Here is a 121896-nt window from a genome sequence, read left to right as displayed (position 1 = left end):
TCTCCTGCCCCAGGGCGTATCTTGGCTTTGTAAGTTCGTTGGGACATTGCTCTCCCTGTCATCCTCCTGGGATGCCCCAGCTCCCAGAGCTGAGGCTTGGCCATGCAGCATTCCCTAGTGGGAAGTCAGCTGGCAGGCCAGGCTCTGGGAGTTTCAGGAAGCCTCTGCTCTGTCTGAGCCAGGTGAGAGGGTGCAGGGCTAGAGGCTGTAGGAGGCTGATGACTTTAGGGTGATTTGGGGTGTAGGGCTACCCCTGCAGCATCACAGAGTGGGGCCACCCCGTCTGCTGAGGCGCTCCCCATCCCTGACTCAGGGGAATGTACTTCCAAGGAAAAGGGCTGGGATTTCGGTAAACCTGTTTGCCTGGTAGGTGAGGGAGAATGAGTGGCAGGGGATCTCCTGGCCTGCGGTGACATCATCCCCAAAACAGGCATCTCGGATGGGTGCTGCCCGCAGAAAACTAACTTTGTTCATCCACGCGCCCAGAGCCGGGCGCTCTGCGGGATGCCTGGAGCAGGCTGGCCACGAGGTGGACAAGGACATGTCCCTGCCTCCTGGTGTCCCTGCAGAGCCTGGAGCCGCGTTCCTCCCACTGCTGGCGCTGCCCACTCGCCCCCTACCCTGGCCGTGCCGCTACATTCCCGTCCAAGCAGGGCCCAAAGGGGTTTCAGCCCCGAGCGGGGGCCGCTGCTCCCGCCCGGGGAGCGGGAGAGGCCTCTGTTGTCTGCCGGTTACCGGGGCAGGGGGGATGCGGGCGGGGGGAGCCCCGCGAGGGGAGGCGGCTGCTGGCGGTGACTAAGGCTCACGTGTGGCGGGGAGCGGGGGAGCAGCAGCTCCAAGGCCTCTCGAACAGCTGAGGTGGGGCTCGGAAACGGGCATTCGGTGTCTTTTTGGGGTGCCTGCGGCTGGGGCAGCAGGTCCGGGTGGTGCTGGCTGTGCATCGCGGTGCTGCTCGGGGCGGGCCGTGTTTGCTGCGGGGCCAGTAACCGGAGCACCGTAAAATGTGTGTGCGAGCCCCAAAATCTGAGAGAGCGGGGGCTGGAGGCGGGCGAGCGGCCGAGCAAAGCTGGGGGATGCTGAGCACTGCGGGGACAGGCCCGAGGCGGGGGTGACGGGCGCGGGGTCCCAGCCGCGGCTGCGGGAGGAGCGGCGCCGGGCGGGAGCTGCGGGGCCGCGTCTGGAGCCGGGCGAGGCGGAGCATCCCCCGGCCGCTCCCCCCGGCCGGGGCCGCGGGGCCGGGGCGGGGAGCGCTGAGCGTCCTCCCCCGCGGGCCGGGGGGAGCGGGGCTGGGCCAGCCCCTGCGCCTGCCGCGCCATGGAGCGGAGCTGCGCCGGGCGGGAGCCGCAGCCCCGGCCCCAGCCCCAGCCCCTCGGTAAGGATCCGCGGCGGCAGCGGCGCCGCTACCGGCCCCGGGGAGCGCCCGGGCCCCCTCCCGCACCGCGGGGCCGCAGGGAGTCGGGCTGCGGGATGCGGCCGGGGGCTGCGGGATGCGGCGCGGGGTCTGCCGGGGGCGCGGGATGCGGCCCGCCGTGCCGGCGGAGATGCGGCGGCCGGGTCCGCGGAATGCGGGGAGCGGAGCGGGGCGGCGGCCCGGGGAGGCGGTGGAGGAGCCGGGGGAGGCGGGGGGGGGGGGAACGCACTGCCGGGGCCGGGGCGGCTTCCCGGGAGGGACAAAGCCCGGGCACGGCCCTTCCATCTTGAGGAGGGCCGGAGCGGCCCCGGCCCCGCCGCCGCGGGGGGCGCAGGGGGGCTGCCCTTGGGAAGCCCCGGGGGTGGCGGCGCCGGCGCCGCCCCGGCTCGTCCCCGCCGGCCGGTGGGCGATGCCCCCCGTGGGAGGCACCCGCTGCCCCCACCCGGCCGGGGCCGCCCCCTCCCCGCCGCGTGGACTCGCGGCTCGTCCCGGCAGGGCCGGTCCCGCTGCCCCGGGATGAACCGGGGAGGGCGGCGGCGGGGCCGCGGCCGGGGCTGGCGCTGCCTCTCGGGGCTCCAGCGCAGCGCTCGCTGTGACTAAGCAGAGCTCCGCGGAGCCGCTTCCCACCGCGGGAGGAAGAGGAGAGGCGGCTCCCCTCCCCCTCGGCCCCAGTGCTCCATCGCCCGGGCCCGCGGACGGGGAGGGATGGCTGCGGCTCCCGGCGATGCTGAAAACCGGCGGCTCCTGCACCAACCGGCCGCGGGTCCTGGCACCGCTGCCCGAACGACGCGTCCTGCGCCAGACATGTTGTCTGAGCCCCGCTCTCTGCCTCCGCCGCCCTCCTGCCCGCCGTAGCCTGCCCGCTCGATGCTGTCGCGGCCCGGGGACCGGGGCTGGCTGCTCCCGGCCGCCCTGGGCTCCCCGCACTCCCTGTGGGTCATTGGCTGCTCTCCCGTGCTCCACAGAAGGAGCACGGGCGGTTTTGCACCCTGTCCTCCTTCAGGGACCGTGCCTGACCTGTCCGGTGTGGGTGACCTGCCCGGGCTGCTTCTTGTCTTGCTGCCTAGAGCGGGTCGGAGCCACCATCAGGGAAGAGGTTTCACTCAAGGGGCCGGGACCCACCACGTGTGGGGCAGTCAGTGGCACTGGAGGCCAGAAACTCGTGAAGGGCAGCCAGGGCAGGGTGTGACCTGCAGAGCTGCCCAGGTGGGCAGAGGGATGCAGCGTACAGAGGGACGAGGACCAAGGCAGGGAGCAGGCAGAGGTTTGTCCTTATCCGGGTTCCCCCCAGCTTCTCCAGCCCTTCTCCCTTGGCACAGCAGAGAGGGAGGGCGAGCTGGTTGCCCGCCAGTGCCTGTGTTTGGGAGCAGCAGCTCGGGAGTTCTCCCAGCGCGGGAGCCGCTGCTGCGAAACCGTCAGAGCAACGTGATGCGACGTGCAGAGTGGTGATGTGACAGTCCCGTGGTGCCATGTCCAAAATAGTTAGCACGGCTCTCGCTCCTTGGAGGGCTCTGAGCAGGGTCGGGCAGCCCCACAGGCAGCCTGCTGGGAACGGAGCTGGATCCTGCACGGCCCCAGCCCTGGTAGGTGCCGCATCCGTGTTGTGAGGCACAGGACCTGTTTTTCTGGGGGTACTGACCTGCTCCCCAAGGGGCTGGATGCTGGCAGGCGCAGAGCCCCATGCCCTGCCTTCCAGCCAGGTTTCTGTTTCCCAGCATGATGCTAGCAGACAGGTTTTCGGGAGCGCGCCTGGGCTGGCAGCCCTGGGCACTGGTGGCGCCACACGGGTCGCCCCAAGGACGAGGGCACCTCCTGTCGCCACTGCCAGCGTGCCAGATGGATGGTGGGCAGGTGTTCCTGCCCCTGCCCTTGGGCTGTTTGGGGTTGCACTGTGACCACGGCCACAGTTTGCTGTGGGGGTGCTGGGGCCAGCAGCAGCTCCAGCTCTTTCCTTCATGTGTGTTTTAAACCCTGGAAACCCCCTGGCTCTGGCCTTGCTCTCACCACAAGATCCCAAGTTCCCCTTGTTGCTCTCCAGCTCGGCACGACAGCGCCATGGGAGCTCAGTGACCTCTGCTCTGGCCCAGGGGCTGGTGCAGTTCCCCCATGGCTGCCCCCCACACCCCTATCCCGGAGCCTTGGCAGGACACGAGCCCTGGGAAAGGAGGCTGGCTATGCCTGGCACCTGGCTGTGCCCTCACAGGGGCCCTGCTGCCCGTCCCCTCCTGCCCTGCTCCAGCCTGGCCTGTCCTGGAGGCCTGTCCCCCGCAGCGGGGCTGTGGGCAGTGCTGGGGCACTGTGGCTGAAGCCCAGCCAGCTGCCAGCTGTGTTTCACTGGCTCCAAGGTGGCGGGGAGAGGAGCCAGCCATGGGTGACAGTGCCCGTGTGCCTGGGGACAGGCTGCAGGTGGCTGTCCCCGTTGAGGACAGGGTGTCATTGCTGATGGTGGCTGCCAGGGTGGCACTGGCCACTCCTAAGGCGGGGGCTGCTGGCATTGCCCGTATCTCCCTGCCCAAGCATGTGAGCCAGCACTGAGGGTGCGTGTCAGTGCTGTGCCTGCAGGCAGGATGTGGTGGGAACGTGTTGGGAATGTGCTGTGGACCTTCCAGGGATGTGTCAGGAGCACTTGCTCACTGTCCCTGTCATCCAGGTGTGAGGGTTCCTGCAGCGCAGGGGAATCCCAGGAGCTGGGTGGGACAGGGCAGGGCTCAGCCCCAAGGCACATCTGAGTGTTGAGGCAGGGGTGGGATTAGGGGCAGCACTGGGGCTTGGAGCCCCCACAGGGCTTGGAGCATCCCACAGTGCTCCGGTGGCCTCAGGCAGAGTGGACACCAGCACCCACAGAGCCATCCCTGCTCCGTGGCCACGCTGCCTTCCAGCTCTGCACCAGGACCTGCTGGCAGGGAGAGAGACCCAGAGACCCATCCCCATGGAGCTGCTATCAGGGCAGGCGAGGCAGCTGGGAGCAGCTGCACCCAGGAGGGTGTGCTGCACACATGAATGTCCCCACGGGCTGTGGGGAGCAGCCCCGCAGGGCCAGCAGTGGCTCTTTGGGCTGGCCTCAGGGTCTTGTCCTTGGCACAGCAGGGACTGCTGCAGTGGCCGGGGTGGCTGGGCACTGTGACACCGGCACCTTTGGGTGCCTTTCCACCGCTCACCCATGACCTCCACTGCGCCATCAGCCCTGCTCTCCGCTGATGCCCCCTGCCCCGCTGGGCGCTGCGGAGCGGGAGCACAAGGATACGGAGCTGAGGGGAGCTGAGGTGACATCGGGTGGGTGCCCCCCCTCCGTTCTTTTGGGCAGTGCCCTGCAGGGACAGTTAACGAGGGCCGCTGGTCCGAGCAGCGCCCCCGGGCCTCGATGTGCTCTCGCTTCACGGCACCGGGGATCTGCCTGCGCCTGGCTGAGCATCCCGTCCATGTGCCGGCCAAGGAACCGCGCTGCACCGGCCACTGCCGGGCTGGAGGTGCCGCTGGTGCTCGGTGGCGCTGGCACCGGAGCCAAGGGCACCCATGCGAGGAGCAGGACGGGCTGGGCGATGGGAGGGCAGCACCTCGTGCTGTGCTGGGCACGGCGCCGTCCCGGTGGCAGCAGCGGGGCCGGTGCCGTGCGGGCTCGCCCGGGCTGGGCGCTGCAGGGCGGCCGTGCCTGCGTGTCTGGGGGGACGGGAGCTAATCCCTGTGGAATGCCCTGGCCCGGGGAGAGGGGACGCCCGCGCCGCCTGGGCGCAGGCAGCGTTGGGTTTCAGGGCAGCTGCCGTGCTGGAGCAGCGACAGGGACAGATGGCGGCAGGGCTGGCCCTGCCCCACCTTGGGGGTCTTGGCCGTGCCCACAGCCCTGCCCTGGCCACAGGTGCTGTTGTCTCTCTGGCCAGTGGGGCACGGCAGATCCTGCCCAGGGCTCTGTGCCTGGCTGTGTGGGGTGGCAGGAGGCACCCACTGTCCCCTGCCAGTGGTCCCCACACGTCCCGGGCTCTCTGAGGTATTTCCATCTGCTCGGGGGATCAGCCTGGCCTTGATGCTTTCACTGGGCCCTGTGTGCAGCACTTGGCTGTGCCGCCACAGTGGTGCCAGGGTCACCCCTCCCAGCTGGTACCCACTTAGTGACACTGCAGGTGCCATCCCGGGCTCTGGCACCTGCGGGCGGCCAAGCCCTGCTGCCTGTGGTTGCCCATCTGAGGCAGCCCTGGGGGACAGAGCAGGAGACCCGCCCGTCACAGCCCCTCATCAGACCGATGGCTGCCTCGCAGGGCGCAGCGCTGGGGACATGGGATGTGCAGGCTCGGGGCCAGGGGATGGGCCGGCTTCCTGCAGCACAAAATACCCGGAAAGTCTGCGGGGGGGCCGGGGCTGCCTGCGTCCCCACGGAGTCCAGGGTGGGGGAACCCTGCTGGCACAGTCCTGGCCTGGGGGGCTGCAGCAGCACCCCTGGCCCCTCTCCAGGGACCAGGGGACCTGGGGTGTGCCCGTGCTGTCAGTGCAGGGGGCTGGCAATGCCTCTTTGGGTAGCCTGGGCTGACCTGGCTTGGGGCACTCCAGCATGGGGTGGGTGAGGAGCCGTGGGGTGGATGAGGAGCCGTGGGGTGGGTGAGGAGCTGCGGGATGGGTGAAAAGCTGTGGGGTGGGTGAGGAGCTGTGGGATGGGTGAGGAGCCGTGGGGTGGGTGAGGAGCCGTGGGGTGGATGAGGAGCTGTGGGGCGGGTGAGGAGCCGTGGGGTGGACAAGGAGCCGTGAGGAGGAGCCGTGGGGTGGACGAGGAGCCGTGGGGTGGGTGAGGAGTGGCGCCGGCTGTGTTTGCAGAGCCCACACTTTGCCCCTCGCTGAGGGTTGTGGAGAGCTCTGCAAACACGGCTGAGCCGGCGTGTGACATCAGCTGGTGCTGAGTGCTGGTGGCTGGGGTTCTGCCGTCCCCCCCTGGAGCCAGGGGCTCGCTCTGCACTGGTGTCCGTGGGGCTGGAGCTGTGTGTCCTGGGGTGGGTCTGGCGTCATTCCGGCCAGGGGTGACAGTGCTGCCGCTGCGCGGGGGCTGGAGCTGGGATCCTGGCGAGTGCCGAAGGGTTTGTTTGCAGAGGGCTGATAATGGGGGCCGGGGGAGTCACCGCCACTGTTGTCCCTGTGGACACTTCCGACATCGCTTCTGCAGAGGGCACGTGCCGTGGCACTGCCAGGCGCTGGCACCGTGTCGGGCCGCGCTCAGCGGCCATCCAGAACGGGGGAGATCCCCCGGGCTGCCCCACGGCCGGCCCCACGCGGGGAGGGGGCTCTGCCTGGCGGCCTGGTGTGCATTCCTGGGCCATGAGTTCATGGCTGCGGGTCCGTGGCGCGATGGGGGCCACGGGCTGTCGTGGTGACGTCAGGCCACGGCCCGCGCCCATCCTGCCTCCGGCTGCGCCGCGGAAGCGCTCGACGTCCTCGTCCCCTCGCAGGGGAGCGTGTGGGTCCCTGTGCCCGTGGGGGGTCTCTGGCCCCGTGTCCCCCCACGGCAGGGCCAGGTGGCAGCTGCCAGGGGATGAAGGGCAGCTTTGTGGTGGCAGTGCCTGGTGGAGCCCGGCTGTCCCTCTGTGCATTGTGCGCCCAGCGCCTGGCACCCGCTGCGGGTGTCCCCCAGGATTGGGGCAGCAGCAGCAGGGCTGAGGTGGGGTCCCTCTGCCCTCCCTGGCCTTGCTCCTGAGGGCTGTGTTTGGGGGGACAGGGCTGTGTCCCCTGAGAGCTGTATTTGGGGGGAAAGGGTCTTCCGCAGGCTTCCCCAGCTGAGTGATGCTGTGTTCTGCTCTGCCCCTCTTGCAGGGAAGCCACCATCCCCGATGGGAGACAGCATCCCCCCGCCCTCCGTGCCACCCCCCGGGCCTGGGGGTGCCCTGCAGGGAGAGCGCAGCTTCCCCCAGCACGACCGACCCGGCCCTCCGGATGCCATCCCCTCGGAAAAGACTGTCCCGCCCGTCCCTGCAGCCATCAGCCCCTCGGAGAAGATCGTCCCGCCCGTCCCTGCAGCCGTGCCCCCCTCCCAGCAGCCCGTGTGCCCCCCGGCCCTGATGCCCCCCTCGGAGAGCAGCCCCCTGCAGCGTGAGCAGTGCCCTCCGGCCGTGGCACTGCCAGGACAGCCCGTGTCCCCCAGCCCTGCGACCGTGGCCCCCTCAGCACAGAGCGTTCCCCCCGGGGGCGACCAGTCCCCGCCCGGCGCCCCCGAGCCGCCCGGCACGGAGCACCCCAAAGAAGAGGCATTGCCCCACAGCGCTGGCCCCGTCCCCGCTGCCGCCCCTCGCTCCGCGGAGACGCTGCCCCACGGGGGCCAGCCCCCAGCCCCAGCTGCCACCGAAGGGGCCCCTCCTGATGCCAAGAGCTCCCCGGGTGCCACAGCCGGGCCCTCAAAGGACGTGAGCCCCCGGAGCAGCCGCCCGTCGCCTTCTCCTGCTGCCGGCCCCCGGCCCAAGCAAGGTGGGTGCCAGGAGGTCGCGGTGCTCCCGTGGTGCTGCAGCCTGTGGGCACCGATGGATGCCTGGTGGGGCTGGGCACCACCCTGACGGTGTTTCCCCTCTGCAGATGCCCAGAAGGCCCAGGCAAGGCACAAGCAGGCGAAGGAGCGGCGCGAGGAACGGGCCAAGTACCTGGGTACGGGGCTGGGAGGGAAAGTGGATGGGGGGGAGGCAGGGGCTAAGGAGCTTTGCTGGGTCATGGGCAATCCCATTAGCTGTGGTGAGCTGAGCTTGGGTGGGAACTGCAGTGCTGGCAGCTCTGCCCACCAGGCACACCACTGATTCCCTGGCACACTGCTGACCCCTGGGCACACCGCTGACCCCCGGGCACACTGCTGACCCCTGGGCACACCACTGACCCCCAGGCACACTGCTGACCCCCAGGCACACTGCTGACCCCCTGGGCACACTGCTGACCCCCAGGCATGCTGCTAAGCCCCTGGGCACACCGCTGACCCCCTGGGCACACTGCTGACCCCCAGGCACACTGCTGACCCCTGGGCACACTGCTGACCCCCAGGCACACCGCTGACCCCTGGGCACACCGCTGACCCCCAGGCACACTGCTGACCCCCTGGGCACACCGCTGACCCCCAGGCATGCTGCTAACCCCCTGGGCACACCGCTGACCCCTGGGCACACTGCTGACCCCCAGGCACACTGCTGACCCCTGGGCACACTGCTGACCCCTGGGCACACTTCTAACCCCCTGGGCACACCGCTGACCCCCAGCACACACTGTTGCTCCCTGCTTTGGATACTCCCCGGGTCTGTGCAGGTGCCCCCAGCGCTGGTACCCGGCTCTGCCGTGTGCAGGCAGCCCCAGGCAGCCCCACAGTGGCTCGGGGCAGCGGGCGAGCAGGGCCCCTGCGCTGAGCCTGGGGCCTCCTTGTCCCCGCGCTCTTTCCACCCTCATTCCCCCATTGTTCACCGCGCGGCTCGGCGGGCTCCCGGCGGGCTGCCGGCCTTCCTTTTGTCCTGGCCCAAACCCCTCCCTCGCCGGCCGGCCGCGATGCTGCGTGCCCCGCAAGCCCGGCCGCGTGCCCCGGCCGCAGCCCGCCCGTGGCCCCCCGCCGCCGGCATGGGCGCGCGGTCCCACCGCGGGGCCGCCCGCGGCTGCGCCTCCGCTGCGACCCCGCTGCCCCCCACAGCTGCCAAGCGGGTGCTGTGGCTGGAGAAGGAGGAGAAGGCCCGGCTGCTGCGGGAGAAGCAGCTGGAGGAGCGGCGCAAGCGGCTGGAGGAGCAGCGGCTGCGGGCGGAGAAGCGCCGGGCGGTCCTGGAGGAGCGGCAGAGGCAGAAGCTGGAGAAGAATAAGGTGGGGATGGGGATGGGTGTCATGGGTGCGGTGGAGGGGGCGGCTGGGGTGGCACGTGGGATGCAATCCCTGAGGAGTTCTCATGGCTCCAGCAGCCCTTCAGGAGATGTTTCATGAGCCTTTTGGGAGCTGCCCACTGTACCCATCCTCTGCTGCCCCTCCTTCCTGGTGCAGAGCCCGCGCTGTGCCCAGCTTCTTGGCACGTGTGCCCTGGCCAGGGCAGGCATCACTGTCCTGTCTCCCTCCAAGCACCTCCACCGCTGGGAGGCTCTGGCTGGCCCCAGCCCCACTCCCTCAGCCGCTGGGCTCAGCCTGTCCCTCTCCCTCGGGCAGGAGCGCTATGAGGCAGCAATCCAGCGGTCGGTCAAGAAGACGTGGGCAGAGATCCGGCAGCAGCGGTGGTCCTGGGCTGGGGCCCTGCACCACGGCTCCCCCGCACACAAGGACGGTGAGTGCCGGGCTGGGCACAGGAGCTTTGGGACCCTGTGGCTCTGACAGCGGTGCGGGCAGCTGGGCATCTCTCTGCCAGCCCTCAAATCCAGCTCAGCCCCACTTGGTGGGTCATGCTGCCATCACTCTGGGCTGTGCTGGGGACTGATGGGGTCCCGTGGCTGTTCTCTGCTCCTGTGGGGCTGGCTGTAAGCTGGAGGCTGTGTGTCACAGTCCCTGTTCCACTCAGAGACCTGCCTGGGGGCAGCCCTGGCTGCCTCAGCATGCCATGGCCACACTGCCAGGTCTCCAGCAACCGTGAGGAGCCCAGGGGCTGCGGGGCTGCGCGAGGCCTCTGTGAGCTCTGGCTGGGGTCAGTGCTGCATCAGTGGGGTCAGTGCTGCGGCGTGTCCCCTTGTCCCCCAGCTGGGTGGGGGCAGTGCTTGGCCCCTCCAGGTCCAGTATGGAGGTGACCGTGGCTGTATGTGTGGCTGCAGAAACGGGTCCTGCTCCACGGGGGCTTCTTGGGGACACCCTGCACGATTCAGCACTTGGACATGTGGAGGTCTCCACTGTCCCCTGACTGCTGTGCTGTGCTGGCAGGTGCCAGCACTGTCTGGCATGGATGGCGACATAGAGGAGAGTGCTGTGTCCCTAGGAACTCTCTGGCCTTCACGTGCCACGGGGCAGCTGTGGTGGCCCCGCTGTACCTGGCCAGGCTGTGTACAGGTGCTGTGTTCCTGGCTGTACCTGGCCAGGCTGTGTACAGGTGCTGTGTGCCAGGCTGTGCGTGCTGGCACCGTGTGTGCTCGGGTGTTGCGTGCCCGGCTGTACCTGGCCGGGCTGTGTGTACGGGCTCCACGTTCTGGCCACGCCTGTCTCGGCGCCGTGTGCGCCGCTGTGGCTCGTGGCACGCTCGGGGTGTCTGTGGTGCAGCACCTGGCAGGGTCTGGCAGGGGGACACCTTCCCCTGCCACTTCCCATCGGGATGTGCCGCTGGAGCTGCTGCCGGCTGCTGGCACTCACCAATCTCCTGCCTCCAGAGAGCTTCCCTGGCTGTTTTGTCCGGAGGAGCCCAGGCAGGGTGGGGAGATCCCAGCTGCCTGTGGAGGTGCTGCCAGCCACCAGCACTGTCCTGGCAGTGCTGTAGTGACCCAGCAACGGTGTGACGTTGTCTTGTGTCTGTCTGGACCTGCTGCCCTCACTGTGCTCCCCCAGGGTGGATGCTCGCCTGGTGCTGCCGAGGTCCCCGGCCACCCGCTCCCGATTCCCAGGGCTGTGTTTGGGAAAATTGTTGTAGCGGGGCCTGGGAGCCGCCCTGGCTCTCTGAGGATGAGATCCCTGCATGATCCCAGCATGGCCCTGCAGGGCTCAGACACTGTCACACTGAATGCCAGTGCTGTGTATCGTGCCCCCAGTCACCAGTATCTCCTCTGGCCCCACTCTGTGCGGTGTCACTAGATTCCAGCATCTCCTGTCCCACTCTGTGCTGTGTCCCCAGACTCCAGCATCTCCTGTCGCATTCTGTGTTGTGTCCCTGGATTCCAGCATCTCCTGCCCCACTCTGTACCATGTCCCTGGATTCCAACATCTCCTACTCCATTCTGTGCTGTGTCCCTGGACTCCAGCATCTCCCCTGGTCGTTCCACTTCTGCCCCAGTGCCCTGGCACGGCCGTGCATGCTGCATGTGGGGGGCCTGGCCCCGGCCCCGGGACCTTAATGCCCTTGTGTCTTTTCCCTCCTCCAGGTGCGAGCCGGTGCTCGGTGTCCGCTGTAAACCTCCCCAAACACGTCGACTCTATAATCAACAAGCGGCTCTCCAAATCCTCCGCCACCCTCTGGAACTCTCCCAGTAGAAGTAAGAGCCCTTTGCGTTTGCCCCAGCGCAGGGGGCACAGCCAGGCCCCCGCCCAGTGCTGGGGACCCCCGATGCCAGGGTCCCCCATCCCCAGGTGCCCGCGGAGAGAGGAGAAGCCGTTTGCTGTTTGGGGGAGGAGGCTGGAACCGGCCGGTGGCTCCTTGAGGCTGTGCGGGCTGGGAGGAGAAGGAAGAGGAGGAGGAGGAATGGCTGTGTGGTGGCAGCCCCATGGGGCGCCAGGACAGGGATGGGAGCTTGGCTCCCTGCCCCAGGGCAGCTCCGGTGGGTGCTGGTGCAGCCACAGAGGGGCTGCCCGTCGCCGGCCCTCCTGGGGCTGGGCACGGTGCCAGTGCCCCCACAGGCTCCTGGGGCTGGGTGCCACAGAGCTCTGCGGCCGTGGTGCTGCAAGGTCATGCTGGCCCTGGGAGCGCTGCCCAGGGCTGCAGCCATGCCAGAGGGATGTGTCCAACAGAGGGATGTGTCCAGTGCCGGGGCTGCTGTTGTGTTTCGGGGTTGCCTGGCGATGGGCGCCTTCCCGGTCGGGTATAAATAGCCAGAGCAGCTGACGCTGGTGGCCGTGGTGACGCAGGCAGCTCCCAGCGCCCTGTGCTGGGGCTCAGCCCAGGGACAGGCACCTGGGGGCTGTCAGCACTGCTCGGGTGGGAGCAGCATCTCCCTGGGCCCGTGCCATTCCTGCCACCCTGTCCCCCTGCAGCACCCATGGCTCTGTGCTCTCCCGTCCCGGCAGCCGCTGCTGCCTCGGGCCTGACGCCCGGTGGAGAGGGGCAGAGGGGCCCTGTCTCCATGGGTGGTTCCCGTGCGCCGTGGGGTGTTTGGTGACGTGTGCTGCAGGGCAGCCAGTGGCAGCTTGGTGCCCAGCTGAGCCGGCTGTGGGGCCAGGCATCGCCGTTCCGTGGGTGCTGTAATCCTGGCCTGGCTCCCGGGGCACGCTTGGCGATTTAGCACGGCTCCCGCGGGATGAGGGCACACTGGTGTCCCCCAGGCAGCCGGCACGTGCCAGGGCCTTGGTCAGACAGGGCAGGGGCACAGAAGGGTGCCATTGCTGGGCACAAGGAGAGGGCAGAGCGGGGGGGCTGCTGTCACCAGGATGGCACCCGGCACCACTGGTACACGGTGACTGCGGTGCCCACAGGACACAAGGGCACCGCTGCCGTCATGCCACAGCACCGTCCACAGGCACCCGGCCGCCCACCCATGGGCATGGCCCTTCATCCTGCTCAGCCGTGTGGGGCCGTGGGGACCCCTCCCCAGCACGGCCGAGCTCTGGGCACTCCTGGAACTGTGCACGCGCCGTGGTGTTGCCGCAGACACACGGCTGCTCCCTCGCAGCGGCAGCTGTGAGGGCAGCACTGGAGCCTGGAGGTTTGGGGTGCACTAATGGCCCCTCTCCCTCCCCAGACCGGAGCTTGCAGCTGAGCCCATGGGAGAGCAGCATCGTGGACCGGCTGATGACGCCCACCCTGTCCTTCCTCGCACGCAGCCGGAGCGCCGTGACCCTGGCTGGGAATGGCAAGGAGCAGGGTGAGCCCCCAGGGCGTCAGGGACACGCGGGCCCTGGCACAGGCAGGGAACCAGGATAAGGCAGCCTGGAGTCAGCGGGCAGCCATCAGCTCCATCCTGACCCTGGTCACTGCTCCCCCAGTGCCCGTGTGCCCCCGCTCAGCCTCTGCCAGCCCCCTCAGCCCCTGCCACAACCACCGCCTGCCGCACCGCTGCTGGGAGCGCCGCAAGGCGGCCGCCGCCAGCCCTGACGTGACGCCGCGCCGCAGGACCGAGCCCTCGCCCGTGAGTGCCACCTCCCACAGGGACCCCGCGTGCCAGGGCAGCCGTGGGGCACGGCGTGGCTGCCGGCCGTGCCCAGCACCCAGCGCTGACGCCATCCCTGTCTGTCCTTGGCCGGAGCAGAAGAAGAAGGAGAAGAAGGAGAAGGATCGGGAGAATGCCAAGGAGCGCAGCGCCCTGTCCCGTGAGCGCAGCCTCAGGAAGCGGCAGTCACTGCCGGCGGCACAGCCCCGGCTCCTGCCTGCGGCTGACAGCAGGTCGGGACCCCCCCCCCGAGGCTTCCCAGCCCCTGACCCCACCCGCGGGCTGCCCCAGCCCCACTAACGTGGTCTCTTGCTTTCTTTGCAGTCCCGGCCCCAAGAACCGTCCCTCGTCCCCTGCCGCCCCCAAGAACCGTCCTTCATCCCCTGCCACCCCCAAGAACCGTCCCTCGTCCCCTGCCACCCCCAAGAACCGTCCCTCGTCCCCTGCCACCCCCAAGGCCCGCCCGGCGTCCCCCAGCCCGGCCCTCAGCTCTCCCCACAAGCCGCCCCTGCCTCGAAGCGCCCATTCCTCCCCCAAGGTGCGGGCCAGGGCTCGGGAGGAGCGGGGGGAGCAGGAGGGCCAGGCGAAGGCACGGGAGAGGAAAGAGGAGGAGCGGGGTCCGGCACCCCCAGCCCTTCCCGAGCCCCCCAAGGTGCCCGCAGAGCCGACAGCAGGTGGGTACAGTGTCGCCGGGGAAGCTGCGGGGCTGGGAGAAGCCAGAGCAGCCCTGACGCTGCCTGCCTCCCCCAGGCCCCGCAGTCCCGGCGGCCCCCGGCCCCGTGCCGGCCAGTCCCCCGGCCAGGCCCCCCGCCGGCACCACGGACCGGGAGGAGGCTGCCCGGCTGTTGGCCGAGAAGCGACGCCAGGCCCGGGAGCAGCGGGAGCGGGAGGAGCGGGAGCGCCGGGAGCAGGAGGAGCAGGAGAGGTGGGTGCTGTCCCCTTGGCCCCCAGCCCCGGCCTCCTGCCGTGCTAAGGGCCCCCTCCCCGCAGGCGGCTGCAGGAGGAGCGGGCGCAGCGGGCGGCCGAGGAGCAGAGCCGGCGGGAGGCCCTGGCACGGCAGCGGGAGGAGGAGCGGCGGCTGCAGGAGGAACGAGAGGCCCAGGAGAGAGCCCGGGCTGAGCGAGAGGAGGTGGAGCGGCTGCAGAGACAGGTTGGGGTGACAGAGCGTGGGGGAAAGGGGCTGCAGGAGCTGGGGGACGAAGGCAGAGGGATGGAGGGGGAAGGCGGGAGGATGTTCCCCCGTGATTCACTCTCCATGGGGGGGAAGGAGTGAGAACCAGCCCAGCCCCTCCAGGAGCAGGGTGGCAGGGCTGTGCTGAGCTGTCCAGGCAGCGCATCCCCACAGCCCCTGCCCTGGTCCCTGCCCCGTCCCTCTCCTCCCCGTCACATCTCGTCCCCTCCTGCCCTGCTGCGGCACAGAAGGAAGAGGCCGAGGCGAGGGCGCGCGAAGAGGCTGAGCGGCAGCGCCTGGAGCGGGAGAAGCACTTCCAGCGTGAGGAGCAGGAGCGGCTGGAGAGGAAGAAGGTGAGGGTGGGGGGCATCTCCAGGCATGGGGCCCGGCAGGTTTTTCCCTGGAAGGGATCCTGCCTGGCACCAGGGCAGGCCTGCGTGGCTGGGGCCGTGTGTGAGTCCCTGTGTGACTGCAGCGCCTGGAGGAGATCATGAAGAGGACGCGCAAGTCGGACGCAGCCGACGCCAAGGTGGGAGCCTGTCCTCTGTCCTGGGGCTCTGGGGACTCGGGCACTCGGCAGAGCCCTCCTGGCCCTGCCTGCAGACCCTCACAGCTCCCCTGTCCTTGCAGAAGAAGGACGACAGGAAGGTGGTGAACGGGAAAGCAGCCGAGCAGGAAGACGTCCCAGGTGTGTGGGCACCCCGGGCCGGCTTCCCCCGGCCAGGGTCTGGCCCCGGCCGTGGCTGAGCCGGGCTCTGCCACGTCCCCAGGCCGCGAGAAGCACCCGGGGCCAATCCCGAAGGCACAGGAGCTCCCGGAGACGGAGACCACAAGCGCAGGGACACTGGGGGGAACAAAGGCCTTGGCGGGCGAGGGGCTGCAGCCGAGGTGAGCGTGGGGACGCCGGGGGGGAGCCGGGGGGCGGCGCGGCCGCGGCTGAGCCCGGCCCTGCCGTCCCGCAGCTCCAAGGAGGCGGCAGCCCTGGTGAACGGCGTGCAGCCCGGCAAGCACGAGAACGGCTTCTCGGGCACCGAGGGCTCCAAGGAGCTGCGGGATCTCTCCCACCACGGCGGCAGCCCCGGCAGCATCATCCCCTTCGGCGACAAGGAGCCCTTCCTCAAGCAGGCGGTGGTGAAACCCCCGCAGGTGACAGGTGAGCGGCGGGAAGGGTGCGGGGGGACGGCGCTGCGGGCAGCCCAGGCTCACGCCGCTCTCCCCGCCCGCAGAGGTGCTCTGAGGGCCTGGCCAATGTTCCCGGGGGCCGCTGCCCACGGCCCGACCCCGGTGGCCCACGCAGACCCGTAGCTGTCGTCACAACACGACCCTCGCTGCTCCTCCCGGGCGCCCGGGGGCTGCGGGGCCCCGGCGAGGACGCCCGGCTCCTCTCTTTGTCCTCGTTTTTATTTCGTTTTGTTGGGTTTTTTTTTTTTTGTTGTTTTTTTTTTTAAATTTTAAATATGCACCTTATCAGACTGACAGCCCACCCTCGCAGCCCGCCGGAGCCGCCTCAGACGTGTGGTGTTAATGATGTAGTTATTTAACTCGCTGGGTACAACGTCTGTGAATACTGTAAATAGAGCCGGCCGGGCGTGGGGATGCCCTGGGGGGCACGGGGGGGGCCGTGTCACCGCTCCCGGTCCCCCGCATGCCCGTGTGTCCCCGGGCCCGGCCGGCACCACGCTGCTCTGTGCCCTTGTGACAGTGTTATGCATCCAGACAACCTTTGACAACAATTAAAAGTGGACAATGCCCTCGGCGTGCCTCTCTTGTGTCCGGGGAGGGGGACTGGGTGGGTCCGTGCCGGTGCCTCGGTGCTCCGCAGGGCAGGGCAGGGCCGGGCGCTCTCCCGGCACCCACAGCAGCGGGGCAGGTTCGCTCCCGTGCCCGGCTTTGCCCCCGGAGCCCCCAGCGCTGCCCGCTCCATCAGCTCCGTCCCGGCCATGGGGGGAAACCTCATCGCGGCGGCCCCACCCGCAAGCAGGGCCCAGTGCCAGGGCTGCCCCTTCCCTCAGGAGCCGCACTGGGACAGACCGGGAGGGTTACGTGAGGGCTGGACGGGAGTGGGCCCGCAAGGCCGCTCCGCCGGGACGCGGCCCGTCACCGTCACCGTCACCGCCCCCGCCGCCATTTCCCGCCCGCGGCCCCGCTCCCCGCCGGAAGGGCCGCGCGCACTGCCGCGCCGCGGCCGGAGGAGGAAGTGACGAAATGGCGCGCGCGACGCCCGCCGGGAGCCGTAGTGCGGCGGAGCCGCCGGGTCGGGGGCGCGCTGCGCGGGCCGGACTACGGCTCCCGGCGGCCCCCGCGGGCGGGCAGAGCGCGCGCGCGGACCGGAAGTGCGTGAGGCGGAGGCGGAGGGGGCGCCTGGTGCGGAGGGGCCGCGGCGGAGCGGCGCCGGTGAGTGCAGGGGCACCGGGGGGCACCGGGGGGGCCGCGGGGTCCCGGCCCCGCCCCGCCCGCCGCCACCGGGAGCTCCCCTTACCCCTCCCTCCTCCCCGGGCCCTCCGCAGCCGCCTCGCCCCGGCTCTGCCCACGCCCCCCTCCCGCCCCTCCCGGGCCTCTCCGCGGCGCTGCTCCCCCCCCCCCCCCTTTCCCGGTGTCGTGGCCCCGCGTGTCCCCGGGCGAGGCTCGTTCGCGGCTCTCGGGACCGCTCTGGCCCGGCCCCGGCGGCGCCTCGTGGTAGGCCTGGGCCCGGCCAGGCCTTGGCGCCTCCTCGCGGCCCCGGGGCCGGTTGGGCCTGCCCGGCCCCTTCCCGGAGCCGCCCGTGGTCCGCTGCGGTCTTCGCAGACTGTTCGGCTGTCCCGTTCGCGGAGATCCCTGTCCTCCGCCCGCGCCTCTGGGCCGCGCCCTTTAGGCTCCCGCCGCTCCGTCGGTGTGTCCCGGCGGTCCCGTCCCGCTCTCCGGGGCTCCGCGTGCTGCTGCGGCGCGGGAGGCGCGGGCGGGGCCCGGCACCTGGAGGGAGCCGCCGCCATCGGCCTGCGCCCAGGGAAGCAGAGCCCCCGCGGGCGTGCGGCTCCCGGGGCAGCGGGAAGGAGCGGTGCTCGCTCGGTGCCTGCGTTGCCTCTTGCTTACACGGGAAGTGTGGCTGAACTTCGGGCGATGGGGCACAAGAGGCCTTGCAGTGGCTCGCACACGGGTGAAGCCTGACTCTTCATCTTCCCTGTGCTGCTAAAAGATTTTTCTGCTAGTTCGTGTTGTTTTGGGGGAATGGACGTGTTTGAGGTTTTTACAAATGATTGTCACCGTGTTTCCTCCTGCGTGGGGTTCTTGGTGTTTGTGTGGAAAGCGACGTGGTAGGTCTGGGGTAAGCAGTGCTCCATAGAATCACAGAGTCACGGGATGGTTTGGGTTGGAATGGACCACAAAGCTCATCCCATCCCACCCCCTGCCACATGCAGGGACACCTTCCCCTGTCCCAGCTTGGGCACTGCCAGGGATCCAGGGGCAGCCACAGCTGCTCTGGGCATGCTGTGCCAGGGCCTCACCACTCTCACAGGGAGGGATTTCTCCCTAATCTTTGATCCAAACTCACTTTCAGTGTGAAGCCATTCCCTGTGCCCTGCCTTGGGAGGAGCAGGTGTCTCTCAGGACCTGTCAGAGGTGGGGGACTCCTTGATTTTTATGTGTAGGGTGATGTGCCAGGTGCTGTGGCGCAAGAACAGATCTGTTGCTTGGAATGAACGATTTAAAACTGTTTGGAAGATGGTCTGGGTCGTAGCTGGAGGTGGAAGAGAAGAGCCTTTACTGCTGCAGCAGCAGGGTCACATCAGCAAATGGATGTTTTCGGGCTGCTGTTCCCGAGAGCACAATTAAATCATCCAGTTCCTCTCTGGAAGGACTCCTGAGAATTCCCTGTGGCGGGGAGCGAGGGCAGCTGCTGTGTCAGTGCTGATGGTGTGTGACATTTCGGGTGGGCTTTACTGTGCCCTCGGTGGGTGCTGGGCTGGGAGAGCTGCTCGCAGGGATTGGGTGTCACAGCCTTGGCTCCACTCTCTCCAGAGGTGTTTCAGAGCTTTGCCTCTCAGGTTCCCTCGAAGGCAGTCAGCTGTAGGCACTGGATACAGCGCTGCCTTCTCCTGGAGTCTTCTGTGCTTGCTCTGTGTCCTGCTCTGGGACTTCACAGGTGCCCAGCATGGAGTGAGGAAATGGCTGGCTTTGTGACCTCTCTTACGGGTTGCACAATCTCACAGCAGATGAAAGGACAAAACACGACAGTTAGTGTAGAGAGCTTTTGCAAATGTACATTTTTGTGCCATAGGATCCTCTGGAGGGTCTAGAGCCTTGTGATTTTTGGCTAACATTTCTTTGGGTGCTGCTACATATTTTTGAATTGTGTCTTTCCATCTAGGAATTATTGTCCCTACTTCAGCAGGAACAGGGAGGGCAAGTAAGAACTTGATTTTTTGAACAGTTTCCTCCAATGTCCTTAGGCAGCTGAAGGCTGGGAATGCTGCTCCTGAGGCAGTGCTCCGGTGGATGGGCCTTGGTGTCTGCTCCACATGAGTGTGATTTGGAAATGCTACAGTCTGGTCACAGGGGGTTGCAGAGTTCTGGGGTTTGAACCCTTCCCCTCCAGCTGGGGGTCCTGTCCGTGGGATGAGGGCGGTGCAGGGCTGCCCCTTATCTCATTTTCACATCCTTTTTGTCCAGAGATCCAAAGAGGAAACCTTTTACCTGTCAGGTTGTTGCAAGGGGAGGTCGGGCGTTGGAAGGGAGGGGCTGCCCAGGGAGGTTTGGAGTCCCCATCCCTGGAAGTGTCCAAGGAACACCTGGACGTGGCACTCAGTGCTCTGGGCTGGGTGACAAGTCACAGGCTGGTATTGGAGGTGTTTTCCAACCTGACTGAATCTGTGAAGAGATGAGCTGGCCCTGGGAAGGAGGTGCCTTCCCAAGGTGCTGTAAAGAGCAGTGGTGCTCTGGCTGCAGCCACGTGTCCACCCAGACTGTGTTGGCAGCAGCAGGTGGAGCAGCCATGGATCCCTGCCCCTGTTCTTTGCCTGCAGGAGTCCTGCTCACATTTCTGCTGAGTTACACCCCGCTGACTTCCTGCTGTTTTCCATCCTTACTAATTCCCTGCCTCTCTGTGAGCTGTGTGTCTCTGGAAGACAGTTCTGTCAGTGCTTCAGCAAGTGCTGTCTGGGAGGAGGCTTCCCTGGACACTGGGGTTTTGGACCAGCCATGTGCCCTGACCTTCACTTCCAGTTCTTTTTCATGGAAGTAAAGGCTTTGTCATGTGTATTGTAAAAAAAAAAAATGGATATTCTGCTGATGGGATTATGATAATATAATTTAGCTGTCTGCTGCTTTCTCCAGCTCATTTAAGTCAGGAAGTGTGTAGTAAAGTATTAAAGGAAATGCTCATTTGGGTCAGGCCAGGCATGTGGGCTCACAGTGAGCCCAGGTGTTTGAGGCTGCAGGAAAGCTGGTGAACACTTTCTGACATGCATGTTGCTATTAGAAAACAAAAATGCTGCAGTGATAAAACACCAACACATAGAGTAAGTGACAATCCATGCACATCAGCAGATCTGAATTTAGTTTACCTGTTCCCACTTTCTCCATTGTCAAGGAAATGTTGCTTTGGGAGGCCTAGGGAGTGCTGAGCTGGACTGGATAAGCCTGAGGACGCTTTTCATTGCAAGGCCATGATGTTCCCTAGTTGTATCCCTGAAGGAATAGAGTGGTTTTGCCAGAAGTTTGAGTATTTTTCAGCTCACTTGGCTTTGTCTTTGTGAAATGACAGTTTGTCGTGTTGGAACTTCTTAATTGTTTGAGCAGCCACAGAGCCCTTGAACTTTTTCTCCACTTCTGGGAAAGTTTACAGTATCCTGAGCTGTGTTTAATGGCTGCACGTGCCAGGGCAGGGACGTGGGGTTTGGGTCGTGTGGTTTCCTCAGAATTATGGCGGTACAGGGAGTTCTTTGGTGAGGCAGGAATGTCAGGATATTTAGCCACACAGTTCAGGCCATGGACATTGGAAGAGAGGAGAGTGGTGGTGGCTGTTACAGAAGCTGTTCTGGCTCCCTGGGAAGCTTGTGCCAGGCTGTGTGACAGCCACTGGTGGCAGTGGGGCTGTGCCAGTGCCCCTTGAGCTGCCCCTGTTCCTGGACACGGTGATGCCCGTGCTGGACAGGCCTGGGAACAAGGCTTAAACTGCTGTGTGGGATTGTGTAGTGGGTCCCAAGATGAGGAAGTTGTTTAATTTGGCCCTAGCAGCTCATCAGGTCTTTGTTCCTGCTGGTGCCAGGGCACATCAGTGCCTGGGAAGGAGCCGGTGCCATTTTGTTTCCGGATGACAGGCTGGGTGCGTGAGTCTGGAGTCTCCTGCCCTAAAGGAAACATCCTTCCCCTCCTCACTGAGAAACTGTGTTAGGAGAGCCTGAGCATTGAGGGAGTCACTGCTGGGAGCTTGGAGAAGTGAAGAGTTCCTGCTCAATTTAGCTTTATCATGTCAGAGCTATGAATAGTGGAATCACGGGATCACGTTTCATGCCAGCTGGGAATGGTGTTTGCGCTGCCTTGCTCCATGGTAACCGGAAGCTGCCGGGCCTGGAAAAAAAAAAAAAGTGAAGCTAATGGCACACAGAGATGGCAGCCGGCTGCTCTGGGGGATGTTTCCCACCCAAGGAAGGGTTTTCTGTCCATGCCCTTGCTCCTGTCACACGTGAACACAGCTTGTGCCTCTCTGGTGTCTCAGAGTGAGGCCTGTGCACAGCCCTGCTCGCCGCTCCAGCGATCCCAGAGCAGTGCCCTGCTCACAATTTCACCTCCACAGTCGTCACCCGGCCATTTTTAGCCTGCCATGATTTACAGGGTAAGGTGGGTGTGCAAACCCCAAAGAGCCCCTGCTGGGACCGCAGGGTGGGGAGCTGGCTCAGCCTGGCACTGCTCCTGCTGCTGCCTGGGGTCACTCCTGCCCTTGGCTGAGTGAAAGCAGCAGAGGAAAGCGGGGCAAGGAGCCCCCCGGGCGTGTCTGCTCTGGGAGCACTAAAGGTGATGGGGCTGTGGGGTGTCAGGCTGCAATTCAGTCCTCCAGGGACTGAGGCTCAGCATTAATGATGTTAACTAACCTGTGCCTTAACGGGGCTGGACATGTGATACCAGGTGGCATCGTGTACGTCGTAATTTACACCTGAAATAATTACAGTCATTGCTCCTGTGGGGCTGTGGCTGAGGTTGGTTTCCCAAGTTAAGACCTGTGTATGCACTGGCTGATTAGGTGAGGTTATTTTGGCAGCCTTTTTTTACTGGGAAACGGTGCTGAGATGAATGGCTGAAATCAGAATCCTTTCCTGTGCTGCTGAAATAGAGGATTTGCCAGTGTCTGGCTTGGTTTAAATCTGATTTTCTCTTTTTTACTTAGGTCAATCGCTTCTAAAGAGGCAGTGTTTAGAACCAGATTTGATGGGACACTTGTACAAGGTATGTGAACACAGCATGGGAAATTGTTCAAATAAGCTTGTTCAGTATGTACAGGATTCCTGTGGACAGGCATTTCCCTCTGTTTTGAAGTCTGGCAGAGCGTAGGGATGGCCTGGTCTAGTGCCTTGTCCTTGCAATAATGCCACAATTAAAAAGAAATTTTAAAGAACTTTATATGTTATACCAGGTCATGGAAATCCTTTTCCTTGTTTTCCCCTGAGGTAGTGGGATTCCCATTAAGGTAGAGATAAATGAAGTGCTGGTTTGAGAATATGTGAGTAGTTTGGCTTTTTTCGGCTTAAAAATGAAATTTGCTGGAGTTTGTATTTTCATAGGTTAAATGTGTGGAGCGTTGTAATCCCTCAGGAGATTTTTTTTGGCTGTAACTACACTCTGTGTTGCAGAAGAAATTCCAAAGACCCCCCCAGTCAAACAGTTTTTCTGCTACTTGCTGTTTATTTGGAGGCAGAACTTGCACATTTTTAAGCGTGCATGGTGCTTGCTGGGCTCCAGCTGGCAGACACCCCTAGAGGATGGAAATGTCCTCGAGGGTGCAGTTCATCCTCCCTTTGCTGAGAACTTCACTTACACACAAGTTTGAATTCTTTGAGTTAACTAATTTATGAATAGTTTTCTTAAGGGGAGTAAATTGGACCTTTTCTTGCTTCTTGTGGGGGTTGCAGAACTCCGGGCACAGATTCCAGCCCCCCAGCATCCAAAGCTGCTCAAAACAGCAGGGCTGTGCTGTGAGGAAGCTGTCAATTTGGGAAAGGACATGATCTTTTCTGCTTTTCCCAAGCTGTGTAAATTTGGAGGGAAAAAGCTGATGAAATCGGGTTTTCCCCTTTTTTTTTTTTTTTTTTTTTTTTTTTTTTCCAATTATGGATGTTTTCTTCTGTGTTCAAAAGAAATTCCAGCCGCCCAACTTCTGTAACAAAACCACCCAGATTTCTAATCAGCTTTTCCTTGGATTGTTTCCTTGAGCTCCCTGTCACTAAACTGTCTGGATAACACCATACGACTTTTTAAGCTCCAACATTTGTAAAATAGTGTCTCTCAAGTAGCCAGTTTCAGAAAAGTCACTGATTGGGGTTTGTAGCTTGTCAGATTAATTGGAAAGGGATTGTTCAGCACTACGATCTGCAGAATCAGTCCTTTCCAGAAGAACCTGTAAATACTCTTCCAGCCATTCCATAGAACCTGCTTCTTATTATCTGAACCCAGGGCTGGAGCTCAGGGTTAAACTTCTTTAGGGATCAGTTTAATGGTGTGAAAACCCAAATGTGCTTGAAGGAAAATCTTAATTTTGAAAGCACATAGACTAGAGAGAAATTGAAACTGCTGCTGACAAATTTGTGCTTCTCTTGCTGTGGCAGAATAATTGTGGATGTTTTCCCCCAAGCATGTTTAGCACATGTTAGAGTAGAACACTCTGTTTTGTGGTTAGGTTTTTGGTAAATTTTTTTTTTTTTTTTTTTGAGCAGTGTTGTCTGGGACATATTTTGCTGAGAAGGTTGGTAGGTGTAGTTGTAGCTTTAGTTAATATGAAAACACGCTGATACTGGATCTGAGAAGAGAAATCATTCTGCTTTTTGTTCCCCCAATGAAATTTGATGATAATTAACATTTTAATTTGCTTCTCCCTGGCTGGCTGTAGGAGTTGTGCAGGTGGCTCTTCCCCTCAAGTGTTGCATTGATATCAAGAACATACTTAAGGCATCTTGCACCAAAAATTAGCTTGGAAAGGAAGAATCCAGTAGAAAGTGAGGTGTTAGGAGTTGGGTTCTGAGCTAACAAAGATGAGGCTGCTCTCTGCACTTGCTGCTGCACTTCAGGGACGTGGAGAGAGCTGCAACTCTTTATAAGCTTATTTTTGCAGTGATTGTTGTTGCCTCTTTATACAGAGCACACTTTGCAAGGTATTTTGTGGGATTATTCCTTTTTTTCAGAATGAACTAATCTTGTTTGGGTTTTGGGGTTTGGGATTAGGAATTGTAGAGCTGGCAGAAGGAGAATTAATTTTTTTTTTTTTTTCTTTCCTGATAATGAGGGGTGTTGAGCAAATGAAGGAGCAGTTGAGCTGTTCCTCCTGAGCTGAATGTCTGTGCTGGTGACACCAAATGGATGATGCCAAGAGGCTCGGGCAGAAATTTGCTCTCTAATGAGATGCCACCTCATTTGCTTTGGGCCTCACAGCAAAATAAACCACAACAGCTTCACTCAAATGCTGGCCAGTAAAAAGCAGATTTTTGTTTTCCTACCGCACTTCCAGAGAGGTTTCTACAAATGCTTTTACAAAGCATTTAATATTTATGAGCTGAGTGTTTGCAAACACCCCGTGATAAACGGAAACCACTGTAATGAATTTCACCACACCACGCTTGTGTCTGAGGCGTGTACACAAGCCATGTCACTTGTTTCCAGGTGTTCTGGGGTTGATGCTCAGATGTGAACACAAACAGCTGCCTCGGCAGAGAGGTGCATGCTGCATTTCCAGAGAGGTGCCAGCTGTGGTGCTCCGTGTGCAGGATCCTCGCTGGCACCTGGGGATGGAGTGGGCTCAGCTGGAGCCTGTGCCAGCTGGCTGCTCTGGCCACGGCTGTCCTGCAGCAGCTGGGGAAGGGCTGAAATCCCGACGCCTGCTGCCTGAAAGACCTCGAACAAAGGAGTGGAAGATGGAAAGAGTCACTAAGTAACACAGGCCAGTTGGAAGCAGGGAACAGATTCCTGGAAAAAGGCTTTCTGACAACCAGCAATGTTTTTAATTTGACCCATGACTTGGCACATAGAAATGTTCTTTACAGTGTTCTGGAATAAGAAACTCCTGGACTAAGATTTCCACTTCAGCAGAGAGTGTTGAGCACGTTTCTCAATTTCCTTTCACTGTCTGGAAGAAAGGTTTGCTACTCCTGCCTGTTGTCTTGACTTGGTTATTTTTTCTGTAGTAGTGCTCTAAACACAAGAATAGTATTTTTCTCCAAAGGAGAATCCAGATTTTGCTCTGGACGACACCTCTGTGTGGGGGATTGTAGCAAAACTTGGTGGTAAGAGTGGTGTTTGGGAAATAGGCAAAAAACCCTCAAAGCCCAAGTGTCACAAAGCAAGAAATAATGGGTATGACAGACTCATTCTGCTGCTGTGAAAGGCTGAAAGTCAAAGAAGTTTATAAGATATAAGCTGAGATTTCTTTTTGTGGACATTTAGACTGATGGACAAGACAACAGTAAAAATAATAATTAAAAAAGGTCTGTGGCTTGTTGTTCTTTGTGGCTTTTTCCCATGATTGGTAAGCAGGATTTAAGAATCACTAAACTTTACAACACCACTTTTCCTCTTGGCTGAGAACAGGACTTCATCACCAGTTCAGAGAAAGGTTTCAAAGCTACTTGAAAACTGTGCTTTTTCAGTGAAGTAAGGACAAGAAATTAATAGCTTTAAACAAGTCTGTTTTATGGCTGAACACAGAGTAAGTGCCATTCTTGCTGTTAGCTCAGAGGTTTAATAACATGGAGTAATTTCTGAGGTTGTGTTTACTGTTGTTTTCTCTTCTAAAACCTCCACCCCTCCAGCAGTGCATGGAAGGATTCTGAAATGTAACTGTAGACCTGTCAGAAAAGCTCCCAGTGGACTGGTGGCTCCCTTGGATGACGGCGATATGCTGCTGGATGAATTGTCAGGAAAAGAATTGTTTCTGTTGGCTTGTGGATTCCTTTAACAATATGGGAAAATCCTTAGTCCTGAGCCCAGTAAGACCATTCAAATGGGCTGAGAGAAATGACTCCAGCACGGCTGTCCAGGTGCACTGACAGATGTGTGTCACAGCAGGTGGGATGGGGCAGGGGAGGTGGAGCAAGGAAGGAAGAAGACTTAACATTTTGGAAGCGTGAACGATCATTTTGAGACCTACATTTTCCATAAAAGTCCATGAAAAAAATTCCTGGTCAGCTGTGGTGTGTGTGTTCCCTGCTACACTGGGGATCTGATGAACCTTTTGGGTGCAGCAGGAGCTTAGGGCAGCCAGTTCACCTCTGGTGGCAGTACAGCAATGCATGTACAAAGATGTATTTTCTTCTCATTTCAGGTTTTCTTCCTTCTTTAATTGACAAAGCTGAGACGGTGAAATCTGACAGAAAGGTGCAAGGTGTGAGCCTGCTCAAGCAGGTAGGCACAGCAAATAAAATATTCACAAGAGGTAAAACTGCCTGGCTTGGGATTTGTAATAGACCTTCTTTATATCTCTTCTCTTCTGGGCATGCTACAAGTTAGACTGATGGTAAAATTCTGCTTTCACTGTTGTGCAAAAAATATGGAGCAGGTTTAGAAGAAAAAAATCAGCCCTGTGTCTTGGAATGTGTGGACTTATCTTCCCAAGTAACTGCAAAACGGGGTAAAGTAGAATAATTCAGTGAAAAAATCCTGGATGTCCTGGAAGAAGTAGTACCTATTTTTGTTTTTTAATGCTGTATTGACTAATCTTTGGAGTTACGCCCTGGTGATTTTTGGGAGAGGAACACTGCTTCCCCCATGTGCCATAACTGGCCAGATTATTAAATGTCACATTGATCTGAGTGTTAAATCCCATATTGTGCCATGTGCCCTCCTCCAGCTTTGTTCTTTGCTTGAACATTGCGGTGATTTCAGTCAGTGGCCTTAAAAGTTTTCCTTAACTATTGTGAACATTTAAACTCCAAAGCTGCAGAAGCTCATGGAAGGGCACAGCTGTGAGAGACTCTCAGTGGTGACCTTTTCTCATTGCTGTGGAGTGGAGCAGAGTTGTGCCTCTCTTTTGGGTTCTGTCAGGAGGTAAAACATTAACTTTCCTGCCACCGTTTCCTGACAATAGTTTGCCTTCTGGGCAAAGTCCATCGTGGTGCTTTAGTGGGAGCATTTGCTCCTCTATTGTTTCCATCAGTGTTCTGCTGGATTGCCCTGAGGGGCCAATCCAGCAGTTTGGGAATGGAGAAAGCAAAGTTTGCTCTGTACAGTGTGGTTTTATGACAGATGAACGAGCTGTCAGGTGTCTGTTTCCCAGGGGATGGTGCCTTACCAGAGCTTCTAAATTCAGCACACAGATCACATCCAAAACCAGGATGTTTTTGGATGGGAGACTACACTCCTTGAGAAGATCTGCTGGACAGCTTAGAACTGGGCCTGCAGAAGAAACAAACCAAAAAAAAAAAAAAAACCCAAAAGCTGGAAATCCCTGGCAGTGCTTCCAGCAGGACATGCCCTCCTGATGAGAGTAGTCACTCTTGCCTGCTGGGAGAGGAGATCTGGATCAGGCAGCAGCGTCAGACTTGTCCCTTCCCAGGTGCAGGAGGAGCTGCTGTTGGGGATTCTGTAGCTGTAGGAAGGAAGGGGGACTCTGGCAGGGCAGATTAAGGATGAGTCCCCATAGCACTGTTGCTTCTGGTATAGCAAATAGCAAATGCTTCTGCTTGCAATCCCTGCTCAGGGCCAGACACAGCATCTCCAGGAGCTGTGTGCCCTGGGCACAGCTCTGTGAGCAGGGGAAAAATAGGAATGGCAGGGGAAAAATGGGAATGGGACGTCAGCAGCCACTGCTGTTCTCAGAGATAGCCTTTGCTTCACTTACAGGCACCTCTATTTAAAAAATATAAAATCCTTTTTACAAGAACAGATGCTTTCAGAGTATTTTGCTGAAGATATTTTATCTGAGTCAGTCATTCTTAAAACGAAATGTGTATCACAGTAAGTTTACAACTGCAGTTAACTCAGGGGAGCTGACGTGACTCCAGTGTGCATTTTGTTTAACCTTTTAAGTGCTGATGGAGCATAGCAACTCTGTTTCTATCCTAGTAGGAGTTACTTCACATGTTAGGAATGAATCAACTTTAAAATGTTGGCAGAGATAAAGAATCCAAGGCGTGAGCGTTTGGCACCCGTTGCGCGCACCAGGGTGGTTTGGCTGGGAAGTGCAGTAGATCAAAGTGAAAGGCAAAAACTATTAAGCAGATCAAAGTGGTAATTTAAAAATCTATTTTGGGGTCTTCTTGGGATTTCCTGAGAGTTGGTGCCACATCTTCTGTATCTTGCAGTAGCTCCTGTTAGCATTTCTTTCTTCTCTTCCATGTTTTGGTTTCCAATGCTCAGCGTTGGATTGTTGTGGGCAACAGAGTAGGAAGTGTTGCAGGAAGTGGTTCAACAGACATATTCAGTGAATTAAAGAGAAATACTTTAAAATTTTCCTTCCACACATTCTTTCCCTGAAAAATGACCAAGCACAAGAACAAACATTGGTTCTCAGTGGCAGTATCTTTTGGTTTTCATCCCTGGGGCGACACGGAATAAAACAACATTTATTGTTTCCTAATAGAACAGGAACATCAATTTCTTTTTTTTTTTTTTTTTTTTTTTTTGCATGCTTTCTGATGTGGAATATATTCAAATACTTCAGTTGAATTAATCTAACATCTTTAGTATAGTTAAAGGGAAGAACAGGAGCATGTAACATGATTTTTTAAAATAAAAGCCAAGTTCCCATATCTAGAAAGTCCCAGCTCTGGTGATGAACCACCATCCATTCTCCCAGCAGCTGCTCCTGTGCTGGGCATTGTGTTTTTCCTGGAAGTGCCTTGGCAGAAGCTGAAGCCTTGAGTAACCATATATGTAATTTTGGAGAGCCACTGGAAGCGAAGGCATTGCAAGTCAGTCCTCTGGAATTTCCTTAAAATGGGTATAACAGCAGCAGCCACACTTGATCAGTTGTGTTTATGTACCTGAATATCTCTATTTTTATACAGTGGGTTAAAAAAAAAAAAAAAAAAGATTAATTTTGTGCTAACATAATTCTTTTTTATTTCTGGCTCTTTTTCATTAGTCATTTTAGGTGGAAAGTTTCTTGATAACTTATCGAATATGCAATTAATGCAAATTTTGCTCGTTGGTAAAGGAGAACAGATTGGGGAGGGTGTAACTAAAGATTTGTGTGGTCAGACTATTCCCTGAATCATCTTCTAAGGGACTTTCTAACCTTTACCTGGATACATGCCTGAAAATAGCCCAGGTAATTCATAATTACAGCTATTTTGAGTCATTTAGTGCTACAGTGTAATCTCTTCTGTCTCTGAATATTTGGAAGGACATCTGATTTATTTTGGCTGCAACAGAGCTCCTGGCTGGGTGATCCGCACTGGTGACTGATCACAGCAACTGCAGGAACTGCACAAGCAGAGAGGACAGGATTGAACCTGAGCAGAGCTGTGCAAATAGGGTCACATTCCTGTGCCTTGGACTATCAACTCTTTTTTGATTTCCTCTGAAAGTTTAGATGAAAGTTTACGGGGTGGGTTTTTTGATGGTAAGCTTTTTTATTTCTTCCCTGTCCTTTAAAGCAGTGGCAGCTGGCTGCACAGACAGGGATGTGGCTGCAATTATATGGAATTTTCACTTCCACGGGCTAGTTTGCCTCTAGAGGTGTCCTTGCCTCAACCAGCACCATGGCCCTGCCTCTTCCCAGGTTTGCATTAACTTGGTGCTTTCAACTGTCACACTCATTTGTGATTACTCTGGGTTTAGAGCCTTTTATTCTTTTTGCAGTTTTCCTCTTCAGACTGAAATAAGCCTTCTATTCTGAGCCCAGCACCATTCATCTGTTCCTAGCAGGCACTTCAAACATTCCTATTTCCAGCCTTATCAAGCTCCACGTCCCTGGAGTCTGTCAGCCTGCCAGGTGCTGCCTGTCCTCTCCTATCAACCACATGCTTCATTTCTCAAATACTTCTGTTTCCCTCAGGTGCACTGACAGGTGCTTGCAGAGATGTCTAAAACTAACAAATCCAAGTCTGGGTCCCGTTCGTCCCGCTCGAGGTCTGGATCGAGGTCCCGCTCCCGTTCCTTCTCCAAATCCCGCTCCCGTTCCCGCTCGATCTCGCGGTCGAGGAAACGCAGACTGAGGTGAGTGTGTGCTGCCAGAGGGTGGAACAGGGCAGTTCCTCCCCTGCAGGTGGTTTGTCACTTAGCTCCTTTCCAGGGAAGGCTTTGATTAGATCCCAGGACAGATAGTGTCCTGTGTGTCAGGCTGCTTCCCGCCCGCCTGCACTGTTTGGGTGTTTTCAGTCACTTAGGAGAATACATTGTTAATAAATAAATAAATAAGGAGAGTAAGATGTTTGTCAGCACAGTCAAGATCTTTCTTTTGAGACTTTGGCTTTTTTAAGGAGGCTTTAATGTAATGGATCCCAGACTCGAAGGCTCTTTGTAGATGTCGTGTGCTTTTCCCCTCTTGAGAAGTGAATTCAAGAAAAATTTTAATATAAATTTTAGACACTGCTGTGAAACGTGGGGACAATTGTTGATATTCCCTTGCCTCTCCCCTTGGCATGCAGGAGCCGGGTCACAGGGAAGATCCTCCTGGAGGGATAAAGTGGATAAAAGATAATTTTGCTGCAGTTAATTTTAAGAAATTATTTATGTCTGTAATAGTTGTTCCTGTCTCCCTGAATTGTTTCTGAGCAGGTCAGTTACAGGCTTTTGTCTTCCCTGGATGTCATTTTTTTCCTTTTATCTTGGCTAAGCAGTCTACATCTGGCAAAGCCATTCCAGTTGGATGGGGTGTAATGGTGTTCTCCTGCCTTTTCACTCATACGAATAACACGTATTCTGAAAACCCCGGGGCTGTGAACACATGCAAGTGTTACCAGTTAGAGATTTTAAAAGTACAGAAACACTAATGAATGTACAGTTGGAGAAAGAGGGACATGACAAAACTAAATTAGAGGCGGAGACTTGAGTCCAGCCGAGCCCTTTGCAGAAGGAAGCTGGAATGCTGGAAGATCCGTGCTCATTTGGGAATATCTCCTAGCTGTGAAGGAGCTTTGGCAGTTGAGAAAAAGGCACCCTGTGCAGACATGATTGTTTCCTCTGTGCTGCTGCTGAAGCTACTTCTGCTTTATAAATAATTCCTTTTTAAAAAAAAAAAAAGGAGTCTGAATGGAGGGGGTCAGCCCAGCGCAGCCCCCCTGCCTGGCCTTGGGATGTGCTCCAAGGTAGGTCTGGTGGGATCTCAGCATAAAAGGCCATTGCTGTGTACTTCAGGATGCACCACAAATTGTTTTATTCTTCTTTTGGTAGGCTTGCTGTTTCTCCTAGGTTACACTGCTGTGCTGGACTCTGGCTAATATCTTCTGCTTTCGTTATGACTTTATTTCTCACTTCTTGTAAATGCTGGGGATTTAGCCCTGGAGCAGTACAGTGCCTACAGTTCTGGGGGCTGGCAGAGTTGGGGGAATTATCACTTTTGGTGTTTCTTTTACTGCATAACTTTTACTGTATTTTTCTAAAAAGATTTCTGGTAAATAGTCTGCAACTTTTGGAGTGAAATCTTCCTGCTGCAGCCTCTCTAAAGCACTAGAACAGATTTTGGAAGCGTCGTACGACAGGTCCTTGTTGATAATTGATCACAGATGCAGCAGTTGTCTGAAAATTGAGTGTCTGTGTTCCTCATGCCTTGGACTAGAGCTTCTTATAACTGGTCCTTGCCTCCTTCTCTGCTGTTCCTTCTAGTTTGAATGAAGAAGTGTCTCAGATAAGTTTTTTCATTGTTTAAAGGATTGAAAAATCTGTTAAAATGCTCATTAAGCTGTTTGTTAGCAATGACTAGAGTATATGAATAAGAGTTTCCTGCTAACCTGTGACCTGTTTGGTAGGAGGAAGAAATTAAAATGGAACTAAAGTTCATCTCTGACTGCACATGTGTGCTAACCGTGTAGGAATTGCAGCAGCAGGTTGTTGTCCCTTGGTTCTGGGGGTTTGGGATGTGAGAGGTGAGGAGCAGCACTGAGATCTGTGTGAGGAAGTTCATGTCCGTTGGAGTACAACCAACGTGTGTCAGAGCCAGAGCTCAGAATGCAAGAAGGGGCTGTGGAAACATTCCAATGAATGTTATTTACTAAAATTCCATTCGGAAAAATCTCTTTTCTATTTCAGTTTCCTATTTTGGCCAGTCCTTCCTGTAGCTCTGGCATCTGAGCTACAGCGGGACCTTTAAACAGTTACACAACTGCAGCGATTTAATGGGAGAGGCTGTTGGGACAGTTAGTCACTGGAATCTTGAGTTTTTCCAGGGTTTGTGCGTTCCTGGATTCCGGTTTTGTGGATGCGGGCAGGGGCGTCCACAGCGGCACCTGGCGGCGCCTGGCAGAGGTGTCCTTGCGTGGGATGGAGCTCTGGGATGGTGGCACGGGATGGAGCTCTGGGATGGAGCCCTGGGATGGAGCTCTGGGATGGAGCCCTGGGATGGAGCCGTGGGATGGAGCCCTGGGATGGAGCCGTGGGATGGAGCCCTGGGATGGAGCTCTGGGATGGAGCCGTGGGATGGAGCCGTGGGATGGAGCCCTGGGATGGAGCCCTGGGATGGAGCCCTGGGATGGAGCCCTGGGATGGTAGCACGGGATGGAGCTCTGGGAATGAGCTCTGGGATGGTGGCATGGGATGGAGCTCTGGGATGGAGCCCTGGGATGGAGCCCTGGGATGGAGCTCTGGGATGGAGCCCTGGGATGGAGCCGTGGGATGGAGCCCTGGGATGGAGCCGTGGGATGGAGCCCTGGGATGGAGCCGTGGGATGGAGCTCTGGGATGGAGCCCTGGGATGGAGCCCTGGGATGGAGCCGTGGGATGGAGCTCTGGGATGGAGCCCTGGGATGGAGCCCTGGGATGGAGCCCTGGGATGGAGCCCTGGGATGGAGCTCTGGGATGGAGCCCTGGGATGGAGCCGTGGGATGGAGCCCTGGGATGGAGCCGTGGGATGGAGCCCTGGGATGGAGCCCTGGGATGGAGCCGTGGGATGGAGCCCTGGGATGGAGCCCTGGGATGGAGCCCTGGGATGGAGCCCTGGGATGGAGCCGTGGGATGGAGCCCTGGGATGGAGCCGTGGGATGGAGCTCTGGGATGGAGCCGTGGGATGGAGCTCTGGGATGGAGCCCTGGGATGGAGCTCTGGGATGGAGCCGTGGGATGGAGCCGTGGGATGGAGCCCTGGGATGGAGCTCTGGGATGGAGCCCTGGGATGGAGCCCTGGGATGGAGCTCTGGGATGGAGCCCTGGGATGGAGCCCTGGGATGGAGCCGTGGGATGGTGGCACAGGATGGAGCCCTGGGATGGAGCCCTGGGATGGTAGCACGGGATGGAGCTCTGGGAATGAGCTCTGGGATGGTGGCATGGGATGGAGCTCTGGGATGGAGCCCTGGGATGGAGCCCTGGGATGGAGCCCTGGGATGGAGCTCTGGGATGGAGCCCTGGGATGGAGCCCTGGGATGGAGCTCTGGGATGGAGCCCTGGGATGGAGCCGTGGGATGGAGCCCTGGGATGGAGCCCTGGGATGATGGAGCCCTGGGATGATGGAGCCCTGGGATGATGGAGCCCTGGGATGGAGCCCTGGGATGATGGAGCCCTGGGATGCACCTCTGGGAGCTTAAACCCGTAGGGCAGCGTGCCCTTTGCCCACTGCTGCCCTGCTGCTGTTGGGGTGTAGCCATTTATTGAACGTGCCTGAGAAAGAAGTGAGGTTTCATCTGGGTTATCAGAATTTTAAAGTGTATCTGAAGCTGGGACAAGAGATGGTGACTTGGGGTCTGTTGCAATAACAGTAGCATGATTTGCATAAAAAATACTTCTTTGTGGGTGAGGTGTAACCATGACTTTGAGCTGTTAAGGGCTGGATGCTTGAGATCTGTCACTTTTTCTGAAGCTGGATAGCAGCCATTTTCATCCTAGCAAAACAGAGAGCAAGTGTGTACTTATCGTGGTCTCTGCAATGATCCTGAAATGAAATATTTGACAGCAGCACAGCTACAAGTTATTTCCACTGTAATTTGTTCACGGCAAAGTGTAATACCTCAGTCAGATAAGGGTAAAGCAAAGGATATTTTTTTAAAAGCTGAGAAATTAGTTTTTCAAAGTCTTTTTAAAATATGCCTTCAAATAAAAAGTTGTGACAGAAGAATAAACTCTAAAAATAAATTATTAACAGAAACTATAACATAAAATATTTATATAATTTTTTTAATCAGTTCTAGGTCTCGTTCAAGATCCTATTCTCCATCTCACAACAGAGAAAGGAACCATCCACGAGTCTATCAGAACCGTGATTTCAGAGGCCATAACAGAGGGTACCGGAGACCGTATTATTTCCGTGGCCGAAACCGAGGGTTTTATCCCTGGGGCCAGTACAACCGAGGAGGATACGGGAATTACAGGTCCAACTGGCAAAACTACCGCCAGGCCTACAGCCCTCGCAGGGGGAGATCGCGCTCCCGCTCGCCCAAGAGAAGGTCTCCTTCCCCACGGTCCAGGAGTCATTCCAGGAATTCTGATAAGTCATCTTCCGACCGCTCAAGGAGGTCTTCCTCTTCCCGCTCCTCCTCGAATCATAGTCGGGTTGAGTCTTCCAAGCGTAAATCTGGAAAGGAGAAGAAATCATCCTCCAAGGATGCCCGGGCATCCCAGGCTGCGGGAGATAACCAAGGAGACGAGCCTAAGGAGCAGCAGTTTTCAGCAGCGGGGGCTCAAGATGCCAAGGCATCCGAGGGATCAAAGCCGTGGCAAGACGTGAGCAGCTATGGCACGGGCTCCACGTCCAGAGGGTCGGTGTCGGAGCTGAGCCCCCGGGAGCGCAGCCCTGCCCTCAAGAGCCCGCTGCAGTCGGTCGTGGTGCGGCGCCGCTCGCCCCGGCCCAGCCCCGTGCAGAAGCCGAGCCCGCCGCGCTCCAGCCCGTCCCCCATGGGCTCTGCCGCCCCGAGCGGCTCCACCTCCTTCCAGGGGGGCTCCCACCAGAGCCCCTTCGAGCACGGCTCGGCAGGAATGAGCCCCACCAGAAAGAGCCCGGTGTGCAAAAGCCCCACACCCGTCAGTTCGCTGTATGGTGCCGCTCCGAAGGAGGAGGGCACAGCTCCCGGCGGAGGAGCCTTCTCCAAGAGGCAAGTGATGTGTTTTGTGGTGCTGGGTTGTTTTTTGGGGTTACTTTTGAGGAGCCAGCTGCACGTGAGGATGCTCCCCATGAGCAGGGCGAAGGGCTGGGGCAGGCTCCAGCTAGGAAGCTGTGCCAGCATACTGCTAGCTCTGGGCCTGGTCCTTTCTGAATTACAGAAAAAACACAGCAGCCCACAGTTGTAGGAAGTTGGAATTGGTTTTCCAACTTGGATAGTTCTAAAGATTATATATATTCCCTGCAAAAATGTTCGTAGCCCATGAACACTTGAAGATTGCCCAAGGAGGTTTCTTGGCAGCTGGAAGCTCACATTTCCCAGTTACATATGTGTTGGTTATAGACATTTTTAGTGTTGCCTTCTGGAATTGTTAGGTACTGTAAATTAGAAGAAATTAATTAAATCCTACTTCATATCCTGCAAGCAGCCTGAGGCAGGTGCAGCTGCAGTGCTTCTGCCTGTGTGTGGGGGTAGGATGAGAAACTAAAGCACCAGATACATCTCTAAAATGAAGACAGCCTTCCATGCAGAAGGCATCTGCTTCCATCATTCTCTTGATTAGTCCACTGCAAATCGTGCCCAAAGGTGACACTTTGTTTTAAAAGATACAGCGCCATTCACAGTGCTTTCAAGTCTTTATTGTTTTTAAAGGTGGTTTGGTCTGATTCTATATTAAGGATGTGTGAAATTTAAAAAGGGAAAAAGCTCCTGTGACTCTTTGTTTGGGCTTTCCAAAGCATGGAGCTGGTGTCCGTGGGCTTTCCTGCTGTCCCACAGAGGCAGGGTTTTGATTTGTTAATGCTTTAAAATTGTTCAGATGCTATAAACCAGCTGAATTGTTCTCAACAGAAGTATTTTCTCTCTCCCAGCAGCATATTCTCCTCTGTTAACCTGTTTGCTTTTATTTGTGTTTGCAGTCTGTCATGAAATACTTAGCTTACCTATGAAACTTGCATCCCAAATTTGAAGTAGCTTTTGAGGCTTTTATTTCCAGTGTGTTGTTTAAAGCAGAACAGTCCAATTTGAAAGGTTTGATGTGTTGTTCTCCTGAACCAGGTTTGTAAGTAAATAAACGGAGTGGGTAAGATGTTCCTCTTTTCCTTCCAATACATCTGTGGGTCAGCTGGGTTTGATTTGTCCTTGAGCCTCATTCCATCAGTTCTGCATATCCATCTCCTTGTACATTTGCTGAATTTAGTGAGAACAAAAGTCAGAATTCAGGCTGAGTAATCTGCTTGACATTTTAATTATTTTAAGGCCTAGAGGCAGCTTTCAGTACATGCATAGCTTGGTGTTCTCTGAAGTTTGACTCTTTGAACTGAAGAATTGACCTTGTTGAGCTCTAATAAGAAACCTCCTGTAATGTCTGTTTGATCAGGTATCTGGAAGAGCAGAAGACTGAGAACGGGAAAGACAAAGACCAGAAAGTAACAAATGCTGAGAAAGAAAAAAGTAAAGAAAAAGGGAATTTCTCTGAGTTGGGATCAACAGATGGAAAGGCAAAATCTGACTCGTATGGATCGAAAGCTGACTCGGAGAAGGGATACCGCGGCAGCCAGTCGCCCAAGCGCTACAAGTTCAGGGATGACTTTGACAAGCTCAAGGTCCCAGAGTTCCACAAGGAAGGTCACTATGGGAAAGATGAAACAGATGAGCAGGACAAGAAAGACAAGGCAAAGGGCCGGAAAGATTCGGAATTTGATGATGATTCCAAATTTATGTCTAAAGTCATAGCGACTTCAAGTAAAAGTCAAGAAGAGGATAGGTCAGGAAAATGGGAAGGTGTGGTGTTCCTGCCACCTGGAAAAGAGAAGCAAAGGAAACCTGATGAAATGGAGGAGGAAAGCTATTCTGAAAGATCCAAAAAAGAAGAGAGAGCAGGATCCAAGAGAGCTGAACCTGGTCACAGGGGTTTCGTACCTGAAAAGAATTTTAGAGTGACCACTTACAAGTCAAGCCAGGAAAAAAGCTCTTCCCCTCCACCAAGGAAGGCTTCCGAGGTGAAGGAGAAGCCAGGCACCAAAGTAGAGGGGCTAACTCCTGGCAAATCCTCTTTTTCCATTACTCGTGAGGCCCAGGTCAATATTCGAATGGATTCCTTCGATGAGGATCTTGCACGGTAAGGATCTGCCAGCTTTTGAGCAGTCTCTACTAGTAGTGATGTTTTTTCCTGTTTCTCTTCCTGAGATCCCCATGTGCTTGCCAAGTGTGAGGAAGGCTAAGCAATATTGCATCACAATTTGTGGTTTTGGGAGCTAGAGATTAACTTTTTCCTAACCTTTGCTATGTACGATTAGTTTGGGATGCACCAGGCTCTGGGGAGAGCCCCAGATGGAGTCAGGTACTCAGGGGAGCAACTGTGCTGCTTAAATCCATTTGATACTCTGCCATGTGTTTTACTACTCTTATTCTCCATGCAGCATTAGAATAGTGACCTGAATTACCACAGTAACCTGGAGCAGTGTGTTTAGGGATGTTTAAAGGAGCTCCTTGCTCATGCTTTTGAGTTTTCCTGGGTGCCTCCCTAATAACAACATAAACCATCAGTGAGCTCCCAGCTCCTGCAGAATGAAACACTTTAAATTGCTCCCCTTTACCCCGTTCCTCTGTTTCATGGTCCTTTCTTTTTCCAGTCCCAGCGGCATATTGGCTCAGGAGCGCAAGCTCTGCCGGGATCTCGTGCACAGCAACAAGAAAGAGCAGGAATTCCGCTCCATTTTCCATCATATCCAGTCGGCTCAGTCGCAGCGAAGCCCTTCTGAACTGTTTGCTCAGCACATAGTGACTATAGTCCATCATGTAAGAGGTGGGTCAGGAGTCCGTGTGTCCTCGGGGAAGGTTCACTCCTCTCTTGCCCAGATAAGTGGGGTTTGTGCACTCAAAATGCCTGGTGTTGTTTTCCAGCAGATATTCCAAGAGATGAGAGCAGCAGCAGGATCACAATCATCTTTATTTACATAAATACTCTTCTGCACAGGCAGAAGGTGTTCTTGTTTTAACCTGAGATATATTCAGAGTCAGAGACTTAGAATTTTGTGTTCTGATGAATTTGTGACTCGCTCAAAGAAATTGTCTTAATTTCATTGAAACTGCAGTTTGTCAGCAGCGTCAGAGCTCATCCCCACAGTGCTTCACTGACCTGCACCTGGGTTTTAACAGGCTGTGGGATGGGTGGGCTTTGTCTTTTTAATAAACTGTCACTAAGATTTTGGTATTATTTGTTCAAACCCCTGACAGAGCATCACTTTGGGTCTTCAGCTATGACGCTGAACGAACGCTTTACCAAATATCTAAAGAAAGGAATGGAACAAGATGCAGCTAAAAACAAAAAGAGCCCTGAAATCCACAGGTTGGTGCCATTAGACACTGTCTTAACATTGCAGAAGTATTCCAGATTTCATTTCTTAAACTCTGGAATAATTCAAGTATATAACTAGCTTCAGCCAAAAAAAAAAAAAAAAAAACACAAAAAGGAAAAATATGGGGAGTTTTAAATACTTTTGGAAATACTGATCTGCTTTAAAGGACATTTGATCTAAAATCTTCAGGTTCTTCTTACAAGCAAGGTTATATCTATGGGTTGGTTTTTCTTGTTTTGTTTTGTTTTTTTTTTTGCTTTAGGAGGATAGATATATCTCCCAGTACTTTTAGAAAACATGGATTCTCTCAAGAGGAATCGAAAAGCTCCAGAGATCCTGGCTTCAAGGTGAACTGTTACTCTGATTAGTTTAATTCAACAAAATGAGTGCATTGGGCATGAACTTAACAGTGATGTTTTTGTTTAAATTACTCTCTACTTAAGTTTGTGTTTTTCTTTTAAGGATGGGCATAATTCTAAAAATGAACTACAAAGGGTTAATTTTTATTAAAAATGTATCAACAACCTTTGTGAAGTGGTTAGACTATGGTAAATGACCCCAAAGTCAATTGAGGTGAGCTTGAGAAAAAAGAGAGGATTTTTGGAACAAGTGCCCATGATGAGAGAAGAGACTTTTTGTGATATTTTTCTGCTTGTAAGTATGATTAACTCCATTGTTACGTGCAATTTTGCCAACCATGTTTTCAAAGACATGCATGTCAAAAAGAGGAAAGTAAAACTAAATGCTGAGCTAAAGCAGATACACTATTAAGCACTTGATAAATTTTGTTCTAACAACTGACTGTGCCATTTCTGTTGATTGCTGTTACTTTAACATTCAGCACTTGTCTTAGATCCAGAGCATTTGGGATTGAGTGTTTTAGCTTTGCTGAGTAGATGAATGTTAAGCCATTGCACTCACTGTAAACAGTCATAAAAAAGGCTTAATGTAAAATGTTTGAGATTTTAACCTTTGTTTATTCACCTTCATACATATTTACATTGAAGAGATTGTAACCAGTCCTGCTGAAACCTTACTTGTTTCATATTTGTTTTCGATTTTTTCCAAACACACTTGTGGCTTGACATGGACGATGGTGAGATGGATTTGATGGGCCTGAACTCTGAGCATCAGCTTGGCAGAGTGTGTTATAAACGTGGTTTCCAAACAGCTCGCCAGCCTTCCGTGAAACAGACGTGCCCTCCCAAACCCAAATAGGTGTTTGCTGTGCCACATAAGGGAGCTGCTGCTGATTTTGTCACTTATCTGTCATCCATCGTGTTGGGAGCAGTTTTATTCTCAGAGTAGAAATTAAAGCTCTTTGCCTGGGGAAAGTAGAAGAGCAAAATACCAAAACAAAATGCCTGCTTTCACTCCTGCGTTATTTGACATATTTATTTAAACAAAAAAGTGTTTAGGAACTCATGTAAGTAAAAATTTAACAGCTAGAGAATTACTAATCCTTTTGTATTTAATTGAAGGCGATTAATTTGATGTATGTTGCATATCAAGTTGTACAGTTCCCAAGATGAGTGTTGTGTAAATGCAGTAGCGATGGCTGAGGCTGGGTGTTGGTACCAACGTGGTGTAAGGCTTCCTGCTGCCCAATTACCTGTTTGTCAAACCACAGCCACTGTCACTTAGGGCAAGGCAGCAGAATCTCACCCAGGTGCCACAGGGCTCAAAGGAGGTGCAGGGAAAACAACTGCTCCTTTCCCAAAGAAACTCCTGATCCCTTCTTGAAGTACCAATTTAAATACAGCTCAAAGCAAGCATTACCAGATGTCTTTTATGTTTGTTTTGAATTAGCAATGTAAATTTAGTTTTAATTTTTCATGCAGCTGGTGAGTTTTTGCTCTGTGAGACACCAGCTTGCTTTAGCAGACTTGGCAGGACTGCGGGAGACACGCACAGTGTGTCTGTGGGGCTTTGTGGCACCTGTCACACGGTGCCCTCCAGCCCAGGGGAAGGAGCTGTAGGTGGCATCTGCAGCAAGTAAATCTTCCTGACAGACTTAGTAATGCCTCCCTGTCCATGGGATCTTGGCCTTCTCCCAGACCCCTTGGATGCTGCCTTTCACTGGCCTCCTCCTGCCCCTTGCATCACTAATCTTGGGTAGCTCCAAGCAGCAAAGAGCTTTTGCTTCTCCCAGAGTGTCACTTCTAGACCTGGGGATTAAAATCCCTCTGGCCCCTGCCCAGGTGAGACTGTCAGCAGGACCTCAGGTGCACCCATGGGCTGTCAGAGAACTCTGCCACACTGTCCTTGTGGTCCATAATCAGCTGGATGGGATTCCCAGGTTGTTCACATCCTTGCTGGCTGTGGTGTACAATAAATGTCAGCTTCCATGTCTCCCTCCCCTCTACCAGACTGTTTATTTTAATGCTGTTTAAAGAGTAGATTAAAAGTTTAAAAATCAGTGATTTTAAGTGTAGGAAAATTGAATTCTGACGAAGGCAGACTTACTTTAATAGTGCATTATTTGACATCCTTAAGTGGAATATTCATTAGTGCTCAGTTAAACTCCAGTTCTCCAGAAGTCTGTGCAGTCAGTAAAGCAAAGTAAATGGTGCTGAGCTGGGGCACTGCAGACCTTGTGTTCAACTCTGCCCTCCCTCTCCCCTGCGTTTGTAGGCTGAAGGGAAATATAAGGACGACCCTGTTGATCTGCGCCTTGATATTGAACGCCGTAAAAAACATAAGGAAAGAGATCTTAAACGCGATAAATCCAGGGAGTCGGTGGACTCGAGAGATTCAAGTCACTCAAGGGAAAGATCAACTGAGAAAACGGAGAAAAGTCACAAAGGCTCAAAGAAAAAGTATGTAGGAAACCCAGTAGCCATTTCCTTGTGCCTCTCGTGTCTCTGCTGCTCAGGTTGGAGACGACACCGTGTACAACAGTTGTACACACAGTTGTGTGTGACATAACTCCTCCAGAGGCCTGAGCTACCCCTCTGCGTGTCGTCTCGCTATCATTGTATCTCTCAGAAACACTAAATAATTGTAAAAGGTAGATGGGAAAGCTCCATGTGTCAGGATGGGTGAGTCACTTTTCCTTCTTGTTCCTGTTGTGTCAAGAGAGAAACAGCCATGTTAGAATGACTTGGCTTTGATGTTAATTTAAACCTTTTCTATTAGCGTAATTTTCCATTTGACTAAAACTCCATGGATGCATGCTAAGCTGAGAGCAGATGGTGTAAACAGCTTAGGAAGGAGCAACAAGTTCCTTCTGGAGAGATCTTGGGCCCTGTGTTAAAGCCTGAGCTCTTACTATGGCTTTTCCTCTTGTAGTAGGAGAGCATGGCATTGATAAGAGAGTGATAAAGAAGTGGTTTTGTATCTGATGAGTCACAGCTGAGTGCCTAATGCTGTTGTGTCCCACTCCCCTCCGTTGCCACCACTGAAACAGGAAACACCGACGGGTGCGTGAGAGATCCAGGTCCAGCTCATCGTCGTCGTGGTCCTCTCATTCGGTCAAAGCAGAGGAGTATCCCGAGGAGACCGAGGAGAGGGAGGAGAGCTCCACAGGCTTTGACAAGTCCCGGCTTGGGACTAAGGAATTCTCTGGTCCAAATGAGAGAGGAAGAGCGAGAGGAACCTTTGTAAGTGTTCTCCAACCCTGCCCCAGATGTTCTCCACCTCTGCCCTGAGGGTTGAGTCCCAAAGCGGGCAGGAAGTGGCAGTTGTGTGTTGCTCTCAGTTAAAGCTGCCCTGCAGGAGAAGCCCCCAGGGTGATGAACCCCAGTGGAATCACTTCAGCTCTGGGGTATAAACCAGGCTGCTGGGGGTGCGCTGTGGGCAGCAAACTCCAGATGGGAGGAGCAGAACAAAGCCTGGAAGCTTCTGTGTGTTAGTGATGCTGAGCAGCCCAATGGGCACTCGCTGTGCTTCCACTGGGGTTTGGCCACGCTCACGTGTGCAGCCCATGTACAGAGGGGTCTCACCTGCTTGGGGTTGCCCTGGAAGTGCCTCTAGGTGATCTTCATCAGCTTTACAGGAACTGTGATGTGCTGTGTGATCAGATGAACTAAAACTCCAAAACCATGAGTGCAGGAGGTGGTGTGGCCACGCTAAAGCTGTCCTCTTGCTTTAGTGATAGGTTTTAGAGGTGTTTTGGATGGTCAGAGAAGGGATGTTGGATATCTTGGGAGCCTTGGAAGCTGACTGCCTCTGCAGCTGTTCTACTTTTCTCCTCTGTGTTGCTGTTGCAGCAGTTCAGAGCTCGAGGGAGAGGATGGGGCAGAGGCAACTTTTCAGGCAACAACAACAGCAACAGCGGCGGCAACAACGACTTCCAGAAGCGCGGCAGAGAGGAGGAGTGGGACCCTGAGTACACACCTAAGAGCAAGAAATACTACTTGGTACGTACCTGGGTGCTGAGACACCCGTGTGCTCCAGCTGTGTCCGGTGTCAGGTGCTTTAGAGGCGGAAGCACCCGCTGTCACTGAGACACCAGGTAAGGCTTCGGGTGACGCTTCGCGGCAGGCTGCTGGCTCGTGCCTAAAGAGAGCTTGTCGCTGCTCCCTGGAGAGCGGCTCCCATTAAGTGCATCCCCAAGGGCGGTGGCAGAGGCGCGGTGCAGGGCGGTGCCAGCCTGTCTCACCTGCTGTCCTTGGCTTCCCGTGCAGCACGACGACCGCGAGGGCGAGGGCACGGACAAGTGGGTGAACAGGGGCCGCGGCCGTGGCGCCTTCCCCCGGGGAAGAGGCCGCTTCATGTTCCGCAAGTCCAGCACCAGCCCCAAGTGGGCTCATGACAAGTTCAGTGGGGAAGAGGGAGAGATCGAAGACGACGAAAGCGGAACGGAAAACCGGGAGGAAAAGGACGCCCTGCAGACGACGGCCGAGTAGCCGCGGGCTCCGCGCGGTGCTGGGAGCCCTGGCAGGAGGGGAGGGGTCAGGCTGGTGCTGGGGTGTCAGGGTGATCCCCACGTGCTGAGCAGAGCCCTGGAGAGCAGCTCGGAAACGATCCCGACGTTATTTAACTGCATTTCCAGAGTTCAGCCTCCCCAAGCACGGACTGGGACTGATCCATCATTTACGCTCGGATCCGCTCCTGGAGTTTCTCTTCCCAAAGACTTCCCTTCTGGACTGGATACGGTCAAGCGCTGGGTGAGACCCCAGATTTTCCCTTCTCTGTGACCTTATGGATGGTCGGTTATTTTTTGGTAACAGGCTTTGAGGACGACGTGGTTTTAGTTTGTGCCCTCCTGACCTCACCTGTCCTGACATTTTGTTTCTCTTTTATAATTTGACCCAGTGATAGTCGGGGTTCACTCGCCCGCTCAAATTTTCCTCCCCTATTGTGTATTCAATTTTCTAAATTCTGCTTATTTTAGGCCTTTACATACGTAGTAGCATCAATTCAGAGATAATTTTGGAAACTATTTTTGGTTCTTATAAATAAGAAAATAATGAAGCATGTGAGCAAACATCTAAATGTTCATTTGTTGGGACCAAACTGCTATGACTTTTTTTTTTAACTTTTTTTAATGTAACAGTTGAGTTTAGGGCCTTTTAAAAATTACTATTTTCCTTTTATGTTGGAAGTTAATAAAATTAGCATGGTTTAAAAGAGAAAAAAAAAAAATACACCCTACTTCTGGCCACTGTTTGTGTTCACTATTAGGCCTGGTGTGTGCTGGACCCCAAACTGCTTGTAGCATTTGTGTCTCCTCCCTGAAGCTGGTTGTGACCTGAGTGCCCTTTCCAAGGTGACACAGTTTTCTAAGGAACTTCCGAATTCTTCTTGGGGAAAAATATAAATGGAGATGAGAATTTTTCAATATTTTTTATTAATCTTTTTATAAAACCAAAAGGCGGATTCCTCCTGAGCTGGTTGAGGACGGCCCTTAGGATGCATTTCTTTTTATCTTCTACTTTAAAGATATTCTGGAGCAGTTTGTGGAGGGTTCTTCCCGGCCAGGTCACGAGCCTGGGCGGAGAGGCACAGCCGTGCCCGTGCTCCCCCTGTCCCTCTCCCCAGGATTGCTGTGCTGTTCCCCACACACCAGCTAGAGTTTGGTTTGTTTTGACTTGAACAGTTCCTGTTTAGCAAAGCCCCGAAGTTTGTTTATGCAAATAAAATACAATAAAATAAGTCGTAGGTGTAACTCTGCTTGGTTTGTGTCCTGAGTTGCCAGGGGGGAGCCTGAAAGGACCAAGTGCCCGAAGCAACAGGGGGCAGCTCCTGTTGGGTTTTACGCATTAATAGATCGCTCAGCTGCTGCTTTGGCAGTAATTGCCTGGGGACAGTGGTGACACAGGCACAGGCCCTGTCAGGGATTGTGTCACCCGTGCACGGGACCAGCTCCCTCCTTCCCACACCGAGCTCCTCCCAGGAGCTCCCCGGGCTGGTCCCGGCGCTGGGCAGCTGCAGCCCCGTGTGCTGCCCTGGGTGGTGCCCAGCAGCAGCAGCTTCTCCAAGGGAGGGTGCTGGGGGGCTGCTGGCTGTGCAGCCTTTGCAGGAGTTCAGCTTTCCTGGCTGCTGTGGGTCATGGTGTTGGCCCAAGAGCTGTTGGGACCGTGCTGGGTTAACGGCTGGTGCTTCCCTTCACACTCAGCCTTGAGCCAGCCTGAGGAAATGGGTGCCCAGTGTGCCCAGCTCCTGAGTGGCCACACCTGGGGAGCACAACCTCCTGGTCTGCAATGGAACCTCTGTTCTGCCATCCTTCTCTGCCCCGTGGCTGATTCCCAGCCCCTCTCCCTGCCCCCAGGTCGGTATTGGTGGGTCAGATGCGTTTGGCCAAAAGGAATATCCACGCTGTCTCCTGGACCAGGCAGTGGCCAGCACCAGGAGGATCCCTGGTGTCACACTGACCCTTCAGGCCCTGCGGAGGGACAGCTGCAGCACGGCCACTCTCACGCTCTGTGGGTTTCAGCCTCTCTGTGGTTCGGGTTTCACTTCCCCTCCGGCCGAGGGTGACAGAACCGCCGTGAGAGCCGGGTGAGCGTGAGCCGTCAGCCCGGGCCGGCTGCGCTCCTGGCCCCGGCTCGCCCCGCAGCCACAGCCCTGTCACGCGGGGAAGGAGCCCCGGTGCCAGCCCCGAGCCCCCGCGGTGGCACAGCCGGCCCAGCCCTGCCCGGGCCCGAGGAGGTGGGTGAGGGCTCCAGGCTGCGGGTGGCCAGGGAGGGACACGGCTCTGAGGGCTGGGCTGGGCCAGCGCTCCCTGCCCGCGGTCCCGGTGCCCTCCAGTCCCATCCTCATCCAAAGCCTCTCCCGCAGCCGAAACCTGCGCTGCCGTCCCAGCACGGAGTCCCGTGAGTCTGGCCCTGGTGTCCAGCCAGCCTCGGTGTCCCGCCGGCACGGCCGGGCAGCCCCGGGAAGGGCACGAGGTGGGTTCGGGGAGCAGGAGTCCCCGGTGGGGCACGGGGATGCGGCGTGGACCAGCACTGAGGTGCGCTCTGCTTCAACTTCCTTCCCAGCGTGGAGCCGATTTCCTCCGGCATCACGTGCACGGCGTGGGGCCGGGGCAGCCTGGCACGGCACGGCACGGCTCGGCCTCGGGGCAGCCCCACAGCGGCAGGTAGGAGGGAGCAGCCGCGGCTCCGAGGGTCCCGCGCAGGGGCGTCATCCCCACGGCAGCGCCCGTGTGTGACCACACTGCTGCTCCAGGGCTGTGCCGTGCCCTGGGGCCCGGGAGAGCTGCCGGCGAGGGGCTGGCAGGATGCCGGGCACTTCTGGGCACCGTCACCCTGTGCCACCAGAGCCCAGGGCACTGGGGCCTTGCCTAGGGGCTCCTCATCCCCGCAGCCCTTGGTGCTTCGGCTGTATCTTTGGGTGGGTAATGCCAGCACCATTTTTGGTGTCTGCGAGGCCTCTGTGACAAGGGCTGTGCTGGTGGCAGCAGCAGGGACCGGGCAGCATCAGGGCTGCTGGCCCACCATGGGGTCAACGTGGCCCACCACAAGGACACGGTGGCCCACCACAGGGACTGCATGGCCAACCGTGGTGACAGGGGGGCCTGCTGTGACAACAGGGTGGTCCGTGGGCACTTGCCCGTGGCCTGCTGTATCCCACCACGCCAGGGCTTGTCCTGGTGTGACCGCAGGGTTCAGGGACGCTGCTGGGCCGTGGATGGTGGCGGGATGACACCCTGCCCGTGCTCACGGGAGCTTTGCAGCTGCCTGCTCCGCCTCACACAGAGGAAGCGCCGACCACAGCGGGGCTGGTGCGGGGCTGGGAGAGGCTGTAACAAGGATCTCTCCCCAGAACCTCACGAGCCCCTTTGCTCCCCGGCAGCTGCAACCAGAGAGAAGGACAAGGAGGGCGAGGACAGCGAGCCCCCCAGGTGAGTCCTGGGCTGGAGAGAGGGAAGGACAGGGATGTGCCTGGGCCAGGGCATGTCACGAGCAGGAAGCGCTTCCTGCCCCACTCTTGTCAGCGCTGGTCCCGGCCTCAGCCCTGCTTCTGCCTGCTCTCCCCAGAGCTCCCAGCACCAGCGAGGATGGAGCCGACCAAGCTTCCACTCACCAAGAGGATGGCTCCTGCTCCCCCTGTTCCAGCCAAGACCAAACCAGCCCCTGTGCTGGCCACCAAGTAAGAAACATGTGGCTGTGCTGGGGTGTCCAGGGCCGGCGCCGTGCTCATGGCTGGCCCTGGTGTGGGGCTGGCACCTCCCTGGCTGTGCCACTTCTCACCTCTGCTGTCCCCAGGCCCAGTGACCCCCAGCCCAGCACCTCAGCTGACACGGAGTGGGGCAGAGCCGGTGACCCAGGTAGGATGCAGGGGCCATGCAGGGGCCTGCAGCTCCAGCACCAGGGGCTGATTCCTGTTCTTTCTGTGGCAGATGCCAATGGCTTCAACACGGTGTCAGTTAACACAGCCAGGCTGAGCCACCCCACAGCCACACGGCCACGAGTGCCCGGCCAGCGGCCACCCAGCATGGTCCTGGGGAGCACGGGGGGTCCCCAGGGTGGGGAGCAGCCCCAGGGGCTGCCCCGTGCTGCCCTCTGTGCCCCTGTCCCCAGCACGGGGCAGGCGCCTGTCCCGCCATGGAGCACAGAGGGGCTGGAGGTGTCGGAGGGGAGGCCACTGGCCCTGGAGGACCTGAAGGCTGAGGTCCGGACCCTGCACATCCTTGTGGACCTGATGCGAGTCCAGCACCTGTGAGTGGGGATGGGGGTGTCAGGGAGTCCCCGGCGGCTCCTGGCTGTTTGCTGCTCGCCCTGGTCCCAGCTGAGCCAGCCTGGCTTGTTGCAGGCGGGACCTGCAGGACCTGCGGCAGGAGCTGTGCCAGGAGCGGGCTCAGCGCCAGGCGCTGCAGGTGAGTCCCTGCCAGGGGTTGCCTTGTCCTGGGGGCCCCTGTGCCCCCCAACAATCACAGCCTCTCCCCACAGGCGGAGATCGAGCGAGTGAGGAAGGGGCTGCCCTGTTAGCATGGGGGGGCTGCGGTGCCCACCCATGGCACGGGGCAGGTGGGTGGCACGTAGTTCCGTGTGCCCCCCCAGCCTGGTTCTGCACCCATCGGACACAAATGCCCACCCCACACCCAGGCACTGCTCCTTGAAGCATAACAGCCCCTGGACTTACAGAAATTGTTGAAATAAACTATTTTGGGTACAGAGTGCTGTGTGGGGGCTCAGGGCTGTTGGCTGCCATGCCCCTGAAGGCCCGGGCTGGTCCTGCCAGGCACAAAAGGTCCCACCATGGCACAAGGGGTCCCTCCAGGGCCCGTGGCTGGATTGGGGCAGGGCCTCCTCCCCCTCCTCCTCCACCCCCGCACAGTTTCCCAGGCCAGCTCCAGCCCCAGCCCCAGCACATCCTGGCCTCCAGCCACTGGAGAACATCTGGAAAACATCTGGATCCTGCTGGCGCTGGCGGCGGGGGGGAACCAGCCTGGGAAGGAGCTATTTTTATAAAACTGCCGGGGAGGGGGCAGCGGGGCCCGGCACCCCGCGGGGCCGGGCTGGGCTGGGATGGGGCAGGATGCGGCTCAGCCCGGCGGGAGCTGCCGCATCCCTGGGGAGCAGCGGCCGGCCCAGAGTCCAGCGGGAACATCCGCCTTGGTCCGGCCGCAGGGCGTTGGGTCATGGCGGGCGGCGCCGGAAAAGACCCGGCTAATTTTAGAGGGGCCGGGAAAGGAATTGGCTTTGGGGGGGGGGCCGAGACCGTCGCCGTGTCCAGGGCCCCCAAAACGCCGGACCCGCCACGCTGGGCTCTAGTTCGTACAACAGCACCATGTTTGAGTGGCAGGAGCCCACGGCTCACACGGAGGTACAGCCCGGCCCTGCCCCATGGGGTGAAACCCTCACCAGATCCCGGCTGAGCCGGGCAGCGAGGGCTGCCCTGTCCCTGTCCCTGTCCCTGTCGCTGTCCCTGTCCCTGCGCGTCCCGGCGCTGCTCGGCTGGTGCCAGCCGTCGTACCAATGGCTCAAAGTGCATCGTGTCCCACCGTGGTGGGGGCAAGTCCAGCCCCGGGGGTGCCCGTGACCCCGGGGTCTGGCTCTCCGTGGTGCAGGGACAGTCCAAGGCAGCTCCGCCAGCTCAGGGGCAGCGAGCAGCCCCCCTGTCCCCCATGTCCCTCCTGGCACGGTGTGAGATCAGCCGTGGGGGAGCAGACACCGTGCCAGGGCAGCTGCCGGGCTCAGTAGTAGTGGACGCGGCCCAGGGTGCCGATGGTGCCGGATCCCAGGATGTCGGGCTGCCCGTTGCGCCAGATCTCGCGGATGATGCGCTCCCGCTCCTCCAGCCGCTGCGCCCGCTCCAGCTCCTCGGCCGACGCGAACACGTTCACGGCCAGCGCCCCGTCCCCGGGGCCGTGGCTCTCCAGCGGGATCTCGGTCACCGGCAGCAGCGACTCAGACGCTGCGCGGTCGACGGTGTCCTCTTCGTCCTCGTCCTCGTCGTCGTCCTCGTCGTCCTCGCTGAGGTCGCCGGGGCGCGCCGGGGGCCGCGGGGAGGCCCGGCAGGACAAGCGCAGCACCAGCAGGCACAGGGTGAGCACCAGCCCGAAGCAGACGCCCAGCACGAAGTAGAGCCCGAAGCTCTCGGGGTTGGCTGCGGGGGGAACGGAGGGGGTGAGGGACCTGCCCGCGCCTGCCGGGGGCCCGCGGTGGCCTCCCAGACGCGTCCTGGCTCACCTCGGATGTGGGCGTACGCGGCCATGCTGTTGCTGAGCAGCTCCATGTCCCTCCGGCGACTCTCCATGCTGTGCCCGGCAGTTCTCAGCGGCTCCAGGGATGGCACGCGCTGGGCATCTGCAGGACACGGGCTGAGCAACGCTCTGCAGGGGCTGGGATCCCCCCAGGTGCCCCGTCCCTTTCAAGGCCGTGCCCGGCTGCGCCCAGGGGCTCCTTGCTGAGCTCCAGCTGGGCTGGGCTGCTCCATCCAGGGCTGGAAGCCCACAGATGCTGAGCTGGAGCCATCCCTCTCCCGCCGCCCTCTGTCCTTCCTCAGGGACCGGGACGGATACGGCTCCTCCTGGCCACGGCATCAGGCGGATCCGTGGCACCGGGCCAGGCTTTCTGTCCCGTGCCCGGCCAGGGGACCTGGTGCAGGGTCCCAGCACCAGGCTGCCAGTGCTCGTGGGCACACACGTGTGCTCCACACACTCTTGGGGCAGTGTCCCTGCCCCTGTCCCTGTCCCCCACGCTGCTCCAGCCCAGCTCCAGCCTGGGCCCTTTGCCGTGGGACCCTGCAGTGCAGGGACAAGGCCAGGCACAGTGCAAAGGCCACCAGGAGAGGACAGCGGTCAGGATGAAAGGCAGGACAGCAGGAAGGATGGGCAGCAGGGCACTGGGAAGGATGGGAGGCAGGACAACGGGCAGGGCATGGCGGGAGAAAATTTGGCCCTGGCAGGGGACGAGCTCATTCCCAGAAACGGCTCCAGAGAGGGAGGAATGAGGAAAGAAATGCAGAAAATGTGACACATCAGCAAAACCATCCAGGATGGTCCAGAGCTGAGGGGCCGCAGCACGTCCCGGGGCTGGGCAGCCCCTCTAGCGGGACACCCCAAAACAAGGCCAGCAGGGTCCCTAGGAGGGGCGGGTGACCTCCCCATGGAGCGGCTGCACGGCCAGCCCCTGTCCCGGCAAGGGGCTGCGGTGGGGCTGGAGGGGCACAGCCCACCATGGAACCCCAGGGATCCCCTGCCGATGGCGGGGTGCTGGCTGTAGGGCCTTGCGGGTCCCCAAGAGCCGAGCCCCGAGCCTTACACCGTGTCCCCTGCTCCGCATCAACCGCTACGTCCCCGCAGCCCGAGCTGCGTGTCACCGAGCCCTGTGCCCCCAGCCCCCGCGTCCCCCAGCGCCAGGGCAGCCGAGCCGGGACGGGACCGAGCCTCGACACCCGCCGTGGCCGTCGGGCCGGGTGCCCGCGGGTGCCGAGGTCCCTCGGGGTGCCGCGGTGCGAGCCCCACGCGGTGCCCGGGGCTGGTACTCACCGGGTGGGAAGGCGGCGGCGGCGGAGCCGCTGCACTTTGGCTGGAGCGAGGGAAGAGAGAGCAAGGTCTGTTTAGCATTAACGCTGCAGCAACAGGAAATAGTTCGGAGGCGGCTGGCGGTCAGCGCTCCCGCCGGAGCCAATGGCAGCCCCGGCCGGTGCTGAGCGGGGCGCGGGGCCGGGGCTCGTCCCGCTCCCCCGGGACGCCGCGCTCGGCCCTGCAGTGGAACCGCCCCGGAGCGGGGCCACGGGCGGCTCCGGGCCCCGTCCCAGCCTTGTCCAGCGCCCCTCCGGCCAGGCCGGGCTGGGCTGTGCCGGAGCCGAGGCAAGCGCTCCGGGCTGGGGGGCTCAGCCCCAGCTCAGCCCCAGCGGTCGCCATGGGCTTGAGGGAGCTGCCAGGGCTGGTGCCAGCCCCGCAGAGGTGGGGGCCACGCAGTGGAGCCCTGGCTCAGCCCGACCGGCCGAGGTGTGGGACATGCCAGGGCTGGTGGGGCCGGACCTCGGGGACACGAGGCTCCGCATCCCACCGCTGTCCCCAGGGGCCACCAGGCCCAGTGGGCCTCAGGGCCTTGGGGCAGGACAGGGCTGGGGGTCCCATGGGGCACTCAGGGCCGCTGATCTGTGAGCCAAACCCACCCCCACGCCTGTACACGGCCCAGAGCACATCTCAGTACCCCAAAATCCCCCATCCCACCCATCCCTCCCACCCCTTCCCTGTGGGGTCGCTGGGCTGTCGTATGAAGTTTTATTGCCGACATGCAGGAGTAGTTCCGATGTAGTACAAAAATAACGTCTTTATACAAATTTTTTTCCTCTTTTTTTTTTCTTTTTCTTTTTTTCCTTACAACAGGCTCTGTCCCGCCGTGGCCCTGTGGCCCCTATGCCCCCTGCACCACCCCCTTCCAGTTTGCCTTAGCACAAGTGGATTGACCGGTGCTGCCACTGCAGGATCCTGGTGTGATACAGCCTCAGGGAGTCCCAGAATATTGCTTTTTGCTTTAACATTGGGGAAAAACAGTAAAAATAAACAGGGAATGAGGCAGGAGAGAACCAGAAGGAGAGAGCAGGGCCCTGCTGAGGTGCTCAGGGGCTCCCTGCCCTGCTGCTGGTGGCACAGGGGGTGATGGGCCCACGGGACAAACCCATCATCTTCAAAATAAATAAGGCGAAAGAACTGGGGCTACTGGCTCAGCTGGGCTGGTGCAGGGAGCTGGTCTGCGTTAGTGTTCACGAGGCCCTGCCTGGCCACAGGGCCTTGGCGAGGCGCAGGCAGGCCGTAATGCCCGACATGGCCAGGGAGGTGCAGGTCCAGCCCCCTGGCCCCACAAAGCCACTGCTGGGGTGGCCCAGCTTAGACCCCGTCTCCTTCCCCAGCCCGGGGCAAGAAAAGGCAACAACACGCTACAAACGTCTGCATCTCGCTCCCTGCCCACGCCCACCGTGCTGCAAGAGCTGGGCCCAGAGAGCAGTGCAGCCCCAAAAAGCAGGGCAGCGCCCCCAGCTCCAACCCTCCCTGCTCACAGGGCTGGCAGGAGGGTGACGCCAGGGCAGGGAGCAGCCAGGAGCAGGGAAGGAGACAGCTGAAGAAGGTGCTGCCGTGAGCAGGAGCCCTGGCCAGGGCACTGGGAGCCCTGGGAGCTCTGTGTGAGAACAGTTCATCTGGCAAGACAGGCATCCAGTTCATAAATGAGGCTCAGAAACAATCGTTCCTGCTCTCAGCACAGGCCAAAGCTCTTCCAGTGGCACCGGGTGACAAACCAGGATGTCCTTCCCCTGCCTTGGCATGAGGGCAGAGGCAGCCCCAGGTTTGGGCTGGGATGGCAAGAAAAGCTGGGAACAAATACAGTAGAGACTTCAGCCAGCCCCTCCTATCTCTAGGCAAATTATTTTGGGAAGCTTTTCACATTATAACTCATATATTACATCTGTACCACAACTGAGGGGGGGGAAACGCTAAATCAGAATTAATGCAACTGTAACTGCACCTGGGATATGCTACTGAAAAAATAAGATTAAATCATAGATCCTTATAAACTAAAGGAATCAGTGAGAGGTGGGAGAGGGGGCAGGGGCCTGGCGGGCCAAGTCCTGCAAAACCTTTGAACTGGGGACAGGATCTGATCCCTGCAGGCGGTGCTGCCCGGGCCGCTCCTCAACTCCTGCCTGAGGCGGTGGCCGGGCGCTCCAGTCACAGCGGTGGCCACACAGGACTGGCCAGCGTGGCCAGACCAGGCGGCACGGGAGGGCAGAAACAGATTTGATGCAGATGAAGGGAAGTGGGAGGTTTCAAGAAATTCTGCCTTTCGAGAAACCCTGATAAATCCAAGCTTATTCAAACCACACGGAGCGGGCGCCACGGGCCGGCTCCGCGCTGCACGGCCACGGCTCTGTGCCAGCAGCTTCACCCTTGGAAGTCTCCTCCTTTCCCACGGGCTTTGCTCGATCCAGAGAACAGCATGGTTAAAAAGACAAGAGAGGTAGATTACAGTCATGATCAAAAGCAGATTAGTCATCTAGGCTTCGATTTTAAAAAACAGATTCCAGAAGATGCCAAGAGGTTGCTGCTTCCAAAACTAGCTTTTCCAAAAGTCTTCTCCGTCCGGAGCGGGTGTGAGTGCGTGTCCCTGGACAGAGCTTGGGATTGCTACATTATTCCCCGTCGTGGGACACCGGTATTGCTGTAGGCTGGAGCAGGCGAGGTGAGGGCAGACTGCAGGGTGGTGCTCGTGCTCTTGGGGCGTGGGAAGCTACTTCCGGAGGTACCTCTGGGCCAGGATGGCCGCGTCCAAAGGGTTCATGGGCTGCGCGTCGTGGCCCAGGCGCCGCACCGGAGGGATGTTCCCGAACTGCCGCTTCTGCAGGAAGCTCTTGGCCTCATGCAAGGTGTTCTTCTCCTCAGCCAAGAGCAGCTGCTGCCTCATGTAATTCTCGAACTCGTACTGGGAGCACTCCTCCGTCACCTTCACCTGCAGAGACTGACCTGTCAGAGCCACGCCTGGCAGCCCCACGGCTTCTCTGACGGGCCTAACTGGGGTCCTAATGCAGGAAAGGGACCTGCTGCTGGGGACTCAGGCAGGATTTCTCGTGAGCTAGCAGTGCCACCAAGACACAGCTCTGGCCATCACAGGCAGCTCTGTCCCGACATGGCCCATCCCAACCCTGGCAGTATTGAGGCTGCAGCTGCTTGACCCCTGTCCCTGCAGCAACGTCACAGATCCTGCACGGCTGTCCCTGGGCAGCCAGGCCATGGCCGACACTTCTAGCATGAAACCGGCAGGAAAACAGGATGTTTGCTCCCATGGCAGAGCTCACTGAGAGCCAGAGCCAACACTGCTGCCTCCTCCCAGCACTGCCAGCTGTGTGAGAGGGAGTGAGCGCTGCTGGGAGCGGAGCGAGCTGCTCTCATCAGCTCCGGGGCCGAGCTCACTTCCTGGCAGCTCAGCCAGCTGGATGTGCCTCCTGCTCCCAGCAGCATCGGCCTTTCCTTCCGCTGCACAGCGTGAGGGACTCGGCTGTGTCCTCCCCGCCCTCCCCTTCCCAGCTGGGGGTGGGTGCCATCACAGACAGACTGGCACAGCAGCACAGAAGAGCAGCTCTGTGGAAAGCAGGGAAACCTACCTCCTGGGGGTTTTCGGGATTAGCCACTTGGTCATCTATGTCCGGCACCACTTGCAAAGGGCCACTCAGCGAGGACATGGACTGCCTGGAGGAGAGCACAGCATTGGGATCCAGAGCATAGCACCGGCTCAGCCACCCTCACCCAACCCCAGGGTGATCCCACTGGGATGGCCATGGCTGCCATAAGCATTTGCACAGGCCTCTCCAGCTGTATCCATCAGCACACAGTGGTGGACACATGGGATTTAAAGGCTTACTGCAGTTCCCACTCTCCTCTGGTGAGGTGAGCCAGCCACAGCTAGAACAACACAGCCTGTGTGTCCTGTCCCTCCCCTTGCACATACCAGGACGCTATGATGGAGCTGAGGGAATCCAGCACTTCAGAAGCCGTCAGCCGCTGCTGTGGGTCCAGGACCAGCAGTTTCCGGATCAAGCACACAGTGTTTTCTGAGACCCGGCCATCCCTGGGACAGACAACACAGGGTGGGCAGAGCGTGGCAGGATGGACACGCTGGGAGCACAGGCCAGGAGCTACAGGAGCCACCACTGCTCTGAGCCTGCCTCTCCTCCCCACAAACTGTCCCCCTGCTCCTGCTGTCGAATGCACACAGCCTGTTGTCGGTACTGCTGTGACCCCGGGGTGCTGAGGGGAGCTCCTCCAGCTCCAGCTGGCCCAGTAAGCCCCCCGTGGCCAGGCAGGAGGGGCAGGCTGTACTCACTCGGGGATGGTGTACTCGGCAGCCTTGATTTTGCGGAAGAGCTCCTGAGGTATGCTGTCGTAGAAGGGGAACTGGCCGTAGAGCATGGTGAAGAGCACCACCCCCAGTGCCCACATGTCGCTGGGCTTCCCACGGTACGGCCGGCCTGCGGGGAGGGGGCACACACAGCCTGAACATCCTGGAAAGCACAGCCTTGGCAACCCCCTCACCTCCCACAGCTGAAGTGCTCAGTAACTCCCACATGGGACCTTTTTTCTAAGCATTAACCAAAACACTTAAGGCTTCCCATAACATGACACCAAAACTCTTTCCAAGGCGCATCCTCTGCCAATGAGCAAATTGTCCTTCTCCATCTCCACACAAGTGTCCTCCTGTTCCCTATGGAGCAGGAATAGCCCTGCTGTGAACCAAGGGCATCAGGTAGTTGGAATGCTGCGCTGGAGTTCCCAGGTCAGTGTCCCTCACACAGAGCCACCCAGCTTGCAAGGTGGAGGGAATTTAAGGACCAGGGAGCACAGGGAAGGAGGATGCAGGAAAGAAGACTGGGAAGGATAAAGGTGAGCCCATGGAGAAGGGACTCTGACTGTGGGATGAATCTAGCACACAGCCACTGAAGCCAGATGTAAAGGCACGGAGTGTGCAGAAGGTGCTTTCTTACACAAAGGCATTTAGACAAAGATACTAGACAAACCCTAACCCTGCTGCAGCCCCAGGATGCACCTGATGGAAATGCTGCTTCTAAGCCCCTTTAATCAGCACACAGCAGCATGGATAGGGTCACAAAATCAAACCCCAGTGCTACAGCAGAGCACAGGACTCGGGGAGAGACTTCCTCTGAGTCACACAGTGAGTCACTGCTGCAGCATTTGGTATTTCTACTAATTATTCTTTGCTTTATATGCTCAGAAAAAGGCGCCTCTCCCTCCTCCTTCCAACTTTTCCTGCTGTGACATTTCAGCAGCCATCCCTCAGCAGAGACAGCTTCTCCTGGAGACCCACAACAATGATTAATTCCTCAGGCGTTCCAGCTTCCCCCTGCACAGGAGCACCGGCAATACAGAGGGATGTGCCAAGCCTGAAGGTGCTGGTGACGCCTGGAATGTCCTCAAGTAACTTCCCCCTTGATACTTGGAGGGGAACTGTAGGCTGAGCAATTTTGGGAGAGCACAGGATGGGCCCCACGGGAAGGTCTGTTGGCACACACCGGAGCTGGGGTGCAGCACAATGGCACTGAGAGCCAGGCTGGGCAGAGCAGGATGAGTCCTGAGCTAGGACTGCGCCTTGCAGGGTCTCAAGCAGCCTCAACTGTCAGAGATCAGCCAAGACAGCCTGTTCAGAGCCCCGTGGCCAGTTACACCACAGGAGTGCCCTGAGAAGAAACATGAGAAGGTAGCTAGAGGCCTGAACAGATCAGCACCCTGGAGCAGAAAGGAGCAGCTCCTTGTAGCCTCCTTCAGCCACTTGAGCCACAACTGCTCCAAGCTCCTGCAGAGCAGTTGGCTTCTATCATCCATCTGGTCACAAGGGCCTCAGGATATCCTGCAGAACAGGAAAGGCTTGCAAAAGCCCCAGGATCCACCTCCTCGCCTGCCTTTGCTCCCTTCCTTGCTGGGAGGGAAGCGCCTCAAACCTGCCTGGCAGATCAGGATGGAAGAACCCAGCTTCATTTACTGCTGCTGCCTGCACACCTGACAAAAAACCTCCTGAGGGGAGTCCACTGGGGCTGGATCTTCCAGGAGTGGCTCCCTCTGAGGCATTTCTGCAATACAGTTGCTTGGGATACCAGGAACAAGTAACTCATGCGTTAACGCCTCATATCTACAGGAGGGAGAGGCTTTGTATGCACAGTCCCACCTGTATGTGCAGCCTTCAACACTCATCTGGCTCACCTGCATGAGAGGAAAAAAACCCCAGAATGATGCCTGGGTCACTACAGTGACAACAGGACCACCCCTGCCTGCTCAAAGGCTGGTACAGGAGCACAGAATCACCAGGTTGGAAGAGACCTTCAGAATCATCGAGCCCAACCCAGCCCTAACACCTGAACTAAACCCTGGCACCCAGTGCCACATCCAGGCTTTTTTTAAACACACCAGGGATGGTGACTCCACCACCTCCCTGGGCAGACCATTCCAGTACTTTGATCACTCTTTCTGTAAAAACTTTTTCCTAATATCCAGCCTGGTCATAAAAGGAGACCAGGTTGCTCAAACACAACCCACCCCTCCTAAAGCCCTGCTGGCTGGGTCTGATACCCTGGCCATCCTGTAAGTGCTGTGTGATGAAATCAATATAAACTCTTCCATTACCTTATCAGGTACTGAGGTCAGGCTAACTGACCTATAATTACCAGGATCTTCCTTTCCACCCTTTTTGTGAATGGGTGTCACACTGGCCAGCTTCCAGTCATCTGGAACCTCCCCAGTGAGCCAGGACTGCTGGTAAATGATGGAGAGCAGCTTGGCAAGTTCATCTGCCAGCTCCCTCATCACCCTGGGGTGGATCCCATATGGTCCCAAAGATTTATGAACGGAGCAGAGATAGATGAGAGCTCATGGAGAGAAACCTCCTGAAGCAACTGGACAGAAAGCACAGCTGTTCCTGATGGCCTCATGCACTGGGAACAGTTAAAGGCAGGAGGACACCAGGGAAAGCTGCTCTGTGCTAGAGCCAGACTCTGCTCAAAGCCTCTGCTGGAGACAAGGCACAGGCCAGACTGCTCTGGCCTGCTGTCATCATTCCTTTAATTTTAAGTAACTCTTCTCAGTTGGTCCAGAAGCTGCCCAGAGGGTCACTAGCTCCCTCCTGGAAGTGAGCAGCAGCTGGAGGAACTGATGCTCTCAGTGCACAGCTGGAATACACTGACATCCTGGTGGGATCTGGACTGGCTGCCCCTCAGGCCCAGGGTTTTACCTGCAGCTTAAGGAAAGCCTCAGGAACTGAATTCTGACACCAGAAACAGAACACGTTGTCTGCAGTCAGACTCATTTGGGAACAGGCAGATTTGAATTAGCTTTGAAGTTCAGACAAGTCTTAAGAAAAAAGTCAGGCTCGCTCCTCCCCTCCAAGTTTCCCAGCTGGAAAAGCAGACCAAGTCTCCTAACTGGACCTTAATTAAGAGGCTCTCATGAAGGTGCATATGGGAACACAACAGGTGGTTTTTTTTTTGTTGTCAGGAGGCACCAAATGAGTGAAATGAGTGCTGAGGGGAATTCCTACCGCTGAGCACGTCTGGGCTGATGTAGGCAGGGCTCCCACGCTGGTCCTTCAGCAGGTCATCCTCGCTCACCAGGTGCTTCCCCAGGCAGAAGTTGGTGATGGTGATCCGGTGAGTCCTGGGGAGAAGCACAGGGGGTCAGGGAACACAGGCCATGCTGCACAGGCCATGCAGCACAGACAGCAAGTTGACTCCAGAACAGGGACTGTGCCTGTGGGGCTTTCTGGGGGGCTTGAAGTGCTGGGAGAAGACAAACAGAGCTGTAAAATGAGCTCTATCCCAAAGGGGAGGGACTCCATGCCTGCCAGCAAGGCTTGCGAGGCACTCACGGGCAGTAAAAGGCTCCTTGACAGCTGTGACAATGTCTGGGTGGCCTGTGTCAGCATGGCTGCAAGCACAGGGTGTACCTGGCTTATCTTGCAGCCTTGGCCAATCTCCCAGGAGCATCCCAGCCTGCAGCACCAGAGCTGCAGGATCTGCCCCAGGTGCTGCCTGACCACTGGAGGGCCTGACTGTCAACAAAGCTGAGGTTTATTTCAGCTGCTGATTGTGCTCTGCACTTCCCAGCTGCCATCTTCTCCACACAGCATTTTCTGGGAGCTAAGGGAAAACACCCTGTGGAAGCTGCCCCGTGCCTGGCCCCTGAGCACTGTGTGTTTACAGTCACCAGAGGAGCTGCAGGAGTTGTGATCAGACTCAGCACAACCACGCCTGTGTCACTCAAGAGTCCCACACAGGAGCCTGGTGGCAGCCCCATCTGATCCACAGGACTGCTCTGCATACACAGGTGTGCACAACAGAGAGCCTGATCAACACCCAACAACCTGACACAGAAAAGGGAGTGCTGCAGGTACACAAAATTCCTTTTTTAGTTCACCCCTAATTCCCTATGGCACTCCCAGCTCCCATTAACGATTTTTTCCAGTGCAAGTGAGCTAATTACAAAACTATTGTTCCATTAATCTTCCCTGTCATTCAGATAATTTGGATTTTAACTTACAACGTAAAGGTGTGAGTACAAAAACACTATCTGGAAGATTGAAGATTTCTTGAAAAGTATTTCACAACTAGAACCTGAGAGAATGGATTAAGTCAGTCACAATAACCAAGAAACATTTCCAGCCAATCTCACAGACAAATGAAATAGAACCAAGTGTGGGTTGGCCACGGAGGGCTGGTTATTAAAACAGACAGACTTGTGTTTAAGAAGTGTTAGCTTCAACTGTCAGGAGACTTCCCTGGCTGAATAACAAGCTGCAGGATTTGTTAAGGACTTAAAAGACTAAGTGTTCTATAGGACACCAAAATGTTCAGGGTTGCTTGGTTCTATTTAGTCCCTGAAATTTGATCTAATCTGTAATCACTCAACTCCTCCTCCACTGGCATATGAGGAAACCTGAGAGGCTTTAATGTGTGTGTGGGGAAGGAGGTCTGAGGGAGCCCCAGGTGGGATGTGCCTGCCTGGCCCTTGCAGTGCCACGTTGTTACCCTTCCTTCCCTGCCCTGAGAAGGGCCCTGGCTCTTTTGTGAGCGGGGCTGGAGCAGAACACATGGTTCTGCTCCTCTCCATGGAGATGGCTCTTACGCCTCTCCCACCCTTCCCCGTGACTCACTGCTGCACAGGCTGCAGCCCTCCCTCACCAACGCTGAGTAAAAAGCAAAAGCAGAGATGTAACACACACAGTGACTCTGGCAAGTGTGCTCAAAGCTTCAAATACCTCCCCCTGCTAGTGGGGCCCTGGGTGTAGCTCCATTGGTGGGGTGCTCCCTTGCACTCAGTGCCCAGAAAAGAAGGGAAGTTCTGCATGGATCCTTTGAAGCACCAACCTTTGTCTGCCTCTTCCAGCAAGGAGGAGAATCAAAGCAACAAGCAGAAGAGATTTATCTTCAAGGAGCTCTACAGAAACAACTTGAAACAACTTAGAGGTGGCCCTGAGAAGCAGCAGCAGCTGCGTGTGTGTGTGGGGAACCAAGAAGTTCAAGCTCTGTAGATAAAACCCGTTTCCTCTCAGTGTTAGGGAGGAGAAAGCAGCAAGCTGTGAGCCCAGCAAACCTGCAAGCTTTGTAGACTCAAAGCCTGCAGAAATCCAGCCTTCCTGCTTTTTATTCATTCCACAGAAACCCAGACAGTGTGAAAAGGATGAATTCCACTCATTCTTCAAGTAAATGCAAAACATTTAGTCAGTAATGTAATCCTGGAGGAGAGAGCAGAGGATCTGAGCTGAACTAGGCTGCCAGCTAAAGAACACAGACCCCAAGGCACTGGGCAGCTCCAAAGAGCCACCAAGCAGAGCCAGGCCACCACCCCCTGCCCTGAGGTCCTGCTGAGCTCCTGCCCCTCTCTGGGCTGGTCCCTCTGGGTCTGCACCAGCATCCAGCACCTGCCAGGCTCCAGAGGCTCCTGTCAAACCAGCAATGGAACAAGGGAGCCGTTTCACACACAAATACACACTGGACAGAAGTGCTTTTGTTTAGGTAAGTCAATATTTCACTGCTAGCAAAAACACAGCAGTGCAGCAGCCAGATCTAACACTGCTGTGATTGTAGAACAGCCAGCAGGGCTGGGAATGCCTTTAGCATGATGGAGGGTGAATGATGGGAACAGAACCAACCACCATGTTTTTTTGGTTCTTTTTAATATATATAAAAGCAGTACTTCTCTTGCAGGTTACTAAATTACTATAAAATTGAGTTTTCAGCAGTTAGAATCCAAAAAGAAGTCCTGACAAGGGGCCACTAAGCTGGGTGGGAAAAGTGAACTACCCACTATTCATTTTTGGAGATTAATTTATATAACTTTGAGCTGAATTTGTGGTTTTGCACAGCCCGCTTTCCCTTTCCCTCACCCTCCTGCACAAGAGCACTCAACAAGTGCTGCCTCTGGCTGTGTTTGTATTAGCAATCTGCTTCAAGGAAGAAACAAGACTACTGCCAGGCCAGCAGCTCTCCAGCACGCTTACCTTTTGTTTAGCACCATGTTTCCTAGTTTCAAGTCTCTGTGCACAATATTTTTCTGTAAAACACATAGGAGTATTACATGAGCAAAAGCCTATTTGTTGTACAAGTATAAATTTCATACTTGCACAAGAGCATTAAAAAGAAATCATGGCATCTGCACTCTCTGAAATAACCCAGGTCAAGGTTCCAGGTCAGGTTTCACCCTGAGTACTTTGTGCCCCTCACTTTTGATTGTAATCAGGACAGAACAAGCAAATTTGCTACCGTGAACACAAAGACAGACTTAGTGTATCCAAGAGACCTGAAACTGAAGTGTCCAGGCTTGGTTAGAGCAATCTGATGAGCATTCCTGTACCAGACCCACGCTGCACTGTCCTGTGTCACATGGGAATGAGTCAAACATCAGCAGAATCCATTTTTAGTACAATACTTTCTAGTTCATTGATCTCAAAATTTGTAGCTTGAGGTTCTGATCTTCAATCAATTTTTACACTCTGATTTATTTTGCCTCTCAAGGGAACAGTTTCTGTTTCCTGTGTTTGATCAGGCTCTGCTCTCCTCTTTGACTGCCCCTGTCTGAGGTTACCACACTGTGGTTCACCTGACCTGCCCTCAGCCCAGCTGGCCCCTCTCCACAGCCCACAAACACCACATTATCATCCAGAAACGTGAGGAGCAGGGAGGGAAGGGAATGCACTTTAGGGCTTGGGGCACGAGGTCTTATGCAGAGCACTGTTAACATCCATGCCCTGGAACCTGGCCACTGCCTGCCCCAGGAAGTTTTGAAGCATCTGCTATTGTAATGTGGGAAAACTCTGCCTCCCAGCACTGGAAGGGAGCTCTCTTTCCAAGCTCTCACCTTGTGTAATGCTTCTACCACTCGTACCACGTCATAAAATATCACCACGGTCTCCCGCTCGCTGAGTCTCTTCTCTTTAATGACATAATGCTGCAGATTGATCAGATCTGCTGTTTTGTCACTGAAATCGTGAGCACAGAGACAGTCCAACACCAGGCAAATGCGCTTCTTCATCTTTCTGACCATCCTGTTGGCTTCGAGATCTTCTATGATTTCACAGGCTCGGTCCTGTGGGGAGGCAAACACAGCAGCAACCCCTCAGGGAAGCTCCAGGGCACATGCACAGAGCCTGGCAGAATAAAGAACTCAATAACCAGGGGTGATCTCAAAATAAGCAAATGCAGTCACAGTGCTTGGTCTTTGTCCCAGGGCAGGATTTCAGAAAGATACAGGAGCTCTACTTAATGAATCACAGAACCCAAGGCTGGTTTGGGTTGGAGGGAACCTTAAGTTTCATCTCATTCCATCCCCTGCCATGAGCAGGGACACTTTTCACTACCCCAGGTTGCTCCAAGCTCTGTCCAACCTGGCCTTGAACACTTGCAGGGATGGGGCAGCAACAACTTCTCTGTGCCACGGCCTCCCCACCCTCACTAGGAAGAACTTTTCCTAGGAGGAGGAGGAGGAGGAGTGCAGAAGGCAGAGGAAGTCTCTGCTGTGCAGCTCTGTGTGCACATCAGCACTAATGCTCTTTATGCACACAGACACCTTGAGCTGAACCCAGGACAGCTCTGCAGTGGAGCAGCCTCTGGGAAAAGAGGGATCCAACAAACTGCTCATAAGAAGAACAGAAATCTCAAGGCACAATTAGCAGTTCTTCCATGACAGTAGACAAGACACAGCTGAGCTGGACATTTGGCTTATTTAAGACTTAGTACAGATGGCCTCAAGTGAAAAGTGTGTTGGTAAAATGTAACCAGCAAGTCAGGCAATACCAACACCCAAAGCAGTAATTGCTATCAGCCCCTCACATCAGTGAACAGCCCTAAAGGCACCATCAGCAACACAGTCCACTAACATAAAAACTGACCAGCACAGTGACTGGTTTAACTTGCTGAACAGTTTCTTGGCTATTTGTCCCCTTTGACAAGTTATAAACAGTACAGAGACCGAAAGCACAAATTTAATTCTAAAAGGTGCCAATTAATTTGCCAATGAAATAGCTGTTGTTCTGTCTGAAGGGGGGGGGGTGCTGAGTGCCTGTCCCCTCTGTGAATGTTCTCACATTTCCCCAAATCCTACTGTACTCTCCAGAGCTCCTGTTTGAAGCAGCAGTGGTTAACCTCAGAGTGCTGCAGCTTGGACACACAAGAGCAGGGTCAGCACGAACTGTACACTAAACAAAAGCAGCTCAATCCATCAGCAATCCCTGGCATTGCCCCAGCCTGGATGGTGACCAAGTGTACCTGGAAGAGCCCGTGATGATGGACCACTCCTTCCTGGTTGTGGAGCAGGGAAAGAAGAGAATACTCCGTGTGCAGCAGCATCTTGCCCTGTCGCTCCTCCTGGGTTTCTATTCCTTTATCACCTCTTTCTTCTAAGGTGAGAATCTTCAGGAAAAGGGAAAATGCCTTTACAGTTCCTAGAGGCACACAAGTGCCCCCAGCCCTCTCTCATTTTTGGCACTCCCATGTGTTTACAGCTGGTGGAAGTGCTCTGATGGTTGTGTCCTTGCCACAGGCCTGTCTGAAATCAGCACCATCCACAGCAGCAGCTTCATTAACATGGAAAGGTGACAGTTTGCAAATTATCCCAGGTGCTTTTTCCCTCCTGGAGCTGCCCCATTCAGGTACAGATCCAAGGGCTCTGGGAGAGCAGCACAGCAGCAGAGGCCTCACCTCAGGGCTGATCTGGACACGGATCTGGCCCTGCCAAGGGGGAGCTGCAGCAGCCACGTCCCACTGCACTGGTTCAGCCCACACCTCTCACTCACTGCTCAAGTGCTTCTGCACAGGAGCTGAAGAGCCCTGAAGGTCTGGGAGCCTGCAGTTTGCTTACCTTCAGCTGATAAAAGTCATCTGTCCCGTCCTTTCTTGCCAAACACTGAACAATACTTGGCACAGGGGAGTTACCTAAACGTGGACCTACAGCACAAAGCAGAAACAGACTTGTTTTCCCTCCAGCAGCAGTGACTAACCCAGGTTACATCAGCTGTCCCCAGTTATGTTTGCTTGCACCAAGTTCCCTTTTTTGCAGGAGCTTGAGTGCATTTTCACAAATCCAAAGCAAAAAAAAAAAAAGGTCTTGAACTCTGAAACCTTTTGGGATAATGTTTCATTTTTCTCTGGAGAAACATTTATCAAAGCCCACACATGGCCCAGCTGTTTGCAGAAATCCTAATTTCTGCATGCCTGAACCACACAGCTCTTACATTCACAGCTACACCCATGGCAACTGTTGCTGCCACACCTGGGAACACAGCTGCCACCTCTGCAGGGATGGCTCAGGGGTGTCCAAAATTAGCCCAGATTTCAAGTTAACATACAGTCTCCACTCCTCACTTTAAATCAGTTAACTCCAAATGATCTTCCACTGGTTTCCAATGTGATTGGTTTGATTTTTGACAGTTTATATAACCAATTCTGAATCAACAACTATTCTAGCAACTCTCCAGAGCTGGCAGAGTGGCCTTGCCTTGGTACATACCACTTTGAGTGACCACTAGTGAATTGTTAAGTTGCCCTCATGCTGATGTGACCACACATTACAGGTCAGCAGGGTCAAACACTGCCCCACAGCTCTAATCAAAAAAAAACCCCAATGAATTTGGTATTTTACAAAGTTTAAGAACAGAGTTCAAAAAAACCAGACCAAACCAAAAACCAAAACAAATCCCCCATGGGGATAAAATCAAGATCTCATATTTCTCTCCCAAGCCCTGCCTGCCTTGCTGCACATCCCACATCTCCTCAGCTTGGCCAGCTGCAGGAGCTCCCAGGCTGCTGCTCTGCACATCCAGCGACCTGCACTCTCAGGTAAGACACTGACTTACACACCTGCTTCCCCTCATTCCAGAGTGCCTTTTGTTTTCAGTTTTGCCACCAGCAGCCACTCTGCCAAGCGCAGAGCCCCCTCCTTGCTTACCCAGGATGAAAGGACCTGCTCTCTTGGCGTTATTCCCAGAAATCCCCGCACACAGAGCCTTTGCCTTCGCGGATGTTTCCCCAGCTCCTCTGTCCGATGCTCGCCGCTTCATCCTTGGCTCTTGAAAGAGGAGAGAGATCACATCTGATGAGCCACTGAGTTATTTTCTCTTGTTATCCCTGATTTCTACTGGAAGGCTCTCACCTACAGATGCACTGGTGGCTCTGCCTACTTGTGTGTCTACACAGCCCTGGCTCCCTGCTGACAGACCAGGGGTGGGCTGCAGGCTCAGAGCAGTTCTCGAGGCATAAATCAGCCTCGTCATTCAGGGCAACATTTCCTACAACAGTTGTTTGACAGACATAGTGGGAACAAGTCAAGATAATTAAAGCTTGTTTTACAGCAAAAACAAGTTTGCAAATTAACATATTCTAAAAGCTCTGAAAGAAGATGCCCAAGTCAGCTCTGTGTATGGGTGTCTGCTGCTGCTGCAGCCTTTTGGGGGTTCCTCCACAGAGGAGCCACATGAGGCATCACAGCCACCCACTGAGTCCCTCTGAGGCTCGAGACTGTTCCTCAAATAGCCAAGAATGCACAAAACTGACCACAAAAATCAGTGTCTTTCACCTTTCCCAACAAGGGCATAGAAAACAAGCACAATAGTTATTGTGACATTCAGTTCAGTTCACAATGTTTTTTCAAAAATGTATTTTTAGCCTTGAAAAAAGTCCCCTCTTTTTCTGTACCTCATTAGACTCTGACCTTATTACATCTCCATCTACCTACATCCAGTGCAGCTGGAATTTGGACTCCAGCACATACAACCCTGTCACCTCAGCCTCCACGTGCAGGAATCAATGCTGTGTTTAGAACAAACACAGTATTAAATGCCCCAATGGACATTCCAGTGAAAGGCAACACTGGTGACAACATGTGTGTTTTCCTGCACAACCACTATGGGCAAAACCCTATTTGATCTATTAGATGTGAATCTCATGGTTTGCACCTAGGAATTTATTCAAGGTCCATACATCACCACTGTTTAGCACCAACAACTAAAAACTCAAACCTCCTCCTTATTCAGGTAGTGCAGAAATCTGATTTCTAACGTCCATTTTCTGCTGCTCAGAATTCTAAAGAGAATTTGCACAGCCAAGACCCAAAGGGCCAAATAAATTCAAGGTTTATGACTAAAACTAAAGAAGAGTCTTGTTTCAGTTTAGCTGGAAAAGCATGTCTCAGGTAAGCTGCTGGGTGTGGTGTGAGCTCTCCACATCCATCAGCTCCAGCCAGTGGAAGCTCTGCTTCCAGTACAGCTCCTTTTCATCTCTAGATTTTAGAAAATGGCTTCAAAGACTTTTGCAAACATCTACACATTCAATGTCTGTGCTCTCACTTTTTAAATATACTTGGGGGATAGGTGAGAAGAGGAACCAAGCACAGCTCCATTTCCTTACTCAAACCCAGTCCCAGGAGTTCTTCCCTAAGAGGTTACTACAACAAACAGGGGAAAATATTTTTTGGGTTGTACATATTTGCTTTAGAAGATCCCAGGTGTTTCACCACGTAAGAGATTGATACATCACCTCCCTGTGAGTGAGTTCACTCTCTGGCAGTCCCGCCCTTTCTGTGGACACAGGCTGATCTCACTGCATTGATTCATCCAGCAGCACCTGTCCAGGACCAGCAACAGCCAGGAGATAAAGGGAGGAGCCTTGCAGCAGACTTTGCATCCCTGCACTCCTGACTCCAGCACTTTCACACCTCCACAGAGCAGTGTCACCATCCCAGTGAGCTGAACAGGACACACTTCTGACCCGCACGTGCTCCCTGCTGTTCATTCTGCATTCCTGACCCAACATCCTTCTGAACTCCTCCTCCCCTTGCACATCAGCACCTCTGCTGGAAACACCTGAGTAACACTTCCACTGGAGAAACTCCCTGCACAGGAGCTATGAGATCATTTCATTGTGGAATTCGGCTTGCTGGTGCAAATGCTGCCACTGTAATCAAAACAACCTGAGGACTCACGTAGTTCAGCATCAACTGTATCGTTACTCTTCTTCCAAACTAGGTTTTCCAACGTCTCAGGAGGCAGGAGTCGTCACCTTGGAGAAGGCTGGATGGGCAAAAGGTCGAGGACTCTGTAATGTGAAATGAGATACACTTGATGCTGTGGTTCTGGATTATTCTGATTATGATAACACTGAACCTTTATGGCCCCAAACATCTCTGTTTGTTTGGGCTTGGAAAAGGATTGAAGCTCCTGGTGAGAGAATAAATGGACTCTGGAAGTTCAGTTCCTGCACTGCTGGACAAACTCCCATGTCACCCATCTCCAAAGTGATGCAGGGCAGGCCTTTGGAGCAGGGACCAACGTGGGCTGCACTTCAAGCCCCGCCATGCAGCACCTGCCTGGGCTTCACAGCATCTCAAACACACCTGACTGAGCAGCAAGAGACTCCTTGCCACCACCAGCAGCTTTTTATCACGCTAGGAGTTAACAGAGTTCGGGTCAGATCAGCATCTGCTATCACTGTCCCTGGGATGGAGTGTTTTAAACATGGGTTTGTCCTGGTTCCTTGCAGCAATGTAAGAGGCTCTCTCTCAAGACTGATCCTGCTGACGTTAAAATGATTTTTTTTTTCAGTCTTAAGAACTGGAAAGTCCCACCTGTTTGTAGATAGATGCATCCCTTCCCCCCACTTCCAAGCTAAATCAAACCACCCTCCTCCCTTGTCCTGCCATTGGAACAAAAATGGTCCCTCACACAGACAAGGTTACAAGCCCAGCACAGAAATTTATACTTAATTTTGATGTGACATATGGGATATATCAAACATCTCACTAGAGAAGCCAGTCCAAAGCCTCCCAGTGTGCTAGCTAGGGCTTTAATAGAATTATGAATCAATTAATTTGGGGACCTAAATGTAATGCCTTTTAATTATATAGCCTAAGGAAATTGTTTAATTCCTGAATTACTGCATGTCCCAGTGCCTGGTGTAACAACAATGGAAAACACGAGATGAGGAAAGCCCTTTTCATCCTAGAATAAGGAACAAGCAGGTCCTGCAGTCCAGCAGCCACAGCTCAGAGCTGGAGCTGGAAAAGGTACCTTTGGGGCATGAGCAGAATTACTCAGCAGCACAGAAACCACTCATGGCTCCAGAGCAGTTGATCCAGCCCCCACTGCACTTTTGGGGGGCTTGTCTTGCACCAAGGGCACAGCACGAGCTCAGGGGTGGTTACACTTCTTGTGTGAGGACTGGGAACCCCAAAGTGCTCGACCCTGCTGCTGTGATGAGCTCATCATGGTGAATAAGGCAGCGGATGGGCTGGGAACCAGCAGCAGGCGACAGAGCCCAAGAGCACCTGCTGGAAGTTCAGGACTGCTGAGAAGCTGCTCCTTCGAGGAGCTCACACCATTCCAGGGCCCTGCCTCTGGAGCCCACAGATGGAGACATTCTGCCACCCCCTGCAGCAGCATTCCTGCCCAGCGTTCCCTCCTGAAGCCAAAAGCTGCAGCATTTGGGATGAAGCTGGAGAGCTGCTCCGCAGGTTTTTGTCCCTCTTTGTGCAGCCTTCAAGTTTGCAAAAATAAAGCTAAAAAATAGAATCACATGAGCAGCATCAGGCTGCACCTTTTCCCACCCAAATACCACAGTGGGCAGTATTTATCAGTGATGGTTAATCCAAGGTCACATTTAAGCCTGGCTCACGGGAAGCTGTGTTGGACATGACCTAAAAACCTCCATGAACAAAACATTAAATGGGTAAAAGCTGGAGCACGGCCCAGCTTCCCACATGGAACACCAGCAGGTCAGTGTCACTGCAAGGAGCAACCATCCCAGTGTTGCCTCACTCCTTCCCGGGCAGACCCGGCCAGGAACAGCTCAGACCCGAGTCATCAGCACGCCCAGGGACAGAGCCTCGGCTCTCAGTGGAAAAGCTTCCCTGAGAACAGGCGGAGTTTGGACCAGGCAGGCCTGCGGAGGAGTCACTGGCTGGGGGATTAAAGGGAATGTTTGCGGGGCAGATCCCAAGGAAAGCAGGCTGTTGCATTAAGTGTATGAAATTTGGTCAAAAACACACCCCTTGTGTCCCAGCTGGTCCTCAAGAGACCAGGAGCACATGCAGAGACCTCGAAGACCAAGAAGACATCATCCCACCCTGGGAGCAGGGAGAGGAGAGTCACCCACCAAGTGTATCCAAAGGCTTTCTAGCTTTTCTTCCTTCTCAAAAGGTGAAATTTCTGCCCCCCTCATCCACAGCCCACCCATATCCTCTTCCTCCCACGCCACACACAGAATGATCTAGGGGGGAAACTGAGCAAGGAAGTCATGTGTGCTAGCATGTACTTCATTAAGCTGATGTGCATTTTAATACTTAAATGACCCTTAATCAGGCAAAAGTTTCTTTTTGGACACAGTGTCCTTCAAAGTTTCAGTCACAGGACTTTTGTTTTGTTCTTCAGCACCAAACCAGGCCCATCCTGTCTGTGCTGTCCCTCCTGCAGCCAGCTCAGCCTTCCCGACACCAGCCAGGAACAATTTCATCCCTAAAGATAATGTGGAATGCACAGGGGAAGACTCAGCCCTTCCCTGGCTCCTTGCTCATCATCTCACATGGGCATGTGGGGAGGAGGAGTGGGGGCATCAGGGTGGGCTCCACTCCTCTCCCTCTGCACAGCATGGGGGAGATTCCTTATGCAGGAATGTTAAGTTACTGAAGGCTCTGGGAGTTGAACCACTCTCCAAGAGAAGTAATAATATATATATATATAAAAAAAGCCCATTGGATGACTCAGTCCAGCCTGTGTTCCGCTGCGCTGCCCTTCCAGGAAGGGAAGCCTGCTCCCGAAACAGAGCCCTGACTCACAGGGTTCTTGGAACCGAGAGGAGACTCATTCAACTTCTTCCCTAAGCGAGAAGTTCGCTCAAAACCAGGCACAGAGTTTCTCAGCCCACAGGAGTAGGAAGAATCCTGGGGCGCTGGGACAGCCCTGTGCTGTTGGAAGGCACCCAGGGGAGTCTGGACTCGCTGAGCTCTACGAGCTGGGAGACAGGAACACCTCTGAGCCGCCCCACTGGAGATCCTCCTTCCTCAGCCCAACCTCTGGATCGGCTGAATCCCAGGCACAAGGCACAGCCAGCACCTGGGAGCCCCTGCAGGAGCCCAGCACACCTTACCTCCACCCACATCCAGCTGTCGTCAGTCTCCAGCTCCTCAGGGACAAAAAGGGCTTCCACAGGCCAAGTCACACATCAGGGAAAGCAAATTCCATCCTGGCTGCCCCCCCAGCAGCCAGGGAAACTCTGAAGCACAGGGTTCCAGTGCGTAATTACGGCGCAAGCAACAAGCCAGGCTTTCTTCAAGCCCTTCTGATGCATCAACACATGAGATAGCCAAGGACTCATCTCTGGGAGTTCCCTCTTTGGTTACATAAACACCAACCTCAGCTTAACCCGTTCGTGCTGCAGCACAGGCCACATCCAGCAGGAAAAATCCCCATTCCAGCACAACACCCTCACAGCAGCAGCCTGGAAATGCAGCTGCAGCACTTGAGGCTGCACCGCTGCCCCAGCACGTGAGTCCCTGACCCGGTCTGTGCCTGCAGTCAGGCCGTGCTCACCTTCCAAACCCCACCAGGGGTGAGCGGTGGCTTCTATGACAAGGTTTAATTTCTCACTGATTGCCTCTGACACTATCAGTGTGCCACAAGCCCCTGCAGCAGGACCTCTGTGTGCACAGAGTGTGACCCACACACGTGCTGCCACTTCCCAGCGAGGTGTGGCTGCAGTTTCTTTCAGCAGTGACTCATCTGGCCCTACCTGGAGACAAACGTGTTGAAGTTACCTGCACACACTGCCAGGCCTACGCTACTGACAGGAACTGCACGCTCATGAAAAAATATTAACCAAAACAGCCTGTTTCACACAGAAAATGGCCACACAGAGCCTACTCTCCAGCAAGAGCTCCCAGGCAGGAAGGAGACACACACTGTACCTGCCTGGAGCACCTGGAGCCTCTGCACAGGTAGCATCCCCTGAGCTCAGTGGGCAGCTCAGGCACAATCCCCAGGGCTGTTCCTATTCCTAGTCACAGAATAGTTTGGGTTGGGAGGGACCTTAAAGGCCCTTCCACCCTCCTGCCATGGTTAAAGAGACTTTTCACTACCCCAGGTTGCTCCAAGCCCCGTCCAACTTGGCCTGGAACATTTCCAGGGATGGGGCAGTCACAGCTTCTCTGGGTAACCTGTGCCAGGGCCTCCCCACCCTCAGAGGCAGGAGTTTCTCCCTAATATCCCATCTAAGCCTGCCCTCTAGCAGTGTAAAGCCATGCCCCCTTGTCCTGTCACTTGAGGCTCTTCTAAGTAGTCTCTGTCCATCTTTCTTGTAGCCCATTCAGGCACTGGAAGGGGCAGTTATGTCACCCTGAAAGCTCTCTTCTCCAGGCTGAACAGCCCCAATTCCCTCATAGCAGAAGCTCTCTGATCAGGTTGGTGCCTCCTCTGGACTCGCTCCAGCAGGTCGATGCCTTTCTGTGCTGAATCCCAGCACAGCTTGGTACCTATGAGGCTTCCCTTGCCTGTCCCAAGCTCTGAAACACCCTGAGGGTCACAGCCCAGCTGAACTTTGCTTTTAAGAAGCACAATTATGAGATCAAACCCTCAGCATGGATACCACAGAGAAACAAATCAAAGGATGCAGCACGAGCCCTCCAGCAACGGGGAAATGCGTCCTGAATCCTGAGTGCTGCCAGCCCAGGGCTCCATGCCAGCAGGTGAGTGCTCCCCTGCTGTCCCTCGGGCCACGCCTCACCTGGGTGCCAGCCACCTCACCTGGGTGCCAGCCACCTCCTCACCTGGGTGCCAGCCACCTCCTCACCTGTGCCCCACGGTGTCCCTGCTGTCTCAGAGCAGCCAGCTGTCCCACGGCACACGGCAGAGGGGTGGTGGCTCAGCCCCACCACATCAGGCAGTGTGCTCTGCTCTGGCTTCTCCAGCTCCCTCTGGACGTGGGATTGCAGCCCGAGGCCCCCAGCACACCTGTTCGTACCAGCAGATGTTAAGGCCATACATTAAGGCTCTGAACAAGCAAAGAACTGAATGCCCAACTCGGGTGCAGCACATTTCAGCACAGCCTGGGCAGGAGGGAGCAGCTGGATGGGCACAACCCAAAGCCCCCGTGCAGGGGGTGGAGATGATGGCCCATGAGGTCCCCCCAGCAGGGAGACCTCTCACACACCCTCAGCCCTGCACAGGCAGCAGGGCTCCCAAAGGCCACGACCAGAGAGGGCCAGCACCCCCAGCCCCTCAGGCGAGCTCCCACGGAGCGCAGGGCAGGGCCCCTCCCTGCTCTGACACCTGCTGATGTTACTCACCCTCACTCAGAGGCGCAGCCCTCACCTACTCACCCACTGCTGGGGCACACGAGGCTCCTCCTCGGCACAGAGCTCCCAAAACTCTAAATTCAAAGGTTCCTGCCCAGACTCGGGGCAAACCCAGCCCCAGTCACGGGCTGCGCCTCCTTGGGCCTCGCAGACCTGCCCCCGTGCTGGCAGCACCGCCCCAGCCCCCCGCCGGGACAGCACCGAGCCGAGCCGGGCGGCCAAGGCCCCAGAGCCGCCGGCACCTGGGGGCTGCCCCGGCCCGGTCCCGGCCCGGTGGGCGAACGGTACCACCGGTACCACCGGAGCGCCTCCCCGCAGCGCCCGGCCCGGCCCAACGCACAGGGGGACCGGCATGGGGACGGGCCCCGGGGCCATGTCCCGCTGATCCCCGCTTCCCCCTCGCTGCCCCCGCGGTCCCGGCTCCCCCGCTCTCCTCACCCCTCACTCAGCCGCGGCCCGGTTCCCCCGCTCTCCTCACCCCTCACTCAGCCGCGGCCCGGCGCGGCTCCCCCGCTCTCCTCACCCCTCACTCAGCCGCGGCCCGGCGCGGTTCCCCCGCTCTCCTCACCCCTCACTCAGCCGCGGCCCGGCGCGGTTCCCCCGCTCTCCTCACCCCTCACTCACCCATGGCCCCGGGCCCGGCCCGGCCTCGCTCCGCTCCGGCGGCCGCCTGGCACCGGAAGTGACGCACCGCCACCGCCCCCCGCCGCCAGCCCGCCCCCTGCCGGCCGCCGCCGGAACGGGGAAACGGCGGCGCTGATTGGGCGACGGCGACAGCGCGGGCGGTGATTGGAGGACAGCCCGGGGGCCGGACCGGGCTTTGCGGCGGGCCCTCATTGGTTGGGACGTGCAGCGGAGAGGGAAGCAAGCAGCGGACGCTGATTGGCTGTGGTGCGATGAACCCGTCGCTGATTGGCTCAGGCTGGGGCCAGGCGCCCGCAAGGCTGGTGAGCACGCGGGAGAGTCGAACGCGCCGTGATTGGCCAGGGGGCGGGGCGTGTCCAGATGGCCCCGCCCACACAGCACGTGGGCCCCGCCCACAGAGCCCCGCCCGGCGGAACCGGGACCCCCAAACCGGGACCCCCGAACTGGGACACCCGGACTGGGACCCCCCGGACTGGGAGCACAGAAGCCCCGCTCTCCGAGCCCCGGGCTGGAAGCCCCCGGGCTGGGCCCCCCGCTCTGCCCGGCGCTGCTGCCCGGCCGCAGGGCCGTGCAAACACGCACCCCGGGGCACGGGCACGGCCAGGCTCCGCTCGCAGAGCCACAGGGCTCCGTGTCCCGCGGGGCCCCTGTGGGAACAGGCTGTGGTGGGCTGCAGACTTTGGTAGCACCGCGGGGTTTGGTGACGGAGGGGCGGGAAGTGGAGGAGCCGGCAGTGCCAGCATCCTGCGTCCTGGTTTTTGAGGCACACGGTGCTGCCCCTTCCCCTGCATGCTCCCCTTCGTCTCGCTCTCCTCCGAGCACAGACCAGAACCGGCCCCTGCCCAGCTCAGCACCCGTGGCTGCAGCTCCCAGGGCAGCCATGCTGGTGACAGCAGGTCCTTTGCTCAGGAGGCAAGGAAAGCCCGAGCCAGGGGCGGTGGCATGGCAGCTCTGGTCCTTCGGCCATTGGAGGAGGGACACGAGCAGCTGCCAACGGAGCAGGAAACGAGCAGAGAGACCACAGAGCCTTCAAGTGGTGTTATTCACTACAAAAACCAGTCCCGCTCCTCTGCAGCTGGGGGGAACAGCAAGACCCTCAGTTCCCTGGGGGAGAATGCAGGTGGGGGGACGCGGCGTGGGACGGAGGGAGCTGGCAGTCCATCAAAGGGGCACCTCCATCGCAGGCCCATCCCGGGTCCGTGCCGGCTGCCGTGGGCAGCGCCACGTCCTCTCACTTGTGCTTGGCATGAGGGAACTCCCTGCGGCCCTTGTCGCGGCCCCCGAAGAACCGCACCCTGTGGATGGCCCGCAGCTGCTCCTCGATGGTGGCCCGGATGTCCACCTCGTCGGGGATGTGCACGTAGCGGACGTTCCTGCCGGTCACGAAGAGCTCGTCCAGCCGGGACACGGCGCCCCGCCTGTCCGTGAAGGTCACCTCGGCCAGGCGCACGTTCATGAAGGCGTCCACGCTGGTGACGCGCCCCGCGGCCGCGCTCTCGTCGCGCAGCTCCACGGTGGTGACGCGGCCGCGCAGGCCCTGCAGCAGGATCACCAGGCTGTTCTCGGCGATGGTGCGCTCCTTCAGGGAGTGGCTCACCTCCATGGCGGCTGCGGCAGGACAGGGGGCCGGGGACAGGGGCTGGGGACACCCAGCTGCTGTGCCTCACACCGAGCAGCCCCTTCCCATGGGCCTGCACGCACACGGGCACGTGGACCAAATCCTGCCCACGGGCCAGCCCCTAAACACACACCTGCACACACACACACCTGTACATGGACCAAATCCTGCCCACGGGCCAGCCCCTGCACACACACCTGAACATGGACCAGCCCCTGCACACACACCTGAACACACACACACCTGTCCATGGACCAAATCCTGCCCACGGGCCAGCCCCTAAACACACACCTGAACATGGACCAGCCCCTGCACACACACCTGAACACGGACCAGCCCCTGCACACACACCTGCACACACACACACCTGTACATGGACCAAATCCTGCCCACGGGCCAGCCCCTGCACACACACCTGTACACGGACCAACCCCTGCACACACACCTGAACACACACACACCTGTACATGGATCAGCCCCTGCACACACACCTGTCCGTGGGCCAGTCCCTGCACACACACCTGCCCACGGACCATCCCCTGCACACTGTAAAACCCTCAAACGCTGCCCGGCACGCACACACCCCGCACACACGCTGTGTGCTCCCCGGCACGCACACGGCCCCTTTCACGCTCACCTGCACGCTCACCTGCTCTCCCGCCATTGCTCGCCGCCCCTCTCCCCGGTCTCCCCCATCCTCCTCGCCCCCCGCTCCACTCACGCTGGGGCGTCCCGCGTCCCCCCGCCCTCTCCCTGCCCTCGCCCCCTCCGCACTGCCGGTCCCCCCCCGCTGTCCCCCCCCCGGGTCCCCCCCGGTCCCCTCCCGTTCCCCCCCCCGCGCACCGGGCCCTCCCCCGCGCACTCACGCGCCGCCGCCTTCCCGCGCGCTCGCCCGCGCCGCCCCGCCCCTCGCGCACGCGCGGCCACGCCCCTCGCCCCGCCCCGCCGGCTGGAAGGGGCGGGGCGGCTCCGCGCGGTGTCCGCGTGTCCCAATGTCCGTGTGTCCCGGTGTCCGTGTGTCCCAATGTCCGTGTGTCCCGGTGTGTCCGTGTGTCCCGGTGTGTCCGTGTGTCCCGGTGTGTCCGTGTGTCCCAATGTCCGTGTGTCCCGGTGTCCGTGTGTCCCAATGTCCGTGTGTCCCGGTGTCCGTGTGTCCCGGTGTGTCCGTGTGTCCCGGTGTGTCCGTGTGTCCCAATGTCCGTGTGTCCCGATGTCCGCGCGTCCCGGTGTCCGTGTGTCCCAATGTCCGTGTGCCCCGGTGTCCCCGCTGTCCCCGTGTCCGTGTGTCCCAATGTCCGTGTGTCCCGGTGACCATGTGTCCCGGTGTCCGTGTGTCCCGATGTCCGCGTGTCCCGGTGACCGTGTGTCCCGGTGTGTCCGTGTGTCCCGGTGACCGTGTGTCCCGGTGTCCGCGTGTCCCAATGTCCGTGTGTCCCGGTGACCGTGTGTCCCGGTGTGTCCGTGTGTCCCGGTGACCGTGTGTCCCGGTGACCGTGTGTCCCGGTGTCCGCATGTCCCGATGTCCGCGTGTCCCGGTGTCCCCGCGTCCCGCTCAGAGCCCGTCCATCAGTGCCAGCAGGTCCTCGCCCTTCGCGGCGCTGCCCGGGCGCGGCTCCGCCGCGTCCAGCTCGCCCAGGATGCGGGCCAGCTCCGCCCGCCGCCCCGGCTCCTGCGGGACAGACACCGCGCTCAGCCCCGCGGCCGGGCCTGGGCTGCACCGCGACTTCTACACCCAGATAGGCTAAAAACTCGCTCAGTGTTTGCCAGGATTCGAGCTTTCGTAGTAAATATTCACCAATTCCACTGTCTTGGCAGAAAATTGGCAATTACTTAGTTAGGAGCTTAAGTGAAATGGGAAAAAAATGTATTTTTAAGCCCCTACTCTGGGTGAAACACGGTCCTTAGCAAGGCAGGGATGGTGAGAACCACTGATGTGAAACGTGTTACGTACCTGTGTGGCTTCAATGTTGATAACCTTGTAGGACAACTCCTCTGGTCTGGTCTGTGCAGCGTGTCTTGATTAAAAACATAAAAAAAGTGGTTAATCCCATGAAGATGTATAAGGAAATGATAAAAATCAGATTTCATGAGGCTCCTGTAGGCACAAATGATGCTCAGAGGATGCTCACAGGGCCAGACTGGATGGGGCTTGAAGCAGCCTGGTCTACTGGAAGGTGTCCCTTCCCATGGCAGAGCAGAATTAGAGGACCCTTAAGTTCCCTTCCAACCCAAACCATTCTGGAATTCCATGAAGTTTGGCAATGCCTCTGCTCCTACTTGGCAAATTAATGTATTCACCCGTGTTTGGAGGCTTCTCCCTGTCCTAGATATTTTTGTTAAGTGTAAAAGATCAGGAATATTTCTGCAGATAGAAACATCCTGCTAAAACGGCTGAGGGGATGTTTCTGTCCAGTGGCACTGGCAGAAAAGCTGCATCACAGGGAAACATCCTGGAGCAGGACAACAACGTGCTGCTCTGTCCCTCGAGGGCCAGCTTTGGTCTGCAGGGCTCCCCACAGGGCACCCCAAACCCAAACCCAAACCAAGAAGACTCCAGCGTACTCTTCCTCCTCGTCGGTTGTGAACAAGTTCAGCCGAAATCCCGACTCGCCACCAGCGGGTTTCTGGATGTCCAAACCTCCCAGCAGCCGGGCCAAAAAGTTCAGCTCTTCTTTAGCAAGAGGGTTGGGGGCTGTGTGCTCCTGCAGGAAACAGCAATGGGCTCGTTGGGCATTGGAAGCTGAGAAATTGGGGCTGCAAGGAGCTGTGATATTCCATACATGTCCTTCAGAGGGATATAAACACATTTATTTCCCTGTTATTCCTGGGACAGGTGGTGCAGATAACCACAGCAATCACCAGCACGACACTGGAAATGGTTGCTTGAATTTATAGACTCAGCACAAGGTACTTTTCCAGCTAAACTGGACAGATGAGAAATCTGCAAAGCCAACTTTCTGTTTTCTGAGGAGATTAAAATGGAAGCAAGCACGTCCTTGCAGGATCATGTGGATTCTTTGGGAAAATGTGCCCTGGCTTCAAAGGACTGGGGAGGATTGGATGAGGCACTGAGAACAACAGAAAAGCTTCCCTGACCTTATCCTATATCTGTAGACTAAGAATTTGGCCAGTTTAAGCAGTGGCAGGAAGAGGACAACACTGACCTTTGCCTGGGATGCCAGGTTTTTGGATGATCCTGACATGTGTGTCTCCACTGGCCGGGTCACGCTGTACCTGGAGGGAAAACACACCTGGGGAAGAACAGCTTGTTCTGGGACCAGGTACAGCAACCAGAGGGAGCAGCGCAGGATGCAGAAATTTAGGATATTTTCCTGAAGACTGAACAATTGCAATGGAGAGCTGCAGCTCAGTGTGGTGCAATACTGAGGCAGCAAGGTGTGTGAGGGACAAAGCTGTGAGAAGGAGCACAGATCTCTCTGGATGGAAAATGTACATTAAGGCAAACATGGAGAACAGAGAGGATTTCTTGACTGTGACATTAAATGTGACATTAAATCACATTTCGCATGAGATGCAGCACCAGGTGAGAACACTCTTTCCTCAGCTCCACTGTGGACATAAATCAAAGTTTTGCTGGTTTTTTTGCAGCTCTTTATACACTGTCCACACATGTCCTGGTGCAGGACAGCACCTTGTAACAAAGTCAATCTGATAATTAATAGCAGAAGAGGCCAAAACCACACCAGGCTGAAGATGAGCTTCTGAACAATCCATCAGCATTTGGTTCAGGTTTCTGCACAGAACAAAAATTACTTACATGTTTGTTCCAAGTTTGAGGACTCTGTCTCCATAAAGCTCAAAAGATCCTTCCCTTTGTGGAGTAACGTAATTCCCAGCAGTGGTGAACTCAGCCCTTTTAACTTCCACTCCTTTGTGATTGAATATCCTTAAAAACGAGGCATTATTGAAACATTTAGTAGTTTCAGTCCTGATTTTAGTACCTAATTCCTCTGCTTTCTGCACGAGGGGAATAAAACTCTATTCTGTATAATAATATTAATAATAATTCTATATAATAACATTTTTATTTATCTATGATAATAATATTCTGTATAATAATAATAATTATGTACATTGCTAAATGCCTCTGTTATGGGATATAATAGCTAATTTATTGGGATAGAAAACTCCCAAAAGCAGCTCAGCATTTCATTGCTGGGTGACTTAGTCCCCAATCCTGCCCTTTAAATAGTATTAAATAGTACTAATAATAAAAAATAATTTTTAAAAAGGCCCCTTAAATAGAATTTACTGGCGGTTCAGCTATCCATGCAACAGGAATGGCAGTTTGAGCAGGATTCCTGAGCCCTCTGGCATGAGATGCTCCTCCCTGGGCAGCCCCACCCCTGGCACCAGCTCACCTGATGAGCCCTGGCACCTCTGTGCCCCACGGGACGGGCCCCGAGATGGGCAGCACGAAGCGACCGTTGGAGTTCTGCACCTTGTCCTTCAGGAAGATGGAGACCTGCAAAAGGACATCACAAACGTCACACCCTCGGGGAAATCCTCCACGGACCTTCCCGTCCAAATTCCCTGAAATCTGAGCTTGAGCAGCTCTGCCTAGGCTGGGGAAGGTTTCCCAGAGCTCTTGATGTGCGTAGGGATGTGTTTACAAAGCCAGGGATGTGGGATTGTGGCCCAGAGGATGGGCACACTGACCTAACATAAAAAATATGATATTAAAAACTACTGTTCATGCATGTGAGTGTCACCGGTTTGTTTAGAGAACATCAAGACTTCACGCTCAGGTTCCCTATCAAGTTTCTTCTAAAAGGAAAAACAGATTTATCACTCAGCAAATCACACTAGTAGAGATTCCTTTTTCATAATATTGTAGAATTATTCAGCATTATTGCAGTATATGCACTCGATTTGTGAGATCTCAGTGCAATTACAAGCACATCAAGATGATTGAAAAGCACAAGCAGCAAACCCAAACCTGCAGTGTTTATAAGCAGATCCCTTTATATGCCAGCCCCAAACTCCCTGTCATTCTCCCTGCCTAGTTGGACTGGGCTCTTACCCTGATGTGCATGTCCTGGAAGAAAATCAGAAGTGTTTGCCTGATGAGCTGGAATTCACCATCAGAGAGACAGTTGTAGGTCTGGAAAAAGAAAATCATCATGCAAAGGTTTACAGGTGTGCCATGTCCCACCCAGGGAAAGGGGAACACGCAAGTACAGCTGAATATTCTGATCCAGGCGGAGCAGAGATGCTCTAAGGGGACTCCTGGTTATTATCAATAATTATTGTCTGCCACTAAAAGTCTGATTAAATTTCTGCTGAAATCAGCGGAGACTTAAATCAGGCTGAATAAGCAATACATTGATTTAAAGTGGGCCAGTAGAAAAATACCACTTGACTCACAGCCCTCTCCAGTGTAGTAATTAATCTCTTAAGAGGTAAAAAACCCATCAAACCAAACCACAGCGCGTCCCACCCTTTTTGTGAGGGTTCTTACTTCAATCAGCCGCCGGAAGGTCTCATCCACCTGGTTCAGAATGCCAGGGGAGTCGGAGATGAAATCCTTGATGGCATCCAGGTGGTTGAACGTGACCAGCAGAATGTCCCTGGGCCGAGGGCACAGCAGCACTTGGTATTTGAAGGCCATAGTCATGAGGTCGTAGAGCTGCAAAGGAACACGGGAACTTTGGTCCTGTCACAGAGGAAACCTCCCGGGCATGGAGAGAGGGATTCAGTCAGGCCAGCGCCTGCCTGTGGCACAAGGAACCATTTGAGCTTCCTTTCCTAAAAAACAAGACCTCTGCAGTGCCACCCCCAGCCTGGGGTCTCCAATGCCACCAGTGCTCAGCGAGGTCACACCTCGAGTGCTGGGTCCAGTTCTCAGCCCCTCAGTGCAAGAGGGACATGAGGGGCTGGAGCGTGTCCAGAGAAGGGAACAGAACTGGGGAAGGGGCTGGAGCACCTGAAGCAGCTGAGGAGGCTCAGCCTGAAGAAAAGGAGGCTCAGGAGGGACCTTCTGGCTCTGCACAACTCCCTGACAGGAGGGGACAGCCAGGGTGGGTTGGGATCTGCTCACATGGAACAGGGACAGGAGGAGAGGGAATGGCCTTAGGATGTGTCAGGGGAGAGTCAGGTTGGACATCAGCAGGAATTTCTGCATGGAAATGTTGATTAAACGTTGGCAGGGGCTGCCCAGGGAGGTGGTGCAGTCCCCATCCCTGGAGGTGTCCAAGGAATTCCTGGAGGTGGCACTCAGTGCTCTGGGCTGGGTGACAAGGTGGGGATTGGGCACAGCTTGGCCTCGATGCTCTTGGAGAGCTTTTCCAACCTCAGTGCTCTATGAATTTCAGCAGCCCTGACACCAGGGTGGAGGGCTCTCTGAAATCCCATTCCTACCACTTTTTCCTAAATTGGCTGTGGACACACTGTTTGCTGCAGCTGCAAGACAGTGGGTGTCAGTACAGAAATACAGACATTTATCCACACCCATACACGTGTATCTTTTTAATACATATGCAAACACCTGATAAACTTAAGGAATGCTCAGTGAACTTGCTCAAATCAAACATTTAGCTGTTCAAGCAGAAATAGTTCTGAAGCAGCTGATACCACCACGGATTTCCTTGGCCGAGAACCATTTTCACACGGAAAGCTGTTCCAAAATACTCCAAAATGGTAAAGCCACGGGTAAATTATTGCAACAAAAACTGGTGCAGGGCAGCTGGGGAGTGCAGCAGAGGCAGGCTGGGCAGCAGGGCTCTTACCTTGTCCATGCTGGCCTGGTTGAGTCTCATGATGGAGGCGTGAGCCAGCCGGTCGTACACGGTGCGCAGGGCTTTCTTGGAGTACAGGTCCTGGGGTTTGAACAGCTCCTCCATGAATTTGTTGTTGAACATGGTGCTGATGATGTCGTTCATAACTGCAAAGACAAAGTTAGGCTCTGTGGTTTGCTCCAGTGTCCCAAATTGCAGGGTAAGATGTATTCCATTACCATCTGCATGGCAGTTCTCTTCTGTTCAGTGGGCAGTTTTTCCTTATCTCTTCTACAACCAATCTTCCCTCAGGGGAGACATCTGCTGTTAATGGGCTATTGAATGTCACTGTGTGACTGATAAGAACTGTAACATCCCATTGTGGGATGCTCCGCCCAGAGGGAGGAGCCAAGCATTCCTACCTGGATACAATCTGGGTTTTTGGGACACCAGCACGGCTTTTCCTGCGCTGGATTTCCCCGAGGAACAGCTGCCTCTTCCACTGCGGGAAGACTGCACCCTTTCCTACAGGATCCCTGCTCCAGCAGAACCACAGGTGACACTCCAGGACTGCAGCCACAATTCCAATTGCACTGCAGCCAACACCCTAACAGGGTGTCAGGTTGTGTTCTGACTCTGTCAGTGTTGTTTTGGTTTACTCATTGTTTATTTTATCTTTTTACTTTCTTCCCTAATAAAGAACTGTTATTCCTGCTCCCATATTTTTGCCTGAGAGCCCCCCTTAATTTCAAATTTATAACAATTCAGAGCGAGGGGGTCTACATTTTCTTTTTTTTCCATTTCAGGGGAGGCTCCTGCCTTCCTTAGCAGACACCTGTCTTTCCAAACCAGGACATCCAGAACAGTTCCTGGTCCACCCCAGGGTCACACCGGGGTTACCTGTGCAGAGCAGGGAGAGAGCACAACAGGAGAGGGGGAACAGCACCTCTGCATCCAGCACTGCCTCAGCCCCACCCGGGCTGAGCCACCTGCTGTCCCCAGGGCTCAGATGCCACCCGAGCTGAGGGCAGCAGTCCCTGTTTCCCAGTGGGAATAAGGCTGGCTTTGTTGCCCTGGTTCTGCAGCTATGGTTGGCACCTTCCATTTTTAAATAATGTTGCTTGTAGGCTGCTCTGATGTGCTGTTACCTTAAAGAGCTGCAGTTCTGCTTCCTAAGGGGAGGGTTTTGCACTGTGGTGGATCTTTGCTGGGCCTGTTCCTCGACACCCTCTGACACCATCAGTCTATTTCTTAACTTCTCAACAGAAGCTCCTGCAGGGCTCTCCGTAATCTTTATTCCAATCAGATTAACACTGGCAGGTATTTAATAAAGCATTTCTATCCCTGGGATCTATATCAACCCATTCAGGGCTCTCACAGCTGAAACACCTGCAGGCCCTAGAGGTTCAAATGCAGAACTCAAACTTCCTTACTTGTGGTTCATTTTTTTTTTTATGTGTAAATTTAGCCATGGAACTGTTTTATTACTGAGGAGTTCTTAGAGCTCAGGAGTGCTGAGCGTGAGGGCTGTGCTCTGGTTATTGAGCTTTTAATGCAAACAAGATGGAGAACATTGTGCAGTGCTTCAAGCAGATGCAGCACCTGAGCTTTTGTGCTGGATCTGCCACCTCCATTATCTCCCTGATACACTCTAAAGAGTTATCATCAATAAACATTTATTTCTCTATCAAAAAAAAAAAAAAAAAGGTAAATGAATACATCAGGTCACAGATTACTGTAATTACTGTACAAGTGTGGATTTTCCTGAGTGTTACAAAGCTTGTAATGCCAGAAAATTCTTGTGGATTAGAAAAATCTCAGAATAAATAATAAAATAAAAAAAGGAAAAGAAGAAAAAGTGAAGAAAAATAAAGTGGTAGTGACCAATGGTTTGAATTATTGCCCTAAAGATTCCCTGGGGGGTCAGACACCTGGCTTTTCACACCTGTCCTACCCCAACAGACAAAATAAAGATAATTTCTCTGTCGCTTCATCTCTTCCTAGAGGATAAACTGCCTGGGGACTGCTGGGAGCCTGGGCAGGAGAGCTGCGTTCCCAAGGGCAGAGGCCCCCTGAAGTGATTCTCTCTCCTCTCTAAACCTGCTGGTTCCTCACACACTGCTCACCCACAGCTCAGCAGCCCCTGTGCTGAACCTGACAGGGCTCCCTAGTCCTGGTTTAAACACCCCAAAACCACAGGCAGGTCTCAGCTCTTCAGCAGTCTGGACTAGGAATACACCTAATTACAAACAGGAAAAGGGTCCCTCCTTCCTCCCTTCCTTTCAAATAAACTGGCCATAAAACAATCCCTACTTTGCAATCTCAGGCAGAAATCCCCTATTTTTTTGTGGAGAAAATAAAATATATTAGTACTAGTACAGATTAGTACCTAGTTAATTTTGCAGGGAATCAATTATGACAAAAATAAGAACTTCTGCTTTATACTGCTATTAAGGAAAATATTTTTAATCTGCTTGTGTGTGCTGCCCACAGAAAGACTTCTCCTGTCTTTGGAGAGTCACAAACAACCCAAACCAGCAGGAGACAGACACCTCCCAGTACACTGATTTTGCAACAGAATCGAAGGTCTGTGTGAACCACAGACATAAATTATCTTCTGAAATTAAAGCCTCTTCTGTGGGCTATAAAAAGAACTGAGAAAGACATAAAAAAAAAAAAAATCACGGTAAAGGGCAAATTGATAACAAATCTGTCACGTTTGATAATGACACAGCAAAAGTCTCAGGGGGGCCCTGGAGTGGCCATGGCAGGTGACACAGGAGCATTGGCCCAGGGACATGGCACAGGCAGCACAGAAAAAGCAACTGAGCAGAGAGGGGAGGTCTAAACTGGGATGAGAGGAGGGAAACCAGTATAGCCAGTGCGATGGGCAGGACTGGAGCTGGGGGTGATGGTGGCCAAGTCTCTGGTGACAGACAGCACGTGTCACTGGCACAGCTGGGATGCCTGACACGAGGCTGGAGCTAGGCCTGGGTGATGCTGGTGCTTCCTGGAGGGTGTCTGGGGCAGCACAAGGAACATTCTGAGCTCTGGACAGGCACCCTGCGTGCCATGGGCTCGTGGCTCCTCAGGGAACCTTGCTCAGGGACAGCCCCAGGGGCTGACATCAGAACCCTCCTGGGATCCCCTGGAGCACTGAGCACAGGCAAAGGGTTCTCACCCACAGGAGAAGTGAGGGGTCAGCCTGGGACCTGCCCCTGGGCCAGCCCTGTCTCCCCACCTCACAGCTCTGGGCAGCTCCTCCTTGTTTGGGATGGGATGGAATCTGTCCCCGGACTTCTGAGTTAAAGGGTGTGCTTGGAAACAGGATGTAATGGTAAGGAAAAAGCTGGGGCAAACTCCAGGACATCAGCATTTACCTTCAATAAACAGTAAAACCTACTAAAATGATGCTTCTTTTACAAAACACAAATCATAACCTTGACCCCTCTTGAAGAAGGGCTGCTCAGAAGTTCTGTAAGTTCTGCTCATGCTCACCGAGCAAAAACCTGAGATTCATTTCCTCATTCCTCAGCACAGCCCTTGCTGCAGGCTCCTGTTCCAGGGCAGATTCCAGAGGGCTCAATCCCACCCTCAGGCTCCCTCTGGTCAGGATGAGCTTGGCTGAGCTGTGGGCACCTGCTCCTTTGGGATGACTCTGCCAGGTGTGACCACCTGCACAGGTGGGTAAAGCAGCTGGGATGGGAATGCCTTCGATCATCCCTGGAGTTCACCTGTCCAAACCCTGAGCAATGCATGAGACAAAAACCTTAGAAAAATGGAATATACCCAATATTCCTGCATTTAAGCAGAAAAACGGCCTGCACAATGCTCACACAATTACATGCTTGCATGAAAACAGTGGTGAAGAAACACAAATACCATTTTTGCAGGCAAGACCACGAAGATAAAAAGTTTGGATCCATTTATATTCTTGGTTAAATTAGCAGCTGATTTTTGAGGCCATATGATTTTAAGATAGGGTCTGTTTTTTTCACTGATTTACAGGCAAAAGGGCATTTAAGGACCAGGTGAGCATTACTGCTCACCTGTGACACTTCCTGAGGGCTGCAGGAACAGCCTCAGGTGTTCAGGCACGATGAGCCCCAGGTGTGCACGTGGGGTTGGACTGGTGCATGCAGCCAGCAGTTACTGTACCTCGTTTCCTGTCCACATCTGTCCATTCATCTACACGAAGCATATAAAACAAAACAGCAGTTCAAGATGTAAGAACAAGAGTTGCAAGGAGAAGAAAAGAAAATAGAAAGAAATAAACTTAAAAAAAAAAAAAAAGCTAACTAATGGATGTTGTCTGGTCTCGTCAGCATTCAGCACTGAAAGAGAGCATCACCCTCCCCTTGGATAAAATCCTGCTGCTTCAGTGCACATCAAATTTTACCCTTTGCATGAGCTTGGGTAGTTTTCAGCTGCATTTTGCACTTAGAGGTAACCAACATTTGAGTGAACAGCTTTAAGCACCAAGAAACACCTCAGTGTGGATGAACCACACCTCAGTGAAATTAACACACAATTTTTTTTGACAAAAAAAAAAAAAATCCATGTGTGGACAAACTAAAACAGGCCAATTCTCCTGCTGAGATACTCCACCAAGATTTAATTTAGCTAAAGTCCTAAACTTGTCCCTGATTGAACAGCAGTAAACTTCTGTCAGATCATTCCCTCATCAGGACACACAGGAATAATTACAAATGTCCCCCTCACAAACAATGCAACAGTTACACAGTGAACCCTTCGTTGCTTAGCACTTCATAAAGGACAGGCAGAAGGGATAACAATACCAAGCTCATACCAAGTTGATTTTTTATTAAAACATCACAGAGCTTCCCGAGGCACATTCCCCATCCCCTGACAGAGAGGTGCAAGGACTTGTAAAGCAAAGCTTTCAACTGACGTGGTAAATGCAGAGGTGCTTGGCTGTGAGCTGGAGTTTCATGCCCCACGTGAAGACACGAGGCTCTGTTTGTATAAGGATTTTGGCCAAATGAGATTGTATAAAAGCCAGGGTTTCAGGAGCTGTACTGGTATTTGAATTTCACACAATTGCACGTGCTGTGTTTGCATGAGATTTATAAATTTATTCCCGGAAACTCCTTCCCATTGCAAAGCAACCTGCTGTGCCCCAAACAGTCCAGGAGCTGGGCTGACACAACCAAACCCTGAGTTATTTTGAGTCCAAAAGTGCATTTCTGAAGCTTTAACCCCCGAATTGAGCACAGAAAGACCGACACGGACCCCACCTTCTCCTTCTGTGTGAGACCCTCCCAAACCAACCTCAGCAACCCCCTCGGGCTGCTCTCACCACAGGAACTTCACCGAGCCGATCAACCCAACGGGCTGCGCTGCCCGGTGGAGAGCACAAAACACTGAGGGCTGATTTCCGTGGTAATTGCTGCGGTAATTACTGAAATCGGGGCAGGGAAACTCCTGCCCCGGAGCGGCACCGAGGCCGTGAGGTCGCAGCATCCTCTGGTGACAGCGCAGCGTGTCCCTGCGTGTCCCGGTGCAGCAGCTGACAGGAGAGGACACAGCCTTAAGCTGCGCCAAGGGAAGTTTAGGTTAGACATTGGGGAAAAATTCTTCACTGAAAAAGTGATTGGGAAATGGAATGGCCTGCCCAGGGAGGGGGGGAGTCACCATCCCTGGGCTGGAGGTGGCACTCAGTGCCGTGGTTTAGCTGCTGAGGGGGTGTTAGGTCGTGGGTTGGGCTAGGTGATATTAAAGGTCTTTTCCAACCGGGTTAATTCTGTGATTCTGTGGCATCCCTGGAACCGGCAGCGCCGGGCGGAGCGGCTCTCGGGGAGGCGGGAGCGGGGGCAGAGCCCTGCCCGGGGACACCGGCAGCGGCTCCCGGCGCTCCGCCGGCACCGCGGCACCGGCAGCGGAGGGGCCCGCGCGCCGCTCACCTTTGCGCGCCTTCTCTCCGGGGATGCTCTGGGCGCGCAGCCGCTGGTCCAGGATGTAGAGCATCTCCCCGCCCAGGTTCAGGAAGAGCAGCGGCAGCGTCCGCGCCGACATGGCCCCGGCACGGCCCCGCTCCGGGCACGGCCCCGCTCCGGGCACGGCCCCACTGCCCAGCACGGCCCCGCTCCCAGCACGGCCCCGCTCCCGGCACGGCCCCGCTCCCAGCACGGCCCCGCTCCCGGCTCGGCCCCACTGCCCAGCACGGCCCCGCTCCGGGCACGGCCCCACTGCCCAGCACGGCCCCGCTCCGGGCACGGCCCCGCTCCCGGCACGGCCCCGATCCCGGCACGGCCCCGCTCCGGTCACGGCCCCGCTCCCCGCTCCCCGCTCCGCCGCCGCCGTTGCCGGGCAGCCGCGGGGCCAATCGGGGAGCGCCGTCTTGGCCGGCCGGGGCGCGCCTGCGCATCCTCCCGGTGCGAGTGTGCGCATGTGCGCATCCTCCCGGTGTGTGTGCGCATCCTCCCGGTGTGTGTGTGCATCCTCCCGGTGCGTGTGTGCATCCTCCCGGTGCGTGTGTGCATCCTCCCGGTGTGAGTGTGCATCCTCCCGGTGTGTGTGTGCATCCTCCCGGTGTGTGTGTGCATCATCCCCGGTGTGAGTGTGCATCCTCCCGGTGTGTGTGTGCATCCTCCCGGTGCGTGTGTGCATCAGCCCCGGTGTGAGTGTGCATCATCCCGGTGTGTGTGTGCATCATCCCCGGTATGAGTGTGCGCATGTGCGCATCCTCCCAGTGTGAGTGTGCATACTGCCGGTGCGTGTGTGCATCATCCCCGGTGTGAGTGTGCACATCGCTGTGATCCATGTGTGCATCCTCCTGGTCTGAGCGTGTGCATTGTCACAACCCGTGTGTGCATCGTCCCTGGTGCACATCGTCCCGATCCATGTGTGCATCGTCCCTGTCCGTGTGTGCACAGTCCCTGTCCGTGTGTGCACGGTCCCTGTCCGTGTGTGCATCGTCCCTGTCCGTGTGTGCACGGTCCCTGTCCGTGTGTGCACAGTCCCTGTCCGTGTGTGCACGGTCCCTGTCTGTGTGTGCACAGTCCCTGTCCCTGTGTGCATTGTCCCTGTCCGTGTGTGCATCGTCCCTGTCCGTGTGTGCATCATCCCTGCCCGTGTGTGCACGGTCCCTGTCCGTGTGTGCACGGTCCCTGTCCATGTGCACATTGCCCCGGTCCCTGTGTGGAGCATCCCGGCGCACAAGCACAGCCCCAGTGCACGTGAGCAGTGGTTTGTGTTGGAAGGGACCTCAAAGCCCATCTGGTGCCACCCCCTGCCATGGGCAGGGACACCTTCCACTGTCCCTGGGTGCTCCAAACCCCATCCAACCTGGCCTTGGGCACTTCCAGGGATCCAGGGGCAGCAACAGCTTCTCTGGGCACCCTGTGCCAGGGCCTGCCCACCCTCACAGGGAAGAATTTATTCATCATGTCCAATCTAAATGTCTTAAGTTTCAGTTTATAAATACGTAAGAAAACGTGGCAGCGCAAACCTCTGGACTGGCTGTGCTGGCAGGACACAGGCAGGCCTTGAGCTGTTCCCACTGACAGACCTGCAGGGTGATGCTGGAGCCCCCAGGTCCTCTCACAGCCCGACCTGCCCAGCACTCAGCCTGAAATTAAACTTCAGAACCACTCAAACCACCAGCTGCCCTTCCCAGGTGCTCAGAACAGCGCAGACCACACCACATGAGCAAAGAGGCTTCAGGTCTTTGGGCAGGTGTTTATTGTCAGCCTGGCTGTGCCACTACACACGTGTCCCCTCCTGTGCCTCCTTCTCCAGCACCCGTTTCTCCTGCTGCTCCCGTGCAGCCCTTGCTCTCGCCTGCCACTCTCTCCTCTGCTTCAGTCTCTCGGCTGCTTTCAGCTTCTGCTTCTCCTGGAACACCTGTGGAAGCAGAAGGGAGAGAAATAAAGCTGCCTGCAGAGCTGCTGCCCAGGCTGTCTGCTGCAGGCAGAGCAGCTTCAGCAGGAGCCAGATCAAATCCTCCCTCTGTGCCTTCCTTGCTCCAGGGAACCATCTGAGATTATTCTGTCACAGCCACCCAGTCAGTTACTGAATCATTCAGGTTGGAAAAGACTTCTGAGAGCACAGAGTCCAACCTGTGACCCATCCCCACCTTGTCAACCAGGCCAGAGCACTGAGTGCCATGTCTAGTCATTCCTTGGACACCTTTGGTCCAGTCCTTTGGTTATAATTTAATTGGACTAAAATTTAGCATTTAAAAACCTAAGGTGTGTCCAGCTTTTGGTTCTGCTCAGTTATACCAAAATCTACTGCATGCAGCAGTTACACTCATATATTCTGAGCAAATCAGGGCAGACAATGGGTGCACCCACGTTTCTGTTCCAAACTGCCATCAAATTATCTCACGTATTGGTTCCCATACCAGGATTTGAGAAAAAAACTGGTTTGAATAACACATTTTTGAGCAAACCAGTGGCCCAGCCTGAAGTGCCTGAGTCCAGCATGTGTCAGTGCCCGTGACACCAATGTCCCCCATGCAGCTCTTGGCTGAGCTCAGGCAGTTCTCTGCAGACAGGATCAAAGTCAAAGCCTGGCTTAAGAGGACTTGGCTATCAGTCCAACTTTTCTATTTCTAACTTTTATGTCAGATTAGGCTCTTTTCTGACATCTCACATTATAATATTAAAAAGTTTAAAAAAAGCTATTAAAAGCAGTGCCTTAAACTCCCCATATTTTAACAATGCAGTGAAAGATACATTCAACTCCTACAATCTAACACCATCAGATTATAAAAATATTTCCTATCTCAAATTTTACATACAAATACATGCTATTTGAATTTCACACAATTGCATGTGCTGCATCTGCACAAGATTTACAAATTTATTCCTGGAAACTCCTTCCCACTGCAAAGCAACCTGCTGTGCCCCAAACAGCCCAGGAGCTGGGCTGACATAACTTCTACCAAACTTTAAGAATTCTCTGTGGCAGGCACATTCTTCTCTCTGTGCTCCTCTATGAAAAAATCCTGACAGAGAGAAGAATGTGCCTGCCACATTCCTCTGCAAATTCATTTCCCGGACTTTCACAGAGGGGTTTTTCCCTGTCCAGCTGCTCCATACCTTGATGCACAAAGCCTTCTTGACCAGCCAGCGCTTGGTGACGCGGCGGGCGTAGGGCTGGGGCGGGCTGTACTGGATGCCCAGCTCTCTGCAGGTCTTCTCAAAGGTGCTGTAGTTGACCCTGCGCAGGTACCCCAGCATCTTCCTCCGCCGGTCCAGATCCATCAGCATGAACCTGCGGTTCTTTTTGTCCTGCAAAGCACCCGAGGTTCACTCCACTGCAGGCAGATTGTCCTGCCTGTCCAGTAAATTGCTGAGAATAGAGCAGATTTGGGCTGAAAGGTTAAGGACAGAGTCTTAGAACAACTTCTGTTGGCAGGTGCTGCGGGTACATCAGGTCAGCACAAGCTGACCCAAGGAGATGCAATTTACTTTGCACTGGAATTGTTTTCTCCCTTCCATGGTTGCTCCTTCACCTTCCCTGAAGACTGTTTTCAGCTTGTGTACAGATTCAGGCTGTGCCAAAGCTGCAGAGAAAGTCTTCTGGCTAAAACCTGCTTCTCTTGAAGTGTGCTGCTTCAGAATAACAGAAGCATTTATCTTTGTTTTGCCAGAAATTAAATATGAAAATAATCTGTGACTTGGCTCTGTCTGGCTGTTCTTTGGAAGGGCACAAGCGTAGCCTGAGCCACACCAGTCAGGCCAATCCCTCACAGGAGACATCTCCCTGTCCTATACAAGTGATTCATGTAAAAAATTCAGCCAGGAATTCCAAAAGGTCCAACTTCAACACCTGGTACAGCTTCTGGTGGTTTGTAGTAAAAAGCTCAATTCTGTCCTCTTGTACCCCTCAAGCTTTCATGCGTAACAATTATGCACTTCTTTCAAATGCAGTTATCAATCCATTTCCCACCTTCTGCCCTGCATAAAGAATCTTTGATATCTGTTTTATGAACATAAATTCAGGCAAGATGTCTCAAATTTGGGCCTGAACCCAGGTAGCTGCAGGGAGGGGTGTGGGACATTCACACAGTGTTGTCCACCAAACATTTCCATGAGCAGAACAAACACAGACTTGACTCTTTGTGTATTACTGCATCTGCTTTCATTAATTAGTGAAAACTGGTGAAGCCACATCTGCAGCGAGGAGAAACGGAGCTCAACCCTGCCCAAAGGAATCTCTCAGCTGTTTCCTCCACTACAGTAACAAACCAGAACGCAGATCAGAGTGGGCGAGAATCCAGCTGTGCCTGAGCCAGCAGCTCAGGGAGCAGCTGTAACTATTTCATAAGCCTCCTTAGGAAAGCCATAATCCCCAGGATTAAAATCCTTTCGTTATAAACTGAGAAAACCACCTGAGCAGCTGTGGGCTCAGATCCCTGAGTTACCTTGGGGTGCCTCTGGAGGTGCTCCTCGAGCGTGCGTATCTTGGCAGTCAAAACAGCGACTGTAAAGGACAGAGAGAGAAGCTGTGTGAGAGCAGCAGCTTTCCCAGGTGATCCAGGATCATCTGCCTTGCCTCAAGCTGCCAGCTGAGCACTGCTGTCCCTGCAGGTACCTGCAGCAGCACAGCAGGGACTGCCCATGGCAAAACACTGCCCACAGCAAACAGTGTCCACAGGAAAACAAACACTGCCCACAGCAAACTGTCCACAGGAAAACAAACACTGCCCACAGCAGCACAAAACACACTGCCCACAGCAAACAGTGTCCACAGGAAAACAAACACTGCCCACAGCAAACAGTGTCCACAGCAAAACACTGCCCACAGCAGCCCCTGCCCACTGCACAGAGCACAACAAACAAGAACACACCACCTGCAGGGCTGTGACTGTTATGAGGCTGCTTAATTGGAGGGTAAGATTTTAGCAACACATCATGTAAATTTGTATGTGCATTTATTCCTCTTGCACTCATTCAATTCCCAGTGATTTGACATTTATTTCACCTCATGGGATTTAAGCTCTGGGGGAGCAGACAGCAATAAAGGTTTTATTTTTTTCCCAAGGGCAGCAGCCAGGTCTTTGGGATTTCGGTGGCATCCTGAGGAACTCAAGGGCTCTGCTGATGACAAAGGAGCTGTCAGTGTTGGTCAGTGCAACATGACCTTTGTCCCTGCATTGTCCCCACTGTGCCTCAGCCACAGCTCTCTGATGCAGAGAAAAATTTGGGTTCTGTGGCTGAATTTGGTTCATTTTAGTAACAGCTGCAGCTCAGTGCCTCAAGTCACAGAAGCACTCCAAGCAGAATAATGCACACACTGCCTTTGGAGGGTGGATGTGGAGCAGGAATTTGGAAGCACCCCAGCAGCCTCTGCAACACTTCCAGACCTGGAGCAGTCCTGCAGGGCATCCTGCAGGCTACCTGCCTCCCAGCAGCTCTCCTGGAGGAGATTCTCCTCAATTATACAGCAAGCTGGAAGTGCTGGGGTGGGAACAGCTGAATAGAAGCAGAGATGTTTCATCTGCCAACAAAACCCTTCCCTTTTTAACTTGCCTTGCACCTCAAAGGAGCCATTGTCATTGGGAGACCTCCTGACCTTCTCCACCAGCTGCTGTGTCTTTACCTTCAACTTCTCCTTCTGTGGGGCACAGAAAAGAGGTTGTCACTGTCCCAGAACACCAGAGGTCAGAGACACTCAGCTCTCTTCCCAAACACCAGGGAAAGGCTTTGCAATTCACACCTTTACTCAGTGCTTTTTCATCTTTTTAAGCTGAAGTGGCAAGCATAGAGGAATGGCACAGAGATCTTCGTGCCACTTTCCTACCTGTTCGTTTTCTGGGCATGTGGAACGTAAAAATAACTTGAAGAACACCTGCTGTCCAGTGCAATGGTTTCTAGAACACAGGGGGTCAGCCACGAGCAGCAAAAGAGCTCACTGCCCTGTCACCCCTGCATAATTTCTTCTCTCATTTTAATATGTAATTGTTACCACTTTAGTGTGATAAATTTTAAGAGCAAACCCTGTATTTCATCACCCCATATTTACAACCACTTAAAAGTCCAGTAAGTGAAAGATATTTTAACAACAGAGACAAGTCTCACATGAAGGTGCTCATTAAATCTATTTTCTTTTCAAGCAAGCAGAATGACACTGACCTGACTTGCCATTTCCAGGGACAGCAGCCGTTTCACCACATCATCCACGCTGCAAGGAGATGGCAAATTAGCTTATAAACAAGTCTATTTAACAACAGAAATGAACTCAGGTTCTCAGAACGCACTCACTTTTCTCAGCTTTAATTTACTCTACAAATTTACAGGGACTCTTCTCCCCTCCCAAACCTGGCAGCATAAACTGGTGCTCACTTTCCTAAGCAAAATCATGGCTTGCATTACAGGAATATAGAGTAGTTTTGCTGCAAAAAATACTGAATTTTAAGGCTAGTTCCTTCAGAGATCAGTGAAAGTCACAGTCGGGCCACTGGGGGCCCTCCCTGCACCACACACGAGCAGCTCTGCATCAGAGCTCAGCAGTGCTGAGCCCCAGAGCCCAAATCTGGCAGCAGCTGAACTCGTGGGGAGCTGTTTAATGGCACTCTCCACCACCTGAGCTCAGGACAGGCACGGATCATTTGCAAGATGATTGTTTCTACTATTTCAAGACTATTTCCTTTTTTTTTTTTTTTTTTTTTCTTATGGACTACATAGCCCACAGAGGGTGTGGGCAACCAGCACTTGATCTCACATGGAGTGAACAATCGAGCCCTGACCACTGTCTGTGTCTGTAAATTTGATTTCAAAGTGCCATTTTTGTGCCCACAGAGCATTAATAACTAATTAGTGAGCAGGTGACAGCCTCCACACACCATGGTTACAGGTAAGGAACAAACCCCTGGAGAGAGCAGCCATTCCCTCCCTGTCCACACCTGTTCATTACTGGGAGATTGGCATAATCCTTCTTCAGCATGGTGGGAGGAAGGTCGTCCAGGTGGCTGGGGATGTCTACAGAGAGAGAAACATTTGAGGAAGAGCAGGACAACGTCAGAGCTCTGACATGTTCTGAAGGAAACTGGCTGTGAGCTCCACATGAGGAGAAGGGAGCAGATCCAGCCAAGGGGGCAGGAACTGAGTTAAAAAAATAGGTTCAGTCTCATCCCTTCAGCACTGTGGATTTACAATATGGTGCACATGTATTTACAGCAATCCACTGAGCCCAGAGATCACAGAATGAAGAGTTTGTGCTCTGATTCCACCCCCTGCCATGGGCAGGGACACTTTGCACTGTCCCAGGCTGCTCCAAGCCCCGTCCAGCCTGGCCTTGGACACCTCCAGGCATCCAGGAGCTTCTCTGGGCACCCTGTGCCAGGCCCTCCCCACCCTCACAGATCTCCTGCTACTGACAATTGCTCATCTCCCCACACTGAGGAGGAGGGGAATTTCATGAGTAACTCCTGAGCTTGCAAGGAACTGTTTCTGGAATGATTTCTGTGCCATGAGGGTACAGCTCTGAGCATGCCAACAGCAAAACACTGGCTCCTGTGGGTCCTGACATACCTTTCCTCTTCTTTGTCACAGGTCTGGCATAGCCCCTGGCTGCCTGGAGCACAGGACTGCAGGCTGGGAGGGAGAAACAGAAAGGATTCAGACTTGCGTGCACCCCTCCAGCTCTGCACGGCCAAATACTGCTCGGTGTGAGACCCTGGGTGCTCGGTGCCCAGGTCTTTAGTCCCAGAGGTGCGTGGGGTAGCCCAGGGTGGCTCTCACACGGTGCTGCCACAAGCCAGGCTGTGCTGCCCGAGTGGGCAAATGCCAGGGCTGGAGCAGCAGAACTGACTGCACACACTGAGCACAGCGAGGGCTCCCGCGGGCAAACGCCTTCACCTAGAGCGTTCAAACGGCTGAATTAACTGATTAATTAACCCCATTAGCGACGTGGCCCACCGCAGCGTCAGAGCTCAGGGCCAGTGACACCTGGGGACAACGCGGGGACAACCTCTGTCTGACACAGACGCGAATATTCATCACCAGCCGCGACTTCGTCATTCTCTGAGCTTTCAAGAACAAACTCTTCCAGCCGCTCTTCCAGGGCCCTGCTGCTGGGACCAGGACCCGCTTCAGGCCACTCGCCTGGGCCCGGCCCGGCCACCCGCGCTCGCCCCCGCTGCTCCGAGGGACCCCCGGCCTCCCGCCTGCACCCCGGGTACCCCCAAGGTCACCCCGTCTGGTTTCAGGGGGGACAGACCACGAGCCCGGTGTGTGGCCCCCTGAGCGGCCCCCGGCCACCCCGAGACCGCCCTTTCCCCGCACCCTCGGCTCCCACCGCGGCCCCGGCCGCTCCCAATTCCTCCAGCGGGAATTTCCACGCTCCCGAGCCCCCCGTGCCCCTCACCGGGCTCTGCCCTGCCCAGCAGGGCGGCGCGGGCCGGCCCGGCCAGGCCGCGGCCCAGCAGCGCCAGCATGGCCCGCGCTCACCGACACGCCGCCATGGGCGCCGCCATCTTGCCCAGGCGCGCCTGCCGAGCGCCGAGACAGGGCGGACGGAGCGAACGCCGAGCGCGTCGATGGCCGTCCAGGATCCCGGTCCCGGTCCCGGACCCGGTCCCCTACCCGTCCCCATCCTCGTCCCTGTCCCCTAACTGTCCCCGTCGCCATCCAGGTCCCATCTCCATCTCCGTCTCGGTTTCGTCTCCTACCTGTCCCCGTCCTCGTCCCGGTCCCGATCCCTGTCCTGTGCCCGTCTCGGTCCCGTCCCCATCCCCATCCCCATCCTCGTCTCGGTCCCGTCCCCGTTCTGGTCCGGTCCCGGTCCTGGATCCCGTCCTGTCCCGTCCCTGTCCCCGTTCCCTTCCCGCAGGGACGCCCGTGTTGTTCTCAGCACGGCCCCGTTTATTTCGGAGGGAGAGGTTCGGGAGGGGACACGCACAGAGAGCGGGCTGGGGCCGGGCAGCGCCCCGGGGTGCGGCTGGAGCCCCGCGGGTGGACCCCGCACCCCGGGGCTCCCGGCGGCCGAGCCGGTGTCGCTGCCCGGCTCCATCCCGCGCTAGTCCGCCCGGCACTCGTGCAGCTCCTCGGCCCCGCCGATGCGCAGCCCCTGCAGCAGCGGGAAGGTGGCGGGGGGCTCCTCCAGGAACCCCCAGTCCCCCCCGCCGCCGCCGTCCCCGCGGCCTCGCAGGTTCTCGTAGAAGCGGGGAGCGGGCTCGGGCAGCAGCCGCTGCCCCCGGTACCCCGCGGCGCCCACCCGCGCGTACTGCACGGGCTCCCCGGGACCCTCCTGCCGCACGTAGGGCCGCGGCAGCGCCGGGGGCGCGGCGCCCAGGGCGGGGCGCTCCTTCCCCGGCTGCTTGCCCGGCTCCCCTTCCAGCACGGTCACCGTGGAGATGGCGGCCGGGCCGGGCTCCCTCGCGGCGAGGACCGGGAGCGGCTCCTGGCGAGCAGCGGGAGGTCACGGGCGGTGCCCGCTGTCCCCGCTGTCCCTCCCGGGGGCCGTGCGGGAGCAGCCCCCCGCTCTCACCTGCGGCACCGCTGCCGGCACCCACTTGCCCAGGCTGCTGTTGGCCGGGTCGGGGACGCTGGGCCAGAGCTGCTCCTTCATCCTGGGGGACCACGGGGGTGAGGGCACGGCTGGAATGGGCGGCCTCAGCGCTGCGCCGGTTCCCAGCCAGCTCCCGGCGGGATGTCAGCGCTGCGAGGCCACCCCGTCCCACCGGCGGCCCAGCCCGGGGCAGGGCTCTGCTACCCACCGCTCGTTCTTCTGGAAGCAGATGAGCAACACCATGAGCCCGACAAAGACCAGCCCCAGGCTCAGGAAGAGGAGCTGGATCTCGGTGTCATCTGGGAAGAGGGACAGGGTCGCAGGGAGCTGCGGCAGGCACCGCCAGCTGTGCCGTGCCATGAGGCCGGGCAGGACCAGGGGCTGCAGCTCCCCTCCCTCGTCCCCTCGCCCCGGGTGGCCGCAGCCCTCACCCAGCACTGTGGTCACCAGGGTCAGGCTGGTGCCGTTGGTGCTGCCAGCAGCCGTGGATGCCATGATGTGCACCTTGTACAGGGTCGATGGCTTCAGCCCCCGGATGGCAAAGGAGCTGAGGGAAGGATTCACGGTGGCGCCTGGGGACACACGGGGCTGTTGGTGTGGCAGAACGCCCCCCCCTGCGCAGCCCTCAGGTCTCTGCTGGCAGGGAGCCCTGCGAGGGGCGCACACAACTCCCTGACCCTCTCTGAGGAGGACACAGGGACTCCTGATAGCTCCACCCAGCACGGCGGGGCAGAGGGCAGGGTCAGTGGTGCTGTGGGCAGGACTCACTGGCCGTGCCGGTGATGCTGCTGGCCCAGAAGATGGTGTAGCTGGTGATGAAGCCGTTCTGCACCTCCACTGGCAGCGGCTCCCAGCACAGCTCGGCCTCTGACTTGCTGATCCTCTTCAGGTGAAGCTTGGGGGCATGGGACGGTGCTGGAAAGAGCAGGACAAGGGGGGACCGAGTGCCGAGCAGAGCCACTGCCTCGGGTGGGAACTGCTGGGGGGTCCCACTCCCAAGGCGTGGGCGTCAGGACCTGCCCATGCTGTAGGGGGGCTGAGAGCACACTCAGAGATGAGACAAATCCAGCCCCCCAAGCTGAGCTCTTTGGTACAGCCCCTGGATTTGGGGTACACGGGGAAGAGGTTGTTGCTCCTTTTGGAAGGGCAAAGTCCAGTGGTGGGGCACCCTTCCCACGTACCCTTCTGCTGGGAGTAGGCTGTGGTGTGCACGGGCACCCCGACAGTGCCCTCGTAGAGGGGGTACAGTGAGATGTTGTAGCGCTGGAAAGGCTCGATGCCATCTGCAATGGAAAGCAGAGGGGGCCGGGAGCTCAGGCCTGGCTGCTGAGACCCCCCCCCGCACCACGGCACCCGCCCACCCACCCTGGGGGTGGATCCAGAGGGAGGAGGGAGGGTGGGAAGTGGGCTGGGGACACGGCTTGGTCCTGGTTTGGTCGGGATGGGTGCCAGCCCCCTGGGACAGCTGACCAGGGGGTCAGGGCTCCCTGGCAGCCCCCACTTACCCTGGATAAGGGCTGTGGTGGCCGTCCCGTCACGCTCCATCTGCCAGCAGGCGCTGCAGTGCCCAGGCTCTGCCGTCACCCGCTGCCACTCCAGGACGTAGGCGATCGCTGGGGCCAGCGGTGCCTCCCAGTGCACCCAGAGGCTGCGCTCGCCCCCGGGCACAGCCCGGAGCCCGGCCAGGGGCTGACCTGCGTGGCACCAGCAGCCGGGATGGCGGGAGAGGGGAGCACCTCTCCCACATCTCCCCCTGTGCGCCCGGGTTTGGAGTCTGCCCTCTCCTTGCCCTGTGCAGCCTGCGCGGGGCGAGCGGAGCCCGGGGGCACACGCGGAGGTTTCGGGCGCTGCCCTCACCTTTCCTCTCCAGGAGGATGACCTCGGTCGGTGCCGACTCGCCGGCGGCGTTGTAGGCTGACAGATAGACCCTCCTGGTCGCCGCGGGCACCGAGAAGTTGCACTGGGTGTGGGTGGTGTTGCAGATGGTGGGGGGGTCCCTGCCCCTCCTCCGGGGGCCCAGGGTGACGCGGTAGCCCAGCACTCGCCCGTTGGCCTCCCGCTGCCGTGGGGCCTGGGTGCGGGCGGGGCGTGTGGGTGGCAATCCCTGCGGGGATCTCAGGAATGCGCCCGCCCGCCCCTGCTCACCTTCCAGCGCAGCTGCACCTCCAGCCGCCCCCCGGGCCCGGCCGGCTGAGCCCCCCACCACGCATCCAGCTTCCCTGTGGGGGCTGCAACGGGAGGGGTGGGAGAAGCTGAGAGGGGCCCGCGTGGCTGTGTCCCCAGTGCTGTGCCCTGTGTGCCCAGTGCTCTGCCCTGTGTCCCCAGTGCTGTGCCGTGTGTCCCCAGCGCTGTGCCCTCTGTCCTCAGCACTCTGCCCTGTGTCCCCAGTGCTCTGCCCTGTGTCCCCAGCGCTGTGCCCTGTGTCCCCAGTGCTCTGCCCTGTGTCCCCAGCGCTGTGCCCTGTGTCCCCAGAGCTGTGCCCTGTGTCCCCAGCGCTGTGCCCTCTGTCCTCAGCACTCTGCCATGTGTCCCCAGTGTTGTGCTCTGCCCTGTGTCCCCAGCGCTGTGCCGTGTGTCCCCAGTGCTCTTCCCTGTGTCCCCAGCGCTCTGCCATGTGTCCCCAGTGCTCTGCCGTGTGTCCCCAGCACTGTGCCCTGTGTCCCCAGTGTTGTGCTCTGCCCTGTGTCCCCAGTGCTGTGCCCTCTGTCCTCAGCACTCTGCCATGTGTCCCCAGCGCTGTGCCCTGTGTCCCCAGTGTTGTGCTCTGCCCTGTGTCCCCAGAGCTGTGCCCTGTGTCCCCAGTGTTGTGCCCTCTGTCCCCAGTGCTGTGCCGTGTGTCCCCAGCACTGTGCCTTCTGTCCCCAGCACTGTGCCCTCTGTCCCCAGCACTGTGCCTTCTGTCCCCAGCACTGTGCAGTGTCTCCACAGCACTGTGCCCTGTGTCCCCAGCTCTGTGCCCTGTGTCCCCAGCTCTGTGCCCTCTGTCCCCAGTGCTGTGCCGTCTGCTTGGGCCAAGGGGACCCCCCGGGTGACTGACACTCACCTTTCTCGTGGGTGGTGTAGTTCCTGCCCGGGCTCCACTCGCTCCAGGAGGCCAACGCCGACGCCGAGCTCCGCCGGCACCGCATCTGGAAGCGGTACTGCGTGCCGAAGAGGAAGCCGCAGCGCTGCGCGGAGCCAGCCTGGCCGATGATGCCGGTGACCTGGTGGCAGCCGGAACGAGGGCTGTGCCGGCTCCTGCCTCGGGCAGGGGCTGGCCCTGCTGTGGGCTCGGGGGACACCTTCCTGTCCCACTCACATGGGGACCCTTCTGCTCCCACTGCTTGGAGCAGAGGGAGGGTCCCGGCTCCTGCCCGGTCCCCCTGCCCCAGCAGCACTCACCAGGGCCCAGGCAGGGTCCTCGGGTGCCCGGTAGCGCAGCTCACACTGCAGCTCCATGTGCTCTGTGCCCCACGCCACGTCCCAGGCCAGGGCAATGCAGTCGGTCTGGAAGGGGATGGACTGGATGCTCTGCAGGGTTGGGGGGTCCAGCTTGGCTGTAGGAAGGGCAGGGGACAGTTGGAGAGGTGTGTGGTGGGCAGTGCCCAGAGCCATGACCTCACGTGCGCTTGTTGTTAATGCCAGGAGCTGCAGCCAGGGTGCTGCAGCAGGAAATAGGGGAAATCACCCCAAAACATGTACAAGAATGGCTGGGGGCAAGGGACAGGAGCCAGTGTGTGTGCCCCTGCTTGGGATGGAGTAATGCCCACAGGCACAGCTCTGCATTAATGCCTATGCAGGGAAAACAGATTCCATGGGGTCTGGTGCCTGGAACACCCCACATTTGGGTAGGCTTGGGGGTGAGAGTGTGGCACAGGCATGGGAGAGCTCAGCTGGTTCCTGGGCAGCCCTTCCCCAGCCCCAGATCAGGGAGGATAAGTCTCTCCATCTGGGAAGGCTCCTTTTATAAATAGTTTATGGGCACTGGATCCATTATTAATAGAGCTGCTGAATAAATGGGTAATCAATTGCTGCAGGAGCTGTGGAGTGCAGCAGGTCAACTAGCAGCTCATAACCCGCCGTGCGCGCCGCTCGCTCTGCAACGCGGCGCTGGCACCGATTCATCCCGGCAGGACATCCATCACGGGGCTGCCCGTAAAACGGGACCTGGAAGCCCAGCGTGCTTTAATGTCACTTTAATGTCACTTTAATACCCCTGTCACCGCCGACGAGCTTCCCTGGCCCCCGGCCTCTGCGCCGTCACTCACCCACGTCCATGGGGTCGATGCAGAGATGCTCGGACTCGGCCGTGCCCAGGGCGTTGGTGGCAGACACCCAGATCTCCATTTGCCGGTACAGCTGGAGCAGCCGGCGCGGCACGGTGCAGTGGCTGTGCCCTCCTCGCGGGGTGCAGCCCGTCACTGCCTGGGCCCCGCTCCTGCGGCACACAGGGCAGTGGGCTCGGGGTCCTCGCTGTGGGGTTCGGCAGGGGACCATGGTCCCGGGACTTACCCGGTGCATTTCAGCACGAAGCTGGTGGGGAGGTGGCTGTGGGTTCCCTGCTCCCATCGGCACGTCAGCCCGTAGTCACCGAGGTTCAGGACGCAGCTGAGGTTGAGGGGCTTTGCAGGAGGGTCTGGGGGAGAACGGGAAAGAGCCTGAGCAAGTGCCCATCCCTGCTGGGGAGGCGGGTGACCCGCAGTGGCAGCAGACTTACAGCCCGCCCTGATCTCGGCCATGCCAACGCGCTGCTTGGTCCCATTCCACTCCACGCAGCAGAACAGCCTGGCCTGCGTGTGGTTGAACCGGGGCAGGGTGAGGTTGGACACCTCTGTGCCTCCTGGACCCTGGCGCTGGCTCCCAGCCACGAGCTTGTTGTCCAGCATCCAGCTGATCCGGACCTTCCCCTGCTCCAAGCCGTGGCAGAGCTCTCTCTGGATGGTGCAGGATGCTGTGACAGCCGAGCCCAGGGGCACAATGCGGGGGCTCACAGTCACTGAGGTGCAGCCCAGTGTCCCTGTGGGCAGGAAAAACATGTCACATCCTGGGCACAAAGCTGTGACAAAGCCATCTCAGCTCCTCAGCGCCCAGGCAGGACATAGGGACGAGCCTCTTCCCTTAGACGGGCCCCCCTCTCTGGAGAGGAAGAGCCAAGCGTTGGGCAAGGCACCAGCACGTGCCAGGCCCCATCCTGCCCGTGCTGCCGCCGTTCCTGCCTGCCCCGGGGCCCCGGCCAGCCCGGCTGGGCACAGGGTGCTGGGGGTGCTGTGGCTGTGGGACAGGACGGGATGGACCGCACTCACCGCCCAGGTGGAGGAGCAGGAGCAGGGAGAGCTGCCGCAGGAAGGGTGTCCCAGCACCGCGCCTGGCCATGGTCTCCTCCGTGGCTTTGGCATCACCTGGAACGGAGAAAGCGGCTTGTCCTGGGGGTCGGCAAGGGCTGGGGACGAGGTGGGCTGAGGGAGCCGGGCTCCATTGTCAGCGGCTCTTCCTGGAGCAGAATGTCCTTTCGCTGCCAGCGTCAGCCCTTCCCGCAGCCCTTCTGACACCTCCGCCCCCGGCTCGCCGCCCGCGCCGCCACAGCCGCCGGCGTGGGAAGCGCCGCGGAGAGACCCCGGAACGCGGGTCCCTCCGCACCGCCGCCACCGTCCCGGCCCCGCACCCCATCCCGGGCACAGCACCCTGTGCCCGGCCGCAGGCACGGGCTGATTTTATCTCCACTATCTCCAGGCGCTGCCGGGCAGAGATTTGCGGTTTGAGGGCGGCGGAGGGCGATAAGCTGGGAAAGGGAAGCGAATGACCGACAGCAGCAGAGCGGGACTGGCCGGGGCTGCGGGGTCCTGCCCACGCCCCTCCCGGCTATCCCCTGCCTGCTGCTGGGAATGGCCCTGGGAGCGGTGGCTGCCTCTGCCCGGATCCTCTGCCCCGGATGGGTCCCGGACGCGTTCGTGGCCCGGGAGGAGCTGCCCACACTGCGCCCAGCTCCGGGTGCCCACAGCTCCTCGCCCCGCAAGCCAACATCCAGAGGGAGGCAAAGCGCCCGAGCGTGGCAGCGGGACAGCGGCCACCCCCGGGCACTCGGCACGTGTGGCTGTCCCGGGCGGGGGACGGGCAGAGCAGTCCCACAGACCAGATGCCGCTCAGTGGGACCTGAACACCACGCACCCACCCCTGCCTCACCTCCACGCCTACCTCGCCTCCGTGCCTGCCTCTCCTCTGTGCCCGGTGTGCCCGGCAGCCGCTCACCGCCCGCTCCGAGCGCGGGGCTCCGGCAGCGGGCGGCTGGCCGTGCTCAGCGTGTTTGCTAACATGCCGCTTTCCCCGTTAGTTCCTCAAAACCAGGGCCGTTAGTTGCTGTGACGCTCTGAAGGAGGTGATTGCAAAACACTTCCCTGAAGTCTGCGACCCCCTCGCTGGCCGCAGGCAGGAAAGCCCAGGGGGCGCGGGCGCCCTGAGCAGCGCCTGGCCTCCACCCTGCCCGCTCCTGGGCCGGGCTTGGCACAGCCGGGATGGGCCACAGACAGTTCCTCACTGCAACTGCCCTGGGGCCGCCGGGCTGGGCTGGGGGACACGGCAGAGGGACGCTGGGGAGAGTGGCAGCAGGCCATGGGCCAGGGAATGAGCAGCTCAAGGGGCAGGAGGCAAACCCGGCTGTGGCTGCCAGCGCTGTGTGATGCCACCTGGGAGCAGCTCACATCCCCACGTCCGTGTCCGTGCCCACGTCCCAGGGTCTGCGGCCCACAAGATGCCCGAGGGCAACCTGTGACATGATGTTCCCACCAGTATTTCCCAGTACTGACCATTAACCCGTGTTACTTCACAGCTCCTTGCCTGGGGCCGTGCCGAGCTGCTGTGCCCACCCGTGCCAGGCTGGAGCACAGCCCCGGCGGGGAATCCCGTGTCTGGTGGGATGGGGCTAGCAGGGGGGTAAACAGAGGTTTGCTCAACCCTCACACACTCACAGCCTTCGCAACCACGGCGGCTGTTGTGCAAAGAGCTGTTTACTCTGCGTTGGGGCGGTGTTTCATCTCCACGCTACAGGGCTCACACAGCCCCGTGCTGCCAAATCTGGGGGCCAGAGCAGCCCCCAGGGCAGGGTGTGTCGGTGTGGTGGGAGACCTGGGCAGATCTGCCTTTGCCTCCTGCAGAGCCGGGCGCTGGCCGGAGGGGATGGCCTGGGGCTCTCACCACCGACCTCACAAACCCGGCAGTCCAAGCAAAGGCACTTTCCCCTAAATCTGCCCTGCTTGCAACGGGTCAGGCTGCTGGTGGGAGTAGGGTGAGGGCTCAGCACCCTGGGCTGGGGCACGGGGGCCGATGCCCACTGCCCGCCCGGGCCGGGGGAGCTGCCGTCGCAACATTTCCCTGGAGTGTAGCAACCCCCAGCACTCGGGGACGGAAGCCGGTGCCGTGCGGGCTGTTTACCAGCCGAGCAGGAATATCCGTGGGTAGCCATGGCGACGTGGGCATCTCCGTGGGAACCGAGGGCGTAGCGCTGCAAACACCCAGCTGGACACCGGCAAGCGCCCGCCGCCGGTGGGGCCCCGCCACGGGCTGGGATCCGGGGTGGGGAGGATCCTCGCATCCCTGTCCTCGGGCTGGCCTCGCCCTGCTCCGCAGGGAAAGGCTCGTCCAAGGAGGCTCCGAGCGTGCCAAGCTGCCGGGAGAGCCGTCCGAGAGCGGGGACGGAGCAGACGTGCCCCCTGTCAGCGCTCTCGGTTCCCCTTCTCTCTGAGTCACGCTCACAAGCTCACAGATCCCGTCCCTGGGATGGGACAGGAATACGAGGCAGGGTGCAGGGTGCCACCCCTGCAGAGATCCTGAGCCGTGGGTCCCGGCCAGCCCGGCAGAGGGGCTGGGGCAGGAGGATGCATGGGGAGGGGGGTGCCGGGGTGTGAGAGCCAGCTGGGTGCCAGAGGGTCCCACGGTGCAGAGGCAGGTGGTGACACAGGCCACGGTGCAGGACAGCAAGGGGAGCACAGTTTGGAGGGAGGGTGGATGCTCACGAAGCAGGTTTTGGGGTGAGTGGTGGGGCAGTGGCTCCTGGTTCACAACATAAGAGCCTCCCAAGCCTGAGGCCATCAGGCAAGGGGGAAGGTGGAAAGGGGAAGCAGCTGCGGGGTTTTTCCTGGTTGCAGTGTGTAGGATGGGGACTAATGGCATTGGGCAGCAGCCCTTGGGCATGGCCAGGCCCTGTGGGCAGCTCTGGTTGCAGTCCACAGGCAGCAGCCCTACATTCGGTGCTTGGGAGCTCTCAGCCACTTCTCTATTCCCAGTGCCTCTGATTCCATCCCTGCTGGGTGGATCATTGCTCTTAAACAGAATAAAGTACATTCCTGGTGTGTAGCAGCTCCACAGGCAGCAAAGCCCAGCTCCCCTAAAGGGATTTCCCTTTTCTTCTTTTCATTCCCTAAAAAACAGAATACTGCTAGTCACGTAAGATGCAAGATCTAAGTGCAAAAGATTCTGCAGTCTCTAATGGGTGAGGAGAGCTGCTTAATTGGTGCCCAATGCAATTAGTTCAGACTACCCCCTTGCTCAGCCGTCGGCAATGAGGAGGGAGCAGAGGGCTCCCCATCAAGTGGCTCTGTGGGTGGGCAGAGGTGGTCAAGAGAGGACCCTTGGCTCTGGATGGCATCACCAGAGGACAGGGGGACATGGGCAGCCTGCCAGCATAGAGCCACTCCTGCCCACGCAGGACCCTCCTGTGTCTGCAGGCTCTGGTCACCCAAACACCAGAGATGTCCCCCGTGCTTGTCCCTGCTGTGCCACTGCCAGCTCCTCCCCAGCGAGCTGCAAACTGGGGAGGATTGATGGCAGGGGTCCTCGAGGCTGACCTTGAACAGCTCCCGACACATTCCTGCAATTAATGAGGCAGGAGGATTAATTTCTGCGTGGCAGATCCGGGGAGGCCCTGATGGGCATGGGGAGGGGAGGAGGGCTGGGATGTGCTGCCATTATTCATCTCTGCTCTGCGAGATGCCAAAGTGGTGCCAAGGGGCCGCAGCTCCAGCTCGGCAGAGTGGTTTGACAGCGTGGATGGGCAAGAGGGAGAGATCCTCCATCGGACCACCTAAAATTGCCTCTCCTTAAATTCCTGCCTCTGTTGCACAGGTGTCCGTGGCAGAGGAACCTCCCCATGAGCTTTGGCCGAGCCCTGCACCAGCCTCTCACCCCTCATATTCCTGGAAATTCCTGCTCTTTTCTGCTGAGTCACTCCAGAGCTCAGACTTGTGCAGCATCTCCTCCTTCTGCCATTGCTGAAAAGAAATCTCCCTTTGATGCTGCCTCCCATCAAACCACCTGGGCAGGGGCTTTTCACCCCCCCAGCACAGCCCCTCGCCTGGCTGTGCCCGTGGTGCCAGGCAGCAGGTCTGACTCTGATCCCAGCTGTCGGGGCTGCGTGGCCACTCCCGTCACTTCCCAGCAATCAGGCTGCAAGCAAAGCACTATTATTTTTCTGCTCTAATAAACACCTCTGACAATAATAGAAAAACCCCAGCTTTTATCAGGAGAAAAGGATACCTGGGGATTATTTACTCAGAGTCAATAGTTGCAGGTAGGGGCTGCCAGCCCAGGCAGGCACTGACAGCTGCTCGTGGCTGGAGCATTGCATGGAAAAGGGGCAAAGCTCTCCCAAGTGCTCCCCCCTTATTCCTGCTGTATGAACCCCCCATCTGGGCTGTGGAGACCCCCTTCATTCCCCATCCATGTCACTCTGGGACACGCTGCCGGTGCCAGGCCCCTGGAAGGCACAGGAGGGCTCTGGGTGCTGGAGCTGTGGGGCAGGAATGTGACTTGGAGCTGGCACCTCTCCTCTTCCAAGGGCTGAGATCTGGGAGAGCAAAAAATCCACGGTCAATTGAGCTAATCACAAAGGCAATGAAATGTCCTCGTGAGGTTATAAACATCCCTGCTTGAACCCAGTGACACAGGGAAAGAGGAATCCAACCAAGCAGCCTCCAAAAGTGCTTTATTCCCCATTATTTTCATTAGCTGCCTTGTAATTTGATTTGTCCCTCTCCTGCTGCTGTTTTTTTCCATGGCCAAGAGGAGTGACAGATGAAACATGCCCAGATGAGGCTGACAGTGTCCAGGGAGGGGTCAGGAGTGACACAGCTCCCCTGGCTCGTGGGAAATGGCCGTGTCTGTGCCCTACTAGGTGGGACTGAAGGTTGGGGTGCCTGCACCGCCCTGATGGCTCTGGTACTGCCCAGATCTCCTGGGCAAGACTCCCTGAGCCTCAGGGTGTGGCTCCCAGTGCCACCAGTGCCCTTCCTGGGGGCCCAGGGCTGGCACTGTGTCAGCACCACCACCTGTCTCCGGCTGATCCTGTGCCCCCTGCTCCACACTGACATCCTGTCCCCATTATCTGCAATTTCCTTGAAAGCTGTCAGGCATCGAAGGGGGCCCCTTTGCAAATGAAGAGAGGAGGAAACAACCAGGTCTGCATTTATCCCACTAGAAATTAATCCCCCCTTCTTATTTAAAGGTATCAGTGAATGAGGCCAAGTTGTTAAGTGACAAAAGAAAAATGATTCTTGCCTTCCAGGGTTATTAAAATCATGTTCTACAATTTTAGCAGCCACAAGGAAGCCCAGATAATGACAGATGATGATAATCCATCTCCAGCACAGCCTGGTCTATAATGATACTGCCCATATCTCTTGTATTACCACCAATTACTCAGTGTATAATGAAAATGTACATCCATTCTGGGGAGCTGCATTTGCTGCCTCTGAATCCAATTTCTCCCTCTCCTTCCCCCACTACTCTCCTGCTACAGCTGGAGCCCCACCATGCCTGGTTCTGGGATCTGGCTTGGGGGATCCAGCCTGTCCCTGGCAGGGATTTGTGTCTGTGAGGGCTGCGAGTGCCCCTCACCTTGGCCTCGAGCTCCTGCGGCTGCACAAGGCTTGTCTGGGGACACAGGCAGCACAGGAGAGGCTTTGAAATGCAAATTGCAGGAGGAACCTGAGGAGATACAAAGCGAAGTGAATGCTTTCTGCTGGCCGAGGTGGCAGCTCACGGCCAGCCCAGCCTGGGCCGCCCCCGCCCCACCGAGAACTCCCGGCAGCCGCCCCTGCTGCCAAAATCCGGGTGAAAGTTCCTGTCCAAATGCTGAGGAATGCTGGCAGAATCCTGCTCAGCACAGCGACATCCCGCTGGGCACAGCACCATCCCGCTCAGTGCAGCATCATCCCCTCATCACAGCATCATTCACAGCATTCACAGAACCACCGGGCTGGGAGAGACCTTCAAGAGCATCGAGTCCAGCCCAGCCCCAGCACCTCAACTCAACCCTGGCACCCAGTGCCACATCCAGGCTTGTTTTAAACACACCCAGGGATGGTGACTGCACTACTCCACATTCCAGTACTTTATCACCCTTTCTGTAAAAAACTTTTTTCCCAGTATCCAGCCTGTATTTCCCTTGGTGCAGCTTGGGACTGTGTCCCCACTGGGCAGACCAGAATCCTGCTGGGCACAGCACCATTCTGCCCAGCTGGCAGCAGCTGCGTGGCCCAGCCTGGAGCAGAGCTGCCATGACAACCCCACTGTCACCTTCTGGTGTCTGGAGGTGACAGGGTCACACACCTCCCCTGCCATGGAGTTTTTTGGGGAAAACATCCCCCTGAGCTTTTCCAGCCCCTCCCAGCTGTGCTCCCTGCACTGGGACCAGCTGCAGTTCACAGCAGCATTTAATCCTGTCAAATCAGAGTGGGAATCACTCAGACCCAGGTGGGCACCTGATTGCAACTGGATCAGCTCTGCCGCAGCACCTGGAAGCAGCGCCAGGCTGTGTGAGATTAATGTGGATATATATTTCATCTGGATTCTATTGTCTTTCACTTCATTCAGGTCAAAAAGCAGCAGACAACATCTTTTAAGATGAAAACATAATCTTTTGGAAAATTGAAAATACAGACCGTGGTTTGGCCAGCAGTCTGTGCACGTGCTGCCACCAGGGCCTCCAGTGCCACTCCAGGGACCCTCAGCCCGCGTGGGGGGCACCTGCACGGGGGTCCCTGGAGCAAAGGAACATCTTGTGCTCATGGAGAGGAGCTGGCACTGGGAAAACTCCCAGAAAACATCGTGCATGTGCACTGGGGTGGCCCTGCCTGCCCTTCCCAACTCTGCCCTGCTGAGCACTGAATCTCCCACCTACAGAAAGAGCTCACCACAACGGGGCCAGGCCCCCTGTAAATGTTTTTCCTTGGAGCAGAGCTCCACAGCCAGTTGCCTCATTAACACGGCTCTCCAGGTAGCAGAACTTGCCTCGTTATTTCTTAAATTAAATGCCTTTGTTTTTCATAACTTTGTGCAATAAATCTCTGTGTGTTTAATACATAATTAAGGGCTCCTCCTGCTCTGAGCTGCTCTGAGCAGAACACCCAGCACCGCCTTCCCCCAGCACAACTTTACATGAGTTATTAAAGAACAGAGGTGCATCTATTAATTATTTCATAAATATTAACAAGCCCTTAATGGCTGGAATCCTGGCATAACAAGTTCTCAGGGAGTTCAATTTTAAAAAGGTTGTTAGCTGCACTGACCGCTGGGCCCTGGGAGCCCACAGGACCCCACGCTGTGGCAATGGCAGCAGGAGCAGTGCCAGTGCCAGCTGCTGTGCTTGGATCCCTTGGCAAGTCAGCCCTGAACTGAGGATGGAGCTGGGGTCACCAGAAACATGGTTTTAAATTGGAGGACAATAGGTTTAGACTAGATATTGGGGAAAAACTATTTCCTGGAAGGGTGGTGTAGCCCTGGCACAGGTTGCCCAGAGAAGCTGTGGCTGCCCACAGGGTCAAGGCCAGGTTAGGCATTGGGGCTTGGAGCACCCTGGGATGGTGGGGGGGGGTCCCTGCCCATGGCAGGGGGTGGAATGAGACTGGTTTTAAGGCCCCTTCCAAGCCAAAGCAGTCTCAGGTCCTACAGGCAATGCTTCAGGTGGGTGGCAGCTCCCATGCGAACGGAGCGAGTCCAGGCTCCCTCACGCACAGACTGGCACCTTGCAGAGAGCTCAGCTCAGGGCAGCCCCTGCACAGCTCCTTAAACTGCCCTGAGCGTGTTCTCACTGTTAGCACCCCTCTGCAGCAGCAGCAGCAGCAGCAGCAGAGTTATGGAATAGTTATCCCACGCTGGCAGCCGGCAGGGCCGGGGTGTCCCTGCGGCTCCCCAAGCCCTGCTCATCCCCTGCTTTCCTTCCTGGGGGTGAGGAGATCCAAGAGAGCTCATGGGGGCAAGCTGGGGAGCCAGGACCTGCACAGGGCTGAGGGGGGAGCTGGCAGGAGGATCCACAGCTGCCTGCTTGGCAGCACCTCTGCAAACACATCCCCAGGCTGCCGACAGGGCTGGTGTGCAGCGCTGCAGCGGTGGAGAGCACTGGGGACACAGGGCAGAGCACTGATTCATTGGGGCAATTAAAGCTCTCCCGGCCTTTCCTCAGCAGCATTTTGGCATTTGATTCTTCGTGAGTTACAGCACCTTCCTCTCGTGGAGACATTTATAGCCGTGAATTTTGCAGAGCCCAGTAGAGCCTAATTACCTTCTGAGGAGAGGCAGGAGGTCTGGGCAGCAGCTCCAGGCATGGGCATTCCAGCCAGGAGCCCCCGTGAATTCCCACGGGCTGGGGCTTCTGGAAGTGAGAAACACCGAGCCAAACCCAGGGGTCTGGCGTGTTTTCATGCCAAAATTCATTTCATTCTGAAAATTCTCCTTGCTGAGGGGAGATCCCATGGACCAAGCAGGAATTCCCTGTGGAGCATCACTCCAGGGCGCGGGTCTGGCCAAATCCCTGCCCCTCTTCAGGCCTGGGGATGGAGAGGGGGATGCTCGGGCACTGCCTGGAGGGCGAACAGCCCCGGATCCGCTCCTGCATGCCGCGGCTGAGGCTGGTTCTCCTCCTCGGGGCCGTCAGGCAGCGGCAGCCTGGCTCGGGCACACCCCGACATGAATATTGATGGCCGGCTGGATGCGGGGAACGCGCTAATTTAATCAGGGTGGCAGGAGCGGGGCTCCCCGGAGGCGCCGCGCTGCCGCTTGCTGACATTAATGTTACTTTGTGTCACAAGGCATTTTTTAATGTATCTTGCCAGTGAAATAATCAGCCTTCTCCCGGGTACAGAGGCACTTGTTTCTCATCCATTATGGTACAGACGTCGCTCCTCAGCTGTCATTAGCGCACGAGAGGAGAGTCGGGGCAACACGTCTGGTATTTTTAGAAGTATGACATGGATGAGAAGCATATTCTTGCCTTTCAAAGGCAATAAACAAATAAACCTCTGTCGTGCAACTTCCCCCAGGGCACGCAGAGCTGGTGGTGCTGCAGAGCCCACCCAGACCCGCGGTGTGTCCCCGGGGAGCAGAGGCTGATCCCAGGCCCAGCGCTGGGGGAGGAGTGGGATTTGGGGACCCCTGCTCCAGTCGCTGGGAGCTGGGTGAGCTGCGGGAGGGTACTGGCAAGGACATCTTGGAGCAGAGCAGTCCCAGGGACATCTCAGGCACCCACCTGGCAGTGCAGGGCTGACACGAGCCGGGGCACAGGGCTGGGGGGCCAGGCCAAAGCGCCCCCAGGCACAGTGAGGTTTGCAGCCGGCTGCCTGTGCTCTCCTGACCACAGATCTGAGGCAGTTTATCAATTTATGTAGGGAGCTTTCAGCTCACCTTCAAAGCCCCTGACTCCTTGGTGAGCAGCCCTGCTCGTTCTGCTCATGCATCTTTAATCTTGAGTGAAAAACGAGGGGTTTTTTTTCCCTTCTCTTTTCACTGTTTGGCTTCAGAGACTGGGATAACAACATCAAATCTCCTCAAGCAGACCCAGAGGGGCTTTCTGTTCCCCAAAAAGCACCACATTGCCCGCCGGGACTGTGGCCAGCAGCACGAGGGGGGCACGGAATGAGCAAAGCTGGGGGAGCAGGAGCCAGGCAGCTCCTGTGGAGTGGGGATGAGCCCCCCATGGGGGCACAGAGTGTCAAAAGCCGGGGGAGCAGGAGCCAGGCAGCTCCCGTGGAGTGGGGATGAGCCCCCCATGGGGGCACAGAGTGTCAAAAGCCGGGGGAGCAGGAGCCAGGCAGCTCCTGTGGAGTGGGGATGAGCCCCCCATCACGGCCACTTAGGCATGAAGCACTAAGAGGAGCAGACAGGCACTCGAAGAGCATTAAACCCACTGATGGGTCAAAATGCAACTTGAGCTCCTGCCCCAGCAGGGTCCGGCTGAGGCCGCGGGATCAGCAGGGAGAGCAGCAGCGCCTGGTGGGAGCACAGGGATGTGCTGGCTTGTTTGGAGTTTATTCTTTATCTGTTTTTTTTTTTTTTTTTTTTTTTTTTCCAAGAGGAAAAAAATCTCTATGGCAACTTCTGCAACCGCGGCGCTCCTGGGAGACTGACTGCGAGTGAGACTTGCCACTCATCATCTGACAATGTTAATCTGCCGGATTTACATAGTAATTAATGTCAAGAGGCAATCTACGACTTGAGCAATCAGAGTTTCTGTGCATTAAGTCAGACTCCGAAGACAGCAATACATAATTGTGTGTGAGAAAGGCATTTAACCCCTCGTGGGCTTTCCCCAGGGAGCAGGAGGGTCGGGCCGGCTCTCCCCTGTCCTGACACTGACGTGCTTGGAGGAACTTCAGATCTCCCCGGCCCTGACCCTGCTGAGCTCGGGGCTCTCTGGGCCACACTGGCTGCAGATCCCAAATCCTGCCAAATCCTCTTTGCCCTTGAACTTCACCAGCTGTTCCCTGAGCAGACAACCCCTGCCCAGGCCCAGCCTTTCCTGCCCAAGCCACTCTGAGTTTTCCCTGGATGCATCATGAACTCAGCACCTGCAGGACCCATCTGGAACCCCTGCAATAACCCTCCTCCCCCAGCAGCACCAGAGTCGCCCCCAGCTTTGAGCTGAGGAGCTGCCTCAGCCCCAAGGCAGCCACCCTGCATCCCCCTTCCCACTCCAGCCATTCCCAGCCACTCTCCCAGGCTCTCTGGGAAAGCCACAGGGGAAGCCAGGCAGTTCAGGGCTTTGGGAAAAGGTGGAGGAATTTGGTCCTGGAGGAGGGAATGAAGGGATTGAGGGAGGGCAGGGCAGCTTTTCTGCCACACAACCAACCTGGTGCTGAGGGGTTGCTCGCATCCTCCTCTGCATCCTGGGACAGGGCTCAGTCCCTGCCTCCCAAGAACCCTCCAAACCCCTGCCTCCAGCTGCTCCTGCAGCCTCCTCTGTAAAGAATAAAGCTCTGCTGAATCCCAGCATCCTTTCTTCCTCCCTCCTTTCGGCTGGATCCTAAAACTTCAGAGGAGGAATGAAAAAAAAAAATCTAATTGATTTCTTCCGTATTAACAAGTCAATCATTAGGGTGGGTTTTTTAATGACTCACAAGCAAGCTTGACGTGTCTGTTAATTAAATAGCCATCCCAGCTCTAATCTGCTGCAAGTTAATCATTTGGGGAATTAAAAGGTGTCAGTGCTGAATATCTCATTATTGTAAGTGCTCGCCTGCCCTTGCTGCTGGAGGAGCCTGGGTGAGGATGGGATGGAGCCCTCGGCAGGTTTGAGCCCCAAACACCCCAAAACTGCTTTCCTGCCCCCCTCAGCTGCCCTCCTGCCCCAGACCACTCACCCACTGTTTCCTCCTACCAAACCCACCCAGCTCCCCAGCACCCACACACCCACTGTCCCACGGTGGCTGAGCAATGCTCCTACCATGGGCTGATGGAATGGGACCATTTCAGGGTGAAAAAACGGTCTGTTTTAATTTTGAGAGCAGGGCTGGTGCCTCTGGGCAGGCTCTTTTTAGTATCATCAAAATTGATATTGATGAAGCCAGCACAATTGAATTTATTGGCTCAGTGCACAATCCTTGTGACTGGCCACGTGCAGGAGCTGAGGGCTGAGGGATGGGATGGGATGGGATGGGATGGGATGGGATGGGATGGGATGGGATGGGATGGAAGTGGGTCCTTCCCGGCCTCGTGGGAGAACCTATGGGGGGAAAAAAACAGTGGAAAGCAATTTAAGAGACATCCTCCTTCTGGTCCTGTCGTGGTTCAAGACCTTTAGGTTTAAAATCCTTCTGCAGGGTGTCACAGGCTGCACTGGTCATGCAGAGGGGCAGAGGATTTACAAGCCCATTAGAGGCTCCTGGATTAAATCTTGATTACAAATTCCTCAAAGCCACTTCTCCTGCCTCCAGAAGATCCTGGCCCAGCCCTATTGCTCCTTTGCCTTCCCAGCTGCTCATCCAGCAGTAAATACTGATTCCTTGTATTTCCTGCCTTTCTCACTGCTTTATGAAGGTAAACAACGAGAGGGCAAACAGGATAACTCTGCTGGTGAGTGAGGGATGCAGCTTCACGTTGCTGTGTGAACTGTATTAATCACTTGGTGACATGCTGGCTACTGGCCTGATGCAAGATAACGAGAGGTAATTAGTTACTAAAATTAGGAGGTGGGCAGGTTGCCAGTTGTTTACAGGTGCCATGGTGATGGGGGCAGCCAGGAGAATTGCCTTTTCTGAGGTAAAAATGTGTTAAAACATTTGGTTCAGTTATGGACCAAAGGCCGAGTTCTGCGTGGCAGCAGAACAAGAACCAAGGTCTGCAGGGTCTCTGCCCCAGCTACAGTGGGAGTGTTGGAGCATGGCCAGGCTGTGTAGCCACCAGGGAATATGGGCACATGCCCTGAGCCCTCCCAGCCCCTCACAGTGCTGGAGCTGCTGCTCAGGGCCTGCCTGGAGCATTCCCAGACACCGAGGTCAGGAAGGGGCGTGCAGGAGGGAAGATGTGGTGGCACAGTGAGGGCCTCCCACAGCCCCCCAATCACCACCCACCCTCCTGCCCTCATCCCAAGGGGCAGCCCTGCTCCACTGCCTCTCCGGAGGATGTTCCCACCTGCAGGAAGCATTTCCTCCCCACATTCCGTGCCCAGCACACAGCACTCACTGGTGCTGCAGCCTCCCCACGGCTGGGGCAGGAGGAGGAGAAGGGAGCAAGAGCAGCTCAGGGGAAAGCTTGAACCTCTCAGTGGCAGGATTTAAAGTTTTTTTTTCCCCCCCCACCCATTCAGGTATTTCACTGGTGTGAGCTGCAGCACCCTGCACACTGAGAGAGGCTGATGAGTGAGGGCTGGCTTGAACTGGGCATCCTGCCTGCTGTGCCCAGGCTCCAGAGAGCTCCTGCTGCTTGTCACACCAGCACAAACACGGCAGCTTGCACTGGCCATTGGCTGGCAAAGCGGTGGCCAAAGGGCCAGCAAAGCTGTGAGCACACGGAGCTGGGCTTTTCTCCACTCTGAGATCCCTGGGTGCCACCGGTGGAGCAGAGCCCAGTTGGCCACGACACGCTGGGTGGCCCTGGGGTGCCCTGGCGTGGCAGTGCCAGGCCGTGGCTGTGCCAGGAGCCACTCGTGCCTGGCCACGTGCACGCTGGCACACGTGGTGTCACCAGGGCCAGGAAACCTCCCCTCCCCTTCACACACTGGAACAAGAGCCAAAGGGAGCGTTCGATATTTTTCCCTTGTAGATCCAACGGATGTGGGCAGAAAATATCAGCTGCCACTTGGCGAGGGGTGCAGAGGCCAACTCCATTAAAGCTGCTGGAATTGGTACATTTGACACGACACTGGCCATAACTTTAAGCCAGAGTATGAATAATAGAGCTGTGCACTCAGACCTGCAAGAGAAATATATCTGATTGTTGGATCGCCTGCTGCTCAGAAACAATCCCAAATCAATTCCTGCGTGTCTGGAGCTCTGGCCAGAGCAGCCTTCCCTCCCTCCTCCTCAGCTGCTGCCCTCGAACAAAGAGCCACCAGGTCCCCTCACCGACGCGTTGAGCCCGTGATTGATCGCTGTGCCCTAAGCCAATCTGCACATCATTGAAAGTAATGTCTGTGCTGGGTGTGGGGAGCTGGGGGCAGAGCTGGGGCTGTGAGAGGACACTGTGCCCCTGCAGGGCCGGGGGGATGGAGCAGAGAGAGGGAGAACAGGGATCTGGAAGCAGCGTGACCACGGCTGGGTCCCTGAGGGAGCCCCCAGGGACATCCCGCTGGGGACCAGGGCCCGGGGTGCACCTGAGGGGTGACAGTTTGTAGCAGGAAGGGTTAGTTTGGCTTTAGATTTTGGAGCCTCCGGGTGGTGGCAGGTGTCCTGCAGAAGTGCTGAGCACAGGTGTGCTGCCCACAGGTGCTGCCCCATCCATCCCCTCCCCACGGGTGTCGGTGAGGGCTGGAGAACAGGATGCTGCTCATCAACAGCAGCCTGGGCTTTGCACAGCCTGTGTGGAGTGTGACATTCCCACTCTCTGGACACAGAGACACAATTCTGTCTCTCAGGAGAAGCACAGAGAGAAGAAGAGAAAACAATCTTTATCTCTGCTCCTTTGTTTTGCCCATGTGGAATGTGGTGTGGAGATTGTTCACCTGCAGGGATTGCTGGGCTGGCTTCTGGTGAAGGTTGTTTGGGGTCAGTGCCCAGTGGGATCCAGCTGTGCTGGGCTCTCAGCAGAGTCACAGTTTGAGTTAGTTAGAGAGGTGAGTAAGAAGTGAGTATGTAGAATGGGATAGTATCTCTTTAAATAGTATATTAATGGAATATAGTATAGTTTTAAAAAAGCTGTCCTTCAGCCTCCTGCTCTGGAGCAGACATCAGCATTTCTTCCCTTTTCAAGGGTTTGTCTCATTTTACTATCCTGGAGCACAGCAGGGACTGGAGGAGCATCCTTGTGTGGGAGAGGAGGACGGGAGGGAGACCAGGAGAGCACAGGACAAAAACATGCCTTGGGTTTCCCTCTAAGGGAGGGGACGGTGAATTACTGACATGTCAAGGATTCTGTCAGTTCAGCTGCCGACCTGAAAAACCTGGTGGTTGCAGGTGGCTTGAAACCCATTCTCCAAGCCATATTAATTTCCACAATATTAATTTCAAGCAATATTATTTGCCACACGGGAGCATTCTTGTGCGGGAGAGGAGGAGGGGAGGGAGATGGGGAGGGCATGGGAATTCCCATGGGGATTTCTCAGGCTCAGCCATGGCACACAGCCATGGCAGATCCCTGGTTAATCCTCTCATTGCCGGGGTGCTTAAGGAGGGATTACAGCGTTGGCTTTGTGGTTGCTGTTGGTGTGGCAGCGGCCAGGGAGTCCCGTTGTCACAGGGAGCGGCTCCCCGGGTGCTGCCCTCGATCATTCTCGCTGCCGTGCTGGCTTTTGCAGCAGGAGACAGGGCTGATCCATCTTGTAAAACGCCATTGTCAGGCGAGCCAGGGAAGGTTTCGGGTGAGAGGTGGAATCAGAACGGACCAGGGATGGTAAAAGCACACGGCGTTTATTCACTGTAGTGAGGAGTTAAAGCCTGACCCATCCCCTCCCCTTAGGCCGGGCCTGGGGAGTCCCGGGCTGGGGACAGCAGAGCACAGGGAGCAGGGACACTTTGTCACCCCTGAGCTGGCTTCTGCTCGTGGCACTCCTGAGGGCAGAGAAACAGGCACAGGTTGATCTGAAATTAATACTGCTTGAAAAGTGGGTTGCAAACCACCTGCAACCACCACGATTTTCAGGTTGGCAGCTGAACTGACAGAATCTTTGACATCTCTCTAATTCACTGTCCCTTCCCTTAGAGGGACTGGGGCCCCGTGAGGGGCACTGGGCTTGGGATGCTCCTTCCCTAGCAGCCAGCAGGGCTGGAAACACTCTGTAACTGGAAATTTACAATTTGTGTTCATTTCATGGTTCGTTTGCATTCTCTGGTTTTTTTTTTTTTTCCCCTTTACCTTTATTTACTTTATTTGAGTTTATCAGTTTATTTATTCAACCTTCTTTGCTGAAATCCCAGTTCCTGCCTGGTTTTGAGAGGGGACACGTCCATGGGTCTGGCTGATGTGACCGGGCAGTGGAGGAGGGAATGCTGCAGCCTGTCCCGTGGAACGGTCACAGCTTGGAACTGGAAATGAAGGAGCCGAGGTCAGGACCTCCAGGGAAGCCGCGGTGCCACGGCAGCGCTGCCAGAGGCCTGGGACAGCCCGGCGGTGACAGCCGAGCCTCGAGCATCACCTCCGGGAGGAGGGACGGCCACACGTCTGCCGCTCGCTGCGCGGGGCTCTCGCTGCCGGGGACCGCCCAGGGCTCCGAGCAGCTGAGCGGCCCCGCTCTGCCCGTGTCCCCCAGGACGCACAGCTCCTGCTTGGGCCGTCACAGCTTGCGTCCTGCCCGAGGGGAGCTGGGCACGACCCCTCCTCCATGCCCCTGTCCGGGGTGCCCGTCGGCAGCATCCTCAGCCCCCACAGCGTCCGGCTCCAGCGGTGTTTCTGGAGTGCTCCACGCTCTGCAAAGCCCAGATGGGCAGCCCCAGCCCTTCTTAGCCCCTCTCAGCTCTTCGCAGCCCCTCTGCGCTGCCGCGGGTGCCAGCCCGAGCTCGGGAGCCCCGGCAGCTGCAGGGCTCGGTGCGGCAGCCAGGGAGCACGATTGCCGCGTGCTGCTGCCCGCGGCCCGGCTCCAGCGGGGATGGAGCACCGGGGATCGCTCCGGTGTGCCTCAGCCGAGAGGGGCACCGGGGATCGCTCCGGTGTGCCTCAGCCGAGAGGGGCACCGGGGATCGCTCCGGTGTGCCTCAGCCGAGAGGGGCACCGGGGATCGCTCCGGTGTGCCTCATCCCGGCCGGCACTGCCCGGGGCCAGCGGGGTCTGTCAGTTCTGGAGCGCTCTGAAAGGAGGAGCCAGGACAGGGGGACACAACCAGAGCCAGGACAGGGGGACACTCAACAGGAGAAAGGACAGGGTGACACAACCGGAGCCAGGACAGGGGGACACAACCAGAGCCAGGACAGGGGGACACAACCGGAGCCAGGACAGGGGGACACTCAGCTGGAGCCAGGACAGGGTGACACAACCGGAGCCAGGACAGGGGGACACTCATCAGGAGCCAGGACAGGGGGACACAACCGGAGCCAGGACAGGGTGACATAACTGGAGCAAGGACAGGGGGACACTCATCAGGAGCCAGGACAGGGTGACACAACCCGAGCAAGGACAGGGGGACATTCAAGGGCACGAGGCACCTCCTGACGCGCCTCCAGCCCCTGCAGCCCTCCCAGCCCCTTCCAGGGAAATTCTTCAGGAGTAATTGCAAAATGCTCTGGTGCATCACACGCAGCGTGCGATGTTATTAACTCGGCAGCCAGGAGCTGGCAGGAAAGCAATCGGGCTGTTTCCCCAAGACTGAGCCAGGGATAATTGAGTTGAATGGGAAGGAATTGCTGCTCTTTGTTAGATGATCTTCCAGCCCTTCCATACTGATCTCATTTTGGGTTATTCAAACAGACTTTTTGAATTAAGAGATAAAGTTGTTTCAAAACATTACGAAGCTCTTAGAAGAACTTGGAAATTCTTCCTGTTTACACATAACCCTTCTCCTGGGGTTAAGCATCATCGGGGGGGGTCTCAGCCCTGAGAGGTGTGGGGCAGGTGAAACACAAACTGCCCATCCCATCCTGTCCCTCTGTCCTGCCACACTGGGGACAGCCCCATCCCAAGGAGGAGAGCTCAGTGAGGGATCCGTGGAGTTCAAGTTATCCAAAGTACAGCGAGCTGGCAGAAAATCAATGCTGAAATATGGCCAGCTCTACTTCCTCCCTTAACTAGCTCCTCTAATACTGCTTTAAGATGCAATTATTTAAGGTCAGCGAGGTCAAGTACACAGCACAATAGTGCTGAAAATTAACTACACCGTGTAATGTTGGTGAAAATTAACTACACAGTGTAATACTGCTGAAAATTTCCCTGTTGGAGCAGTTTTGCCCCAATAATGGGGACTCCTCCCTGGCATTTGTCTGACCTATGTATTAGCTCATCCTAAATGCAGGAGAATCCAGGTCTTTCCTTCTCTTCAGGCTCTGAGACATGCAAACACCCACAAAAATCTTCACCACTTGGAGCAAACCCAAGGGAGATGGCAGTGCTGGTGGTGGCAATTTGGCCTGTGCTTCATAGGACCAAAAACATCAGCTGGATAGAAACAATAATCTTATAAAAACACAGGCGTTGCTTCATAAATACATCCAGGCTGGAGTGAAATAGGGTTCTGCAGGAGGAGGGTGAGCCATCAGCTGAGTGTTTTGATTGATTAAGATGCCAATCACAGCAGGGTACCAGCTCCTGCCAGTGCAAATGAAACCCCTTCAACGACAATGGCTGTGCAAGATGAAGCTCCCCAAGAGCTCCCTTAGTTCCCCTCCCTAAATGCCCCTCAAAACACCTCCAGCCAGGTGGGACCTCGAGAGGAACTGGGGGGCTCAGGGGCTGGGGCCAGAGTCAGGCCCGTGGTGCTGATAACAGCAGGTCTTGTTCTGGAGAACAACCTGGAAGCAGCAATTGATTAGAAGAGAATCGATACAGCAGCACAGGACCAGAAAGGGTTAAATGCAGAGAGTGATGGACCCACTCCCACCAAACCACCAGTGGCTCCCTGCTGCCAGCACTGACAGCCCAGAGCTGATGGAAATAGAGCATTTATACCGAGTTTATTAATTTTCCTACACAAAGGGATGCTGCCAGAATAACAGGCTCTTCCTCCCACTAATAACAAAATCCATGTTCAGGAAGTTTGAAATGAATTTCTGTGCATTTCCACCTTAAGCTGTCAGCAAGAATCAGGTTGTAAATGGGAATTGGATATGCCAGGAGTGCCCAGGGGGCTGTGGGGACTCTGAGGGCAATTTGTGCTGGGAAAAGCCAGGGTAAAGCCCCCCTGCCTTTTCTCTGAGGATGAGGGACCCTCATTTGTGACGGCTTTTTGTCTGTGAAAAGAAATTATTGCCCCTTTTGATGCGGTGCCCCAGGTGGGGGATCCCCAGCGTGGGGACTGCTCAGCCCCTGGTTCATCCCAGGGTTGGTGTTTTCCACATCCTCGTCTGCTTCTGGATAGTTTATACCTGGTTTTCATCTCTAATTAAAGATAAATCGAATTTTGTAATGACAAAAAGTAATAAAAATCTCATCAGAAACAAATATCCATCCTTGAAGAGGTGCCAAGTCCTAGAAGCCACATGCCCAACCCACTCCCTGACACCCATTTCCCTTCTGTCCTGGTCTCTGTCCATCCCACTCCTTGTCATGATTTCCATCCCAGCCCTGCTCTCCTGGCTCTTCTGCTTGGAGGAAGAGGCTCTTTATCCCCAAAATTGATTTTGTGGCCCCAGGAGGACCCTCAGCTACTCTGGGACTTCCACAGCCTCCTGCAAAATCAAGGACAACAAAGCTGGGGCCTTGGTTGAATTAATTTTGCTTCAAATCTGAAAAAAAAAAAAAACAAAAAAACTTGCAAGAAAAAGAATTAATTATTCACTAAGCTCTTAAGATAATAAAGATAAAAATTAAGCTTGGATTTCAAGACAGAAAATAGTTCCTTTCCTGTTCAAATATAAATTAGGAGTGCAGATAAATGCTACACAACTCAAAATTCATTTTAATTTCTAAGCAGCTATACAATATTCACAGGCACAGAAGTGATTCCTGTCTCACCCCTGAGATGATCATGGTGGCACCGTGGGCAACCAGCTCCTGAAACCCACCTGGATGAGGGAAAGGCTGCACAGCCCCTCCTGGATGGGAGCTTTCATCTGACAGGATAAATCCCAGAATCACTTAAACTGGAAAAAAAAAATCATTAAAATCATCGAGTCCAACCATTCCCTCAGCACTGCCCATCCACCACGCGTCCCCAAGTGCCACATCCACACAGTCCCCAAGTGCCACATCCATGTCTGTCGAACCCTGCCCTGGGCTGGTGCCCATGACAGTCCCTGTCAGCCCTGCTGGTACCCGGGCACCGAGGCTTTGGAAAAGCAGAAGGAATTATTGGATGCTGGAGTTTTATGTCACTTGACAGCTGTTGCCTCCCTCGGTACTCGCAGGGAGCTGTCCCTTGCCCTGCCAGGACCTTTTGCTGCCTGTGGAGGTTCCAGTGCCTGCCCCTGGCTCTGGAGTCTCGGTCACGGTGGCCCCAGAGC

The 121896-nt window shown here is 56.4% G+C and overlaps 8 protein-coding genes and 1 long non-coding RNA gene across 17 annotated transcripts; 3 read left to right on the top strand and 6 right to left on the bottom strand.

The window, feature by feature from the left end:
• The first annotated feature begins 909 nt into the window (after window positions 1-909).
• Window positions 910-16236, top strand: MAP7D1 (MAP7 domain containing 1). 3 transcript variants are annotated; one of them, XM_053964755.1, is made up of 18 exons: window positions 910-1003; window positions 7199-7846; window positions 7952-8020; window positions 9036-9199; window positions 9533-9647; window positions 11377-11487; window positions 12907-13029; window positions 13151-13293; window positions 13414-13547; window positions 13639-13988; window positions 14065-14239; window positions 14305-14464; window positions 14734-14838; window positions 14961-15014; window positions 15116-15173; window positions 15256-15373; window positions 15448-15638; window positions 15712-16236. In XM_053964755.1, the coding sequence occupies exons 2-18, from the start codon at window positions 7216-7218 to the stop codon at window positions 15720-15722; spliced, it is 2712 nt and encodes a 903-aa protein (XP_053820730.1). In that variant the 5' UTR covers window positions 910-1003; window positions 7199-7215; the 3' UTR covers window positions 15723-16236. The 3 variants fall into 3 exon arrangements, with proteins under 3 accessions (XP_053820730.1, XP_053820729.1, XP_053820731.1); XM_053964754.1 differs by lacking the exon at window positions 910-1003 and adding an exon at window positions 1231-1372; XM_053964756.1 differs by lacking the exons at window positions 910-1003; window positions 11377-11487 and adding an exon at window positions 1231-1372.
• Window positions 16237-16818: 582 nt separating this feature from the next.
• On the top strand, window positions 16819-44317 carry THRAP3 (thyroid hormone receptor associated protein 3). 4 transcript variants are annotated; one of them, XM_053964339.1, is made up of 14 exons: window positions 16819-16879; window positions 21846-21904; window positions 25986-26065; window positions 29007-29210; window positions 29661-29821; window positions 33932-34837; window positions 36225-36965; window positions 37480-37652; window positions 38084-38195; window positions 38468-38552; window positions 40840-41024; window positions 41615-41807; window positions 42417-42566; window positions 42834-44317. In XM_053964339.1, exons 5-14 carry the CDS (start codon window positions 29685-29687, stop codon window positions 43053-43055), a joined length of 2904 nt encoding a protein of 967 aa, XP_053820314.1. In that variant the 5' UTR covers window positions 16819-16879; window positions 21846-21904; window positions 25986-26065; window positions 29007-29210; window positions 29661-29684; the 3' UTR covers window positions 43056-44317. The 4 variants fall into 4 exon arrangements, with proteins under 4 accessions (XP_053820314.1, XP_053820315.1, XP_053820317.1 ...); XM_053964340.1 differs by lacking the exon at window positions 29007-29210 and having other exon boundaries at window positions 42420-42566; XM_053964342.1 differs by lacking the exon at window positions 29007-29210 and having other exon boundaries at window positions 43202-44317.
• Window positions 44318-47225: 2908 nt separating this feature from the next.
• Window positions 47226-47729, top strand: LOC128799817 (uncharacterized). The gene is made up of 3 exons (XR_008434839.1): window positions 47226-47312; window positions 47407-47470; window positions 47544-47729. It is a non-coding gene; the product is annotated as an uncharacterized LOC128799817 (long non-coding RNA).
• An 8-nt stretch (window positions 47730-47737) lies between these two features.
• EVA1B (eva-1 homolog B) lies at window positions 47738-50731 on the bottom strand. 2 transcript variants are annotated; one of them, XM_053964594.1, is made up of 4 exons: window positions 50588-50731; window position 49840; window positions 49287-49403; window positions 47738-49203 (listed from the first exon to the last, which is right to left on the bottom strand). In XM_053964594.1, exons 1-4 carry the CDS (start codon window positions 50663-50665, stop codon window positions 48791-48793), a joined length of 609 nt encoding a protein of 202 aa, XP_053820569.1. In that variant the 5' UTR covers window positions 50666-50731; the 3' UTR covers window positions 47738-48790. The 2 variants fall into 2 exon arrangements, with proteins under 2 accessions (XP_053820569.1, XP_053820568.1); XM_053964593.1 differs by lacking the exon at window position 49840.
• Window positions 50732-52483: 1752 nt separating this feature from the next.
• Window positions 52484-73136, bottom strand: STK40 (serine/threonine kinase 40). The gene is made up of 12 exons (XM_053964646.1): window positions 73058-73136; window positions 67073-67185; window positions 65042-65161; window positions 63956-64041; window positions 63364-63507; window positions 61958-62185; window positions 61101-61153; window positions 58143-58258; window positions 54924-55068; window positions 54549-54668; window positions 54205-54289; window positions 52484-53552 (listed from the first exon to the last, which is right to left on the bottom strand). The coding sequence occupies exons 3-12, from the start codon at window positions 65151-65153 to the stop codon at window positions 53334-53336; spliced, it is 1308 nt and encodes a 435-aa protein (XP_053820621.1). The 5' UTR covers window positions 65154-65161; window positions 67073-67185; window positions 73058-73136; the 3' UTR covers window positions 52484-53333.
• A 965-nt stretch (window positions 73137-74101) lies between these two features.
• Window positions 74102-75612, bottom strand: LSM10 (LSM10, U7 small nuclear RNA associated). Its single transcript, XM_053964823.1, has 2 exons — window positions 75563-75612; window positions 74102-74686 (listed from the first exon to the last, which is right to left on the bottom strand). The coding sequence occupies exon 2, from the start codon at window positions 74679-74681 to the stop codon at window positions 74310-74312; it is 372 nt and encodes a 123-aa protein (XP_053820798.1). The 5' UTR covers window positions 74682-74686; window positions 75563-75612; the 3' UTR covers window positions 74102-74309.
• A 629-nt stretch (window positions 75613-76241) lies between these two features.
• OSCP1 (organic solute carrier partner 1) lies at window positions 76242-87708 on the bottom strand. 2 transcript variants are annotated; one of them, XM_053964821.1, is made up of 11 exons: window positions 87358-87708; window positions 85592-85621; window positions 81446-81600; window positions 80179-80346; window positions 79741-79821; window positions 79079-79182; window positions 78475-78603; window positions 77861-77930; window positions 77259-77398; window positions 76648-76711; window positions 76242-76365 (listed from the first exon to the last, which is right to left on the bottom strand). In XM_053964821.1, exons 1-11 carry the CDS (start codon window positions 87467-87469, stop codon window positions 76249-76251), a joined length of 1170 nt encoding a protein of 389 aa, XP_053820796.1. In that variant the 5' UTR covers window positions 87470-87708; the 3' UTR covers window positions 76242-76248. The 2 variants fall into 2 exon arrangements, with proteins under 2 accessions (XP_053820796.1, XP_053820797.1); XM_053964822.1 differs by lacking the exon at window positions 85592-85621 and having other exon boundaries at window positions 87358-87703.
• Window positions 87709-89120: 1412 nt separating this feature from the next.
• MRPS15 (mitochondrial ribosomal protein S15) lies at window positions 89121-95904 on the bottom strand. The gene is made up of 8 exons (XM_053964831.1): window positions 95774-95904; window positions 94939-95001; window positions 94311-94386; window positions 93541-93589; window positions 92938-93022; window positions 91830-91888; window positions 90502-90693; window positions 89121-89299 (listed from the first exon to the last, which is right to left on the bottom strand). Exons 1-8 carry the CDS (start codon window positions 95841-95843, stop codon window positions 89159-89161), a joined length of 735 nt encoding a protein of 244 aa, XP_053820806.1. The 5' UTR covers window positions 95844-95904; the 3' UTR covers window positions 89121-89158.
• A 353-nt stretch (window positions 95905-96257) lies between these two features.
• CSF3R (colony stimulating factor 3 receptor) lies at window positions 96258-103241 on the bottom strand. 2 transcript variants are annotated; one of them, XM_053964590.1, is made up of 16 exons: window positions 103088-103241; window positions 102199-102294; window positions 101613-101912; window positions 101408-101531; window positions 101164-101333; window positions 100298-100452; window positions 99960-100119; window positions 99062-99144; window positions 98774-98987; window positions 98422-98610; window positions 98098-98199; window positions 97685-97831; window positions 97348-97488; window positions 97125-97215; window positions 96896-96977; window positions 96258-96808 (listed from the first exon to the last, which is right to left on the bottom strand). In XM_053964590.1, exons 2-16 carry the CDS (start codon window positions 102266-102268, stop codon window positions 96425-96427), a joined length of 2412 nt encoding a protein of 803 aa, XP_053820565.1. In that variant the 5' UTR covers window positions 102269-102294; window positions 103088-103241; the 3' UTR covers window positions 96258-96424. The 2 variants fall into 2 exon arrangements, with proteins under 2 accessions (XP_053820565.1, XP_053820566.1); XM_053964591.1 differs by having other exon boundaries at window positions 98774-98876.
• Window positions 103242-121896: the final 18655 nt, after the last annotated feature.

This window comes from Vidua chalybeata, chromosome 25, assembly GCF_026979565.1.
Source record: "Vidua chalybeata isolate OUT-0048 chromosome 25, bVidCha1 merged haplotype, whole genome shotgun sequence".
NCBI lineage: Eukaryota > Metazoa > Chordata > Aves > Passeriformes > Viduidae > Vidua > Vidua chalybeata.
This window is presented reverse-complemented; position numbering and strand designations above follow the sequence as displayed.

Coding starts and splice junctions, on each gene's coding strand:
- MAP7D1 (XM_053964754.1), top strand. CDS start 1,315: ATGGAGCGGAGCTGCGCCGGGCGGGAGCCGCAGCCCCGGCCCCAGCCC. Junction 8,021..9,035: donor GGAACGGGCCAAGTACCTGG/GTACGGGGCTGG, acceptor TGCCCCCCACAG/CTGCCAAGCGGGTGCTGTGG. Junction 13,548..13,638: donor CTGCCTGCGGCTGACAGCAG/GTCGGGACCCCC, acceptor CTTTCTTTGCAG/TCCCGGCCCCAAGAACCGTC.
- THRAP3 (XM_053964338.1), top strand. CDS start 29,685: ATGTCTAAAACTAACAAATCCAAGTCTGGGTCCCGTTCGTCCCGCTCG. Junction 37,653..38,083: donor TATAGTCCATCATGTAAGAG/GTGGGTCAGGAG, acceptor AACCCCTGACAG/AGCATCACTTTGGGTCTTCA. Junction 38,196..38,467: donor AAGAGCCCTGAAATCCACAG/GTTGGTGCCATT, acceptor TTTTTGCTTTAG/GAGGATAGATATATCTCCCA.
- EVA1B (XM_053964594.1), bottom strand. CDS start 50,665: ATGCTAAACAGACCTTGCTCTCTCTTCCCTCGCTCCAGCCAAAGTGCA. Junction 49,204..49,286: donor CGCGTACGCCCACATCCGAG/GTGAGCCAGGAC, acceptor TTCCCCCCGCAG/CCAACCCCGAGAGCTTCGGG.
- STK40 (XM_053964646.1), bottom strand. CDS start 65,153: ATGAAGCGGCGAGCATCGGACAGAGGAGCTGGGGAAACATCCGCGAAG. Junction 54,669..54,923: donor GCCGAGTACACCATCCCCGA/GTGAGTACAGCC, acceptor TGTCTGTCCCAG/GGATGGCCGGGTCTCAGAAA. Junction 54,290..54,548: donor AGCTCCATCATAGCGTCCTG/GTATGTGCAAGG, acceptor GCTCTCCTCCAG/GCAGTCCATGTCCTCGCTGA.
- LSM10 (XM_053964823.1), bottom strand. CDS start 74,681: ATGGAGGTGAGCCACTCCCTGAAGGAGCGCACCATCGCCGAGAACAGC.
- OSCP1 (XM_053964821.1), bottom strand. CDS start 87,469: ATGTCGGCGCGGACGCTGCCGCTGCTCTTCCTGAACCTGGGCGGGGAG. Junction 80,347..81,445: donor ACCAGGCCAGCATGGACAAG/GTAAGAGCCCTG, acceptor GTTCCTTTGCAG/CTCTACGACCTCATGACTAT. Junction 78,604..79,078: donor GAGGTGCCAGGGCTCATCAG/GTGAGCTGGTGC, acceptor CTCGTTTTTAAG/GATATTCAATCACAAAGGAG.
- MRPS15 (XM_053964831.1), bottom strand. CDS start 95,843: ATGCTGGCGCTGCTGGGCCGCGGCCTGGCCGGGCCGGCCCGCGCCGCC. Junction 93,590..94,310: donor AATCTCCCAGTAATGAACAG/GTGTGGACAGGG, acceptor ATCTCCTTGCAG/CGTGGATGATGTGGTGAAAC. Junction 89,300..90,501: donor AGAAGGCTTTGTGCATCAAG/GTATGGAGCAGC, acceptor CTGCTTCCACAG/GTGTTCCAGGAGAAGCAGAA.
- CSF3R (XM_053964590.1), bottom strand. CDS start 102,268: ATGGCCAGGCGCGGTGCTGGGACACCCTTCCTGCGGCAGCTCTCCCTG. Junction 101,334..101,407: donor TTCGTGCTGAAATGCACCGG/GTAAGTCCCGGG, acceptor TGTGTGCCGCAG/GAGCGGGGCCCAGGCAGTGA. Junction 98,200..98,421: donor CACCACAGCCCTTATCCAGG/GTAAGTGGGGGC, acceptor TTTCCATTGCAG/ATGGCATCGAGCCTTTCCAG.